Source organism: Hyperolius riggenbachi, chromosome 3, assembly GCF_040937935.1.
Source record: "Hyperolius riggenbachi isolate aHypRig1 chromosome 3, aHypRig1.pri, whole genome shotgun sequence".
Taxonomy (NCBI): Eukaryota; Metazoa; Chordata; class Amphibia; order Anura; family Hyperoliidae; genus Hyperolius; species Hyperolius riggenbachi.
In genome coordinates, this window is record NC_090648.1 from 312,111,448 (window position 1) to 312,255,626 (window position 144,179).

Sequence of the window (144,179 nt, forward strand, 5' to 3'; positions counted from 1 at the left end):
GCAGCTGGTTCAGTATTTTCTTAATTGTTTTTAACACTAAGTTGTGTATGTCAGATTCCCTTATTAACTTTGCAGAATAACTGAGAAGACAAAATCAATTACTGGATAAGCCATATAATTGTTAATTGTTTGCAACAGCCTGATCAGAGTGGTAGATAAGCAATGAGAGAGATAGAGAGGAACTGAACACTGTCACTGTACTGTATTACCAGCCACTTCTCTGTGTAAGCAGGTGCGTGTGCACAGATGTGTGTGTATAAATATATTATCTCATATTAATAAAATTAATTTGTATTCATATATAGTATATATCTAAAGAAAAGAGAAAAATAATCAGTGATGCAACATGGCTGCCCTATCAATCTGTCAATTGATTTCTGTCCAAAATCAGTAAAATGGATGAATTGGGATTGGCAGAAAATTTCGGTTGCAATGGCTAGATCGTGTGTTCACCCTCCCAAGTGTATAAGTGTCCCCCTGTTCCATGTTAAAGGCCACCGCCATGACCCGTGCATGGGCAAACGACACTAATACACTTGAGGTGTCGGGGCAAGGACAATTTCCAATAGATCGCTGTGCAGTGAACAGGTGCAGCTGACAGTGACAAGCAGTGAATTCACCGCCGTCAGCTGCTCACGTAAAACAGGCCTTAACTCTGGCACTTTCGGCAAATACGCTATCACCAAGGACCAGGTGGGGTCAGAAAATTGTCAGTTTGCACGCTGCTATGCTTTATTGCTAATTTTTGACAGATGATTTAATAAATATGTGGATTTTATTGGATGGAAGGAGTGCAGAGTTTTTTTGAACTTTCAGCAAATAGTTCTGAGCATTTCTGTACACAGAGAAATCACCCTCACTTTGAATGCCTTTTGAAAGACTGACAGGTCACGATCAAACATTGTGGCCATCACGGTACAAGTAAGAGAGTAATGTATAGGAGCTCGCAGCTGCTATCCTCAACATGACCTTTACAAATGTCACAGCCTTGGGGCACTGGAAAAAAAAGGCATTTATAAACGACCTGACAAAATAACAAAGTGCTAACTGATTAAGGCTAGGTTTCCATATATGCGAAAACGGGCCAATTCCTCATCCACGAATTTAAATGGAATTTGGCAGCCTATAGAACTCTATGCAGAGCATCCGAAAAATCTGAGGCCCTGCAGCATAATCAACGTGTCACCCGTCCAAATCCCATAGCCGTGCATTGTGCGGCTAGAGGGATTCGGCTGCGAGACACCTCACAGCTGTGCCGGCAAGACGCATGCCGCGCACAAGTGGAAACGAGGCCTTAAGAAAAGTAATAACGAAGAGTCTTTCCAATGCCATCTAGAATGCTAGGTGCAAGTAATGTGGTTGCAAAGGCACCACAACGTTTACAACTGAGTGTTTTCAAATAGGCAAATCTTTGTCAATGTAAGGCTAGGTTCACGGTGGTTGTTGCATTGCATTTCCTGTAACAACAGGAAAGCAATGCAATGGATCTGGAAAGTGTTGACGCATGCTGCGTCGTATACAGTGAAGCATTACTGTCAATGAAAAGTGTGCTTCACTGTTAACATACGCATTTTGCATTAGCGCACTGCATTACAATGCCGAAACCCATTAGTACGTACCGCACCCACAGCACTGTCGCATATGTGGTGCATTGCAATGCAGCAAGCCACGTTACAAAGCGGCCATTATCCCGCACTGGAACGCATTACTGTGGACGTAGCCTAACATGCTAAACCAGGAAACACACAGCATCTGTGGGAGATTTTGACAAGTATTTCCTGTTAATGTATCTTACGCACAGACATAGAGCCTTTCTGGCCTCCAGTCAGAGCTCCATTTGTCTTAGTCTGTGTTTGACGAACTCACATAGAAATCTGGGCAGCTGCCTCTTATAACCAATGTGTACAAAAACAATAAAAGACATCATTTACACAATATGGAATACATGCATTGTCTTGCTTCAGAAGTAGGAAGGGTTTCTCTCATATGGGCTTTAGCTCATGCACAGCAAATAAAGGATCCAGCCTCACCAAAACCCACTTAATCTGCTTCATGTCCAAAAGACTTGACTTCCTGTGTGCTCGGGTAACATCTGGCAGTGAAAAAGTTAACCTAATTCATTTTACTGAAAAAACAGCTGAAAGCCTAGAAAGGATTTAGTTAATCAGGCTTTAGGAGAAAACTCCCGTTATATGCATATTAGCGTTTCTGTGAAAAATGGAAGATAAAGGCAAGGATTCACAGTGTTCTACCTCAAAGCCAGCTTTTCATGCTAGGGTGCCAGGGTTGTGACCAAGCCGCTGAAATATCATTTTCACTCCATCCAGACAATGAAGCCCAGAGGTGACAATTTCCTCTACATTTGCCGAGACAACAAAGCGACACAAAATGTTTCCGATGGTTGCTTGGCAACTGGCTCCTAACTGTAAGATGCAGCTAAACATTTGGAAAATACACAAAAGCAAAATGATGTTTTATAGTGACCTTTGAACTAAGACAGTTTAAAAGGTAGAAAAAAGGGAATGGGAGCAAACTAGGATATAATTGTATGTTATGAAATAGGATAACTGGTATGAAATCCTCTCCTATACAATATAAAACAGCTCTTTTTGTGGAGTGCATGTTCAATTATCATCTAGATAACCCTGACCCCAGCTCAGTCCACACAACAGATGGTCAACAACATGCAAATAATTCCCAGTTGCATGCAAATTTAATACAAATAGTATGCAGCATGGAATTAGGCCAATGGATGTTTGACTGACCAAGCAAAGTTCTTGCCATTCCTCCAATTGTGATTTTCTCACAAATGGATTAACTTTTGTTTAAAGGGAACCTGAGGGGAGAGTGATATGAAGGCATCCATATTTATTTTCCTTTTAACCTCTTGAGGACTGCAGGGCTAAATCCCCCTAGTGGCCAGGCCATTTTTAGTAAAAAAGGCCACTGCAGCTTTAAGGCCAAGCTGCAGGGCCGCACAACATAGCACACAAGTGATTCCTCCCCCCCCCCTTTTCTCCCCACCAACAGAGCTCTCTGTTGGTGGGGTCTGATCGCTCCCCCCATGTTTATTTTTTTTTTTTATAAATATTTTTGTTTGTGTCTTTAAAAAAAAAAGCTGTTTCTTTAAACCCCTTCCCTCCCTCCCTCCCCCCAGCAAGCCAATCATGGCGATCAGCTCTCAAAGGCTTCACCCTATATGAGCCGATCGCTCTCTTGTCCCCCAGGGGGACAGCCGTGTCACACGGCTGTCCCCAGTGCAGCGCTGCTGCTGATCGCAGCGGTGCACCATGCAAATAGACGGCGATCACGCCGTCTTACAGTCTCCGAGCGGCAATAGCCGCTCGGAGACTGAAGGTGGGGCGGAACTCCACCCCCCAAGCAGGAGATGCGCGCGCAGCCTGCGTGCGATATCCTGCAAAACAGAGCCCCAGGACTTTACGCCAATCCGCGCTAGGCGGTCCTGGGGCTGCCGCCGCGGCCACGCCCATCGGCGTGACGTGGTCGGCAAGAGGTTAAACAATACAAGTTGCCTGGCTGTCTCCCTGATTCTGTGTCTCCAATACTTTTAACCATAGACCGTGGACAAGCATGCAGATCAGGATCTGCGACTCAAGTCTGAGGGCTGGAAACCATTAGAGCTTTTTTTTTATAGCATTTAGGGAGCACTTTAAAATGCTAGCGATTTCCCTAAATGCTCTAGCAATGTAAATGGATGGGACAGATTCCACTAGAGCGACTGTGATTAGGGAAATCGCAATCGCAGGACATGCATGCAAAATCGCTTGCAAAACGCTATCACAAATCACAAGCGATTGCAATAGCGCTTTGCGCTTTCTAATGGATTCCAGGCCTGGCTCAAGGTTGGGACTCAGACACTACTGATGCCAGAAAATCAACAGGGCTGCCAGTTAACTGGTATTGTTTAAAAGAAAATAAATATGGCAACCCCCATAAGTAATTGCTATTATCTTCAAAACAAAAGCAGCACAAATCTTAATTTTTGCAGCACAAATAGTCACAAACGTAGCACTAACCAAACATAATCAACCATTTCCGCCGCCCGGACGTGAAGCTCACGTCCGGGCGTCAGCTCTGCAACGCTCCCGCCCGCGATCGCGTCCCCGTTGTGTCCACCGGTAGCCCTGGGATCAGTGAAAGGGAACATGGTTCCCGATCACCGATCCCTTTCCCCCGCAGAAAAACCGAAGCGCTCACCTGTGAGGCTTCAGTTCTTCTGCCTGGACAGATTTCTGCATCCCCCTTGTACTTCCGCTTAGCGAGAAGTACAAGGAGGGTAAACAAAAATGAAGGTGGCCATCTTGTGGCCAAATAGTGAAACTACAGCTACACATTTTTTACAATACAATTTACACATATAACAACATTAAAAATAAACTGTTAAAGTCCCACACCAAAATATTACACAAATACATTTTTTAATTGGGAAAAAAAATTACAATAAAAAAAAAAAAAAGACATAAATAGTTACCTAAGGGTCTGAACTTTTTAAATATACATTTTAAGGGGGTATACTACAAACATTTTTTAAATTATAAGCTTGTAAATAGTGATGGACGCAAAACAGAAACAATGCACCTTTATTTCTAAATAAAATATTGGCGCCATACATTGTGATAGGGACAAAATTTAAAAGGTATAATAATCGAGACAAACGGGTAAATAAAATACATAGGTTTTAATTATGGTAGCGTGGATTATTTTAAAGCTATAATGGCCGAAAACTGAGAAATAATGAATTTTTCCATTTTTTTCTTATTAATCCTGTTAAAATGCATTTACGGTAAAGTGGCTCTTAGCAAAATGTACCACCCACAGAAAGCCTAATTAGTGGCGGAAAAAACAAGATATAGATCAATAAATTGTGATAAGTTGTGAAAAAGTTATTTGCGAATGAATAGGAGGTGAAAATTGCTCCGATGCATAAGGTGAAAAATGCCAGCGGGCTGAAATGGTTAAATGTTTCTTTGTGCTGATTGTAGGGGGGCAGCTTCATGGAGCCATCACTCTCACCCTGGGTTCACTTTACCATCCCAGTTATTTATATACATTTAACATAAGTTACCATAAGTGTACCTGAATGGAATAAAAAAAAGTATCCCGGGGGCAGGGGGGGATTTGAAAAAGCTCTTGCTAATGCAATGCTATGGGGGATTTTTATAAAATCACTTCGCTCAAGTGGTATCACACCCTGCAGGAATGCTGACGAATCCCATAAGCCGTGCCAACTGATGGCAATGTCAGCCGAATCGCTAAGGTAAGCGATTTGGCCGGTGGCGCCATTGTTTCCTATGGCAGAGTTTCCCTGCGCGATTTGTCTGCGGGGAAACTCTGCGGATTCGGCCCGGTTTCCGCACTAGTGGACACGGGCCCTTACACTAGCAAGAACTTTTCAAATCACAAAGCGCTCAGAAACGTGCTCCTAGTGGCCTCCAGGCCTAACACCTCTCAGCAAATGATACTAGAGGCCAGGAATGTAAAGGGAACCTAAACTGAGGATATGGATTTTTCCTTTTAAAATAGTACCAGTTGCCTGACTTTCCTGCTGATCCTGTGTCTCTAATGTAAACTTTTAGCCACAGCCACTCAACAAGCATGCAGATTAGGCGCTCTGACTGAAGTAAGACTGGATTAGCTGCATGGTTCTATCAGCAGGATACTCAGGCAGCTGGTATTGCTTAAAAGGAAACATCCATATCCCTCTCAGTTAAGGTTCCCTTTAAATCCTATATCTCTCTTCCACATTGCAGTGCATTGTGTGTGGATGCAATGTGAGGTAATTTTTGCCACCGGGTAACGCCAGTGTGTGTGAAATGCCACACACAAGTGTTAACAAATGCTACCATTCAGCTGCCTGTAACTGCAACAAAAAGGTGCTTGTATCCGGCAGCTGGTAGACTGAACTGTCAGACAAGTAAGCAGTGCAGCCGTCATTGGAAAAGAGGTCTAATTCTCTCAGCTGAAATCACGCCTTCCTGCTGACTTCAGCCTATCATGGCTTCAGACTTACTAGCAGGGAAGGGCATGAGCTGTCAGCTGGAGAGTGAGGTTTTTTTTTTTAATTTTTTATGCTTAGTTTATATATAAAATAATGTAATTAAAAGTGCATAAAAAACTGTCTCAACCTGTACTTTAATGGAATACTATGCAAAAAAAGCATATCAATTAAATATCACCTTTAATGACATACAAGTAAAAAGTAAATCTGTACAAAGTTGCCATTAAACATTTAAGAGATTTATGCACTTGGCAGCCACAGGGATATTAATGGCACAGCAGGACACCTCATCTGAAGGTCTTGTGAATAGGACAAGAAAGTGTTCACACTGAAGCTGCACTGTACTTCCAGCACCAGTAAAAATGAAAGCTAATAGTTCTCTCATAAAGTATTCATGAGGTAAATTGCTGCCCATGCTTCTCTGTTACACTAGTATCTTCCATTGTTACATGACAAGTTGGCTAAACTAGACATTATTACAGCTGTGAGGAAATGCCCATAACAACCAAGTGTGTTTGTAACTAAAATGACAAGCAGAGTACAATGATAAAGTGGCTTTTATCGTTTTGTGTTTGGATCCTCCCCCGATAGTGCTGGTTTCACAATGCCCCATGCTGTGCAGAAATGATTCAGCTGGGTTTGTGGGACTGTGCAACCCTGCACTTTGTGAACTGGCCAGTGCTGACTAAAATAGGATTTTCTTTTACAAAAAAATAGAGTTTAGTTTTGACCCTGCAATCAGGGTTTATTATGTATTATAACCAGGCAATAAACAGGAAGTGAGTTCAGCACTGACTGAATATGAAACAAGTTCAAAGCATGCTTTTTTGAGGGTACCACTGATGTGCAAGATGTTGGCCAGCACTGGGTTAAGGGCTCTTAGACATGAAAATGTGCAAAAGTGGTAGTGGGTACAATATAAAATATTTAGCAGTATTTGGGCCTGATGGTCAAACTGGGAGGTAGCATGCGCTACGCAATTATTGCAACTCACTTTAACTGTGGCGCAAGTTGTGCTAATTGCGTAACGTGCACTACTCCCCTGCCACTGGTAACGGTAAAGTTGACGTGTGCTCCTGTCTGTACACAGCATATTTACCAACAGTTCGTCCATCAGGGGCCTTGGTTTCTAATACTACACTCTGGCAGTTTGAGGTTTTTATCACTGATTGTGGTAATGTGGTGTTAGGATAGGAGCAAGTGTGAGTTAAAAGACGTAGTTTATCTGGAAGGGGAGAGGCCTTGTGGTGAGTGATTGCAGAAGGTGGAGTTATTGGAAGGAAATTCAGTGCTAATAATAGTGGAAGGGCAGCATTGCTAGACTACAATCGAGGGTGGAAGCTTGTCTCCCCCCCCCCCCCCCCAAAAAAAAAAAAAAAAAATTGGTACGCGAAAGATGTGCACATATGTTAGAAACATATAAACAACTTGTGTTCTTAAAGTGGACCTGAACTCTTGCACAGGACAGAAGGAAAATATAGAGAAATGCACCTTGTATGTATTTAGAGAGTTTAGCCTGGCTAATTCCCCCTCATCTGTGCCTAATCACCACCATCATTTGATCTCCCAGCTGTGTCAGCTCAGCAATCTTGTCTGCCAGCTAAATTGTAAACACATGTTAACAATATGACCATTTCTATAAAAGCACTAAATAGAAACACTGCAGATTGATTGCAGGGTTTGTTTCAGCTGTAACAAAGAAATGTTTTTCTTTAAAGGTTATTATGCTGTTGTGTATCTATTAGAGCAGAAAGGAAGTTTTCAGGTTCAGGTCCGCTTTAAACAGGATACCAGCAAAATATGTAATTTAGTCATGTAAAACTGAGTAGGCACGCCATAACTTCTTAGCAATTGGGAAATGTTATGTTTTTATTTTTTGCTATTACAAATGGTAACAACAAATAAATAAATAATGGTGGTGGAGGGAAAAGTGTAAGGCCCCTTACCTTGATAGCCCATTTAGATCAAAGTGTTGGACGGCACATTTAGGCTCTCCACTAGGTGCACCAATGCCAGATCTAGTTTGGCATGGCCTCAGCTTATGTGGATCAAATTGTCGACCGAGATCACACAAATCTTCAACCGAATCAGACACTTTGATCCCCCCCTCCAGCACAATGCTGCAGCAAATAATCACGCAATAATCCTGGCGCGCATGCAGTGAGGGCAGAGCTTCTGCATGCGCCCCTTCACCCCTGATGAAAAGTCACCTACTCGCTCTAGTGCGAAGTGGTAGAGACCCCACCACCGCCTACAGCTGTAGGTATCAATCCGCCCCCCCCCCCCTTCCCATCCCCCAGCACCAAGGGGAAAGAAAAAAGTTACTGAGCTTTTAGATATCTCCATCATAGCCTGAGTTGGTTAAGCATAACGTTCTAGCAGTGAGAATGCACTAACATCCTATACAATGAAATGCAAGTGTCCCTGCGTCATCAACTGAATGGTTGTGTGTCCCTGGGTTTTTGTACTGAGCATGTGCGCAGCCAGGGCAGTTAGGACACAGGGCCGGATCTGACAGTTTGCTGTGTGCGATTCCCAGAGGTCCTCATTGCATTGTGTATACTTCAGTGGTGCGGAACGAGCAAGCAGGACCCGTATGTGCGCGCACTGCAGCGGGGGATGTACTTTTTACTAGTCTCTAATAAGATGCTAATTTGTGCTGCCTAAAAGCAAACAATTTGATGATCAACATGGAAGTTCAGACAAAGCTGTTCCCATCACATAAAAGGTCCCCCATTGTCTCCTCCATGACAGGCTGACAGATGCCGGCAGTGAATCCATATAAGACATTGCCATCACAAGTTCTCCATTCTGTTACTGCTCTTCCCACTTTGTAGCCCAAGATATGGTGTCAACATTCCCACTGTTATGGAGAACATAAACATGGGCCTTGCGCTTTTCATTGATTATTTTCTTCTAGTGTTCCGCTGCAAGACAGCATAATAATTAGAAGCATTGGACAACATTCACTAAGCCGTATAGCATGAGATATTTACAGTTTTCATAATTGCCAGCGTTTATATTGTCCATTCACAAAGCCAGTTACTATGGAAACACCATATATCAGTATTTTTGGTAGGTAAATTAACGTTAATGCTGTAAATGGGAAGTTTAGTCAATTCATTAAACTGTTGCACGCTCCCTTTACCTCACTGCAGCCACTTTGAGCTGCCATTAATATGTAAACAAGTGTAGTTCTAATCTCTCACATGACAGAAAGGCTCTTTTCCACATGCGTTCATGGCATCCCATCACAATGGAGTATATAAACGAATAATGTGATTAAATTCTATATCTATAGGGGGTGTAACTATTTATCACAGGGCACCACTGTGAATATTTTAGGGGGAGCCTTTTCTTATAGTCAGACCCAGGGGCGTAACAATAGCCCCTGCAAGGGATGCAGCTGCAGGGAGACCCTTAGGGGGAAAAGCCTGTGGGGGGGGCCTATGCTCTGGGGCCCTCCAGGGCCATTTTTAGGGGCAGGAGGGAGCACAGTGCAGGAAGGGGAAGCAGCAGGCACAAACAGAAGTGGGGAGGGGGGACCAACTCCCCCTGTGAGGATATACATGATGATGATGATGATATGTACGGTAATATGCAGAACATAGCAGCCATATTGTAACGCATGGAGGCCATATGTTTCATTTTTCTGCCTGTGTCACATGGATATGTCTGCTAAAAGGGAGCTGTTGCCTTGAGTTGCTAGCTTGGGGCAAGGAAATGGCTCATTAGGGCACTAGCCAGTCACCTTTGATCTGCTGTCTCAGGTGTGATTGTCTGTGAAACTACGTTTGCATTAAGTTCCTGGGGTAGCAGGGAACTGCTAATTAGCAGCCACTTGAGGAAGAATAGGCTGGTCTGCATGGCTTTTGAACTCTGTGTCCATGTAGACAGCCCATTGTCCCAATATACAAAGCAAGACTACCAGAGTTGGGGGACAGTGGAAGCTAACACAGGAATGTTTGTAATTTACATATGACTGCCTACTGGAAGTGGGTGAAGGGGTTTGAAGTCCTTTTGATACAATTTTTACCTGTCGAAATTAGAGCTATGGAAGTGTTTTGAATTTTCAGAAAGATCAAAAACTAACACAAGAAAGCTTTGAAGTTTGCATATTACAGAAAGGATATGACCAGCTGGACCATCTGGGAGATTGCATTAGTTCTGGGACTGAACATTAAATGCCCCCGGGCCCCACTTGGGACTATATAAGTGGCCTGGGATCGTCACAACTGGTAGCTCTCTGGAGATAGCAAAGACGCTAGGGCTAACCTGGTTTCTGACCAGACCGCATGCTCCACGCAAACAACGCCCAGATCTATACGCCGGTAACGTTTTTTATTTCCCTTTTATTTTTGCAACTTGTCTTGTTGTGCATCCTTGTAACTTTTATTTTGTAACTTTTTACTTTGTTTTTGTAAATCTTTTGTATATATTATTTTCTGCATTGTTCCACTTTTTTTCCTGAAATATGAAATCGTTATTTAATAAGTTTGACTTCTGCTGTACTAAACTAAAACTTATAGCCTAGAAGGAGAGACTGCAGTGTAGCTTGCATTACAAGTCAGAGCCCGATTGTGCCGTGGTACTGTACGATTGTACTGTGTGTGTGTGTGTGTGCGTGGCGTTCCCGTATTCGGCGTAAAGCGCAAAGCTGACCCGAATACGAAAACGCGGATTGCGTGCAGATTACTCGACAGCAGAGTGGAAGTGTCTAGCGCCAGCTAGTGGTGGCAGTGAGAAGTGTTTGAGGGTAACAGCCTTGTTGTAGCTTGACTAAGGCTGCTCCCCTCTCGATCTGGTCAAACCCGCAGTCGGGAACCGTATCTGCAGGCGTGCCGCGGGGTCGGTTCCTGACACCCCCCTTCCTTTACATCGGGCTAACATCAATGCTACCCCCTTTCAGAAACGACAGCGTGGGAGGGACGCCCATCAAAAGTTTTGCAGGGGGGCCCAGTGATTTCTAGTTACGCCCCTGGTCAGTCCCCACACCTCCCGTCCTTCCTAGTACGGAGGAGGGGCCCAGACCTTTTCTTTCCTCTTCCTTCACCAGGGTCCCCCTCCTATACTCCCCTGGCTGTGTCAGACCCACAGCGGCAGCCATTGTTACCTATTCCATAATTGGGTCTCTCGGGCGCTCCAGCTGCAGCCACTAGATGTCCTATGGCCTCTGCCTTCCTCTAAATTTAACTTTCTCTGCATGTTGCACATGATGTGTGGAAGACAAAGAGAAAGGCAGAGACCAGAGACGACTGTGTTAGTGGCTGCAGGGGGAGCACTGGAGAGGCCCAACATTGTAAGAGGTAACTCCCAGCCGTCACTGCTGCCGCACTGATCAGTGGGTCTGACACAGCCAGGGGAGCACAGGAGGGGGGCCCTAATGGAGGAGAAGGGAGGAAGAAGTCTGGCTCCTCCCCACTGGGGCTGCCACCCTGTAGTTACGCCACTTGTACGTTCCCATTGGGTGCGGTGCACAGGGTTTCATCAGAGTAAAGCACAGCATGTTGTGCGTTTACTGTGCATCTACAATGGCAGTGAAGCATACTTTCATTGTACTGTATGCTTCACATCACCCTTCTAATGTGCGATGCGATTTTTCATAACAGTTGTTTTGCAATCTTATCACAATGCAATGTGTATAGTGTGAAAGGATCCAATGTGCCACCTTGCTTACCTTCCTAGTTACCACAAGCCAAAAAAGGGAACCCAAGGTGAGAGGGATATGGAGGCTGCCATATTTATTTTCTTTTAAACAATACCAGTTGCCTGGCAGTCTTCCTGATCCTGTGTCTCTAATACTTATAGCCATAGACCCTGAACAAGCATATGCAGATTGGGTACTTGGGACTCAGCTGACTCAGGCCAAATGCTTGTTCCAGGGTTTTGACTCAAATGCTACTTATGCCAAGTACTTATGCCAAGATCAACAGAACTACCAGGCAACTGGTATTGCTTAAAAGGAAATATATATATAGCAGCCTCCATATAACTCTCACCTTGGGTTCACTTTAAAGGAACAATATCAAACCAAGGGTTCTAAAATTACAATGTACAAATAATGTCTAAGTAGCTGTGTAAACATTTTCCTACGTTTCATGAAATATCAGAGGCAAAAGCTTTAATTCATTGTGTGTAGATTTTAGCTACGTTTGGAATGTCTCATTTGCAAAGGTATGACTCTCTGCAGTCTGACATGCTAAGAACAGTGAAATAATGAAGCAGAGTTATATGAAAAGCCTGTCAGGTGTCATTTTTCACACACACAATTACAAATGTTTATGTTGCACATAAGATACATTTCCTCTGCTCTCTGCAGACAGCTCAGTCAGAGACAGGCAGAGCTTTTTCTCACACACACAGGGTTAACAGATGAAGTGTGAGGGAATCCTCCTCCTCCCCCCCATGGTTCACTCTGCGATCAGATTGTCAGAAAAATGTGAAAGGAATTTGAATACTTATCTCTTTGTTTACTGTTATCTAATGTATACACCAGTACTTAGCAGCACTTCCCAAACATATCCTATATGAATTGAAAAAAAATCGATAGTGTTCCTTTAAGTAAGTAATGCTGCCTGAATGCACAGATACTGCAGTTTCATCATTTATTGCAGATACTTCATAAAGGAGCACAAAGCAGAGGAAACATCATGAATAATCTATAGCTCAATGATGCCCATTCTTAGCCTGGGTTACAAAGGTTGTCCAAGGCTGCAAAACACCAAAGACATAATCCTGCAAACCTGGCCTGGACTTTTTAAATATGTCTATGTGATGTCAGCAGTTTTAAAAACCTTGCCTGTGCCATTTTGGAGTAATACTAAGGACTTCTACAGCATATGCAAACGGAACTGTGTGAATTTACCTTTTTTCTTTTAAAAAGGAGTTATGTGAGGGCTGTAAACAGCTGCTAATGTACATTATCTTTTTTTTTTTTTTTTATCCAGTCAGGATTGCAGAATTACTTGTGTTCTTGGGTTCATCATCCTGGGGGGATCTTAGGGGTGGTGTCGACACATGGTTCTGAATGCTTCTGATCAGAACCTGAATCTTTATACATGTTGACTTGTGCATGAGATGTTAACAGCTGGCCAGAGGCTGTGACAAGGGTTAGTTAAGGTGGAAGTATTTGAGAGCTGGTAAGAGATTTGGGTGGCGAGGACAATTTTATCCCCTCTCCTTTAGGGTTTGTATGGTCGATCCCCACCCCTTTAGGATATGTACAATACTTCCCCCCTCCCCTTTAAAGCATCTATAGCCCTTTTTCCTCCCCCTTAAGATATACTGTATATTCTGGCGTATAAGACTACTTTTTAACCCTTGAAAATCTTCTGAATAGTCAGGGGTCGTCTTATACGCCGGGTGTCATTGATGCCGACTGTAGTTAAAGAGAACCCGAGGTGGGATTTACTTATGCTAGTGGGGCACAGAGACTGGTTGTGCACACTAACACCAGCCTCTGTTGCCCCATGGTGTGCCTCCAAGACCCCCCTGCGTGCCGCTATACCCCCCGCAGTGCTGGCGACATGCAGCGCCGCTCCCCCGCCTCCTCCATATCGGCGCTACCCACCCGCGTCACTTCCCTCCAATCTGCGAAGGGTAGCGCCGATACGGAGGAGGCGGGGGTGCAGCGCTAACAGACAGGCGAGAGGTAAACATTGTGCTGGCGACACGCTGCGTGTCGCCAGCACTGCGGGGGGTATAGCGGCGCGCAGGGGGGTTTTGGAGGCACACCATGGGGCAACAGAGGCTGGTGTTAGTGTGCACAACCAGCCTCTGTGCCCCACTAGCATAAGTAAATCCCACCTCGGGTTCTCTTTAAGCAGTGCAGGTGCACATGTGCGAGATCTGAGAGGCAGAGAAAGGGCTAAATAGGATATAAGGGTGAGCCAGAGAGGTTAAAGAGGTGTGCTTTATGGGCACAGTGCGATCTATTCTTCCATACCGCTCTGATAAACAGGTAGACAGGAAGAAGAAGAAGAACAACAACAAATAACATTTGTAGAGCGCTTTTCTCCCATAGCACTCAAAGCACATAAGCATGGCTCAGACCATCGTGGTACAGAGGAAGAATTTTATAAGTCCGGAAATGCCAGGCTAAACAGGTGGCTTTTCAGTCTGGATTTGAATAGCTCCAGGGATGGTGCTGTCTTTACTGGGTGTGGCAGGGAGTTCCAAAGAGTAGGGGCAGCATGACAGAAGGCTCTATCTCCAGATTTTTTGAGGTGCACTCTGGGAGTGACCAAGTTTATAGAACTTGCTGATCTGAGGTTGTGAGAGGTGTGGTGCAGCTTCAGCAAGTCCTTCATGTATCCAGGGCCCAGATTGTGCAAGGATTTGAATGTCAGCAGTCCAATCTTGAAGAGTATTCTCTATTCTACTGGTAGCCAGTGCAGTGAGCGAAGGATCGGTGTAATGTGACAGTGGCGAGGCTGGTTTGTTAGCAATCTGGCAGCAGCATTCTGCACTAATTGCAGGCGACGCAGGTCCTTTTTGGGGAGGCCAGCATAAAGGGCATTGCAGTAATCCAGCCGTGATGTGGTGAAGGCGTGAACTAGGGTTGGAAGATACTCTGGGGGAATCAGATGTTTAATCTTTGCAATGTTCTTCAGATGAAAGTAGGAAGATTTAACTACAGATGAAATTTGGTTTCTGAAACTTAAATCCCCATCGATTAGTACGCCAAGGCTGCGCACAAGGTTGGAGCTGTTTATGTCTGAATTCCCAATCCTGATTGGTGTTGCTTTAGGATAGAGCTGTTTTGATGGCGAGCACTGACTTTGGACAAAGAGGACCTCAGTTTTGTCAGCATTCAGTTTCAACCAGTTATCATTCATCCATGCCTGTAGCTCAGCTAAGCAAGAGTTTATTTTTGGAGTAGGGTCTGTTCCACCAGGTTTGAAGGATAGGTATAGCTGTGTGTCATCGGCGTAGCAGTGGTACGTCAGGCCATGTCGTTGGATAAGTGTACCGAGTGGCAACATGTAGATTGCAAACAGCAGAGGGGATAGGATTGATCCTTGTGGCACTCCGAATTGTAGAGGTGCAGGTTTGGACATTAAAGGTCCTAGGGATACTCTCTGTGTTCTGTCAGTCAGGAATGATCTGAACCACTGAAGGACTGATCCACTGATGCCACAGTACTCCTGCAGTCTGTTAAGCAGGATTTCATGGTCAACTGTATCAAAAGCCGCTGAGAGATCCAACAGGATTAGGATGGAACATTCCCCTCTGTCTCTTGCCATGAGCAGATCGTTGCAGACTTGCATGAGGGCTGTTTCACAGCTGTGGTGTTTCTTAAAGCCAGATTGTAGAGGGTCCAGGATGTTGTTTACTGACAGCCTGGTTTCAAGTAGCAGATAGACAGCCTTTTCAATAACTTTACCTAAGAAGGGGAGGTTGGAGACAGGTCTGTAGCTGCTCATTGCATCTGGATCCATGGAAGGTTTTTTAAGAAGGGGCTTGATGATTCCTTCTTTTAAAGAGGTAGGAAACCTCCCTGCTTGCAGAGAGCAATTTACTATTTTGTGAAATGCTGGACCAAGCAGGTCAGGACATTTCAGCATATGTTTAGTTGGTCCAGGTCGCAGGTTGTCTGGCGGAGGCGGCGGAGGATGTCTGAGATCTCTTCCTCACTAATACTTTTGAAGTCAGTCCAGGGTGTTAGCTTGTTTTTTCAGCTATATCCAGGAGTTGCATGAGTCTTGGGTGCTGTGGACTGAATGAGAGACCGAATAGAGGATACTTTGTCAGCAAAGTAGCAAGCAAATTTCTCACATAGCTCCTTTGAGAGAGTTATAGTAGGCTTTAGGCAGGATGGGTTACATAGTCTATCAACTGTGCGGAATAGTTGGGCTGGTCTGTTGGCAGCCTTTGCGATCTCCTGTGATAGGTAGGAGGATATTTTCTTGGTGATCGCATTTTGGTAGCTTTCCAGGTGAGAGACAAGGGTGTGTTTATCTTATGAATTCTGAGATTTTCGCCACTTCCTTTCTAGTCTGCGCACTTCTTTCTTTAGGTCCTTTAGTGACCTGTCAAACCACCGTGCATGGTGAAGTGGTGTAGACCGTTTAATGCGAACTGGAGCAAGGGCGTCATAGGCAGATGACACTGCATGGTTGTACATCAGGACCATGGAGTCTGGGTCTGCGCAATGATTGGTTAATGCGTCGAAGTTGAGGATATTCTGAACGTGCTGTTGTGAGACATCTTTCAGAGAACGGTATTTTATGAGTGTTTTCCCTCAGTGTTTTATCGCTGGTGCTGTCAGAGAGAAGTGGATGGTGTGGTGGTCTGACCATACCACTGGGTTTATATCCATGTGTGATATTAAAAGTTCACAATGAAATATAAGATCCAGGGTGTGCCCTTTGTTGTGGGTGGGGAGGTAGACAGCCTGAGAGAAACCCAGTTCACTCATTATGAGAAGTAGTTCACTTCCTAGGTGTGAGGCGTGATCATCCACCCATGCATTAAAATCTCCCAGAATGATCCATCTAGGGTGTTCCACTGTAAGGCAGGATAAGAGTTAAGAGATTTCTTTAAGAAAGGCTGGACCATTTTCTGGGGGGCGGTATATGAGCAATATGTTGATGTTTACTTCTGCTGACAGTTGGGCTGCAAGACATTCAAAGGTTTCAGTGGGGCCTATGGCCAGGGGCCTTATGTTCAAAGAGGATCTGAAGCATATGGCAACACCCCCACCCTTGCGGACTTGTCTCTCACAGTGCAAGACTGAATAATTGGTCGGCACCGTTGCTTCAAGAGTTGGGCCTGCATGTTTCCCAAGCCAGGTCTCTGTCAAAAAGGTCAAATCAGAGAGCTCTATTAGGTCATGTATAGTTGCAGTTTTATTATTTATCGACCTGGCATTGCAGAGTGTGGCTGTGGCAGAGGAAGAACTGACTAATCCGCTTAGGGAGTTGACCAATCCAAACAGTCAATACCCTGTATAGAGTTATATACTGGGTACCACATATAGCACAGCACCAGTATCTGTTCATACATAGCACCAGTATATGATTTATTTTTTTTATTTGGTGCGTGTTGGAAGAGGGGTAGTCTTATACGGTGAGTGTATCCCAAACTCTATATTTTAACCACTTCTCAACCACAGGGTTTTTCACCTAAAAACCAAAGCAATTTTCACATTTCAGGGAGGCAAGGGTTAATGGGCTTAATGGGGGTATCATTTATTTAAAGAAAACCTCACTGATGCTGATCACTCACTAATGCTGTGTTAGTTATCTGAGATCCTCTCACGAGTGATCTCAGTAACTGTAACAGCATAGTGACTGATTCAATGTTTACACACATTCTGAATGAATGAGCACTGTCATTGGCTTTGGCAGTGCTCATTCAAACTTGCAAGCACTTTGATTGGCTTTGTGAACACGTGTTCACATCAGCCAATCCCGGACCAGCGGGTGCCCGACGCGTACGCACATCCGCGTGCACACGAACGCGATCGTGCACTGCAGGAAAATGAACAGGAGTTGCTTATCTACACCCCTGTGACTCAGGTTAATTTTAAAGGGGCGTAGATAAGCGTGGCAGAGGTTGCCAAGTGGTTAACTGGAAAAGTTGGGGGATAGTCTGATACGCCCAGTCGTCTCATACACCGGAATATACGGTATATGGTACTTCCCCAGCCCTTTAAATATGTATGGTACTTTTCCCCTTCCCATTAGGATATATATATATATATATATATATATATTTTAGGATACGGATGCTGAGCCAATTTTAGTCGATTTTTATATGTCCAATACCAGACATTTCCCAGTAAGCTAGAAATATTGGGTCTCACTGGCCCTCAGCTGATACCACTTATAAATAGGAGGGGATACATGGCTTATTAGCCTTCATTTCAGCTGCATGCTGCTATTGTTGAAGTGATTATATGTAGAAAAGTGCTGAACAGGGTGCTGGAAATGAATACCTTTGCTCTCCATTCTTCCCTATGACATCTGGAGTTTTCCTTAGGAGAGGAATGAATCGGGATTATCTGATAGGAACAAATCAGGATGTTGGATTAATCTATACAGAGGGAAGTGACTATAGAGAAAAATGGCAAATCTTCCAGTTCCAAATGTAAAGCTCCATACACACACTAGACCGTGGTTGTTGGCCAATGAGCGATCCTTGATGGTTAGCAAGTAGGAGCAATCGGAATCAGAACAGTTCAGATTTTCGCATTGGATTTTGGCCATTCCAGTAAAATCATAAAAATTGGAAATTACACCTGTTCAAGTACTTCTGTGTTCTGTTCTGCAGATGCGAAACAAGAATTTTCAGCAAACATGGTATTAACATGGTGAAAACTAGATTCACAATTCGGAAACAAGAATTTTCAGCAAACACAGTGTTATGCTTAGGAAAGTGAAAATTGGCTCTAAAACAAGAATTTTCGGCCCATAGTGATGTCAACAAAATGGCCAACAACTTTTGAGGCCACAATGAAGTGGCAGAATTAGCATTTTTTCCCCCACATGAATAGAGGATCCAGTGGATTCCCCAGGAGCCATCTTGTTGGTGTCACTGTTTCCCACACATTTGTTTCAGAAGCAAATTTTCACTTTCCTAGCCATTGTGTGAAAGCTGTGTTTGCTGAAAATTCTTGTTTCCGAAGCCAATTTTCGCATCTGCAGAATTATTGACCACACTGACTTTAATAGAAAATGCCTTCTTAACATGAAAATCAGAACACAAAATTTGGTTTTTGGCTGCGGAACGCTGAATTTCGACTAAATCGCAATTTCGGCTGTCCCAATCAACCGTAATGGTTGGTTAGTGATGACCAAATGATGCCGATGCACATTTGAATTCAGTGATGGCATAACAATGGTCTTCAGATCGCACTGTTATCGGTAGCGCTAAAATGAGGACCTGGAAGTGCAAAAATTAGCCACACATACGTACTTTGAATGGATGAATCATTTCTTATAGTTCGGTACAAATGACTAACAGTGATTATTGTCCGAACCGATCTGCCAGGACAGATCAGCCTACATGGGCGATAACCACGGTCTTTTACAGTCATTGGGACACTTTTTTAAAACGATACTTGGCCGACCCATCATTTATCATTTGTTTTGACTGCAGTCTAGTATGTGTACAGAGCTATGTGATAATTGACTATTTAATAAACAAAACCTCTCAAAAATGGGGGGGGGGGGGGAATCAACGCTATAACAACTAATTGCAAGGGCATAAAAAAAAACACTTTAATATTTTAGAATTACATGATACAAAATAAACTGAAATCTTCCAATTGATATTTTACATATTAAATAAAAAAATGTATCGCAAAGATGAAATGAGACTTCCAGCCGGCTTTACTTTACACTTGGTCAGAGATGAGCTGTGAACACGGCCGTATCGCCGCTGCTGGCGGGAGCCTTTCTGGGCATCCGTCCTACAGGAAGCAGCAGTCTAGCCCCAAGTCTGAGAATCCATCCTGTCTCCATCCTCACATACCCAGTTCAGTATAACAATGATGAAGAGGCAACAAGAGGACTATAGGTATCTGGGGTTTTGGTTTTGATTGAAGCTTTCACTTAAAGTTTATTTTTTTATTTTTAAACCTATGAAAATTTCCTTTTCTGTATAGCTTCTGCTTTGACAGCCAGACTTCTTGCGCAAATGGTGAGAAGCACAATCAGTACGCCAACCAGGAACGTGATGAGCGGCCAGAGGAAGCAGTGCATCAGGACGTTCGCATCATGTGACCTTCTCAGCAGCACATCTTCAGGCCTGCAAGACAACAGCCAAAGATTTGACACAGGGAACAGACAGTCACCCAGGAGTTCAGGAATCAGTTTGTAATACACAATACAATTCACTACAAGCATAAATTAAGGGTTATTGACTATGACATCAAGGACAGTTTTAGAAATGAACTACTTCACCACTAAGGGGTTTTCCTCCTAATGGACCAGAGCAATTTTCACATTCCAGCACTTCATCCATTCATTCACCAACAACTTTATCACTACTAATCACACCTAAATGATCTATAGATTTTTTTTTTGCCACCAATTAGGCTTTCTTTGGGTGGTACATTTTGCTCAGAAATATCTTATTTTATAGGCATTTTAACGAGAAATAGAAGAAAAACACTAAAAAAAAACCCAAACTCATTATTTCTCAGTTTTCAGCCATTACAGTTTTAAAATAAAACGTGCGACTGTAGATAAAACCCTCACATTTTATTTGCCCATTTGTTCCAGTTGTTACAACGTTTAAATGATGTCCCTAGTACAATGTATGGTGACAATATTTTATTTGGATATAAAGGTGTATTTTTTTTTGCTCTTTCACTGTACCCTCACAATAAAAAAGAAAGAAAGCTGAAGAACAGATTTCTATATGAAACAAAAGGTTTTTTTTACAGACTTTACTGAATAATCTCTGCTGTAATGAACAGCAAAGGTTATTCAATGATCGGCACTTAGATTGGGTTTTACCAATCCGCCCTGCAACTCCCGGGCCACGGTTGCGCTCACGCGTACGTATACCGTGCAACTGCGGCAGAAGATTAGTATCTATGTCCCCGGGACTTCAGATGAAGTCCTGCGGGGCGTAGATAAACCCGCCCTGAAAACAGTAACTAGTAATAAAAGGAACTTTGGGTAAAAGGCAAAAAAAGACATGGAGCCATATATGTGGAAAATTAAATTAGGATACTGCAGTAATTAAAAACATTTACTTGTTATATTTCCCAGCAGGAGTTGCTGAAAGATAAATATGACTGCACTTCCTTTGGATGATAACAGGAGCAGAGATGGTCAATGAGATGCTAATCATTTTGGCTTGCATGAAAATTTACTGCACATTGTATACAGCTGGACACTGGACCCAATCACAACTGGCAAACAGTGATTTTGATTTGCCAACTTATACCCTGCATACAACTTGCATTACATGTGCATGCAAGTCAGAATTATAAACATCTCTCTGCCCATCTCTGAACAGGAGTCAATTACTAGGATTGTAGAATCCCAGTAATTGACTCCTGTTTAGATCTGGTTAGAGAGATGCTAATGATTCTGGTTTGCATGCACATTTAATGAAAGTTGTATGCAGGTTAGAACTTGGCAAATCAAAACCACCTGATTGCTGGCAGAACTATAAACTAGCATGAGCCATCAAGTCAGGAGTCTGTGCTTTTGCAGAATGTTACCAGCTAACAGCCAGGATTATGGGAAGTGAAATCCTATGTACAGCAGGTAGATTGGTAGAGAAAGCAACATTGACCCCTCCTAATAGCCCTGTTGCTAGAACAACCAGAGGAGCTAGATTGATGATGACATGAGAATATTTAAAATGATTTGAGCATGTCAGCAAACTTTTCATTCAATTATTTATTTTTGGTTAGGTTTTTCAATGGATCTAATTGGGAGAGTGTTAGGAATGTATATGGGAGATTTTATAGAGTACATTTAATATCGGCGCCGGTAGACTTGGGCGCAGGATACAGCGGTATATGGCTGATGCTGCTTCTGCACAAGTCCGGGCCGATTTAATTACTATTCCCCCTCCAGGCCGCCATGGATAGTGGGGGAATGAAATAATTCGGCTTCCAGCGATTCTGGATATTATACTATGCTGGATTGTTCTGGATATTATACTATGCTGGATTGTTCTGGATATTATACTATGCTGGATTGTTCTAAATATTATAGTATGCTGGATTGTTCTGGATATTATACTACACTGAACTGTTTTGAATATTATACTACGCTGGATAGAAACTGCTTAGACAACAGTCCACTAATGCAATGTAGCCCAGAGCATTATAATCCTTCAGATACATACAGTATGTTTTGAGTATTATTTTTCACCAGGGCATTGGATTAAAGTGAAATCTAACCCTGCATTTCATCTTTGCACTAAAACATTATTTACAGCATGTTATATGCAACCAGCATTTTTTTTTTACTAGATCAGCATTGGAAGGGTTACACTCAGAGCTTGAAAGTTGAGTGCAGTGAAATGCTGCCACAGCGGAACTTCAGATATTGTTATATTGTGTTTACTTAAATGTATCAAGTGAGGAATGTGACACATTCTCTGATTGCAGAGAAGCTGCTGGAGACAGAGAGACACTGAAAGCATGTCTGCCTGCAATACAGCAATTAATAAAACCAGTTATTAATAAAATGCAAAGTCAGCTCACAAAGCAAAAAATTGTATTTTTGGAAACCTATAACGTCTAAATCAGGCATGGGCAAACTTGGCCCTCCAGCTGTTAGGGAACTACAACTCCCACAATGCATTTGCCTTTATGAGTCATGACTGTGGCTGTAAGACTCCTGCAATGCATTGTGGGACTTTTAGTTCCTTAACAGCTGGAGGGCCAAGTCTGCCCATGCCTGGTCAAAATGAATAATAATACTTATGAACAAATGCAAATATGATAACCGTATGGCATATAAAAAGTAGGTAAACATGGTTTTTATTGAAAATTATGTCAGGGTTTTAAACCGCTTTTATGTCCTTGTTGGTTCTGTGGCTTATGTAATTTATTCCTTTTCAGAAAATCAACACTTCTGCTTAATCTAAATGGGGCAGACAGTCGAATCAAATGCAAAAGTGACCTATGGCTCATTTTTTATTATTTTTTAGAAACTGAGTGTAGCTTTCATCTCCACTACCATAATAAAAACATGTAAAAAAAAAACATGTTTACAGTACATATATAGTACTTATAAGAAGTACAATTCTCCCAGATTAAAAAGAACTTTAACGCTCATGGAGGTTCCATTGTAGCTTATAGGTTGTCAATATTCTATAAAGTTGCCAGAGCTATACTTTGTGAGGTTATTCTTTTGTTCCCACTTTCCTCCTTATTTTATGTGATGGATGTGCACAAAATAGTCTTAAGTTGGTGAAGTGAAATAAGAAAAATATAAAATCGATTTAAAAACAAACTGAAAATTGGCATGTACATATGTATTCACCCCATTTGCTATGAAGCTTCTAAAAAGTCCCGGTGCAACAAATTTCCTTCAAAAAGCACATAATTAGTAAAATGAAGTCATCTGTGTGCAATCTAATTGTCACATGATCTGTCAGTATAAACACACCTTTTTTGAAAGGCCCAAAAGGCTTCAACACCACTAAGCAAGAGGCATCACACCATGAAGACCAAGGAGCTCTCCAAACAAGTCACGGACAAAGTTGTTGAGAAGTACAAGTCAGTGTTGGGTTGTAAAAAAAAATTATCCAAAGCTCTGAATATCCCCCTGAGCACCTTCACTTCTTATCTTTAAGTGGAAAAATATGATAACCACAACAAACCTGCCAAGAGAGGGCTGCCCACCAAAACTCACAGACCTGGCAAGGAGGGCGTTAATAAGAGAGACAACACAGAGCTCAAAGGTAACCCCGCAGGAGTTGCAGAGTTCCACATGAGAGACTGGAGTATCTGTCCATAGGACCACAATAAACCGTACACTCCATAGAGCCAAGCTTTATGGAAGAATGGCCAGAAAAAAAGTCATTACTCAGCGTTAAAAATAAGGAGGCATGTTGGAGTTTGCCAAAATGTATGGAGGAAGGTGTTCTGGGTAGATGAGACTAAAATTGAACTATTTGCCCACCAAGTAAAATGCTATGTCTAATGCAAACCCAACACATCCCATCACCCCAAGAACACCATGGCCACAGTGAAACATGATGGTGGCAGCATCATGCTGTGTTTTTCAGCAGCAGAGACTGGGAAACTGGATCAAGTCAAGGCAAATATGGTGCTAAATACAGGATTATTCTAGAGCAAAACTGTGTCAGTCTGCCAGGGATTTGAGACTGGGAATGGAGGTTCACCTTCCAGCAGAACAATGACCTGAAGCATACTGCTAAATCAACACTCGAGTGGTTTAAGGGAAAATATTTGAATGTGTGGGAATGACCTAGTCAAAGTTCAGGCCTCAATCCAATAGAGAATCTGTGATTAGACTTGAATGGTTTTTGCTTGTGAATATGCTTAATATGAAGCCTTCAAGAGACCCAGAGACGAGATGATACAAAATTTATACATACCTGGGGCTTCCTCCAGCCCCATAAGCCTGGATCGCTCCCACGCCGCCGTCCTCCGCTGCTTCTGTCCGCCGGTACCGGGTCCCGTAATTTCAGGCAGTCGACACAACTCCCTCCGTACTGCGCATTCGCATGCGTACAAAGCCGGAGGGAGCCCCTGTGCATGCATACAACTGGTCGCGTCCGGCGGAAGTGGCGGGACCCGGTACCAGCGATAGAGGCAGTCGAGGATGGCGGCGTGGGAGCGATCCAGGCTTATGGGGCTGGAGGAAGCACTAGGGATGCATAACATCTTTTTTCATTTTTCAACTAGCCTTCGTCTCTGGTTCCCTTTAACCTCCTTGCCGGTTTTCCCGACCTGAGCTCGGGGTAGAAAAAAGCAGCTGCTATCGGTGATCCCGAGCTCAGGTCGGGGTAGGCATTGCAGAGCTTTACCTGCAGTTGTGGAGTCCCGCGCGCGATCTCGCTGCGCAGCAGGACTCCAGCCTCTCTCCCCGGCAGTGTGGGGTCTTTCCCTGGCCGCCGGGATCCCCCATGTCCCCGCTATTCTTCCGGGGACCCGGCAGCCAGTTGGAGCAGCGCAGCCGTGGTGGTGGCAGCAGAGCGGTGGTGGCAGCGTGACGTCATCGGGGGCGGGGCTAACATTGAAAAAGAACTTCTCTATATTAGAGAAATATAGAGAAGTTCGTTTATATGTATATTAGCGCCATCTTGTGGGCAAAGAGAAAACTGCAGCCCAGGAGCCCAGGAAGGTAAATTTTTTTTTTATTTTGCTGCAGATCTCCCTGCCAGAATGATTTTTTTCAGGTTTTAGGGTCTGAAAGAGTGAAAAAAAATTGCACCACTTTTAGACCCTAAAATCTGGAAAGAATCAGACCGCCAAGGAGGTTAACAGTGTTCACACATTCAACAATCTGACTGAACTACCTTTGGGTAATCTTATCTCCACTGTGCAGTAAGGCTACTTTCACACCAAGACGTTGCGTTTTAGGGGACGTTATGGTCGCATAACGTGCCCCTAACGCAACGTATGGTGGTGTTGAAGTTGGACGTCAGATTGAGCTGCGTTATGCAGCTCTCAAAGCAGACGCTCCAGGTTAGTGATAGGCAGTCCGGATCTTTTTAAGGATTCGGATGATTTGAATCGGATCATTGAAAAGATCCGGATCTTTGAACCAAATCATTTGAATCATTTTACTAGGGAAGCAGACGGGGTGAAATGACTAGCAGGACAGGACTTTCCCTGCACTGTACATTCTGTATGTTCTTGTTTCTTCCAGACAGACATCTACTGTGAACCGAATCTTTCATTGTGATGATCCGGATGATTCGACTCACAAAAAAGATCCGGATCAAATGAACAATTCGTTCATGATCCGGACAACACTACAGTCCTACTACGAGTCTCTGCAGTGCAGTGAATATTAATTAGCCATGTGGCTGACTGCGGAGGAGGAGGGGAGACCTCCTCCTCCAACTTTACTGAGCATGTGCAAGCAGTCTAACGCTGCTTAGCCCAGTATAACGTACAGCATGCTGCACTTTGTTTAAACGTGCTGCGTTACTATGTAATGCAACGTGGGCACTGTGAACAGCACAATTGATTTTACAGTGCTGTGAGTTAGGCTGCGTTACTGGCTGCTGTAACGTGGGACTTTAACGTCCCACTGTGAAACCAGCCTTAATCCTGGCACACACATCCAGTTTTGATTGGCCAAATTTACCACCTCCATGTAGTATAGCTTACCTATACAATCTGTTCATAATACTAAAGAATCTATTGGCCCTCATATTACATGGAGGTGGTAAAATTGCTCAGTGATTGGTTAGGAAGGTAGTACTGGGAGGCTACAGTTATCCTTCATAATACCTTCTTCCATGAGAAGGACCACATGGACTGAGAATTACAGCTTACTCAGGGCTATCACTATATAAATAGAACACATTCTTGAATTGGTTTACATGGATTGTAACCACAATGAAAGAGAAAGAAGAAACGTGACTGATGAAGACTTGCAGTTCATTCTTAGGAGAAAAAAAACTCACGTATGAATTTGATAATATCACACCTTCAACACTTATGAAGTGGAACGGTTCTGTAATTTCATTTTCACTTAAGCCAAAGTACTGACAGGAGGTATGCAAGTCACACATTTCCATATGTTTCACTCATTCAGTATTCATAAAAGCATTTATGTTGCTTTGAAGGGAATATTCTGTAATTTTCTATAAACATGACATTTTCTCCTAGTGTGGTGTGTAAGTGGAGGAAAATTGCGCTGAAACATTTTGCAGAGTAACACCTTTATTTATAATGATAAAATGAATAGCAGGCAGGGATATTTCACCATTTAAATTACTGTAATATTATGGGTTTTTTTTTCACAAGAAAATGTACAACAAAAATCAGCATTGCAATTCTCATACTTGTGTTTTCTTTCTGTGCCAGTATTAGTCAAGTGTAGGGATGGCATTCGTTGCGGCATAGGTTGGCCGTGGCAAATTTCCATCCCATAATGGCCAGTATGACCTCTGACCTGAAGTCAGCCAGCCAGTAGGGACGGAGTTTGCCGCATGTGCAGTGCGGCCACACTCATGCATGGACTTGTCAAATGTATTTCACAAGCCCTTGTTGAATAGGTACAGTGGGTCCCAGTGCTGGAACGGCAAGTTCAAGGGATATTGGGGAAGCCTCTGGATTATAAAGAGGCTTTCCTCTGCTCAAGTACTGTATCTAATTTTTTTCTTTTTAAAAGTCACAAGTACACTTTGAGGCTAGGTCATACCAGTAGGCAAATGGGACCTTTTTCCTCAATGAACAAACAGATATGCTAATAGATTCTATGTTCACTATAGGATCTGTTCACTCATGTCAGTTATGGCTGTGTCTGTTGAGTGACCAGATACTGCACAGAATACGAACATGCCGTTGTTAGCATAGTATCTATGGCATGTCCAGTACAACAGAAACACCACAAAATCATGGATGGACACAGTGAGTCATACACCAGATATACTGTGATCGCCCACATCGGGAACCCAATTTGGCTTAAAGCGGAATATAACCCTGAATTTCAACTTTGCTCTAAAACATTATTTACAGCATATTATATGCAACCAGCATTTTTTTTTACTAGACCAGCATTGGAAGGGTTACACACAGAGCTTTAAAGTTCTGTGGAGAGAACTGCTCCCTGCAGCCGAAGTTTAGATAGATACATTTAAGTAAACAGAATGTAACAAGTGTGGAATGTGACACACACTCTGACTGTGCAGGAGCTGGAGGACAGCCAGAGAGTGTGTAACATTCCTCACTTGTTACATTCTGTTTATTTAAATGTATCTAACAAGTGAGGAATGTTACACACTCTCTGGCTGTCCTCCAGCTCCTGCACAGTCAGAGTGTGTGTCACATTCCACACTTGTTACATTCTGTTTACTTAAATGTATCTATCTAAACTTCGGCTGCAGGGAGCAGTTCTCTCCACGGAACTTTAAAGCTCTGTGTGTAACCCTTCCAATGCTGGTCTAGTAAAAAAAAAAATGTATTAAGTTTTTATTATGGTAGTGGAGATGAAAGCTACACTCATTTTCCAAAAAAGAATTAAAAATGAGCCATAGGTCACTTTTGCATTTGATTCGGCTGTCTGCCCCATTTAGATTAAGCAGAAGTGTTGATTTTCTGAAAAGGAATAAATTACATAAGCCACAGAACCAACAAGGACATAAAAGCGGTTAAAAACCCTGACATAATTTTCAATAAAAACATGTTTACCTACTTTTTATATGCCATACGGTTATCATATTTGCATTTGTTCATAAGTATTATTATTCATTTAGACCAGGCATGGGCAAACTTGGCCCTCCAGCTGTTAAGGAACTACAAGTCCCACAATGCATTGCAGGAGTCTTACAGCCACAGTCATGACTCATAAAGGCAAATGCATTGTGGTACTTGTAGTTCCCTAACAGCTGGAGGGCCAAGTTTGCCCATGCCTGATCTAGACGTTATAGGTTTCCAAAAATAAAATTTTTTGCTTTGTGAGCTGACTTTGCATTTTATTAATAACTGGTTTTATTAATTGCTGTATTGCAGGCAGACAAGCTTTCAGTGTCTCTCTGTCTCCAGCAGCTTCTCTGCAGTCAGAGAATGTGTCACATTCCTCACTTGATACATTTAAGTAAACACAATATAACAATATCTGAAGTTCCGCTGTGGCAGTATTTCACTGCACTCAACTTTCAAGCTCTGTGTGTAACCCTTCCAATGCTGGTCTAGTAAAAAAAAAAATGCTGGTTGCATATAACATGCTGTAAATAATGTTTTAGAGCCAAGTTGAAATGCAGGGTTATATTCCGCTTTAAACTTACCCTTAGAATCCTGGGTTGGAATCACAGAGAGGACTATGCCTGCATGGAGCTATGTTCTCCCTGAGATGCCACCGTAGGCTTCCTACCACTACACCTAGGTCCTACAACCCCAAAACGTTTTGGTAAGTTTATTTTCTGCCTAAAATTGGTGCGAGTATATAGAAGGTACAACAGATCATGCTTCACACTGAGGGATGGTTCATGGTGTGAAGTATTCATTGTACTCTGTAAAGCACCACAGAAAATTTAGCAGCACTACAGAAATATAACAAGAAAATAACTGAGTATTTGTGGGAAAAAAATCTGCAACTATTCTTAATGGACAACCGAGGTATCATGTGACATGATGAGATAGACATGTTTATATATAGTGCCAAGCACACAAATAACTATGCTGTGTTCCTTTTTTTCTTTCTCTGCCTGAAAGAGTTAAACATCAGGTATGAAAGTAACGGTTTCTGTCTGGGTCGGGACTGGGTCAGACTATAGCATAACCCTCACTGATAAGTAATTAAAGCCATAAAATACTTTCCTGTCAGTAAACAGCTTCTGGGAGCAGGAAAGACATGAAAAGAGTAAATAATTTATAGATTTGAGCTCTAGCATACTTCAGTGAAGGTGTCATTGAGACAATGAAACAGTAAAAACTAAATTTAAATATAAAATAAGTATGTGGGATATCTAAAAAAAAAAAATCATTTTTAGGAAAAGGAGGATAGATACAGTTGTTTTTCTAATTAGTTTATTTTCACCTTGGATGTCCTTTAAGGTGTCCAATGAAGATACAGCCATGAGCAGGGGCGTAGCAATAGAGGTGCAGCGGTAGCGACCGCATCGGGGCCCTTGGGCCAGAGGGGCCCCGAATGGCCCTCCCTCAACTACAGTATTAGCTCTATATTGGTCCTGTGCTCATAATAATCATTTATATATATACTTTGAATAGTGGTAATCATTAACAAACTATTGACCATCCCCTTCTTGCACCTCTGACATTGTAGTTGCCATTGGCAGCTTTTAGTGCGCCGTTTCAATTGCTATGTATAGAGTGCATGGGGGGCCCCATTGTAAAACTTGCATCGGGGCCCACAGCTCCTTAGCTACGCCACTGGCCATGAGTGTACAATCTATGTACTAGAAGGGCAAAGAAAGTGAATATACTCTAGACAACAACATTTTACTCTTATTACGAGTGAGATTGATGGGGTAAGATTGTTCAATCAAGATTGTATCATAGATGGGCACCTATACTGTAGTGTTTCTCCATAAATACACCAAACAGATCACATATTTTCATGATTTGGTTCATCTAACTCAGTTATAGCTACATCGATTTCATTTACAGGACACCTGTAGTGAGAGGTATATGGAGGCTGCCATATGTATTTCCTTTTAAGCAATTCCAGTTGCCTGGCTATCCTGCTGATCATCTGTCACTAATAATTTCAGCCATAGACCCTGAACAAGCATGCAGCAGATCAGGTGTTTCTGACATTATTGTCAGATCTGACAAGATTAGCTGCATGCTGGTTTCTGGTGTTATTCAGACATTACTGCAGCCAAATAGATCAGCAGGGCTGCCAGGCAACTGGTATTGTGTAAAAGGAAATAAATATGGCAGCCTCCATATACTTCTCACTTCAGGTTCCATTTCAGGGGTATTATCAAAACATAACCTGTTGGGGGTGTTTGAGAACAAAGGTTAATAAACACAGTCATTTTTAATTGGTGTAGTCCCTATCCCTATTTATTTTCTAGAAAATGACAAGGTTGTGTCCTAACATAATTTCCCACATGAGGTGAACTGATAAAGGGATATTTTGCACTCCTTACCAGTGCAATACTGGACTGGTCAGTGAGGGGCCCACACATACCATAAAGGGATATACCAAATCCTCACTATACCATTGCCTTAACAAGGATGTATGCACTATTTTATAAGAAAGCACTTCTAGTTATACTATGTTCATATGTTGAAAACTTAAATAAAACATTTTGAATTGAAGAAAGCACTTCTTCATGAGTCTGTAATGTACTGCTAATGTGCGTTCATTAATACTAAGCACTGCGTCAGTCATGTAAACAGGACATCTTCATTTGCTCCCTCGTAACAAGCCGTTCTCCTCTTTCTTATGCAGTGAGTAAATTAGATGAGCAAGACAGATGTGTCCTCAATCAGTCACTAAAGCAAACAGGTCTCCAAGATAAAAAATGAAGAAAGGTGTAGAATACAGGAACTTAGAAAGAAGTAGAGATTAGCCTGTCAAGCATGTAGTCTAGTTTGCTAACAACGGGGCCGGGCTCATGACCTAGTAATAGTTAGAAACAGGTATAAAACATATCTAGCAGTAAACAAACGCATGTTACTGAGCTAAAAATCCCAGAGAATGTCAATTTTACAGATCCGGGAAGTCAAGGTTTTTCCTGGATTTTAGCACGAAATAAGACCTTTAGTAAAGTAATGGACAGAATGAAGTGTTGCTGTGAAAGTGTTATTGCTTTTTCCATTTGAGATGTGGGTTGAACTGCCCCGCTTCTATAAAAGGAAAATGATAAAGTTTTAATTAACTGCTCTTCATGGAAGAATTGTGTAGAAATGCAATATGGACAGATCAAAATGCACATCACACAAGCTCTGAAGAGTTTCTAAAGTTCAGAAGATTGGAAAAGGTTATAAAATGTTTTCTAAAGGTTTCAAAACCTCTACCAGGCTACATTCAGGCACACCGGACACAAAAGGATGGATTTCAGCATGAAAGGATACCCAGGAGTAGGTGACCTGCAAGAATCAGTGCAAGGACATGCTGTGCAATAATCAAACAGCTGACGTGAGAAAGAAAAAAAGTCCCTGCTATTAATTTGCAGGCATCTTTAGCACGAGGTTCACATCTGGGATCATAAGTTTACTATTTGAAAAACACAGAAAAAGGGTTCTATTTATAGAGTATTAGTAAGAAAACCACAGCTCTTCAAAAGTAAAAATTCTTCACATCGCAAGCTTGCGTCAGACTACATGTATTTTACAAAACACTACTGGATAGTGGACTTGAGAAAAATAAGACAATTTAAAAGTTTAGAAATAAAGTACCACGTAGCAAGACCTTGGGGCAACTGTGAAGCATGGTGGAGGGAAGAATTGTTGGAACTGCTTTGTGGCCTCATGGTCTTGGGCAGAATTAAATCACTGAGCAAAGAAATAAGATAATAAAATAAAATAAAAAAACATATCTCATGCCATTCCAAATTTATCATCTATCTCATTTCCTGTTCTTGCTGTCTCCAGTATATCGGCAGAACCACACAAGAAGCCCGTAGTAGGATAGGACAACAGAAAAGGAATATCCTCAAACGCTTCCCCTTGCACAGTGTCTCACGTCACTTTCACCACACACACAACGGCACACCTGACACCTTCACCATCACTCTCATTGATCAGATCAACGACAGTGCCCCGGCGGCCTCTGTTACCCTAAAAAAACTGGAAATGTATTGGATACAGACCCTCAGGACTTTGGTTCCTGAGGGTCTTAATGAAGTACTAGAAAAAATACATTAAGCACTTTACCTAATCCGTTCAGTCTTTTAATAGTCCTCTCTTTTATCCTTCTAAAAATGTATAGGTTTATTATAATTTTATGATATACAACTTTTATTTAGATTTTTATACATTTTACATGTCTTTCTACCATTTTTATTTTGAATACTTGCATATTTGTTTGTATTTATCATTGGTCTTACTCTGTTCAGTACAATGCAACTTTTTACATCCCCCCTTATCCATTCTAAAGCGGTCAAGCATACTTTTGAGACTACTATCAGTTCGAAACTAATTTTCCTAACCTTTTCCTTCCCCCCCCCCCCCCCCAACTTTATTTACAAAGTATACACACATGATGGCCCCGCCCCTCTATGACACACTTCCGCCCCGGAAGTACTCTCACATTCCTCATACTAATCCATGCTACTTAATGATCTCAGGTGTCCTCTGGCATTACAGAGGCGTCGAGCTCGCTGATATAATACAGATGGTAAGTGTGCCTTCTCCGTATACCCTTGTTTACTTGCTGCCAAAAACACCCCACCTGTTTTTTAGCCATTCCAACACCCTCCCTCCTTCCTCCTCCTCTGGACCACGTCAACCCTTTCTCCCAATTTCACCCACTATTCATTGTTGTTCTGCATGATGTCCGCAACAACCGGCAGCAAACCCAGCCAATTTTTACTTTGAGTATTTGCATATTTGTTTGTATTTATCATTGGTCTTACTTTGTTCAGCACAATGCACCTTTAACATTCCCCCTACCCATTCTAAAGCTGTCAAGCATACCTTTGAGACTACTATCAGTTCGAAACTAATATTTATAACCCGCACACAACTTGTCACTAAAATGTAATGCAAAATGTAAATTTACGTATTCATATCAGCACTTTGACGATTTTATGCCTCTGGTTGTCTGTGTATTTTCTGCAGCTGTGACTCCTACTGTATTTTGCCTGAGAAAGCGGGATTTATGGCCCGTGAAACGCGTTGCATTGTTTTTTGGAGTTCCGAATAAATTGTTGACTGTCTGAATCGCAGTCCTTGCCTGTGTCTGTTTGGAGGGGGTAAGACCACCGCTCCCTTCTCTGTTTAACCAGTTGGTTTTTTAAGTTCATTTAATTACCTTTTATTCTTTTGGCGCCTCTGTATCTTGTACACTACATTGAGTCCACCCTGGGTGGAGGGTTGTTACCCTATTTTCCTATCTACAGAGAGCGACTTTTTATTCCTGAGTGGGGTCAGGATTGTTCTCCCCACCTGCCTATACAGTGGTTGCCTATTGGTAATTTTAACTTCTCATTTATTCTGTTGTCCCCAAGACGAATTACACTATTGGGGCTCTTGGTGTCCCAATGCTTTAAAGAAATAAGAAAGTTCCACTTGTTAATATCGCTGCTTGTGTACTTTTCCCATCAACAACATTAGTCAGCTTGTGCAAAAAAGGTGCATACACTACACAATATTTTTAAAGATTTGATGTTTGATTTGACAACATGAATGTAACAAACTATTAGAATTAAGGTCCTCCTTTAGCAAACCTAGCCCCCCTGGATAGCCCTCTTACCACTAGGCCAGCAAGCCACTGTTTAGGCATTCCATTGGTTCTGAAACAAATAAACTGTTAGAAGTTGTATTCGTGTGTAGATTTCCCACATGGTACAAACATCTCCGACCCCGAAGTCAACTTTGCATATATTTAAAAAAAATCTGGGCCCCCTCAATAGCCCACTTCCTGCCAGGCCAGCAGAGCCCCTGTTTAGGCGTTCCATTAGTTAAATTAGATAAGCTGCTAGAAGTTGTATTAGTGTGGTATATGTTTAAAACATATTTATGCAGTGTATATAGATTCTTTTCTCTTTATGGACACTGGTACATTCTGCAATGTTGGCACTGTATATCCTTGTCATTGTCCACACTTGTTTGTATTGGACTGAAAAACAACTTTGATAAAAAGCCCTCTTGATCAATGTTTGATCATGTTGCTCATACATTGATCAGGAAAGGCTGCTCTTATCTCTATTGAGTGTGGTGAGTGTGCAGGTGGTCACAGGTGTGAGAAGTGCATGGTCAATGGCTTCATAACTTTGTACTGTATTGAGCAATATAAAGCTAGCGACAGGGGAACAATCTATATTAGATCAGATTCCAACTGGAATCTGATGTTGTGCAAAGCGCTATACCAGGGAGGCAATAGACATCATGTGGCATTCAACAGTTTCCCTGATCTACTACAATGGGCTTGATTCACAAAGCGGTGCTAACTGTTTAGCACGGGTGTGCTAAAAAGATAGCACGTGCAAAGTGCCGCGGACTTTTGCACGCGCAAAGTGCCGCGATTCGTGCGATAGCGGACTTTTGCGATTGGCGGCAAATTCCGCGTGCAAAAGTCTGCGAACGGCACTTCACGTGCTAACTGTTTAGCACACCCGTGCTAAACCGTTAGCACCGCTTTGTGAATCAAGCCCATAGTGTTTAGTGTATAGAGAAACTTAAAGTGAACCTGAAGCGAGCAGTATATGGAGGCTGCCATATTTTGTTCTCTTTACACCTATAAGTTGCCTAGCAGCCCTGCTGATCATTCTTGCATTGATGGTATCTGAATCACACACCTGAAATAAGCAGGTAGCTAATCTTGTCAGATGTTTTTCAGTGACATCTGATCTGCATGCTTAATCAGGGTTTTTGGCTGAAAGCATTAGATGCAGTGGATAAGCAGGATAGCCAGGCAACGTGCATTGTTTAAAATTAAGTTAATATGTTAGCTTCCATATCCCTCTCACTTCAGGTTCCCTTTAAAGTACGATAAACCTGTAACTTTCGGGGAGCATCCTCCGGAGACTTCCCACATCCTCCTGCAGACCACCACTGGATGCTGGGACCCCCTGGAAGCTCACACTCGCACTGTGCAGGATGGCCTACGCCTGAGCAGCGGCACAACAGTTGGGCTCAGCAGGAAAAGCCAAACCAACTGGCTCTGTGCTGCTGTGCAGGTGCGAGACGTGCTGTATCGACAAGCTATTGATGAAAGGCTTTGAAGGATCCCATCACTGGAAAAGCAAGGAGGAGGGGGACGGCAGAAGCCTATGAATTATCTAGACTAGAGGCTTCCCTTTATTGAAGTAATTATCCCAATTGGGCACTTTTTCGCTTCAAGTTTATTTTAAGATGGCTTCTCTTTATTATAAACAGCTTACATATAAGCACATATCGTGAAGCTATCCAGACAACAGTCACAGCTCCACAATCTTTTTATTAAAAACTGTAGTGGGATCAGTTGCAAAACACTTCTTAACTGTACAGAATTGTTAGTATTTCTGGTTAGTAAACATGGCTGGCACATTACTGCATATACTGCAAGCCCTTCCTTATCATTGGATACCCACTGGATGAAGAAAGCATTGTCTGCAGTGTAAAATATATCGGCAGCCAGGATCAGTTGAGAGGAGCAGACACTAACTTATGTATCTTTCATATTGGAGTACTATTATCTATGTAAATAAGATAACTGCTCTAAATAAGGTAACAATAATTACATTCTGAATGAAAATGCTAACATTTAATGGGGGAGGGGGGCTCTTGGACAAATGAGAGGACTATTGCTGCATACACTGCCAATTACCATCACCCGCAAGGATCTAGACTTCGGGTGACCCTTCAGGGCTGACCTGTATATAAACATGTCATGAGCCTAGATGCTAGCAACGCATTTGTCATTATGGAGTGGGGAGCAAGTAAGAAATGAGACGTATGACGGAGCAGCTTCCGGTGGGTGGGGTCAGTAGAGAAAACAATGCGCTCAAGGGTCACTGGGGCATCACACGTCACTAAAAATCCAGCATGCCAGATTTTTAGGCGATGTCAGGGGGCTCCTGTACACTTGCTAGATTTCCCCCGAGACAGCTATTATTCCCCCCTTGGCTGAGTTTAATCCATGGTGTGTACACAGCTTAACAACCTTCCTGAAAATAAGCTTTGCAGTATTTTGAAGTAGTTGGTGTTGTATGTTTTCTTATTTTGACCCTGGAAATTTCTGTAATTAACTCTGATTCTTAAGTTGATTCATGGCAAGGTACTCCTTAATATATTTAACTCAGCGTGCACATTTCAGTGTTACCTCTGCAAAGTATCTGTTTTGATCTGTGAAAAATGAGGTAGGTCATCCCAATGGCTGTCACAGGAGATGTATTTCATTTGGCTGGAGGGTAGTACTTGTGTTCCATACTGCTGCACTCTCCCGAATATGACTTTGAAAAGTGAACGTTATAGAGCTGAGAAGTGGTGTCTTTCTTAGATGTCTGCAATTCATGATGCTGCTGACAAGCCCCATGCATTTTTAAAATATCAGCAGCTTTCGAAGACTGGTGACCTGAGCTCTACACTTCCAGCGCAGAGAAAACAGCTTTGTACTTACATCTAACCGGATTACAAGAATATAAGTCAGTTGTATGGACCCTCATCTTCAGCATCACTCATTCAGCATCTGTGCAATCAATAAAAACTCTGTCACTATGAATAGTACAAAGCTGCTTGCCAGACAACAATTGCACAGACTATATTTTCTAAAGCCTGTATTCTTACTACAGTATCTCATAGAGACTTTCATCAGTTATTCTATACAGAACACATATACAAAGATACTGAATTCAATAAAATGATGTTAACAAGTTCAACTTGTTATGATAATGGTAAGACCGTTGCTTTGTGTGTCCAGGTACAGATTAGACAGAAAGTACAATTCAGAGATAGAGACCATCTCCAGGTATCAATATAAAAATAACATCTAATAGTTTAGTATTCAGAGATGTCCAAGGCTACTTTGTGTAAGTCTTCTGCTGCTATAAATTAGTTGTGCTTTTTTTTCCCTCAAAGCAAGCACTGAGTTCAGTGAGTCTGTTTTTGACTGCTGCTGCTGCCGATGCCTGAATCATGCCATGCCCACTGTTTAGCCAACAAGGGGATAGGCACAAGCTAAATTTCTCTGACTGAAAGGGAAACATTTGTGATCGACAAAGGCCAGAGTAAAAATCATATGTCAATATCCAAATATGTGCTATACATAGGTGGATTGGTAGCCTAGCATGTCAGTCTAGAGGGAAAATGTATACACAACACCAAGGATAAGGTGCAACTGAAATAAGTTTAGATGTGTCCAATCTGCCTCTACGGCAAGAGCAGAGCTGTGGGGGGCAGGCCTGAAGTTAGGTGCCACCTTCAGTCATTATTGTAGCAGCAGTCCCTTTCCTTGTGAGGTGGCAGGAGGATGATCAGGGGGTTGAATGGTTGAACTATTTCACAGGCTGTGCTTTGTTTGTAGTTAACCTATTGGGGACCGCTGCAGGTTGAATCAATGTCCAGCAGGGGGTGGTACAGTTCAGACCGGACGTTGATTCAACATCCGCGCTAAAGAACCGCTCCCGACGCGATCGTGCACACCCGGAGGGGGAGTTTAAGCTGTCATATGACAGCTGGCATCTCCCCTCAGTGATCAGCAGCCATCGCGTATGGCTGCTGATCACGTGATCACTACGATCGCCGTCGGATCGTAGTGATCACTTTGACAGCGGCGGCGGCAGGGGGGAAAAGAAGAGGATCCACTCACCTCCCTGCCGTTCCAGCGACGATCGGCGCCCCCCTCTGCTCTGGTCGGCATCTCTGCTCCGTCTGACGTCAGGGCCGGGTCCCGGTGTAATGAAAAATTTTGCAACCCATCATATTTTGCATCTTGCCATAGAGGACAGTGTATGCCTGTGTAGGCGTGGCTCCTCTCTGTTAACACGCCTGTAATTTTTTGAACCACACATCTCATTGAGCTAGAAGGGGTATTGTTTCCTCCAGGGGGTAGTTAGTTGAGCAAGAGGGGGGGATTGTTCCCTCGGGGGGGGGGGGGGTTATTAGTTGAGCAAGAGGGGGGATTGTTCCCTCCAGGGAGGGGGGGGGGGGGGTAGTTGAGCAAAAGGGGGGATTGTTCCTTCCTGGGGGGTTATTAGTTGAGCAAGAGGGGAGGGTTCTGTGTGAGAATAGGATTTGGTTGGGTTGCATTTTCTGATAGAGATAGGTTGAAGTCAATGGTTAGGTTGCACTTTCTGATAAATAAGTGCAACCGGTTGCAAAATCTGATAAAGTTGCAAAAAATTTCACCACACCGGCTTGATGACGTCATCAAGCCGCGACCTCATTTGGAGCGGAGATGCCGGCCGGAGAAGAAGGGGGATACTGAGGCTCATCGCTGGAGCCTAGAAGGTAAGTGATGGCTGCTGCGCACAGGGGGGACACTTGGCCACACAGGGGGGAGACAGTACAGCCAGCCACAGACAGGATCCGGCCGCCCGACCCCCCAAACGCGTGCACCCCCCTCCACCGCAAAATGCCCTGGTCCCTAAGGGGAGGTTAGGCGGCCGGTCCCGAAGTGGTTAAGGTATCATTTGTTTATTGTTATTAGACGCATGGCATGTGTCCTAACAGCATGAGGGGACTCCCAAGTCCTCCTTGAGGTTGTGATTCCTATAAAGATGGAAGTGCAGATTGTATGCCCAGATATCACAAAACATTGCCTAGGCTCCTCATGAGACATTACCTAGATGGAAGGGGAGAGAGAGCAACCCAGCTTGACTAATTGGATTGGTATGGTGAATGGAGTGCTACCTTTGCATCAAATTACATACCAAAATAGGAACTGCCCCAAAAGTCCCAGTATGTATTAAACCCATAGCTGATGACATTTTCTTTTTGAGTACTGGGAGCCTGTGACAATACAATAATTTCTCAATTAAAAAAATGGAAGTGGGCAGCCCCTCCATCACCCCAAACATATACGATAAAATATTCTTGATTTTCCGTGAAATAATAATTAAGTTGACATCTTTGCAAGTTAAATTCTATATTCTTTTTGTGTATTGTAGCTCTTATTTTGGTTACAGCTCATATGAACTATAATTCCAACAGAAAGGTAGTAATTGTTACGTAAAGGAAAGAGAAGCTGCTTGCATTGTGCAGACTTCTGTTCTTCCCTAATAGGAAACAGGTGCACAAGGAGAAAATGTCAATAATATGATATGTTACCAGTCCTACTTATTTGTCATCAAATATTATAATTAAACACTATATTATCACCTTCAACTTTCCAGTCAAGAAAAATTTATTAGCTACTATTGCTGTAAATAGATTTTCTCCTCTGTTCTCATATATAAGGAAATTATCTGTTGGAAGGAAATAGTCTATAATCCAATCAGCTCTTCATGTGTACTCTGGATGACTCTGGAGAACTGGAGACAGTATCCTGACCCCACACACTGCAATTATTGCAGTTCAGATCTGGGTTAATGACTACATATTCCAACCAGAAAAGTACAAGCGAATCTTTTCTTCAAAGCATTTCCAAGCAAAATAACTTTAGAACTAGACACGCCTCCAATCAGTGTGAAATGCAAATGGATATATTTGTGTGTGCCATATAAGAGGGTTTTTTCACAGTTTGCCCATTGTGGCAAATGCTGGGCTTAAAGTGAATCTGAGGTGAGGATATTTCTTAAAAAGACAAAAAAAAAAAAACCCAAAAAACCACATGCTACCTGATCCATGGAGCTGTCCAGATAAGGTAGCCACAATCTCCGTCGCTCCCGTGTCCTGCAGTCTATAACTTTCTGTTTCCGTGACCCCTGGGGGCACTGTGCTGGAAGCGCTGCACTATGTGTCTCACACAGAGCAGCGTGCAGGAAGGCGGGGGGCAGCAGTAGGAGCAGGCAGGTGGGGAGAGACAAAGCTGCCCAATGGCAGCCGGGGAAGGTGCGTTAGGAACGCCTCGGCGGGCGTTTTGCAGTAAAACTTCTCCTGCTAGGGACACCCCTACCCCTTGAGATTGGTGACAATCTGAAAGTTGGCAATTTGGGGGGCGGGGGGGGGGGGGGGGGGGTGCCTGTCACAGTGCAGCGCAGGGGGGGCAGAGAACGGCACATAATAAGGGACACAGAGGCATGTCATGGACCAGGGAATATCCCATCTGCCCCCTTCTGTGCTGCATCGGGTTCATTTTAAGGTGCCCATACATAAGAGAGACAGATCTCTCTCTCTCTTTCATGCTGAAAGCAATCCGGAATTGGCCTTGTGACACGGTATCCGCCACTTTGCCGACCCAACGATGTAAAATGACCCCCCCCTCCCCCCCCCCCCCCCCCCGAAGCAGAATATTTTACTGTGTGTCCACTGCTGGCTCCTGGCTCTGTCCACAATCTGCTAACATGCACCCCACGTGATTGTCGGCATATAACTGAGCGTGTGACGTCACACACATGCCCACATTACTCCAGCAACCATGTGGTTGATGTTCAGGAGATAATGTGAAAGTATGTAAGTAGCCATACATCTAGCGATGATGGGCAGATTCAACCAAGAGGCAAATCTCCCTCTTAATTGAACCTGTCCGATGCAGTCCAGTTATCTAAAGCACTTGAACAGCAGAAAAATAGTGAGAGACAGTTTGAGATTTTCAGGAGAGTTCAAAGGAGCATTATTTCTGCTTTGTTTTATAGTTTAACCACTTAAGTTCCAGCGGTCTCTGCCCCCTTAAGGACCAGAGACCACTGGTATAATAAGGACGGAATCCCCACGAATCGCCGCGCATACCCGTCGCAAGCCAGGATCCTCCTGACATAGACTCTGCTGTCTCTACGACGGCTTTCATTGGCTCCAGACTGTGTCCATCAATGTAAGCCTATGGGAGCGGCTCACGATAGACACGGCCAGGAGCCAATGAAATTGGCTCCTGACTGGCTCACATGGCTTTGCCGTCATAGAGACAGGCAGAGCCAGTGAGTTGCATTGAGAGACGTCGGGTTTGAGCGGTGCGATCAGTGGGGAGCGACGGAAACGGCGGATGTGCGCTGCGGGCGGTGATTGAAATCTACACCGTGAGAGCCAGGAGCCCACCAAAACAGGGCGTAGATTTCAATCACCGCAGTCCTTAAATAGTTAATAGTTGCCTTCTAAACTGCAAATATTACATAATATTACATAATGATGCAATGTTATAAAAAAAGCTATATAACTGAAAATAAAAAATATGAGACGTTTCTTTGCTGCTAATGCTTTATTTGTTATCCATACTACACATACAATTCATTATATCATACTTTTTTTTGCGCTTCAGGTTTTCTTTAACCACTTGCCGACCGCGCGCTTATACCGTGCGTCGGCAAAGTGGCAGCTGCAGGACCAGCGACGCAGTATTGCGTCGCCAGCTGCAGGCTGATTAATCAGGAAGCAGCCGCTCGCGCGAGCGGCTGCTTCCTGTCAATTCATGGCGGGGGGCTCCGTGAATAGCCTGCGGGCCGCCGATTGTGGCTCGCAGGCTAAATGTAAACACAAGCGGAAATAATCCGCTTTGTTTACATTGTACGGCGCTGCTGCGCAGCAGCGCCGTAAGGCAGATCGGCGATCCCCGGCCAATCAGCGGCCGGGGATCGCCGCCATGTGACAGGGGACAGCCTGTCACTGGCTGCACAGGACGGATAGCGTCCTGTGCAGCCCGGTCACCAGGGGGGGCCAGGTAGGAGAGGGAGGGGGAGGATTTCGCCGCGGAGGGGGGCTTTGAGGTGCCCCCCCGCAATACCCGGCAGGCAGGAGCGATCAGACCCCCCCAGCACATCATCCCCCTAGTGGGGAAAAAAGGGGGGAGATCTGGTCGCTCTGCCTGCACCCTGATCTGTGCTGGGGGCTGCAGAGCCCACCCAGCACAGATCAGCTAAAACAGCGCTGGTCCTTAAGGGGGGGTAAAGGGTGGGTCCTCAAGTGGTTAAAGGGATTTCGAGCAGTGCAGAAACTATGGAAAGATGCATATCGCGGCCTCCGCGATTTCGATCGCGAAAATATCGAAAACTAAAAGGCATAGGGCAGCGGTTTATGTGTCATGGGAAAGAGGAGAAAGAGAGCTTCAAAATGATATGCATCTTTCCATAGTTTCTGCACTGCTCGGAGTCCCTTTAAATGTAATGTTTATAATGTTTATAATTTTACATAGTGTTTATAAGCTTATATTTAAGTTTTGAAAACTTTTGGAGGATTGTATGCAGTGTTTGCAGGCATTCATCCATGTGTTTTTAAAGAGAACCCGAGGTGGGTTCTAAGAATCCAATTAGCATACAGAGGTTGGGTCTGCATATAATACCCAGCCTGTTGATATACTGTTTGCCCCAGTCCCCCCCCCCCCCCCCCCCCTGCGCTCTGCTGTGCCCCCATAAATCAATCGCCGTGCTAGCGACACGCAGCGTGTCGCCAGCCGACTGTTTACATCTGAAGTGTCAGTCTCTGCCGCTCCCCTGCCTTCTCCATAGCGCCGCTCCCCGCCTGCGTCCCTTCCCTCCCAACTGATTGGAGGGAAGGGACGCGGGCGGGGACTGGCGCTATGGAGGAGGCGGGGGAGCGTCAGAGACTGACACCTCAGATGTAAACAGTCGGCTGGCGACACGCTGCGTGTCGCCAGCACGACGATTGATTTATGGGGGCACAGCAGAGTGCGGGGGGGGGGGGGGGGGCTGGGGCAAACAGTATAGCAACAGGGGCTGGGTATTATATGCAGACCCAGCCTCTGTATGCTAAACTGGATTCTTAGAACCTACCTCAGGTTCTCTATAAGCATGGACAATATGAATGAACATGCTGCACTTGGCCAGGTTCGCTTGTGATTTACAGTGTTTTGACATATTACAGTGCATATGGCCGCGATTCCTTTCCCTCGTAAATGGTCTCTGAGCACATCACATTACATTTATGCCTCTAAGTTCCCACCTATGTAAACACTATGAATGGGGATTTCACACAAGAGCATTTTAATGACTTTAAACTGCAGCTTTTTAAAGGGAATCTGAAGTGAAAATAAACTTATGATATAATAATTTGTATGTGTAGTACAGCTAAGAAATAGAACATTAGTAGCAAAGAAAATAGTCTCATATTTTGCGATCTGGAAATCATTATACATTTTATTCATCATGTTACTTTTATTACTGTCATGACCTATTCTGTATCTTGTATTTTGTATCGTTTTTGTATTTTGTCACCAATTACGTATTTTGTATATTGGTGTACACCATTGTCTGTATTATTATGTACCCCATGCTTGTTTCTTACTTTGTACAGCGCCACGGAATATGTTGGCGCTTTATAAATCAATAATAATAATAATATTGTTTCCAGTACAGGAAGAGTTAAGAAACTTCAGTTATCTATGCAAAAGAGCTTCTCTGAACTCTCCGACCAAACTTGGGGTCAAAGACAGTCCAGTTTTCTGAAGCACTTATACATCAAAGAAACAGTGAAAGACAACTTCAGATAAGGTTTTACAGCAGGGAAGTCCAAAGGTTCATTAGCTCTACTTTGTTTCATAGTTTAACTATAGAGTGTGGTTTGTAAACTGCAAATATTAGAGACTGCAATGTTATTAAAATGTTATAAAAAAAAAATCTATATAACTGAAAATAAAAATATGAGACTTTTCTTTGCTACTAATGTTCCATTAATTATCTGTACTGCACATACAATTCATTATATCATAAGTTTTTTTCCACTTCATTGTCACATTAAATGTCTGGACAAGATTATGCAGAACCACAACATTTTTCTATTTTAGGTGGAGTACAGCTTAGATCGCTTGTTTACTGGGTCTTTTGTAATTGTAATATGCCAGCTTTGTTCAACGGTCCCAAACTAAATATTATTTTAGAGAGAATGCATGTAATTTAAATATTGCCTGTATGTTAGCCATTTTAGATATTTTTTCATTGTATTGCCATTAAACACACTAAAATCATGATTAGCCTACATACAATTTTCATAGTCTTAATATTCACACTGCATAAAAGAGATGAGGCTGCAGTGAGCTAATAAACTTAATATATGTCCATATTTAAAATGGTACATTTTTCTTCATCACAAAAACGGACGAGTCTCCAAACTGCAACAATCGCCTACTAAATGAAATAATGCCCCTAAAATAATTAGCCAGGCTCTGGGCTCATAGGAGAGACCACCTAAATCACATCTACAGACAAAGACAGCCTGTGCTTTGTAATTAAAACAAGCTCTTAGTTGCTAGTCCTCCAGTTATCTTTGCATTGGCCTTATGGAGCCAAAAGGCATAAATCTGCCCCATAAACCTCCAGTAAAGGGGAGTCGTTTCAATTATAAAGTCCCTATTATATTCCAAATACAGTATGCTAGCAGCAGTTATTTAAAGTACACCTATTATTAAAACCTCAGTTCTAGCACAGTAGTTTAGATCCGTTGCATTTAACACCTTATTATTTTAAAAACATTATGCATAAAAAGTCTTGTAAAAGAAAAAAAAAAAGAAAAACTATAAATATCTTTAGCACCAATTGAAGACCAACAAAACCCAAAATAAGTAGTAGATTTTATGGAATCCAGAATAAATTCTTCTTAAAGGAGTTCTTTCGCGAAAAAAGTAGGCAGTTAAAAATGTGACAGATGACAGGTTTTGGGCCAGTCCATCTTTTTAAGGGGGATTCTCAGGGCTTTCTTTGTTTTCAACAGCATTTCCTGAACAACAGTTGCAAAAATCTAACTGACATAATAGTGTGCAAGTGATTAGGGAGGCCGGCTGGTATCTTGCTATTTTGGCAGTTAAACTGCTGTTCAGGAAATGCTGTTGAAAACAAAGAAAGCCCTGAGAATCCCCCTTAAAAAGATGGACTGGCCCAAAACCTGTCATCTGTCACATTTTTTAACTGCCTACTTTTTTCGCAAAAGAACCCCTTTAAAGAAGACAGTAGTGTAGATCGTAAGTATTACTTTTGGTACTGAAATGTTTAAGTAAAGGATCTGTTTTAAAGCTGTGTAGTTGCCTGCAGTTGTACAACTATCCATACAAATACAAGACCCCTGCGCTGGCTGGCTTCCTATTCAGAAGCTGGAGTCTGAAATTACACTTCCTGTGATGTAGGAGCCAGTAGTAGGCTCTGCCAGCACAGTGCGGACAAGATCCTGCATACCGTACTATTTGGACTATAAGGTGCTCCGGGCTATAAGACGCACTTAGGTTTAGAGGACAAAATTCAGGAGAAAGAAAACATACTAAACCTGGTGCGTCTAAAGTGCAAGGGTGTCTTATGGACCTATTCCCCCTAAGCTGTCTCTAAGCTACTCTACCCAGCTACACTACACTACTCCCTCCTGGATCCACCAGTTACAAAACACTACACTACTCCCCCCTGGACCCACCAGTTACAAAACACTACACTAACCCCTTCTGTCCCACTAGCTAAGCTACACAACACTACACTAACACTATAACCATATTGCATCTTCACGCTAGCGCTGGGTCACTCCTGCACATGCGCAATAGAATGTTTAGTCTCTGAAACAGCGGATTATCAGCTGGTTTCGGAGACGTTCACTGCTGCCCAGCCTGGATGCAGTGCTGTAAGCTCACAAAAGTATTGCCCTATTCTCTGTACCGACTGCACCATTATTTTAGTACTGCAGCAAACAATCGCAGAGACAGGAGGAGGTGGGACATCACTCACCTCCTCCTGTCTCTGCTATTGCTTCCTGCAGTCCGTACAGAAAATTGTGCATCCCCATATGAAGAATGGTGCAGTCCTAATCGTGGGCTTTCTGGCAGGGCAGTGCACTATTATAGACCAAATGCGCATGTCTCCGAAACAGATAATCAGCGGTTTCAGAAAATGAAAGCTGATTTTTTTAAAGATTCTTTATTTATAACAAACAGAATATGGAGAAAAGAAAATCTCAGCAAAATACATCAGAACTAAACATCTAGGCAAACTATATCATGGCCTAACACCTAAAGCCCCATCTACCCGATATGATTCTTTGTCCGATTCGACTACGATTCTATTTACGTTCCGAATAAATCCGACATGTGCGATCAGGATTCGATTCGATTCAATTCGATTTGCCATTGTTTTGCAATGGCAAATCGAATTGAAACGAATCGAATCCCGATCGGACATGTCGGATTTAATCGGATCGTAAATAGAATCGAAATCGAATCGCACAAAGAATCTTATCGTGTAGATTGAGCTTTAGACCAAGAGTGTTAGTAAAGATTGATCAATGTACAAACAGGACGCTCAGCTACCGAGAACTTCAACAGTCAGCACCATAATGACCTAGGGAATTTCAAAATAGCTACATGTTCCTAAGTATGGCTGTAGGCAGGGTGTCGAGCATGGGGGAAAAGTAAATTCCTTCTCTCCATACTTTCAACACTCCACGACCACATGAACACTTTGAAGATCATCCAATTTTAATCAGGATGAAGATAAGAAGAGCGAGATGAAGGACTAAATATAATATCCCTGAGACTTGAAGGCCCAGAAGGAGGAGAGAAAGAAAAAGGAAGAGAGCTTAGAGAGAGATCCTGTACTTGACATCCAACCAACCGACCCCACTAGAGGCAAATGCAGGAATGTAGGAGACCAAAGGAAGTACGCTGAGGCGTCAGGGTTTGTGTGTTGAGTGGACAGAAACTCTAATTAGCAATAGTTATTTTTATATTCTTCTGACTCTAGAAAATATGCCGGTGAATCCATGTTTGGGAGCATATTTCATCTTTGCCATATACTGTATGGAATGAGTCAAAGTCTCCATCTCATATATACATTTAAGTACCCCAATTTATTTTATTTATTTATTTATGTATTTATATAGCGCAGACAGAGTGTATTGTCTTGTCACTAACTGTCCCTCAGAGGGGTTCACAATCTGATCCCTACCATAGGCATACTGTATGTCTATGTACGTATATGTATCATAATCTAGGGCCAATTTAGGGGGAAGCCAATTAACTTATCTGTATTTTTTGGGATGTGCGAGGAAACCGGAGTGCCCGGAGGAAACCCACACAGACACACACCTTGCAGATGTTGACCTGGCTGGGATTCGAACCGGGAATGCAAGGCGAGAGTGCTAATCTCTATACCACTCACGTTCTCACATTAGGCCACTTGGTCCCCATCTGTCTCCATTTGTTTCTATTCGTATTTTCCTTTATTGTGTTCCAGGACCCCACTCTTTATATTCTGCGGCTGCCTGAATCTTACATCCAATACCTGTGGGTGTAGGTCTGCTTTAATTGGTCACAACACACAATACTTTGTACTGCGCTGCTTGCTCTTGGTTACACTTTGCAAATATTCACTACAGAGACCACAAGTAAACTTTGCTAGCGGTTTAGTCATCAATAATAAATGCTAAATGGAATCAAATGTCAGAATAAAATAAAATGTTGTGAAAACAAAGAAAGACATTGCAGCAGATACAGGAAGCTGTTTTACTTGTTGTTCTAGTTAACTAATTGGATGAGGAGGAAATGACTTGTAGTCCTGAGAAGTGAATCGCGTAACACTGGCAACAGATCATTTGCTGACTTTCATGCTGCGCAATGAGCACATCAGGCAAAGCTCCTGGAGACTAAATGATGTGAACAGAAATAAACCTGTAAGCAATCTCAGCAGAGCATATTCATGTAAAATCACCCTGCAATGGATGGTTTGCTTTGCAGTTGAGATAATTGTTAAATGTTTCAGTTATTTGTTTAAGGGATGTATATATCATTTCTTATACATTGCAGTCTATGCCTGTTATTTTTACCCAGCCAATAACTGATGTATTATTTATTAAAATGACCTACTGATGCTCCATAATTAAGCCGTGCTTACAAGAATATCATTACACAGGGACATTTTGGCCCAAGAAAATGTATTTGAGTTATTCTGTTTACAGTGGGGAAGGCAGAAGTGAAAGCATTTTGTAAACGATTGATATAGATTTTTACCAAAGCAGGTTCAGCACCCAATAAATGTTGCAGCACCCAATGTATGTTGGGTGCTGGCATCTATGTAGCAGAATCTGTTGCTAATGTCAGATGCAGTGAGCAGTGGACTGTGGAATCATGGGGTCAGTGCAATTTTGGGTACCTGGAGTGGGAGGTTTCAAGAACTTAAGGCGTTTGATTTTTGCACCATCTTCACAGCCTTGGTAAGTATAAGAATAAGGAGTCAGAGTCGAATCGAGTCCGAGTCGAAATTTTGGGTACCTGGAGTCAGAGTTGGTGGTTTCATAAACTGAGGAGTTGGAATCAGATGATTTTTGTACCGACTCCTCAGCCCTGGGTAGAAATGCCAGTGTTGACATTATCAGCTGACAGGAGGCAGACTGGGAGCTGAATGGAAGAGTAATAGGGTTAATTTTTTTTATCAGTAGACACCCCTAAAGGGGGTTATGGAAAGGGGAAATAGTTGCGGGAAGACAGACCTAAATGTCAGTGCTACATACTTAAAGGATACTTTAGCGCTAACAGAAATGTAGAAACAGGGGGAGCAGGCATGTGTAGTATGCTCTCCTAATGCCCACCGCTCCCCCTGTTGCCTTCCATCCCCCTCCGTTACTTTTTATTAGGCCTCCAAAGCTTCTTCCGGGTCTGGAGGTTTGGTGGCAAGTGCACAGGCGCTGCCCAGTGATGAGCATATATATGATCGCGCACCCGTTTCTGGTAGCGCTCTGCGCATGCGCACTACACAGTTGTGATGTAGTGCATATGCAGAGCACTTCCGGTCATGGGCACGCGATTATGCCGGGCAGCGCCTGTGCACTTGCCACCGACTCTCCCGACCTGGAAGAAGATTTGGAGGCCTATTACAAAGTAATGGAGGGGGATGCAAGACAACTCGGGGGAGCGGTGGACAGGAGGTGAACATACTACACATGCCTGCTCCCCCCCATTTCTACATTTCTGTCAGCGCTAAAGTATCCTTTAAAGCAAACTCAAAGTAACAATAACCTAATGAGATAAATAAGGGCTTTCCTAGAATCCAATGTTGGTGTTAAAGAGAACCCGAGGTGGGTTTGAAGAATTTTATCTGCATACAGAGGCTGGATCTGCCTATACAGCCCAGCCTCTGTTGCTATCCCAAACCGCCCTAAGGTCCCCCTGCACTCTGCAATCCCTTATAAACCACAGCCACGCTGCTGACAAACAGCTTGTCAGAGCTGGCTGTGTTTATCTCTATAGTGTCAGTCTGCTGCTCTCCCCGCCTCCTGCAGAACTCCAGTCCCCGCCTGCATCCCTTCCCTCCCTGCTGATTGGAGGGAAGGGACGGGGGCAGGGACCGGAGCTATGCAGGAGGCGGGGGAGCAGCTGAGACTGACACTACAGATGTAAACACAGCCTCACAGCATGGCTGTGATTTATGAGGGATTGCAGAGTGCAGGGGGACCTTAGTGGGGTTTGGGATAGCAACAGAGGCTGGGCTGTATAGGCATATCCAGCCTCTGTATGCAGATAACATTCTTTAAACACACCTCGGGTTCTCTTTAAAGGTTGAAAAGTTACCATAATGTACCTTATACAGTGAAAAACTTTACATTTAGATTTTTAATATTTGTTAACCTCCCGTGCAGACAAATCTTCAACTACTTTACTTTTTTCCTGTCCCCTATACTCAGATGCCTTACCCATAATTATCAGTGAGAATTACCCTGTTTTGACCACAGTCCAACTTCAGAGAAACAGTCATTTAGATTGATGAATTATTAACCTTTTCCGGTGAAAAAAGTCAGGCCAGTTCTAAGCAGGATTGGGGGCTCCAATTTGGGTCTGTACATACACTTTAATCTCCCCATGTCACATGTGACTTCAGGAACCCTTTAAGGTTTGGTGTTATGATGGGGTTAAAGCTAAGGGGGAGGTTAAGGTTAGACATCAGAAATGGTTTAGCAAACAGGTCTTCTGTGTATCTGGAGTCTGGGCATGCAGCACCTTTAACAACCCATCTGTGTATGACTTATTTGCAGAGTAATTCACACAATTCCTATATGGCTCATTTTCACAAATGTGGCCACACTTAATTTACTAAGACATCTCTGGAGAGGATATTATAGTGATACAGCAATCCTGGACTTGGATTGATTAGCAGTTGTCTGCTGTTATGTGGTTAGGGTTTGCCACTCTCATCAGTATAATATCACATCATTACTGAGCGGCTTATACAGTAGTGGTGGTTTGACTGCAGCTGGATGCAGCACACAAAGCAACAATTCTTTTTTAAACAAATCCAGAACAACCCGTGGATGGTAGAAAAATCTTCTTACTGTGGGAACCTACATGGGACTGAATCACACAACAGTTCATTTACTAACCTTTCAGCTATCCCTCCTGTGTCAATACTCCTGGTAGGGATCGCTACTTAGCAGCATTTTTTTTAAATCCAGTTAAAGAGGAACTCCAGTGAAAATAACATAATAAAAACATGCTTAATTTTTACAATAATTAAGTATAAATAATTTAGTCAGGGTTTGCCCACTGTAAAATCTTTCCTCTCCCTGATTTACTATGTGAAATGTATCACATGGCGACATTTTTACTGCTGGCTGGTGATGTCAGTGGAAGCAGATGCTGCTTGCTTTTTTTCTACCAACCACGGGTTGGAAACAGCTGTTATTTCCCACAATGCAACAAGGCTCTCACAGTGTGATGTCACGACCATGGTCATGACATCACACTGTGGGAGGGGCTTCTCCACAATAGCAGCCATACAGAGCCCCCTGATGATCTGTTTGATAAATGGTAAAGATTTCTGGTGGGAAAGGGGGTATCAGCTACTGATTGGGATGAAGTTCAATCCTAGGTTACGGTTTCTCTTTAAAGTTTGCTGAATCACTTGTGACTTCTGGGGATCAATAGGGATGCTTGGAGATGCCCTCATAAATCAAGACCACTATGCTCAGTGCTAAAATCAGAATTCATATAAGTTATTGTCTATGAAAATGTATTATTAACCAGGTCCCACCAGCAGGAGGAGCAACAAGAAATAAGAAGGATCGTTGCAAGTTGCATACATCCTGCTTTTATAGTAACTGTAGTTCTGAAGTAAGATTAAACCACACTGCAAGTCATATCCCCCAGCCATACAAATAAAACAGACTTTTATACTTTTACTTCAATGATACAAAAGGAGCCAATTATTATTATTTGCTAACTTGTGATACAGTAAAGTACATTTAACGCAAACTATTGGTAAAATGTAAAGATATACACTATTTCGGTCTTTTAGTCCCCCATACTTTCCTTGTGGTTTTGGGTCACCCCGAGCTGCTTGATTACTCTGTTATATCAATATGGCGTGAGTATTAACAGCTAACAGTTGCTACTAATTATTAACCACAGCGTAATTTTGTTCAAATGGGAATTGGTGTAGGAGGAGCATCAACAATGCTAGAATATTGATTTAATCCTAGTATTTAAATGCTTTTAGGAATCAGGAATTGGTATGAGAGATTTCCTAGGAGATTGGCATTCCTAGTAGTTTGGGTCACCCTGAGCTGCTTGGTTACTCAGTTGTACTCGTCCAAGCCCTATTTCATACAGCCTTATCAATCCCTGCCATGTACTGATGAGGACCAAAAGTCCGAAACAGGCTGTCTACATGTGGGTTTGATATGGCTGTGTAAAACTTTTAGCTATAGGCTTGCTATACACCAGCGGTTCTGGATGCTTGCTTGGCTTAACAAGGGCGAAAAGGGATAATTTGCATATTTAGTAGTAGTGCATTGTGGGTAACCACAAATGTTCATTTATAACTGAATTATTGCAAATTTCCTTCTGTTTTAAGAAGGCAATTACACCAAGCTTTGCTTTTTTAGTAGGAGGGCTTTTTGGTTCCTTTTATCCCTCTATACATTCCTAGTAGTTTGGGTCACCCTAAGCTGCTTGGTTACTCTGTTGTACTCGTCCAAGCCCTATTTCATACAGCCTTATCAATCCCTGCCATGTACTGATGAGGACCAAAAGTCCGAAACAGGCTGTCTACATGTGGGTTTGATATGGCTGTGTAAAACTTTTAGCTATAGGCTTGCTATACACCAGCGGTTCTGGATGCTTGTTTGGCTTAACAAGGGCAAAAAGGGATAATTTGCATATTTAGTAGTGCATTGTGGGTATCCACAAATGTTCATTTATAACTGAATTATTGCAAATTTCCTTCTGTTTTAAGAAGGCAATTACACCAAGCTCATCAATTAAGGGCAGTAAATAAATTTAAGTAGAGGTCAAAAGGTTAGGCCTGCTTTCATGTAGCAGAACTTATGGTGAGACATGTGATTAACTTGATCAGGTGACGTGGTTGCACCCGTCCATAGTCTTTCATGTTACCATTCCCATTACAGCTGTGCGTTCCCATGCGTTGCTATGCAACACATTAGAGAACATTTTAGTGCACAACACACATGTTTCCCAATGGGTTCTAATGCCATAGGGCTGCCAACGTCTGCGCTTTAACGCATCACAACGTGCATTCTATGCGATGGAAACACATGCACAAAATTGCGTTCGTGCATGCTTTCTGTAGTGTGAATAAGCACCCCCCCCCCAAAAAAAAAACAAACAGGCAACATAAAGCAGCTTTGAGGAAGATGTAACAGTGGACAAAAAGGAATATATTTACAAAATGCAAGAAAACACTAGCAACACCCGCATTACATTAGCAACGCATGTGTTGCCTAGGTAATGAGAGTTGCACCGTGTGCAACACGCACTAAGGTAGTTGCAAAAATACTCGTAAAATTCCCGCATGCTGTATTCACACAGTAAATTTACCAGAGCTTCCTGAATATGCCCCGACTGTGGTATGCATGTCTGATACTGCAAGACGCAGATAATGAAAGATGTATATGAAGTCTGCAATAAGATAATAGCTCTATGCTGGGCGATGTCTGCAGACCCAGAACAAGAGAAACTTGCCTGGAGTTCAGCTGTAAAGTTTTACAAGCGTCTTATAAAGTACTCTCCTGTCTGTTAACAATAAAATTAAAATTAAGAAAATAATGATTTCACTGTTGTGGGGTTTCATTAGCTGCAAAGCATTTTCCTAATGAAAGGAAAGTGGCCATTTCAGGCAGAATCATCTGCATTAAAACATTCTATACAAACAACAATCATCTGCATACTTCAGCCTCTGCAATTTTCATCTCTCTCTTTTGTTCTTCAATAAGAGGGTTAGAAAGAAGGAAGCCAAGAGTTCACATCTGTGCTGATTCACATGAAAGGCAGCAGTAACAGTTTAGCTTTTTCCAAACACTCCATATTTTTATGGGTAGACTAACAAAGGCCTTTCTAGTCTGTGCAGCTAGGCGGAATGTAAGGGGAGTCACACTTTCTATACAAGTCCTTGTGCAGCTAGCATAGAAAGTGTGGCTCCACTAACATCCCGTACGGGGAGCCACACTTTCTATGCAAGTCTTTGTGCAGCTAGGCGGGATGTAAGGGGAGCCACACTTTCTATACAAGTCCTTGTGCAGCCATGCAGGATGTATGGGGAGCCACACTTTCTATACAAGTCCTTGTGCAGCTAGGCAGGATGTATGGGGAGCCACACTTTTTATACAGGTCCTTGTGCAGCTAGGCGGGATGTATGGGGAGCCACACTTTCTATACAAGTCCTTGTGCAGCTAGGCGGGATGTATGGGGAGCCACACTTTCTATGCAGGTCCTTGTGCAGCTAGGCGGGATTACCTGTCCAGGGTCGGCAGCTGGCACATACGGATGCTGGCAGGTCTCCGGGGGCGTCGGCGTTCTGCGTGACGTGTTGCGCGGCGTAACCGTTGGTGGCGAAAGCTGCTGGCGTAGCGCTGTGCGCGCGCTCGTAGGAGATTCTGCTTTATGCATGTTTACTGTGTGTTGCGTTTGCGCGTACACATGCGTGCAGACGCGCTGCGCACTGGCGCCAAATGGCCTATTTAAGCCTGGAGAGTGCCACTCTCCAGTGCTGTAGTATTGCAGCTAGTTTGTGAGTTGTACTCCCGTGACCTGGCCTAGTGTCTGCCTGTTTGTCTTCTGAATGCTGATCTCTGCCTGTCTGACTACCCGCTCCGTTGCCGACCTCTGCTTTGTACGACTGCCCGCTCTGTTACCAACCCATGCCCGTCTGAGAACCCGCTCTACTGCCGACTTCAAGCATGTACAAGGACCTGACCTGTTGCCGAACTCTGCTTACCTAAGGATCTGTTCCAATGCCCAGCCATCACCTGTCATCCACTGTGCTGGGCTTCTGAGTCATTGCAATACTCGACTCAGCCTGTGGGAGCGCTGCTTTACCAATCCGGTCTCACCTTCGGTTCTGCAAGCGCTCCTGCCCCTTGGTTACTGTTGGCTCCTGTTCCAACCTCAGGGACCTCAGTTGGCAAGTCGCAGGAGTTGCTGTCCTCAGCAAACCGGTCCCCATCCACCAAGGTACGTAACACTTTTCCACTTACCGTATATTAAGAACCATTATATTCCCATCTTTTTTTTAAATACACAAAACACAATGGCGTTTCTCTCAGTAAAACAAAAATCCTTTTGTATTTAAACCTTTCTGGACTTTGAGTCAGCCATGTAGAGCTGGAAAATGGTGCTAGAAGCTAATTCTCCACAATCAGCAAAGCGCAGAAAAGCTTCCGAGTATGAACTAGCCCTGAGAGTAAGAAACATTTGCTTAGTTTAATAAGAGCATAGGTTACAAGACACAAGACTTGGACATATGAAGCTGTTTGGTGAAGAATCACTTCGATTAGCTCTACAGCTTGTCAGAGATTGATAATTGAACACTAAGCACAAGACAGAGTAATTCACAAGGTCTTTGTTAATCGTCAGAGTATGCCCTGGATCACAATGCTTGTTCCCTATGGCTTATTGCGAGCCACGAGAAAGTAGATATATGTTCTTTGCCAGGCAGCCGGGGTAAGTCCTTCTGGAAATCTAGCAGCAGTGTAATATATGACTGCAGTACGACAGCTAGACAAGTGACTTGATCATTGCAGTTTTACTCACAGTAATCAATCACTGAGGACTGCATGTGTGCACAGTCAATACAACTTGTCTTTCGTCATTTATTAAACTACCTCATGAGAAAAAAAGACAGAAGATTTACGAAAGTGCTGAGTCTGTATACCGGTGACCATGGCTAGAAAGCAGTTTAGCATCTTACAGACACAAAAGCTAAAGTGACTTATGAGTGGCCTTTTAATGTCAACCCCAAAATCACACCTCTGTGCTCACAGAGGAAGCTAATCAAAAACATATGCTCCCCTTATGCACTGTGCCAGGCTAGGGGGAGCCTTTGTTTCATTTGTGAGACAATAAGTCCACGTTGAAATATTTTCAGCAAAAAACACAGGTTTCTTGACTGATATAAGTGGTAGTACAGCATATTCAATATTGTAATTTTCCAGTGATTCTTCAGTGTAATAGTGGCCCTAATTCAATTCAAGTTTTCTCCCAGGAGATAATATTTCATCTTCTCTTTAATACAACTTTTTAGCACTCTGCAATTGAAAAAGTACTAAAACCAGAGGGCCCAACTGTCCCGATCTCGTCGGGACTGTCACGATTTGGGGGGGCTCTCCCGCTGTCACGGTATGAACCCCCCAAGTCCCGGCGGCAGTGGGCAGCAGTAAAAAAAAAATGATCGAGGCGCCAGCCGCGCGTGGTATGCAGGATGCGGCCATATCATTACTACCTCCCTCCCTTGAGATCTGCCCCCCCTGTGTCCCCGTTAGCAGAGTGCGCAGCGAGCGGAGCGGGCTGTCATTACCTGTGTCCATGCACGGGTACCGATGTCCGGCTTCACTCTGCTTCCTGTGACGTCACAGGAAGCAGGATGAAGACATCGGTACCCGTGCATGGACACAGGTAATGACAGCCCGCTCCGCTCGCTGCGCACTCTGCTAACGGGGACACAGGGGGGGCAGATCTCAAGGGAAGGAGGGAGGGAGGTAGTAATGATATGGCCGCATCCCGCATACCACGCGCGGCTGGCGCCTCGATCATTTTTTTTTGTGCAGTGGCACCCATCCTCCCCACCCACGGGCACCCTTACCCTCTTCCCCACCCACGGGCAGGGTGAGGGTATATTAATTAAAACAAAATAAGGGCATAAATATTATTTAAAAAAACATTTCAAAAAACGATGGTGGGTGTGTGTAGGGGGTGTGGTTAGGGGTGTGGCCAGTGTCCCGGTTTCATAGTTTAAAATGTTGGGAGGTATGCTAAAACATTGGTGAAAAAGTACTGTAAAAATGAATGTAAATATTTTCTAGCTTGCCAGTGGCTTAAGGCATTTTTATTGATCAGGTATGAAATATCACCTAGGAGAAAACTAAAGGTGACCACTAACAGTCCAATTTCTAGTGAAAAATCGTTTGAGCGATCAGAAATTCTGTTCGGATTGGTTGAAAATAATATCAGTTGATGGGCACAATCAATTATGAACGATTATAAAAAATAGTCGTCTGATTGGATTTTTGTCAAACCAAAATTTGGATTTTCTCGATTGGTTGTTTTAGATAAGAAGCAAAGATTGGTTCGTTGATGGTGTAGTGAACGATTTTTCTTCCGATCAGAATTTCTGATCGCTCTAACGATTTTTCACTACAAATTGGAACATAAGTGGATACATTTAGGAAAAGTGAATTGCATATGGGGCCGGTGTGTCCAAATTTTTTATAATCATGGGGAAGACGTCTTAAAGTGGTCTGAAACGCAGCATTTGTTCTTTGCTCTAAAAGATTCCCTACAGGCTTAAACCTACTAGCACAAATAAAAATTGTAGCAGAACCGCATTCAAACAGTTAAACACAGCCCTTTGCCCTGCCATGGAAAGCCCTTTCAGCTTAGGATCCAATTCAAAGTGGAGTTAACAGTATATTTTGTTTACATTCCTCAGTTGTTCCATTTTGGCCCTATACAAGTACTAAATAATAATAATACCCGTATATACTAGAGCATAAGCCGACCCGAATATAAGCCGACCCCCCAACTTTTACCTCAATTTTTTTTTGAAAAAGTGATTGACTCAAATATAAGCCGAGGGTAGAACTGTAGGAGTGGTACAGGAGGAATTTCAGGGGGCATTTTATTGATGGCTCTTTGTGTGTCTTTTAATAATGAAAACAGTCGGGGACGAATCAGTAAATAAAGGAAGCCTGCACAACACTGACAGCGCATTACATGCAGGGTGAGAGACAAAGGACACCACCTACGGTGCCATCCATTCCACTCAGGCAGCACGTGGGAGGCAGGAGTGTAACAAGTCTGTTAATTGTGCATGAAGCACTATGTGCATAGCGGAGGGAGGGGTGCACATGGCCGTCAGCGGGCTGCTTTTTTCTTCATCTTGTGGTGGGGGAAAACTCGTTGCTCGAGTATAAGCCGAGACCCCCACTTTTGGGCCACCTTTTTGTTCTCGAAATCTCGGCTTATACTCGAGTATATACGGTATATTAGAGAGCAAGTTCAGTAAAAATATGGCAGTCATTTAAAGGGAACTCGAGGTGAGAGGGATATGGGGCTGTCATATTTATTTCCTTTTAAACAATACCAACGATTTTAATCCAGAATGTCACTTTGCATTTTTCTTTTTCTGCATGGGGTCATAACTACTGCAGGAACTGCGCGCGGCAAATGAAATCAGCTACTTCCAAATGCACCACAACTGGCAATTTATAATGTGGAAGCTGTAAGGCTCATAGCACAAGGAACTGCTCCGAAAATCCCTCAGCCAGCAGAAGGCGCCACTTATGACCTCATGCAGAAAAAGAAAAATGCAAAGTGACATTCTGGATTAAAATCGTTGGAAACTTAATGCAGCTAGATCTTTGGCTGGTTGATTTACATGAGAGACCCACCTGAAAACTGAGGTGGATTGCATCTGGTGAGCCTTTTATCTCAAAGGGATTGTGTGGATAATCGCACTGGGTGTGATGCACGAGTGGAACACTGTTTTTTCACTGTGGTGGTATTCATCCTTATAAGTCCAGCAGTAATGCACTATGTTGAGATCTGTCTAATCCTGCAGGTTTTATTCTAAAGAAGAGGAGCGCTGTCTTCATATTAATAACAAAAATCAGGTACTCTGACTCAGCTGACAGGTTTTACTGGACTAGTCATATGCTTGTTCCAGCATTTTGACTCAGACACTTCTTATGCCAGAAGATCAACAGGGCTGCCAGGTCAAAACCTGATCACAGTGTGATTTACAAAGGATAATCTTCTAATATGCCATCATGAAGATGACTGATGTCTCATGTAAATGCAACTTGACTTCAACCTTATATCAAATCACCTCCTTGGTTACTTTTTCTAGTTTTTCACTATTGTTATTAGGTTTCCTTTTATCACAGGAGCCAGACTTTCTGTCAGAAAATCAGAGCATTAACAGAAGGTACTTAGGAGCTTCAAGCACCTGCTTTATCTGTGTGGCAAGGCACACTCCACCATCCACTACAGCTGCAATATAAAATGACGCAGGAAAAAAAAATATCCATGAAAGTGCAGTGATCAGCAATGAATAGGCACTCATCCTAGTTCATTTCAGTGGCGCTGCTCATGGCTTATGATGAGCAGAAAGCTGTGCATGAGAAAATCCACATTTCTATGCACATCAAGGTCTAAGCAGGATGTGACTAATTGCTTTTCGTAAATCTTTAATGTATTATATCAGGCCCATGATGTCAGAGCAAGTTTCCCCAACAGGAACACAGGCTGTGGTAACAAACTGACAACTATTATAACCCTTCTTCACTCCATCCAAAACTAAAAATGTGTAGCAGGCCCTCAGCATTATACTGCTGATACATCCCATCTCAGGCGTACGTGGAAAGGCGATGTTAATATGGATGTGAGGTGTACCTGATAGTGGAATTTCGGTAAAGTTACCAATATTCTACCACTGCGTTATCTTTTCCTGTTCTCACACAAACTACAAATCCTCTGGGAAATGAATATACAACATGTCTGGTAGCCAGCGATCATGTCACCCTAGGCCAGGCTGAAGGTTACATGAGGGACATAAGGTATCAAAAGTGTTTGCCTATTACACCTCTTCAGGAGGTTGTTAGCCTTCAGTGTGGCGCCATCCACAGCTAGAAAGTAGAAGTGCGACCATCCAGTTCCGGCAGGACCTGGAATACTGAGCAGGGATGGTAATTTCCCCGGAGGCAAGAGACGGTGGGAATGCAACCCACATTTTTGAGTATAAGCCCTCTCTGAATTCTGAGCAATATCTTATACCCAACAATACTGCACAATTTGGCTCCTGGTCTCTCCTTGTCATACAGGTAACCGTGGTCCCTCCTTTTGGAAAGACAACCACAGTGACCTCTACTATCCCGTCTTCCATATCTTCTTTTAAAGGCAAAATTATATTCACACGTGAATCGGTTGACAGAAGTGTTCTCTTGCTATTCCATACAGAAAGAGATTTATAATGGGGCACAGCTTCAGCTTCTAGCATGCACACATTACTGTTCTGCAGTGTCTCACCTGAGACCTTCATGTATTTATTGAGCGCTAATCACCAGTGTTATAAAAATGGGCTCTGGGAAAATCTATGTGCACTTTCCTTTTGGCAACACGTAAATCTGCAGACACTATGAAGCCTCCACTGAAATTAGTATTAAACAATTTTTGACTCACTTTTAACACCATTACTAATTCCCACAATAACAGCACTACTGTAATGATTTGTATGCCTGTCTACCATAATGTCAGTTGTGTAGGAAAGATTAGGCATGATTTGCCCCCCAGAGATTCCAAGCATCTTCACTGGGGATATCATGAATGCAAAAAGTCAGTGAGATGCTCATTTTCCTGGTTTGCATGCAGATGGAATGGTGGTTACATGCAGCCTGAAATGGAGCCAGTCTTATTGTTTCATTTCTAATCATAAGTGATCCAGAAAATCTGGGTTGGATTCATTAAAACTGTCCGCTGCCAATGAGTTGGAATTTGCCACCCTCATCTAGGTCAAATCAGGTCATATTTAAAGCAAACACACCTCATGCTATGGCCAATTTTGCATACTTACCTCCAGACAGGGAATCCTCCTCAGCCAGGATGACCCAGCGCTGAGACTCCCAAAGCACGGCTGCACTGAGCCTACGTAGTAGCACGGACCCGCTTTGGTTGCAACGGAAAAAGCCAAGCCCAATTGGGTCCGTGCTACTGCACAGGTGGCTCACACATGGGCAGTAGCATGGACCAAATTGGGCTTGGTTTTTCTGCTGGAGTGGGTCTGTTCTTCGAGCTGCGAGCTGTCAACAAGCGATTGGCTCAGAGGTCTCAACGCTGGAATGGGCCAGTGGAAGAAGTAATGGGCAGCCTTTCCAGGATCCAGACACTTACCTCTCCCAAGGCGAGTGCACCATAGGGACACTTTTTTTCCCCTACAGGTACACGTTAATGTCACTGAGCAGTTGTGCACACAGCATTCACAGCAAGAGTTTTTTTTCTACTAGAACCAGAACATTCCAGGTTTTCTTTTCTCATCGTATCAAGTTTATTGAGGAATAAGCACATACTTTGGCATAATGAAAAGTAACAAAGTGAAAGATACAATGATGTCAATCATACTGATACAAAAAATACTTGATGCCCCTAAGGAGCAGACATATGCTTACACAGAAAGAAATATACTTGATGTGAATGACAACTAATTACAAAACACAGAACTAGCTTACATCTTGCACTGAGGATACAATCACAAAAGAAAATGTATTACAGATAAACCATATTCAATTCATAAAGTATGAATAAATGTGTAACCAGGTATGACACTTTCATGCCTCTAAGATGGAGAGCAGTGATTATCGTAATCAGCTAACTAAGATTATGCGAAATTAAGCGTACATTTACGCCTGTACGCAATTACAAATTGTATATCCAATTGACTTTATATAAGCATTCGTAAGTATGCATGAATTTACGCGTAATTTTGTACCGACTTTGGCGGTGAAAAACAAAGCTCCCATACATGCTATTGCTACCAAAGTTTAAAAAACATTAAAGATGTTAAGGGAGGATAGTGGGTACAAGTCAAAATATTATTTTTCAAAAAGCCCTTGTGGTTTTTGAAAAAATCGATTTTAAAAATGCTAAGGAAAATGTTTTTTAAACAAACAAAATGACAGTTTAAAAACCATTTTTCTTTATATTTTTAAAATCAATTTTTTTTATTTGTACCCACTATCCTCAACATATGTAGCAATTTTGGTAGCAATAGCATGTATAGGGGCTTTGCTATTCATTGCTAAAGTTGGCACGGAATTACGTATAAATTACGCGTAAATACAAATGCTCACAATTGCATACAAAATCAATTACGCTTTTCCCCGAAATTTCCCATTACGATTACGATGCAGAAATGCAAATTACGATGCATAATTACGCATAGGCATAATTTCTGCTCATCCCTAGTAGAGAGGTTAAAGGGGGGAATTGGTTAAAACATTCCAAGTTTATTCAAATAAAAAACTGATAGTGGATGCCTGCAAGAGAATACAATTAAGTAACTGGTAGTTTACTATGCTTTCTGCAGCCCCTACCATGCTTTAATACAAACCAAATGTGGCCTGCAAACCTTTAAAGGAGTTATCAGGCAATCTCTCAAATTGAAAACATGCATGCCTGCGTGTAACTAACCTTTTTTGTGGCCGGATCACCCAATCCCCGTCCAAACGTACCAGTTTCCTTCGGCAAGCCCCGGTCGGGGACCCGACCTCGAGGTCGGGCTCCCCAGCGACCCGGAACTAATGTGGCAACGCAGGCGCAATATACTGCTGGATGCTGGCGCAGTGACTTGAGAAGCGTGCAGCCGTACGTTCCCTTACGGCTGCGCACGCGTACTGGAACTGCCGGAGGAGGGTTTGAACTTGCTACGTCACTCGCAAGCCAAACCCTCCGCTTCTGCCACCACCCGTCAGGCCCGCCCACTCCTCCTAGCCCACTCCGACAGCCACCGCTGAATTACATTTTTTCCAAAATAATTCTCAGCCAGCCTCCGCTTGCCTGCACCTCTCATGCACGGATGATCTGTGCTTGGAGCGCGCATAGAAGCAAGGCGGCGGCTGGGAGGAGTGGGCTGGGAGGAGTGGGAGGGCATGACGGGCGGTGGCAGAAGCGGAGGGTTTGGCTTGCGATTGACGTAGGCAAGCTCAGACCCTCCTCCTGCGCTCTACTACGCGTGCGCAGCCGTACCGAACTGTACGGCTGCACGCAAAGCTAAGTAACTTCCCCCTGCATTCCAAGCACAGGAACAGGGAAGTTACACATTACTCCTCACTATCTACTTCCAGGGCACCCAATACAAACGGCCCGAATTGCGGAGCCAGGGAATACCGGAGGGGGGAAAAAAAACAATGCGACCCTACTGACATTGGCCTACTGAACAGCGGCAGGTAGGCCACTTATATTGTAAAACATTTGCCTGATAACTCCTTTAAAGAGTAACTGTCGGGCATAAAATCAAAAATCAATTCTGGTAAACAAGTAATAAGGATGCTAACCAGGCAATCCAAAAGTTAAAATCACTATTAGGCTTCTTGCACACTGCAAGCGATTCCGATTCCGCTTTTTAATCAGTTTTTACATCAGATTCAGATTCCGATTTGCAGTGTGCAGGGAGAAAACTGCAAATCTGAATCTGAATCTGAAGTAAAAACAGATTAACTTGTTGATAAATGATCATTCTCCAGTTTACCCGACTCTTATTTGGTACACACAAAATCCCCTCAGACTTAACTAATGCAGCCTGATTGGCTGAAGCCTCTTTCCCTCCTGTTTCCCTTTCCACACCTCTGTTCCTCTCAGATTGGCCAATATTTATCATGCTGAGACAATGCACTTTCTATAGTGAAGGGTGGGCAAATCAGGTAGATGAGACTAAGAGGAAATGACATCAGAATTGGCTTCAAAATAGCCACACTTAAAATGTGAAATGCTAAGAAGGATTTTCTCTTTTTTTACTGTAGAAAAATCACTACAATCAAAACGTGGACAGTGCAATAAATATGTTATGTAAGTAGAGAAAGTATTTATCTACTTATATGTGTGTTTTTTTCTGAGATCGAATGTCTGACAGCTCCTCTTTAACACCTAATAGCAGACAATTATTAATGAATCCAGTCCAGGCTTTCTGCATCACTATCCTTACTAGACAATCCTGGAGATCTCCATTGAAGCCTTTATACATTAGGCTACAGTGGGTTTGGAAACACACTTTAGATGTACACAAAGACAAAGCATACTGTACCGTCTATGCTGGTTAAAGTAGCAGGTAAATGGCTGGTAGCCGACCTCCTTATTCCAATATGCCTCAAAGCGCAGAACACTTTCAGAATTCTTCTGGTTCTCTCTCTCACATGGAGGGATATATGAACACTGTTAAAATAGATTATGATAGTTACTTACTCGTATTTCAGTAAATATGTTTTTTCTTTTTAACATTTCGACACTGCTAACATATGTTAAATTTAAAAAAATATGTCATAAAAGAGCAAGTGAGAAAAAAAGCAAAACAGACCATTCCCCTTAAGTTGGAAAAATTGGAAGCCAAAATCCATATCATTTCAAATGAATGTTTTAATTATTTTAGTTCTATTTTTTTGGAAATGAACCGGCTACTTTGCTGTCTAGGAAAAAAAACAGCTCATTGTTTCCACTAGGGGTCATTCGGAACAATTTCCCACACACAGAACAAAATGGACAGTCGGCAGCATTTTTCGGCATTATGTCTCGGGGATGTCTAAAGTATGCAAGAGGCTTAGAGAGGAACTGTAAGGTGAAAATGAACTCCTCACCAGTGTGAAGCTGATGGCCGGTTTGTCAGGGGAAACCCAGTTCTCAGAGTGGAAAAAGTCCAGCAGCCAATGAAAATCCAGCTGAAAAGAGGAAATCCCTCCCACAGTGTAGGGCTAAATAAAATTCGGCCTACTGATGCACAGCCCTGTGTAATGACATCAAATGCAGCTTCTTCCTGATTTGCATAATGCTGATTATAAAGGCTCCATATTTTAGCACTCATAGCTTCTACACACTTCAAATTTTGAGGGCAGGAAGGGGACGCCCTGTACTATCTCTGTTCCACATTACAGTTTCATACTGAAGGGCAGCAAGGCAACTGGTATCGTTTATAAGGAAATAAATGTCATCCTCCATTTGTCTCTCACCTCATATTCCCTTTAAAATAAGAAAATATCTCCAGCAAAGTAATATGATATCGATTTATGTGTGTTTTCTCCTACTTTTCTACTGTTAGCTGCATACAATGTAAATTCCTTCATCTTGGTAGATTAGTTTCTTCTAAAGGTAAGCTTGGATTGAGACCGTCTCCTTGTAGGATGTACTGTGCACAATGATCTGTCTGGTGACTGAACCTCACAAAAGTAGCTGCCAGACATCAGCTTCATTTCCTTCTACGTAAAATGTTATGGAACATTATTTCTTCAATCAAACACCGGATACAAAAGCAAACTGAAGACTGGTAAAAGCTATTCACTTTACACATTTATTACTGTGCTTTGCCAGCAGTTTCATCAAGATTACAGCAAAAAAACCACCACATTGACCTCAACTACTGCGTTCTATTATGACTCTGCAGTAACACATAATGAAATCTGCAACACAACCTGTATGAAGATCATTTTACAAGCAATAGGAGACTTATAGTGATTTTGCCTTCCAAATACTATAAACTAAGAAAGGACACTGCCACCAACTCACTTTTGAGGGCAGATAGTTTTCACCCCACACATACTGTGAGGGGCATTGCTATTGGCCAATATCTTGCGTGAGACGTAACTGCTCTGAGGATACAGTTTTTAAGCATGAAGCAGATAATTTAAGAAGGAGGTTTAGAGAGAGGGGATACCCAGAGGGTGCCCTTAAAGGGACACTTAAGTCAAACAAAAAAAAAGAGTTTTACTCACCTGGGGCTTCCAATAGCCCGCTGCAGCTGTCCGGTGCCCTCGCCATCTCCCTCCGATCCTCCTGGCCCCGCCGGCAGCCACTTCCTGTTTCGGTGACAGGAGCTGACAGGCTGGGGACGCGAGTGATTCTTCGCGTTCCTGGCCACAATAGCGCCATCTATGCTGCTATAGCATATATCATATACCATATAGCAGCATAGAGGGTGCTAATGTGTCTGGGAACGCGAAGAATCACTCGCATCCCCAGCCTGTCAGCTCCTGTCACGAAACAGGAAGTGGCTGCTGGCGGGGCCAGGAGGCTCAGAGGGAGACAGCGAGGGCACCGGACAGCTGCAGGGGGCTATTGGAAGCCCTAGGTGAGTAAAACTCATTTTTTTGGTTTGACTTAAGTGTCCCTTTAAGAAGGCTTTCAAAAGGGCAGATGCCAGCGTACGAGCATCTTTGCTCTCGACTGGCCCTCGATCTGCACGTGATACGGAACCTGCTGTGCGTTTCTGCACTAGATACTCGGCTCAACAATCTAAGATCACGCACATAATCGAGAAGCATTGGCACATTTTAGCCAATGATTCGAAGTTGAATGAAGTAATCCCCACAAGACCCCAATTTTCCTTTAGACGGGCACCCTCTCTGAGAGATAAGGTGGTGAGCAGCCACTTTGTTGATCCCTCATTTAGTGGTAAACATTGCAAGTTGACGGGTACTTACACGTGTGGTGGGTGCACTATGTGCAGGTACATACAGGTGGGGAGGTCAGTTAAACTACCCGATGGTAAAGATTGGGAGTTGGCACATTATGTTAACTGCAATACCATCTTAGTGGTTTACCTTCTTTTATGCCCTTGTGGGGCATTTTACATTGGCAAGACAAAACGCGAGCTGCGGGCTCGTATTTCTGATCATGTTACCAGTATCAAGAGTAAAAACCTCTCCAACCTGACCCCTGTAACAAGACATTTCAAAACAGCACATGCTGGCATCCCTACGAAAATGCGGTTCGTTGGCTTGGACCAGTTCCATGTCTCCATCAGGGATGGAGACATGGACCGTTTATTATTACAAAGTCCCGATGGATTTTTGAATTAGAGGCCACCAGGCCCCCTGGCTTGAATGAACATACAAGTTATGTTTCTTTCTTGCCTTTATGAGGATATGCTGGCACCTGGGCTACCTGAGTCTTGGGGGCACTCTGGCTGACCTGTTGCTGTTTTTGGGGGGGTGCTTTGCCATACATTGCCAAGTACAGATTTTGTTTGTTTGTATAGTTATGTATTATATTATGAACATTTATTGTCCTTGTTTCCTAGGGGCATTTGGCACGTGACCCATTTTACGGGTCGGGTTCTATACAAGTCCCCTGGGCTTTGGAAGATTTATAAACCTATCGTTTTTTCTACCTACCAAGAACTTTCCTTTTGAAAATAATTCAATTGAATTTATCATATAATGATTGTAATCGTTCTTAGTGGCTTACTTGGTTGTTGAATTATGTGGGAATTGGTTCATTCCTGGCGACCTCTGTTTGTTTTTCCTAGCGAGGTGGCGGGTTCTTGCTCTTTGTCCTCACCCGCCCCCTCCGGCGGCTGCCCGGGCGGGGCTTGGCGGACGCCCCGGGATGGTTGCTTTGGTGCCTTCCCGTGGTGTCTGCCTGCCCCGCCCCCTCGCTCGGCGTGTGTTCGGGCGGGTGGGCGTGGTTGTGCTGACGCATCGGTTGGTTGCGTATTGCGCTTCCCCGCTGTGTCGGCTGGCCTCGCCCTCCTGCCCGGCATAGGCCGCTGGTGGGGGTGGGCGTGGCCAGCGCTCGACTCGCTATCCGCTGGAGGAATAAATTCGAGGTAGCACAGGATAGTGACGTACCTCCAGAGGAAGCCGGAAGTCCGGCGAAACCGGTCGAGGATACGCATGTGCTGCTTCCCGACCTGCGTGTACCTCTCCACTGTGGACCTGTCTGGCCTTTGGCCTCCATCGAGGCACCTCACGCATCCAGCGGCTCCATGTGGCCATCAACTACCACCAGCTTCTTATAGCAGCCAGCGTTGCCAGCCACCAGTTCTAACCTAAGACGTAAGCAGCCCAGTGGGCTATACCTGGGAGTGACATGATATATTGCATGTGTGCCATGCCTCGTATGGGAACTGTGTAGTGGGTCTAATCTCACTGCTGACTATGCAGGAATCTGTGCTGTATTGAACTAGGCATGCTGCTGTCAATTAACTGAATCACGCTTGAGCTATAAGCTTACTCTGCTCCAGATGGCTGAATAAGACGCTATACAAAGCACTTTCTTAAGCGCTTTGCGATTTCCCTATACCTTCCTTTGAGCAAAAACGTTCAGAAAATGGTACAGGCAGCGCTTTCGTGAGAGAATCAGAATCGAACCGCTCAGATGTGAACTCTCTCATAGGGAATTATTGCACAAGCGCTTTCAGGGCGATTTAGAAAATCGCCAGCGCTTAACAAAAAAAACGAAATCGCCCTAGGTGTGAACAAGCCCTTCAGGATTCCACAACGTAGTGGCACTTATTCAATTCCCTTTTTCTCCTAAATTTTCTCTAAGGCCGGGTTCACAGTGGTGCAATGGCCGCTTTTGTACCTCTTAAAAAGTTAAAAGGTATCTTGTGTAATAGAGCAGGATTGCATTCCAGCAATGCTGAAAACTGCTATGAAACGTGTATGGAGACTAGAAATTGCCAGGGGAATTTAGCTTGCTAGCTGGATCTTTAGTGTATAAAATATACAAAAATGGAACAGGAGTACAACACATACAGTATTTGATATTGGGAGGACTTGGCATAAAAGTAAAAGTACTAAAAGCTGCTGAATTATTCTGGGCAAGGATTTTACTTTTCAATAAAAATGCTTTAGGAGATCCAAAGTGAGAGAAATATTCAGACTGTCATCTTTATTTCCTTTTGTAAAATGCAAGTAGTCTACAGTAGTTGTCATTCTTATTGCCGAGCTGTTGGCTTTAGTATCTGGTTTCAGCTACATTCAGTATCTGGAACAAGTATGCAGCCAGTGAACACTTCATCCACATACTCATACTGAGTCAATGATTCACATGGTAGTAAAGTTGAAAGATTGCCATGGGCAGTGCCTGTTTAACCACTTGAGGACCTAGGGCTTTCTACCCCTTAAAGAGAAACTCCGACCAAGAATTGAACTTTATCCCAATCAGTAGCTGATACCCACTTTTACATGAAAAATATAATGATTTTCACAAACAGACCATCAGGGGGCGCTGTATGACTGATTTTGTGCTGAAACCCCTCCCACAAGAGGCTCTGGTACCGTACGGTACTCTGGGCAAACTGCCACAATGTAACAATGACACACACAGGAAATGGCTGTTTATAGCTGTCTGTTAAAGCCAGAACAGCTACATAATCTGCCCACAGTAACAATGTCACCATGTAATACATGTCAGAATGTGAATCTAGGAGAGGAAAGATTTTACAATGAGCAAACTCTGACTAAATCATGTATACATAATTATTGTAAAAATTAAGCAACTTTTTATATTAAATTATTTTCACTGGAGTTCCTCTTTAAGGACCGGCCACTATTTTTCCATTCAGACCACTGCAGCTTTCACGGTTTATTGCTCGCTCATACAACCTACCACCTAAATGAATTTTGGCTCCTTTTCTTGTCACTAATAAAGCTTTCTTTTGGTGCTATTTGATTGCTCCTGCGATTTTTACTTTTTATTATATTCATCAAAAAAGACATGAATTTTGGCAAAAAAATGATTTTTTTAACTTTCTGTGCTGACATTTTTCAAATAAAGTAAAATTTCAGTATACATGCAGCGCGAAAAATGTGGACAAACATGTTTTTGATTAAAAAAAAACCCATTCAGTGTATATTTATTGGGTTGGGTAAAAGTTATAGCGTTTACAAACTATGGTGCAAAAAGTGAATTTTCACATTTTCAAGCATCTCTGACTTTTCTGACCCCCTGTCATGTTTCATGAGGGGCTAGAATTCCAGGATAGTATAAATACCCCCCAAATGACCCCATTTTGGAAAGAAGACATCCCAAAGTATTCACTGAGAGGCATAGTGAGTTCATAGAAGATATTATTTTTTGTCACAAGTAAGCGGAAAATGACACTTTGTGAGGAAAAAAAAAAAAAAAAAAAAAAGTTTCCATTTCTTCTAACTTGCGACAAAAAAAAAATGAAATCTGCCACGGACTCACCATGCCCCTCTCTGAATACCTTGAAGGGTCTACTTTCCAAAATGGGGTCATTTGTGGGGTGTGTTTACTGTCCTGACATTTTGGGGGGTGCTAAATTGTAAGCACCCCTGTAAAGCCTAAAGGTGCTCATTGGACTTTGGACCCCTTAGCGCAGTTAGGCTGCAAAAAAGTGCCACACATGTGGTATTGCCGTACTCAGGAGAAGTAGTATAATGTGTTTTGGGGTGTATTTTTACACATACCCATGCTGGGTGGGAGAAATATCTCTGTAAATGACAATTTGTTAATTTTTTTTACACACAATTGTCCATTTACAGAGATCTTTCTCCCACTCAGCATGGGTATGTGTAAAAATACACCACAAAACACATTATACTACTTCTCCTGAGTACGGCGATACCATATGTGTGGCACTTTTTTGCACCCTAACTGCGCTAAAGGGCCCAAAGTCCAATGAGTACCTTTAGGATTTCACAGGTCATTTTGAGAAATTTCGTTTCAAGACTACTCTTCACGGTTTAGGGCCCCTAAAATGCCAGGGCAGTATAGGAACCCCACAAATGACCCCATTTTAGAAAGAAGACACCCCAAGGTATTCCGTTAGGAGTATGGTGAGTTCATAGAAGATTTTATTTTTTGTCAAAAGTTAGCGGAAAATGACACTTTGTGAAAAAACACAATTAAAATCAATTTCCGCTAACTTGTGACAAAAAATAAAATCTTCTATGAACTCGCCATACTACTAACGGAATACCTTGGGGTGTCTTCTTTCTAAAATGGGGTCATTTGTGGGGTTCCTATACTGCCCTGGCATTTAAGGGGCCCTAAACCGTGAGGAGTAGTCTTGAAACGAAATTTCTCAAAATGACCTGTGAAATCCTAAAGGTACTCATTGGACTTTGGGCCCTTTAGCGCAGTTAGGGTGCAAAAAAGTGCCACACATGTGGTATCGCCGTACTCGGGAGAAGTAGTACAATGTGTTTTGGGGTGTATTTTTACACATACCCATGCTGGGTGGGAGAAATAACTCTGTAAATGGACAATTGTGTGTAAAAAAATCAAAAGATTGTCATTTACAGAGGTATTTCTCCCACCCAGCATGGGTATGTGTAAAAATACACCCCAAAACACATTATACTACTTCTCCCGAGTACGGCAATACCACATGTGTGGCACTTTTTTGCACCCTAACTGCGCTAAAGGGCCCAAAGTCCAATGAGTACCTTTAGGATTTCACAGGTCATTTTTGTTTCAAGACTACTCCTCACGGTTTAGGGCCCCTAAAATGCCAGGGCAGTATAGGAACCCCACTAATGACCCCATTTTACAAAGAAGACACCCTAAGGTATTCCGTTAGGAGTATGGTGAGTTCATAGAAGATTTTATTTTTTGCCACAAGTTAGCGGAAATTGATTTGAATTGTTTTTCTTCACAAAGTCTCATATTCCGCTAACTTGTGACAAAAAATAAAATCTTCTATGAACTCACCATACTCCTAACGGAATACCTTTGGGTGTCTCCTTTCTAGAATGGGGTCATTTGTGGGGTTCCTATACTGCCCTGGCATTTTAGGGGCCCTAAACCGCGAGGAGTAGTCTTGAAACTAAATGTCGCAAAATGACCTGTGAAATCCTAAAGGTACTCATTGGACTTTGGGCCCCTTAGCGCACTTAGGGTGTAAAAAAGTGCCACACATGTGGTACCGCCGTACTCAGGAGAAGTAGTATAATGTGTTTTGTGGTGTATTTTTACACATACCCATGCTGGGTGGTAGAAATATCTCTGTACATGACAATTGTTTGATTTTTTTTTACACACAATTGTCCATTTACAGAGAGATTTCTCCCACCCAGCATGGGTATGTGTAAAAATACACCCCAAAACACATTATACTACTTCTCCTGAGTACGGCGATACCACATGTGTGACACTTTTTTTGCAGCCTAGGTGCGCTAAGGGGCCCAACGTCCTATTCACAGGTCATTTTGAGGCATTTGTTTTCTAGACTACTCCTCACGGTTTAGGGCCCCTAAAATGCCAGGGCAGTATAGGAACCCCACAAGTGACCCCATTTTAGAAAGAAGACACCCCAAGGTATTCCATTAGGTGTATGGCGAGGTCATCGAAGATTTTATTTTTAGTCACAAGTTAGTGAAAAATGACACTTTGTGAAAAAAAAAACCAATAAAAATCAATTTCCGCTAACTTTTGACAAAAAATAAAATCTTCTATGAACTCGTCATACACCTAACAGAATACCTTGGGGTGTCTTTTTTCTAAAATGGGGTCACTTGTGGGGTTCCTATACCGCCCTGGCATTTTACGGGCCCAAAACCGTGAGTAGTCTGGAAACCAAATGTCTCAAAATGACTGTTCAGGGGTATAAGCATCTGCAAATTTTGATGACAGGTGGTCTATGAGGGGCCGAATTTTGTGGAACCGGTCATAAGCAGGGTGGCCTTTTAGATGACAGGTTGTATTGGGCCTGATCTGATGGATAGGAGTGCTAGGGGGGTGACAGGAGGTGATTGATGGGTGTCTCAGGGGGTGATTAGAGGGGAAAATAGATGCACTCAATGCACTGGGGAGGTGATCAGAAGGGGGTCTGAGGGGGATCTGAGGGTTTGGCCGAGTGATCAGGAGCCCACACGGGGCAAATTGGGCCTGATCTGATGGGTAGGTGTGCTAGGGGGTGACAGGTAGTGACAGGAGGTGATTGATGGGTGTCTCAAGGTGTGAATAGTGGGGGGAATAGATGCAAGTAATGCAATGGCGAGGTGATCAGGGCTGGGGTCTGAGGGTGTGGGCGGGTGATTGGGTGCCCTAGGGGCAGATGGGGGTCTAATCTGATGGGTAGCAGTGACAGGGGGTGATTGATGGGTAATTAGTGGGTGTTTAGAGGAGAGAACAGATGCAATGCACTTGGGAGGTGATCTGACTGCAGGTCTGCAGGCGATCGGATGGTGTGGGTGGGTGATCAGATTGCCCGCAAGGGGCAGGTTAGGGGCTGATTGATGGGTGGCAGTGACAGGGGGTGACAGGGGGTGATTGATGGGTGATAGGTGATTGGCAGGTGATTGACAGGTGATCAGTGGGTTATTACAGGGAAGAACAGATGTAATTAATGCACTGGCGAATTGATAAGGGGGGGTCAGAGGGCAATCTGAGCGTGTTGGCGGGTGATTGGGTGCCCGCAAGGGGCAGATTAGGGTCTGATCTGATAGGTAAAAGTGACAGGTGGTGATAGGGGGTGATTGATGGGTAATTAGTGGGTGTTTAGAGGAGAGAATAGATGTAAACAATGGATTTGGGAGGTGATCTGATGTCGGATCTGCGGGCGATCTATTGGTGTGAGTGGGTGATCAAATTGCCCGCAAGGGGCAGGTTAGGGGCTGATTGATGGGTGGCAGTGACAGGGGGTGACAGGGGGTGATTGATGGGTGATAGGTGATTGGCAGGTGATTGACAGGTGATCAGTGGGTTATTACAGGGAAGAACAGATGTAATTAATGCACTGGCGAATTGATAAGGGGGGGTCAGAGGGCAATCTGAGCGTGTTGGCGGGTGATTGGGTGCCCGCAAGGGGCAGATTAGGGTCTGATCTGATAGGTAAAAGTGACAGGTGGTGATAGGGGGTGATTGATGGGTAATTAGTGGGTGTTTAGAGGAGAGAATAGATGTAAACAATGGATTTGGGAGGTGATCTGATGTCGGATCTGCGGGCGATCTATTGGTGTGGGTGGGTGATCAAATTGCCCGCAAGGGGCAGGTTAGGGGCTGATTGATGGGTGGCAGTGACAGGGGGTGACAGGGGGTGATTGATGGGTGATAGGTGATTGGCAGGTGATTGACAGGTGATCAGTGGATTATTACAGGGAAGACCAGATGTAATTAATGCACTGGCGAATTGATAAGGGGGGGAGGGGGGGTCTGAGGGCAATCTGAGCGTGTGGGCGGGTGATTGGTTGCCCGCAAGGGGCAGATTAGGGTCTGATCTGATAGGTAAAAGTGACAGGTGGTGATAGGGGGTGATTGATGGGTGATTGATGGGTAATTAGTGGGTGTTTAGAGGAGAGAATAGATGTAAACAATGGATTTGGGAAGTGATCTGATGTCGGATCTGCGGGCGATCTATTGGTGTGGATGGGTGATCAGATTGCCCGCAAGGGGCAGGTTAGGGGCTGATTGTTGGGTGGCAGTGACAGGGGGTGATTGATGGGTGATTGATGGGTGATTGACAGGTGATTGACAGGTTATCAGGGGGGATACATGCATACAGTACACAGGGGGGGGGGGTCTGGGGGGGGGGGGGTCCTGGGGAGAATCTGAGGGGTGGTGGGGTGATCAGGAGGGGGCAGGGGGCAGGGGGGGAGATAAAAAAAAAATAGCGTTGATAGATAGTGACAGGGAGTGATTGATGGGTTATTAGGGGGGTGATTGGGTGCAAACAGGGGTCTGGGGGGTGGGCAGGGGGGGTCTGAGGGGTGCTGTGGGCGATCAGTGGGCGGGGGGGGCAGATCAGTGTGTTTGGGTGCAGACTAGGGTGGCTGCAGCCTGCCCTGGTGGTCCCTCCGACACTGGGACCACCAGGGCAGGAGGCAGCCTGTATAATACACTTTGTATACATTACAAAGTGTATTATACACTTTGTAGCGGCGATCGCGGGGTTAACATCCCGCCGGCGCTTCCGTATGGCCGGCGGGATGTTACGGCGGGTGGGCGGAGCCAGTTGCCGGGGGAAGCGCGCGTCATCAATGACGCGATCGCTCCCCCGGCATAGGAAAAGGACGCAACGCCCTAAGGCGTATTGCGGTCCTTAAGGCATCCACTTTGCCGCCGCCCATGGGCTGTGGGCGGTCGGCAAGTGGTTAAAGGACAACTGACCTAAGTGAGATTTCCTTTTAAGCAATGCAGATTATCTGGTAGTCCTGCTGATCCTCTGCTTCTAATATATTTTGTCACAGACCTCAAGCATGCGTGCAAATCAGATGTTTGATTAAAGTTTGACAGCATTTGCAGTGTGTTATTCAGACACTAATGATGTCAGAAAGATCAGCAGGACAGCCAAGAAACTGGTATTATTCAAAAGGAAATAAATATGGCAGTCTCCAAAGTCCCTCTCAGGTCAGTTGTCCTTTAGGCCTGGTTAACATTGGCCTTAAAAACCTTCCATTTAGCGGCGCTAACTGCACGGGATGCTAATGGAGGTGAACGGATCCTATGTTATTCAATAGGATGCGTTCACATTGCTTCATTAGAATGGATCCGTTCAGCCCGTTCCGCTGAATGGACCACAAGTTTGGGTGCACAGCAATTTTTCCGGATCAAGGCAACAAAACAGAGGGTCACAGATGCAAAGCTATTGCCTTTTATAAACTGATCCGCTCCATGGATCAGTTTTTTACAGGGATCAGTTTTTCATCTGTGCCAGTGTGAACCAAGCCTTATGTACACATGATGCAATTTTCTCACAGATTTACTGTCCGATACAGATTTACAGATGTCCTATCTTAGTTCCGATCAATTTTTCCTGTCAAGTTTCCTGTCAAGTGACATGCAGCCTATTGGGCCAATCAAAGTACGGGGATAATGACCTTTAAAGTGATTGGACCCGCAGGGGCTCAGGGCAGGACGAGTGGAGCTCTAATTGCCAGTTAGCAGGCATAAGTTTGTGGCACTCGCTGTGCTACTCTGATAAGGCACGCCAACTCTGATAAGGCACACTAACTCTGATAAGGCATGCTATTTGTTATAGTGAATCAACCCCAAAGTGCGTAATCTAGTATGCCGTTAAGATTTTCATTCCATCATGCATGATGATAGTAGTAAAAATGTTTCTGTACCGTGTTAGCCAAACAAATTATGTAGGTAGAAAAAAAACCAAAGGGCTTGATTCACAAAGCGGTGCTAACTGTTAGCACGCCTGTGAAAACCCCCTTAGCACTTCTAAACGAGCTTTTCGCGTGCAAAACTTTATGCGCGCAAAACTTTACGCGCACACTGCACAGAGCGCAGGGCGCTCCACGCGAAGTGCCCATTAAAGCCTATGGGACTTAGCACGCGCAAAACTTTGCGCGCGGTACTTAGCGCGCGATCTGATTGAGAAAACCGGTGCTAACCTACTTAGCACCCTAGTTAGCGTGCCTAAAGACTTTAGACATGCTAAGTAGGTTAGCACCTCATAGTGAATCAAGCCCAAAGTCTTTTACAAGTCTTTTACATGCAAAAGGTGAGGGACAAAATCCAACATCCATTTTAGGACCATGGAGGGTCTCCTTTGTCAAGGTGTAGTTAAACCATATAGCTGTATGGTATATGCTTTGGTTCACTACACCTCGACAAAGGGGACCTGGTGTGGCCCCGAGACATTTGTTGGACACCACCTTTTGCATGATGAAATTAAAGCCTTAATAGCACTTCCCCAGTTTGCAGACCAGATTGCATACTTGATTGGGACATATTATTCAGAAATATCATTGCAGCTGAGTAACTTAACCACTTCACCCCAAGGCGGTTTTTACCCTAACGGACAAGAGTGATATTCACCTTTCAGTGCTCATCCCTTTAATTTGCCAATAGCTTAATCACTACCAATCACAATGAAATGATCTATATCTTGTTTTTTTCACAACAAATTGGACTTTTTGGGGTTGATATTTGTTTTCAGTAATTACTTTATTTCCTATGCATTTTAAAGGGAAATACAAGAAAAAAAATGAAAAAATACACTAATTCTCCAATTTCATCCCCTATGGTTTTAATATAAAAACTTTGATGATAAAACCCACACATTTTATCTTCCCATTTCTCCTGGTTATCACAAGATTTTAATTACGTCCCTAGTACAAAGTATGGTGACAATATATCATTTGGAAATAAAAGGTGTATTTTTTTTTGGGGGGGGGGGGGGGGGTTTTACAATTTTCAAGTGCACGTGCACCCGTGGGAGCACAGCGGCAGCAGCACTGTCTGACTTATAAAAACGTCCTGGAGCCATTAAGAGGCTCTAACAGGAGGTTTTTATAAGTCAGCATGTCATTAAGTGGTAAACTGTTACTGGTTAACACTGAAGATATGACACTTTGATACAATATACAATAGTCAGTGTGGCTCATATAATAGCATAAACTTGCGGTCCCATCAAAATAACTAAAAGTGTAATATCTTCTGTGTTGTCCCATGAAGTCAATAATCAAATATTCACAAAAATGTGAGGGGTGTACTCACTTTCGCAAGATACTGCATGCAAAGCAAAGGCACCAAAGACTTTGGGCATACACATTGTCAGCAGGAGAGCTGCACTCATTCTCTCCCTGGCTGCCAACTCACTTGTACTTGCACGCCCATGTGTCATGTTACAGGTGTCTTTGCTCTACCCCATAAGTGCAGCTGCCTGGGATAGAAATGACAGCAGGATGACAGGTAGCAGTAGCTACCTGTATTACGATCATCCCCAACATGTGAAAAATGATAACTGGCTGCAGAATGAAATGTACAAAATGGCTTGTGTAACACTGATATTGGTCATATCACATATCAGTGGACATTTAGATGTATTTTAATTGTCTAGATCTTGTATCACTCAGGTACACACAATGGCCACACACTTTCTAGAGTCTCATCTGTCTCATGTCTAAAGGGGCCAATACACTGGTCGATTTCAGCCATCGATCGATCGATCGTATAGTATTGATCGATTGATCAGAAATCGATTCTTTTAAATTCCCCTTTCGATCGATCTGTGGCCGATTTCGATCGATTTGATCTGACAGGATGGAAAATCTAGGTCGATCTTCTGCAGGCAGCAGATCGATGGCCCATAGAGTTGCATTGGATCTAATGGTCCAATAATGCATTTAGATCAATTTCCAATATATTTCATTCTGACATCTATTGGAAATCTGGTCCTAGTGTGTGGCACACATCAGATAGATTCCTGTCAGATTCGACTTGACAGGCATCTGACAGAAATCTATCTGATGGTCCAATCTGCTGCAAATCTATAAGTGACCTCCTTTACACTCTTATTTTGAACATTCCCTCTCCTTACTTTCCTTCAAAGAGCTGTATGGAAATAAAGAGATCAGAATATTGATATCTGCGGGCTATTATGGTTGCTATGGTGCTGGAGTGACATAAAACCGTCTGTATTCACAAATCCACTATTCCCATAGCAACCTACAAACAAGTAATTGAAGAGCTGTGTACATTTGTGATGATTCAGAAATAGAGATGGCTTGCTTGGAAACTTGAGGTTTTGGACAAGCAGTGTTTGCAGGTGCACAGCGGGACAGGTGTCTTAAATAAGCAAGTACAGCCTATAAGGATTCTGAAATTGTATGAACAATTTGCCATGATTCTGAACGCACTTTGCCATGAAAAGGTATTCACATAGTATACAATTATTCTTGGTTCTCATATTTAGCTGCATACCAGTAGTTAAATTGTAATATAACCCCACCCCATCCTCCCTACACACACACACACACACACACACACACACACACACACACACACACACACACACACAAATAAATGGAGAAAAGTAAAAAAAAATACATAATAATATTGTGCGGATTTGCAAATTATTTAAATATTATATTTCTTTTGAACATAATACAAAGACATCAAGTCAAATGTTGAAATTGAAAAATGGTACTGGTTTATGAAAAATGTATGCTCATTTTGAATCAGAAACATTGGGAGATGGCAACAAAACAAAAGAAAAGTTGTGTAATGAAAAAAAAAAAAAAAAAAAAACACCTGGTGGAACACTTTACAATTAGTTGAATTAATAGGCGACTAGTCAATAACGTGAATAAAGAGCAAAAACAGCAACATTATTTTTTATTCCATTTTTTACGTCATAAATAAATGAACTGAAGGAAACTGGACCAAATCCTGAATATTTCTGAGCGTTTTGGAACCCCACTGCTAACACTGGCTGATTCTGTGTACAGTTCCTTAATTACTGTTATATTCTGTCCTTTTGTCAGTTCTTTACCCATGTAAACACATTCCTTAAGGTACATATACACGTCAGATTTTCGCAAACGACCCGTCGTTTGGACGTTTGAACGTCCAGTTGATTGGACGTCAAATCGGGCGTGTGTACAGTCTGTTGTTCAGCTGATAAGACTAGACTTGAGCGATCCGCTTGGTGGATCGTTCAAATCCAGTCTTATCAGCTAAACAACAGACCGTACACACGCCTGATTTGATGTCCAAACAACAGTCCAAATGACAGGTCGTTTGCGAAAATCCGACGCGTGTACGAGCCTTTAGTCCTTGCTTCCTTAGCTTCTGCACCAGGCCATTGTGGGGAACAATGCTTTCCCAATGTTTAGTGCATTCACCACTTAATAAAAGCTTGTAAAGACGAAAAAATGAAAGTGTTTGCAGTCATAAGATAGGAATGCCACAAAAAACTAAGGAAAATATGGACTTTAAAGGGGAAATCAAAAGTAAACAAATATTAGTTAATGTATACATTTAAAAAAAGATGAGAAACAAATGTTATGGACCTCAAAGAAAATCTTGATTCTACAATCTTACCAAATCTATGTAGCAGAAGGGAAAACTGAGTGATTATACTATGAATGGACATGGTAGGTAGTCCCTCATATTACATAGAAGTGGTAAGATTGTGCAATCAAGACTATCATAAATGGGTACCTTTTGTTAGAGAGCTACAAAGTGAGAGAGCTAGGATCCGGTTGGCTGATGATTTGCTTGTTGTTCTGGGTACACTTCTAACTTTAAAGGGACTCCGAGCTCTGTCTAAAATACAAATTTTCACTTACCAGCGGCTTTCTGCAGCCCAGTACTGGTCGGGACGTCCCACGCCGGCCTCCTGGCTCGATTAAATCGCGCATGCGCTGTGCTGTCACGCCGGCCGCCGTGATGACGCGAGGCGGCCGGCGTGCGACGTCATTGATGAGGTTTGCGGAAGAAGGAGCCCCGACACTCGGCCAGTGTCGCCCGGGGAGCCGCCGGACAGCCCTATATGGACAGCCGTGGGGAGAAGAGCCAGGAGGCCAGCGTGGGACGTCCCGACCAGCACTGGGCTGCAGAAAGCCCCTGGTAAGTGAAAATGTATTTTAGCCAGAGCTCGGAGTCCCTTTAATACAGGCAGGAACTTGATGAGAACCATCCCATTCTCAAAATGCTTGTTTCCAACAAACTGTCTCTAGGTGAGTTTTATGTAACAGGTCACACATTCTTAAAGTGTTCCAGAGAGGGAAGTGTCAGGACCAGATTGAGGATTCCCTTGGTGATCTGCTGCCCCCCCCCCCCCCCCCCTTGCTGCAACTGGTTCCTGTGGACAATTAGACACTATGCTTCTTTAATTTTTACTTGCTGGATGTGCCCATTGCCTATCTGCATACCATACTGTAATAGTGACCTTGAAAATGTACAATCTATGGATAATTGTGTCTGTCAGATGAAATAAATATTCACTATTAGCTGGGAAAAGTGAATATTCTGTCCCTAAAAGGATACAAAGAATCTTCTTGGAATAACAGTCATGATGACTCAGAATAAGTAAATGTTTTTTTTTTTCTAATAGCAGTAATTAATCATAGATAAACGTGTGTAAAGCATGTTGACATTTTCAATGTCTGCTAAGAAAACCATTGGAGATCCTGAGACTTAAAGATCTCCTGTTGTACAATGTACACACTTTGCTTTCATTAAACAAGGTTACAGTCCTCCTATGGCTGAGGCCCAAATCAGGAAAGCCAGCATCATCCCCAGGGCTGAACTCCTGAAATATAAGCAAAACCAGAAAGAGGAACGTGTCCCATTGGTTGTCACCTACAACCCACACCTGGAAATCTTAAGGAGGATTGCTAAGGAACTTCATCCCATTTTACACAAGGAGCACAGACTGAGAAAGATATTCCCTAAACCTCCCCTCTTGTCATATCAGCAACCACACAATCTAAAACAGATGATTGTCAGGAGTTCTTTGAATAGGCCTCAACAAAACGGAACATCACCCTGCCGACAAAAAAGATGTGGGACCTGCAGACACTTTTACTCCACTGACAGGTTAACGATACCAGATTCACAATAGGAGTACAGAGTACAAAGCACATTTTCCTGTGGTTCCACCAATCTGGTATATCTGATCATGTGTGCTAAATGCCCCAATGTTATGTACGTGGGAGAAACTGGACAGATTCTGCGCAAACGTATGAATGGACACCGGCACTCTATTAACGATACCAAATCTGAACTCCTAGTTGCTATACACTTTCGTTCCAACGGACACAGCATGTCATGTCGTGTCACTGCCCTGAAGGGTGGCCTCAAAACGTCAAATGATCGATTAATAGTAGAAACAAAATTTATAAATTGGTTCAAAGCTGTGGACAAGGGCTTGAATAAGGACAAAAACTTTTTATATTGGGATGAGGCTGATGATTTTTGAACTCTTTCTCAGCCTATATAGCTGAACTTGTGAACTCAGAATTTACGATACCTCTGTGTCATTCCAACTCCCAGGTCTGTGAGCATGGAGTAAACAAGGATCCTTATCTCAGCTAACAACCTCTCACCCAATTTAAATGTTCTGTTTCAATTAAGGCATCTTAATGACATGTATTTATGCTTGAAAAAAATCTGTTTTCCCCTTTTGATGTTGCATGTATATAGCTGTCTGTACCACCAGCCTGCAAACTAACAGGATGTAAGCCCGACGAAGACTGCAAGGCCGAAAGCTTGCTTATTCTTATTAATTTTTAGTTAGCCAATAAATGGTATCATCCTGATTTAAAACTTCTTGCTTTTACTGATGGCTAACACGGTACAATACCCTACTGCTACGGCTTTGCTTATACAAATTCACCAACCTTCTGAATCAAACATGATAACCTTAACCCCTTAATGGGCACACTGAATCATGTGCATCTAGATTATTTAGCAGTTATATAAACTGCAGGGGGGGAGAGTTTGTGAAAGTGATAGATGACTCCAGATTTCTCATTTTATCAAATTCTCTCCAGGATTTTGCGTTTTCTCTGATGACTTGCTCAGTCCATGGAGTCCTGCTCTGGGAAACACATGTCTGTGTCAAGGTGGCCATACACTCGTTAGATCACCAGCTGATAGATCATCAGATAGATTTCTGATCTATCTGATGTGTTTAGGAACATTTTTTACTAGGAACAGATTTCCGTATGAAATCTTATTGGAAATCGATCTGATGACATTTCTTTGCCATCAGATTTCCATTAGGTCCCATGCAAAATGATAAGCAATCTCAACAGATCGACCTAGATTTTCCAGCATGTCAGATCGATTGAAATCTATCAAAATGGCCGCAAACCGATCGGTCAATCGATTTCGATGGATCGCCCGCTAATCGGCTCAGTGTATGGGCCCCTTAAGACTGAAAAAAAGAGGTATTTGGAGTTTATGCTAGAAAATACTATTGCTAATTTCTGCTGTTTGGGAAAAATGTTAGGTTTGCACCCAGCATAGAGGATTCTCAGTAATGTTTGTGCACAATAAGGGCTTTTCATGTGGACAGGGGATACAGCTGCAGTTGTTGTTGTTCACATGAGTCCTACAAGCACATAATGAGGTTAAAACCTAAATGTGTTTTGCACTAGTCTATGTCACAATATGCTGCCAAAATCTATTTTTTCTTTAATAGCTAATATGAAGAATTGGATAAAGTGAGCGCAAGATCATATCCTTGTGTTGAAGAAGGTGATATTCATTGTAGCAAGCCACTCCACCCAGTGCCTGATAGTTAGGGCTTATCAGCTTATCTGAAGGGGAAATTAGAGGCATGAGTTTAAATGTGCTGGATAATAATGAAGTGTGAGCGCAGGAAACTCTGCAGTTAGTGTCAGAATACTTATACTTGAGTGTGATTAAAATAACCCTGATGAAATATGCAATTTACTTGTATAATTTATTTCACTCCCTTTTCAAGATGCAGGCAAGCCCAGTTTATACAGTATTAGCTTTGACACTGTGCTAACCATATGTTATTAGTAAAAAGATATACTGTATAGTGTGTGTTTTCCTTGGTCTAAGTAATGCCTAAATCTTTCCTACTGCCTCTATAGGGTTAAACTGACACTCTGCATTCATAATTATCCCTCTATTCAAGTGAAGATCGCATTTGCAAATACAGAGCACAGAGAACAGACTGTGCTAATTTCTGCAATATAAACAGGCAGGAGATTTGAGGTGCTTTAGAGTAGAAGCACAAACCAGTAACACAAGTACATTGCATTATTGATCAACACACATAATTATAAGTACTGTAACACTTTAAAGTTCAAGTCTGATTTTCATAATACAGGTTTGTGGAATGGTGCAATGGCTCAAAGAACCCCTCTCTCTACCAAACAAATGCATGCAGAGAGCTTCCAGAAAATACTTTGGGAAATCTCAGAAACATGTAAGACTAAATATGCATAACACTAGGTTCCTCTAATATTGGCTAGTCAGAGTTTATGAGTCCACCACCTTCAGGAGCACACTCTACAGCAGTTGTGAGCGTGACAGCATGGCCAGGGCTAGTTTTAAGTGAAGTAGGGCTCTTGTCAAAAGTGAACATTAAAAAACCAGACAAGTGTTAGCATTACTGACACCCTGGCTTAGCATCTGGTTGCATTGGCACTGAATGTTCTCATGAGGAAAGGGACCTATGGTTCACAATCAAATAGTGCTGTAACTCTCTAGACCAGCAGAAACACCATAAGACCTGGGTAAATATTAGACACAATTAAAAAGAGGGATAACACCAGTGCCTATTTACATGGGTCTGAAAAAAGAAACAGCATGTCATCCAAGATGCTGCTGAAATCCACAAGTTGTCCTTGTACAATACAATATGTCAATATTTCAGTGATAAAATATTACACATTGTTGTCACTTATAGCGCCAGATGTATATTACAGGGGATAGTTCAATGTAGCTGCAGTTTGCATAGCAGGTAAACCCAGACACTCGCTATTTTATCAGGTGCTTCCGAGCACCTAAATTACAGCTAACAGCCGCTAATCGCAGCTGTTAACATAGGCACCTTCATTTCTATCGTACCTAGGCCCCTATTTATCCTTAATATGTTAACTTCTCTGCTTTCTGCAGAATGTGACTCGGAAGCGTACTTCCAGCAGATATACAGTTTACTAACTACCAGGGCCGGGCTAAGGCAAGAGGGGCTCCAGCCTCAAGGCGTACAGTATGAGGGGGCACACAACTCGCTTAGCTATCATTCCCCTGTTGTGTTTGAAGAAAGAGAAATAAGAAAAGGGGATACATGGCAGTGACCGCAAGCCAGATAACCAAGAGATTAAGGTGTTGGGGGGCCCTGGAGCACCTCTTAGTCTAATAGCAGTCAGTGTGTGACGGCTGGTGTAGGAAGGATGGAGGGGCGCACTTTGGTGTCTCAGCCTTGGGTGCTGGAGGACCCTGTCCCGGCTCTGCTAACTACCTCTCCTTGGGGAGTATACACTAAATAGCGTTAAGCAGAAGAATGAGTAATGTCTTACGGCACAATGAATACAGCAGAATGCGTAAATAGTTAAAAGAGCATTACTGGAGAACTTATGGAGAAGCATGTGATCAGTTTGATCAGCTGATAGATTTGTAAGGATCTGATTTGCTGTCATGACTTCCTAGTTTAAACACATGATCATGACCAGCAAGTCAGAACCATTCAAATCTATCAGCTGATCATACTGATCACATGCTTCTCTGAGTTCTCCTAAGCATCGCCAACCCTAGTCCTATACTAGTTTAGTGCATACACCCCCTTCTGTCTCCTCTCCTTTTAGTCTGTTATCTCACAAGGGCAAGGCTCTCTTCCTGATACACAATGCATAACAAAATTAAAACGTGTGTTATTTCATACTTCTTATTTCAGTAGATGCATTAAAACCTTATATTGCGCAGGCACGGTCTTGACTGCATGCACACGATCACTAATCCATCGCCTATCCAGCATACTTTACAGTGATCTAATATTACCCTTTCATAATATGTGGGCCTCCTACTAGCACTTGAATCTGACTTGAAATGATTTACTTTTAATTAAATATGGTCTAATTAAGCATCCCTGTAGGATGTATTCATTCTGTTAATTACAATTTCTTTCTAGAAGTCATAAATGCTCCATTAGGAAGTGACTCGACTTGTACAAATATTTTTCCTCCGAGACATCCTTGAAAATGCCTTTTATAGTTCCCAGTGTTTTATTAAGATTCATAATTATAAGTTCAACAAAGTTGAAAGTTTTCATTTAAAATGTTCTTTTATATATGTTTTAATTAGATGTGTTTGTAATAAAAAAAAATACTGCTTCTAAAACTATTAATAAACTGTGTGTTTTCTAAAGAACTGGAGGCGTTTAACTACTTCAGTATTAAGGCCTTAAAAAAGAAGTCTTAAAGCACACCTGAACTGAAAATAAATATACATGGCAGCCATACCGGGGGCTTCTTCAGACTTCAATGCCCCCATAATCTCTGTCATCAAGTCATCAAATCTGCAGATTACTTCACTATTCTTGGCCTCATTGACGAAAAGAGAGTGGAGGCGTATTGCAATGGAAGTGAGAGAGTCTGCAAATGGAGAACGACACCAAAACCCAGAAGAAGGCTCAGCAAAGGCTTTTCCTTCTGTGCCAACTGAAAAAAATGGAATGCCATGAGAACTACTGACCAGCTTCTAATCCTCCACCATCTAATCAGTCCTCTGCTCCTCCATCAGTGTATGTCCGCAAGGGACAGACACAAACTTCAAAGGGTCATTACTGTTGCAATGTATTGCAAGTTACATATGTATGCAGAGTGCACCACAGAGTGTACTACAGAAGGTTTAGCTACCTGCCATCACTCAGGCTTGCTTTCTCTCATCTCCCACACAGCTTCTGAACTGACCACTAGAGCTCCAGGCTCACTGTCATGTGACCACAGTGAGCTTGGAGCTCTAGGGGCAAGTTCAGAAGCTGTGGGGGAGACAAGAGGAAGCAAGCAGAAGCAAGGACAGCTAGGTAAACCTTCAGCATGTTTAAAGCATGTTTCATGGTGCAGTCTGTTGGCGTACGAGAGAGAATGGCACCGGAGACTTGGGCGCAGGACACAGCCAGTATATGGCTAATCCTGCTGCCGCACAAGTCCGGGCCGTGTTAATTACTATTCCCCCTCCAGGCCGACATGGATAGTGGGGGAATGAAATAATTTGGCTACAGCAATTGCTGGAAGCCGAATTATTGTTTTAAAAGCAACTTCAGATCCGTCTTCTGACGGCGCTGAAGTTACTCCCTGTGCCTGCAATAGCCGTAGTTCCTATTACGGCCTATGGTGGCGCCGGCTTCGCCCAAGTCTCCTGCGCTGCTGCGCCCAAGTGTCCAGCGCTGGATTTACCGTGTTCGGTCTGTTGGGCCTATGTTGTAGGCCCAAAGAAGTGTGTGTTTGTGTGTGTGGTGGGGGTGGAGGGGGGGGGGTATGCGCAGGAGAGTTCATCCATGTGTATATACAGTAGCTTTCTAGCTGCAATGGAATTATGCTTACAGTAATTTTACACAGATCTGTTTTTATACGAACATGACAGAGTCTTGATCAGATTGACAGGGATATAATTCCATTGTACTTCAATGTTCTATGTCAGTAGGATAAGAGGATTTTTGTAGACTATATACCATTCATTTCTTGGGTACAGGGTTGCTTTCAATTTTATGCCTTCAAAGAATAATTTGTGAGGTCTTACTCTGCACAACTCCATATTGATTCTGGAAGTTTTAATACAGATCCTAAGTCACTAGCTTAGGGAGTCAGCTATTTGTAATTAAAAAATATAAGCTTCATTAAGTCCTGATTCTGTTTGGATAACTTACAAAATCAATGTTGTCCTATCTTTTCCCTTTTTACTACTTACTGGCACTAATAAATTCATGAGTGTCTTCCTTCTCCGTTGCTGTGGAATGTTTGGTACAGAGTTTTAATTTAAAGCATGGATGCACCTGAAATAATGGTAGTCCAAAATTATTGTTTTTGATCATGCTTTATACCATACTAACTTGCTGCTAAGCAATTTTCTAATCAGTGTGTTCTGTTCTAGGGCGAGGGGAAGGGAAGGGACAAGGGACAGTGAGCTGCCAGCACCTGCAGCGGGTAATATCAATTGTTGTCCATACCTGATTGCTAATGAACTGCCAGGGACCCTTGTACACACTTGGAAAAGGTGTGCAAAATCATCTTGATTAATGTGAACCCGAGGTGAGAGTCATATGGAGGCTGCCATAAAACAACTCTTGTTTCCCTTAGTATTTTAGTAGGGGGGCTTTTAGGACCATTGTAGCCCCTCACACACTCCAATGAGTTCTGGTTCACCATGAGCTTGCTGGTTAGTCTGCACCGCTCGGTGTTACAAGCCCTACTCCATATAGCCAAATTAATACATGCCATGCACTGATGAGGATCAAACAACCCGAAACAGTCTGTATGCATGTTGGATTATTCTGGCTCTGTACAAATTAACAAGGTGACACATCATTGCATTCCAGCGGTTCTAGAGGTGTGTTTAGCTTCTAATGCTGCATACACACTTGAGATAAAAGTCTTTGGAAAAGGCAAGATCACAGACCAATTATACCCCATTCCATGTAGTATGAGAGCCATATTCTACACAGTCTATTCTATGGAGCTGCACTCCCCATCAGATAAAATCTTTGCAAGATGCTGCACACAAAGATGCCCATACACACTCAAAAGATCATTATCTGCAAAAGATCTCTTCCTGCAATAGATCCATTCCTGCAAAATGCATTCATAGTCTATGAGATCTGCAGATCCTCATACACACCTTCTTTAACAGACTTCATCTGCATATCTGGCAATCATCTGCAGATCTGAAAATCCATCCTGGTGGATCTGATCTGCAGATGATCTGTAGATGATTGCCTGTTAAAGAAGGTGTGTATGATGATCTGCAGATCTCATAGACTATGAATGCATTTTGCAGGAATGGATCTATTGCAGGAAGAGATCTTTTGCAGCTATCGATCTTTTGAGTGTGTACGGGCATCTTTGTGTGCAGCATCTTGCAAAGATTTTATCTGATGGGGAGTGCAGCTACATAGAATAGACTGTGAAGGTATGGCTCTCATACTACATGGAAGGGGGTAAAATTGGTCTGTGATCTTGCCTTTTCCAGAGACTTTTATCTCAAGTGTGTATGCAGCATAAGGGTACAATGGTTAATTTGCATATATTCAGCAGTGATGCACTGGGAGACATCTCAAGCTCACTCCATTGTTTTCCTTAGTATTTTAGTAAGGGGGCTTTTAGGACCATTGTAGCCCCTCACACACTCCAATGAGTTCTGGTTCACCATGAGCTTGCTGGTTAGTCTGTATATTTTTTTTCTTTTAAGAAATACCAATTGCCTGACTGCCCTGATGATCTTCTGTCTCTAACATTTTCAGCTATAGACCCTGGACAAGCACATGCAGATCAGGTGTTTCTGACATTATTGTCAGAACTGACAAGATTAGCTGCAAGTTTGTTTCTGGTGCAATTCAGACACTACTGCAGCCAAATAGACCAGCAGGGCTGCCAGGCAACTGGTATTGCTTAAAAGGAAATAAATATGTCAGCCTCCTTATCCCTCTCACTTCAAATGTCCTTTACAGAAAAACATTTCTTTGTTACAGCTGAAACAAATACTGCCATAAATCTGCAATGCGTCTACTTCCTGCTTTCGTGGAGGCAGACATAGGGTTAACATCCTGTGTTTACAAATAAGTTGCCCTGGCAGAGGAGATTGCTGAGCTGACAAAGCTGAGAGATCAAATTACAGTGGTGATTAGTCACAGATGAGTGAAAACTAGATAGGTTAAAGAGGAACTGTAATGACAAAACGGCCCCTGGGGGGTACTCACCTCGGGTGGGGGAAGCCTCAGGATCCTGATGAGGCTTCCCACGCCGTCCTGCGTCCCTCGGGGGTCTCGCTGTAGCCCTCCGTACAGCCGTGACGCAATATTTACCTTCCTGGCTCCTGCGCAGGCGCTCTGATGCCTCTCGGCGCCGAAGTAGGCGGAAATACCCGATCGCCGTCGGGTCTGCTCTACTGCGCAGGCGCAAGTTTCCGGCGCCTGCGCAGTAGAGCGGACCCGACGGAGATCGGGTATTTCCGTCTATTTCCGTGCCGAAAGTCGCCACAGCGCTCCCGCTGGAGCCAGCAAAGGTAAATATTGAACTGACAGTCGGCACAGTCGCCAGCTGTTCGGAGGGCTGCGGCGAGACCCCCGTGGGACAGAGGACGGCGTGGGAAGCCTCATTAGGATCCGGAGGCTTCCCCCACCCGAGGTGAGTACCCCCCAGGGGAGGTTTTTGTTGTTACAGAGTCTCTTTAAGCTCTCTAAACACATACAGGGTGCATTTCTCTATGTTTTCCTTCTGTCCTGTGCAAGAGTTCAAGTTCACTTTAAAGGGACCCTGAGCAGACCTGTTAAAAGTAAATTTGAACTTACCTGAGGCTTCCTCCAGCCCCCCGTAGACTGCGAGGTCCCTTGCCGTCCTCTGGGTCCTGTCCGTGGTCCTGCAGCGCAGCGACTTCGGCTGAAGGCATGAGCCACTGCTCCTGCACAGCCTGTCCGTGCACCTGACTCAATCACGCACCCTGTGCTGTAAGCCTCCTGCGCATGGAACTAAACTACATAATAAAGTAGTCCAGTATACAGCAAGCTGTAGTAGTAAAAATAAAGTATTACTTATTTAACTGCTTGTACACCAGCAGTCTGTCCCCTTAAGGACCAGAGACTTCTTGGTCAGAAAATGGGGCTCACCAATGTCATGCCGCACATACACTTCTCTCTTGCCATTCGCGCTGCTCTCCTGTCAAAGAAGCCCAGACGCTCTGCACATCTCCGTGAGCAGGTCAAGAGTTGATTTCATTAGCTGCTGACCCTGTGATCACTGTGAGCCAATCACAGTCAATCACAATATTCACAGGGTCAGGAGCCAATGAAATCGGCTCTTGACTGCTCACGGAGCTCTGCTTTCTTCACGACAGCAGGACCCGTTTCCACTACTGCGGAAACCGGGCCGATTTCGGAGAGTTTCCCCGCAGGCGAACCGAGCGGGGAACTCTGCCATAGCAAACTATGGCGCTTCCGGCCGAATCGCTTACCTTTGCGATTCGGCCGACATTGCCGTCAGTTTCCGTGCGGGAGGCTGCGAATCCCATAGCCGTGCACGGCATGGCTTCTGGGATTCGTCAGCGTTCCCGCTGACCAGGAAGTGCAGCCGCGCCAGTGGAAACGGGCCCTCAAAAAAACTGGAATAGTGTGCAGCTTTACTTTGTAGCCATTTTGGTATTCTGCAGTCCTGTTCCTGCCCCTGACCTTTGTTATTATAGAAGTTTAATGTAAAGGAAAATTGTACAAGGAGGAGGATTTCTGCTCCATAAAGCATGAGTAGAATCTATTTTCTAAGGTCTGCTCTAGTGGAGAGGTGACTACATGGAGAGAAATTTAGTTTGGAACACTCAATTCCACTGTAATAATGGCATTGTTGTTCAACCTGCATTTACAATACAAAGTATAAGTGCCATTTGAAAGCATTCTATAACAAAAACTTTACAAGTGCACTTTTCGTTTAACAAAAAAAATAAATAAAAATAAAATACAGGGGATTATGTGCAATAAGCATGTTTCTTCAAAAAGTATATATACTTTTCTGAATAATGCACAACAACACACTACAGCGATTCAAAAACCATTTGTCCTTAGCTGGAAACTTCTAAGCTGCAGGCAGGGGAGCCTCTCCTCCCTTTCAGGCTGTGCTGATTGCAGTGGGATTGGGCACTGCTCAAGCACCCGAGTGCACTTGCCTTCAGATTAAAGTGACACTTTCACATTTTCCTACATAATGAAAAGTTTATACTTTTTAAAAGCAAGAGATGTTCTTGTTCTCAGATAGCAAATGTGTTATCACAAGACACATTCACTATATTAATCCAAATAGACCTTAGGCCCGTTACAATAACAGGCGCTAGGCCTCGGCCCCTCACAACCCTCCTTCCCTCCCCCTGCCCCTTTCGCCACCACATGCGCACGGCCGCCGCACACGTAATGCATACCCGCACGTGCACACACCCGCCCACTGAGCACGCACACGCCTACCCCCCCCAACCCTTGATCTTCTGTAGTGTGTAACGTCCGTGTGCTGTGCATGCGCGCTGGCAAAAAAGCATGGACACAGGGACAGGGGACGCAGGGACACGGGTAGGATGGCTTCAACAAGAGCAGTTGCTGATGGTCCATGGACTCTTTCCACTGACACAAACATTTCACCATGGATCATGAAGTGAAAAAGCCTCTTCAATGAAGTAGTATGTGGCCCTACTACCAATATGATCCTCTACAGCCTAGGCTCTCAACACCTGGTAAACATAGCCTAGAGGGTAATTAGACTGGATCTGGGTGGATGTACATGGAAAATGGGCACCAGAGAAGTTTGGGCACCAGAAATAACCGCTAGTAGAATATTGGTAATTATTATTATTTATTAGATTTATATAGCGCCATATTACGCAGCGCTGTACAATAAATAAGGTTACAGACAATGATAACAGGGGTGACAGAACAATACAGGTAATAGACAATAGATACAACAATACAGGTAATAGCAAAAAGATACACAACACAATGCAGACAGTAGTACAATGCCAGATCATAAACTGGAGTGGTAAGAAGTTCCAAATTCTGGGTAAAGTGCACACAGTCAAGTATGATACACAAAGGGAGAGGGCCCCCTCTCCCCTTGGTAATATTACCGATATTCGGCTATTGTGCAGTGCTAACTCCGATAGTAAAATATCACAAAATTTTACTGATATATATATATATATCGCTAAACCTAACGCTCTTCTCACATGAGCCCTACCTCTACCAAGGCCTAACCCTAACCAATCCCCTACCGATGCCTAACCTTAACCAACCTCCTACCGATGCCTAACCCTGACCAACCACCCCAGTGATGCCTAACCCTTAAAAAAATGCCACACATCAGGCAAAATAGCACTGCTTAAGACCTACGTAATTCCTAAAATAACGTATATATTCAGAACAATTCAAGTTACAGTACCTTTATCCTTTTTTAAAGAGGTACGGAAGATCTTCACTTCCTATTTATGGAAGGGTAAACAGCACAGAATTTCCCATGGAACATTGATTATACCCCGTTCTAGGGGTGGCCTAGGCCTCCCCTGTATCCACTCACTATATTTGGCCTGTCTTTTAGATATCTCTAAGCATTGGTGGGCTACACTAGATAGGAAACCTTGGGTCCAAATTGAAGAAAGTATGACAGGCGCTCCATTAATTCAGCTAATTTCTCTCCCTTAATAAAGTTGCCTTTTCCTAATCAAAAAAATCCTATGATCCAAGCCACACTAGAAGCTTGGAATAATTATATCAAACGGAATCACTCTACTATGGATAATTTACCTCTAAAAATACCGCTACAAGTTTTACAGTTATCTATAACATACATCAATCTAGGACCCTGGCTGTCTTCAGGTATTATACATCTCAATGACTTATTTACACAAGGACGCCTTAAGACCTTTATGCAAATTGTTGAACAATTCTCCCTCCCAAAAACAGAAAGCTTTACATATCTTCAGATAAGTTCCTTTATACGGGCCAAAAGAATAAACATACCAACACTGCCTAGATATTTAGCTGCTTTCCTTAAAGAACCCTCTCTTCTTCCTAAAGGAATATCCTCTTGGTCTTCAGAATTAGTCGCTCAATCTGCCAATTCATTAGATAGATATGTTAACGCTTGGAATAAAATACTACAATCAAATATCACTGTTAATGATATCATAACAGCTAATAGACACATCTCCAGACTTTCTCACTGTTCAGTCCATCTGGAAACATTTTTTTAAATATTGCTAAACTGGTATCTAACACCAAGAAAATTAGCAACTTTTAATCCACACCAATCTCCACAATGTTGGAGATGCGGGAAAGACATTGGTACAATTCATCATATATTATGGGATTGTCCACCTATAAGAAAATTATGGATTGCTATATTTAGCTCTATATCTTTATACTCTACCATTCGTCTTGTTCCTAACCCAGAATTAGCACTACTACACGTGGGTATAGAGAATTTCCCGGCCACAAATAGACTATTAGTATCGCATGTCCTTTTTGCTACTAGACAACAGATCCTTGCAAATTGGAGGACCAGCGAAATTCCACGACTAACGCAGATTAAAGCTATGGCAAACTCAAATTTAGCAATGGAACGATTACTTTCTGCTCGACTAAGGAGCATTGCCTTACCAATGTTACAGATATCTTAATTTTTTTTTTTTTTTTTTATCCCTATTGGTACACATTCTGTTCAATACACAACTTGCCTGGTACATAGGGCACACATGCCTGGGAGTCAGGCCATGGTTGCATTTATTACCTTCATTGATGTTTATGCTGAATTTGACTATCTCTTAGATATATCTAAGTAGGTTATGCTTTATTCATACCTATATGGATTAGATATGTACAATCTCAAGATCTACGACTATACTTAAGTTAAGATGTATTGTAATGAAGATAAACATGGACCAAAGGTACATTCTTGTTTCTCTTCTTCCCCTCTCTTTTCCTACTCTCCATTCCTATCCTCTTTTTTCATACTTCTCAATACTCTACTATTTTGGTTATGAAATGTTAATAACTCTAAAATTAGGAGTGTTTTCATCCCTTTTCTTTAAGATTAAGATAGGTGTCATTTACTAAATTGTGTATTCAGTTATGTATAATGTGATATTAAGACTCATTGATGTAAATGTTAAATAAGTTGCTGTTAAACTAAACAAAATCCTTCAATAAAAATTATTGAAATAAAAAAAAAATGCCACACATCTAAGCTTTATCACTCTCCTCTGTAATCCCACTGATATATGTGCCACCTTCACTGCAAAAATCTAAATATATTGTACGCTGGAGAAATGTGTGCACCACCATAGGCGCCCATACAATTTTTTTGCTATAAGGGGAAATTAAGGCGCCCAATAAAATAGCGGGCGCTAGGGCCACCCTCTGTGCAAATGGCAACTAGGAATAGTGGGGTCAAACACCAACTATTTGTAGCCACAGTTTGTATGGTAGGTGGCCCCGGCACCCACTATTTTATCTGGCTCCTATGGCGGCACTTGAATTTGTCATAGTCAATTCATAACAGTAAGTTTTGAAATAAAAAAAATATAATTATTATATAAACAACCCAGCATAAGATTTTATAGTTAAAGCATAAAGGAAAACTTGAAACCTTTTTATATGCAAATATTGGGTCCTCCCATCACATCTGTGTCAAGTGATACTTGAGATGATGTTATCCGCGGTAGGGGAGTACTTAGTCAACAACGTCTCTCTAAAAGGGGTGCATGCTGTAATAATGTTAAACACGACTCTCCTAGATCACATTAATTATGTGATATTTATCATATATTGTATAAGAGGATGCAACTAAGCCTCAGGTATCATTAAACCATTTCCAGTGAAGGGCTTCCAGAGGTTAGTGTATCCCATTACCATGGCTTTCCCATTACAACAGCTCATATTTCAATGCCAATTTTTCTTGTTTCTATGTAAAATCAATTAACACATTCTCCATCTCTCTCTCTCTCTGCCATAGTGATGTACAGTATACATCACCACAACTTCAAGAAATCAGTGCTGGACTTTAACGCTATAAAAAAATACTGTAAGGGTAGGAACACACTAGGCAGAATCGCATATGCGTTTTCCATAGCACATAGTGGAAAATGCATATGCGATTCTGCCTAGTGTGTTCCTACCCTAAATAAACTTGTAATGTCTTATGTCAAACCTTTTGCTTCTCCTTTCCATGTATGTTCAGGCACAGAAACATTTTGCTTTACGTTTGTATCCTCCTGTATTTCTATACTCATAGATTATTATACCTGACTCGTAATCTTCACGCTGCTTGAATGTATTTGGGAGCGACAAAAGGAAAAGACTTAAAGATAAAATGATAGGGAGTTTCTTACACGGACAGTCTCATTCATTATAGCAGGAAAGCGGGATCCTGTGCTGTCCATGCCTTCCTGTAAAATACTCCTTTCTAACCTACCAAAGCTCAGTAAAAAGGAGGTTCTAGGAACTCTGCCTGCCAATATTGTAATATTGATGTTACACCTAATGGCTACGTGTCATCATGAAGACTTGATAGAATGCATGATGAATCTGCAGATGGTGTCTATGTTATCACTGAAAAGATTTCACTCACATACTGTATATGTGTATGATACATACAGTTTGAGGCACCAAGCTAATGAGCACAGGTGTACCATAAATTCTACACTAAAGGCCCATACATCAGATGATGTATGAGCAGATCGACCCAGAGACAGATCTCTCTCTGATCGGAGATATTTGTTGCCTGTCCATACAACAGCAGAAATGAAACATGTAGCGCATGTGTAATGTCACACACGCGCCGCACACTTTACAGAATCCCAGCCGCAATACAGACAATGCATGGAGACCACCGTGCGAGACAGCAGACAGCTAAACTATTAAATGCACAGGTGGAGAGTGCATTCACATTAGGGGAAAGCGTGCCAGCTCGACATCTTGCAGCATGTCCAATCGATACATTTGACCAATTTCAGGCTGTTCGAATCATTGATCGAGCATGCTTGTGGCGGCACTGATTTGCATGCTATAGTGTTGCTTTATACTGTAAACTATTGCACTTTGACAGTCAAAGGTAAGTCAATAGGGGTGGTGACAGCCAGGGGGTTGATGACTCTGAAGCCTGGGAGTCTCTAGGGAGTGATACGAGTTTCATGTATTTATAGATGTCCAGCATGAAGTCCAGTAATTAAATATTTCAGATGTGGCACATAAAGTTTATTCCTATTGCGTTTAATAGTCAAATAGCATATTCAGTTGAACCACATCTGTATATAAAATCGTAAGGGGACAATTAAGGAGGAAACAGGAGGGAGAGGGGGATAGTTCCGACCCCCCCCCCCCCCCCCCCCCCCAAAGAGACAGGTGGGAGCTATGGAATGGGTCCTAATCCTCAAACAGAGGCTCTTGCTAGCACTAGGAGACTCCATAGCCACACTTGCTGCAGCAATTGTCCTACAAGAATCCATTGATCTAGTCAGGGAGCCAGCAAAGCTGTGTGCCCCAAGGTCCATGCTGGTCATCAGCACTTCTGCATTGCATAAAGAGGAAAGATAGTGCCCTGAACCTCAAATCTATCAAGCTTACTAAATGTACCATAATACTGCAAACAAAAAAGCTGCAAGTGCAGAAACCCATAACCAACAATAAAAATTCAGTGCACTGAATATGAACTTTGATTGCATGAAATGGCTTTCTGCACTGCGGCTTTACTGAAAAAGCCAGCAAGTCTTACTAAATGTTTAATCTTCTTTAAAGTGTAACTGTCGGGCATGAAATCAAAAATCAATTCTTTAGTTTTATCTGGTAAACAAGTAATAAGGATGCTAACCCGGCAATCCAAAAGTTAAAATCTCTATTACTTTTCTTGTTTATAAAATTATCATTCCCCAGTTGACCCGCCTCTTATTTGGTATGTTGCCGCACAAAGGAAGTTGCAGGGCATGCTGGGTTGTCTTTTTTTGCTTCTTTATTTCCCCTCAGCCTTAATGTACAGAAGCAAAAAAGGACAACCCAGCATGCCCTGCAACTTCCTTTTTGCGTACCAAATTTTGTGTGTACCAAATAAGAGTCAGGTAAACTGGGGAATGATCATTTAGGCTCGTTACACACTGAAAGCGTGCAGGAGAACGACTCCTGCACGCGTTGCGGCGTGTCGTCGGGAAACTCCGGTGCGACGCTGAGTAACGGCGGTGGTAGTTAATTACCCCGAAGGGGAAGCGCCGATTCCCGACGATAAAATGCGCCGGGACGCGTCGTACCGCAACCTATTGAAACGCAGCGTCGGGTGTGAAAAGGTAAAAGTCTATGGACTTTCCTTTTACCTTGGTTAACGCAAAGTATAGACTTTGCGTTAAAACGCCAGAAGTGGGCTCTGGTGTGAAAGAGCCCTTATCAACAAGAAAAGTAATAGAGATTTTAACTTTTGAATTGCCTGGTTAGCATCCTCATTACGTGTTTACCAGATAAAAATAAAGAATTGATTTTTTATTTTATGCCCAACAGTTACACTTTAAAGGGACTCCGAGCTCAGAAAAAAAAGGAAAGTTGTACTCACCAGGGGCTTTTTCCAGCCCAGTGCTGGTCGGGAGGTCCCACGCCGGCGTCCTGGCTCCTCTCCTTCTCCCCGCTCCGGAATGGCTGGCAGGCCGCAGCCCGGGCGACACTCTCCCGAGTGTCGGGCTGCTTCTTCCGCATATGACGCGGATTACGTCACACGCCGGCCGCCTCGCGTCATCACGGCGGCCAGCGTGAAAGTACTGCGCATGTGCGAACAAAGCGCGCATGCGCAGTACTTTCACGCCGGCCGCCGTGATGACGCGAGGCGGCCGGCGTGTGACGTAATCCGCGTCATATGCGGAAGGAGCAGCCCGACACTCGGGAGAGTGTCGCCCGGGCTGCGGCCTGTCAGCCATTCCGGAGCGGGGTGAAGGAGAGGAGCCAGGACGCCGGCGTGGGACCTCCCGACCAGCACTGGGCTGGAAAAAGCCCCTGGTGAGTACAACTTTCCTTTTTTTTCTGAGCTCGGAGTCCCTTTAAAGTAGAACTAAACTTTTAAAATTGAATTATGTCCTGAACAGCCTATCCTCTATTGCAGCACACTGTAAAAAAAAAAAATGTCAGTTTTGAGGCCGAAAACATACCTCCATAACATGGATGGGAACAGGTTTTCATGCACTAATTTTTCTACACGCATCATGTGGCATAACAAGTACGTCGGCAGCCAAAATGCAATACAATTCAACAATACAATATAACTCTCACAGCTGCACCTTCTACCTCTGACAAATATATCTGTGGTCCATACACAGGTATGTGACTGAGAGTTGAGGCCACAATTTGGATGCTGCAAGTCTAACTCCCCTCAACACTGTTGCACCCTAACAGCAGGATACAGGTGCACTATGGTTACCACACTGGACATTTAATAGAGTGGTATGAGGCCACAGTATACCATCCTGGAAAGCAACAATGTGAACATACAATACACACCTGCAATAGGAATGTAGCCAGTGGAGTCAGAACACCTGGTCTGCATATTCCAATACTGGTGCCCATCTTGGTTTCTTGGATTAGAACATGGCAGTTTTGCTGCAAGCTCACTGCAATTACTGAGGCAGGGAACACACTTGTCTTTCAGTTATCTGTGCGCGTTTTTTCTGCACACCAAGTGTGTTTCTATGCAGGAAAATGCATGTGTTTTTTTCACAGCAGCTGATGTACTGTAATTGATTCAGAAAACAAAATGACAAAATGATGCAGAATGTCAGTGTGAACTAGCCCATTGATTAACATTTCTCATTAACAGTTCCCAGTTTTTCTGTGCAGAAAGCGAGCACGAATACTGTCAAGTGTGTTCCCTGCCTGAAGGTTCACAAAACTTTTATTTAGATCTGAAACTGTACAGATTTCTCTTGTGTGGCACAATGCCCAACACTGTACCACACAAGAGAATCCAAGATGGGCATCAACCAATGTTTGATGTGATAATTACTGTATGTGTAAATATGTGGCCTTATGTTAGCTTTATAGGTCACATAAATACCCCAACATCAATGCCCCACCCGCATGTCTGTTGTTCAACAAACACTCTCCTTGTGATCCAGTGAGAGAGGCATGATCTGACAGATGCAAGGAATAACCAAACAGGATAACATAATGGCCCGAATAATTCCGGTTTTCTCCTGAGTTGTCTCCTTCGAGATCAATGTTCATCTTCTGTTTAAGGTAACTTTTCAGCACTGTGCAATTGAAGAGGACTAGAAAGTAAGTGAAAAATTACTGTCAAAATTATTCTGATTATTTTCTTGCTTGCTGGTGGCTTAAAAGGAATTTTATTAAAATAATAATAAAAAAGTGCAAATAACTTCATCCCAATCAGTAGCCGATACCCCCTTTCCCATGAGAAAGCTTTACCTTTTCTTTAATAGATCACCAGGGAGGTCTGTATGGCTGATATTGTGGTGAAACCCCTCCCACAGGGTGATGTCATGAAATGGTTTTGACAGTTTGCTGTCTGTGAACCTCATTGCATTGTGGGAAATAACTGCCTTTTCCAACTGCCAAGCAAAATCAGTGCTGTGTAATATGTTGACGCGTTATAAATACAATAAATAAATCTCACTCTGTGCATAGAACTCTGGCCACATGCCAAACAATTAAAAGATCCAATTTTTCACCAATTCGATAATTTCGATCGGTTGTCCCAAAAAAATCGAGAGCTTTTCCTTGTTTTCGATCCATAAATCTTACTGAATTTCCCAGATTTTTTTTAGGTTTTTGGAGATTGGACATGATGGAAATTGCAGACCAACTTTATCAAGAATTGAGTGGTGTGTTATGAATTGTTAATTACTTGATGTAAAGATCCAATCAATTTTTTCTTAACTTTCAATTATTTTATTCATGATTGGGGAAAAATTAAACATCGGTGTGTGATACATTGGTCACATTTTTAAATTGTTACAATCATTCAGAAAAATTGGTTGCTATTCTTGAATTGAACAGATATTTAAAAAAAAAATGTATGGTGTGTGGCTAAGGTGGCCACTAACAATCCAATCTTTTTCATCCAATCTTACCATTTCTATGTAATATAAGGGAATTGCTTAATTTATCCATTCAATATACTGACTCAATTTCCCCTTCTACTACATAGATTTGGTAAAAGTGATGAAAGATTGGATGATTATAAGTGGCTACCTTTAGTAACGAGCATTCTGTACAGATCACCTGGCAGAACTAAGACTGTTGCCACCTGTGATAGATCTCAGGATGTAAATTAGGGAGAAGAAAGATTTTACAAGGGGCAAACACTGACTAAATCTATAAATTAATATTGTAGAAAATAAGCAATTTAATTTAATTATGTTATTTTCACTACAGAGCTGAAATAAATAAAAAGTTTTATACATATCTGGGGGCTTCCTCCAGCCCCATCCGCTCGGATCGCGCCCATGCCGCTGTCCTCCGCAGCTTTGGGAACTGGGTCCCGTCACTTCCGTCAGTCGGAGCCAGTCTAACGTAAGAGAAAAGTGTGCTGTTTGCGTATCTCTCCAGCAGCTGCTAAAGAGATACATAGATGGCGCACTTCTCCTGCGTAGACTGGCTCTGACTGATGTAAGTGACGGGACTCGGTTCCTGAAGCTGCGGGCAGCGGAGGATGGCGTTGTGGGAACGATCCGAGCAGATGGGGCTGAGGAAGCCCCAGGTATGTATAAAAAAATTTATTTCAGCTCAGGTACACTTTAAGCTTCAGGGCCTATTTTCACTAGAAGCAAAAAAATGTGCATAAAAATGCAAATTTGCATACGTATACAGCCGTTTTTAACATGTGAATTTGCATACGTAATTGCCACTTTCGGGGGGGGTTGTTTTCGTTTCTATTGCCATTAACCATAAAGCGTGCAAAAACACACAAATGTAAAAATGTCACACAGAAACTTGACAACTCTGCTGTGCAGATTTTTTCTGAACAGATCTGCATACAGATTCTGCACACAATGGAGACAGGCCCATTGAAATACATTGCTATGCAAATTTGTGTGCAACAAATGCACATGAATTTGCATGTAGTGTAAACGGGCCATCAGTCTTTTCCTGTACAGGCAGAGCCGTGACGCTCTCATTTATACTGATAAAGCTAATAACATTCTGATGTAGCTAAACACACACAGCTCAGAGCAGTGGATTTCTACAGCATTTATATAAATATGAATAAAACCTTTTCATTGGGTGCTGTGCAGGGGCACAACAATAGACCCTGCAAGGGATGCAGCCGCAGGGGGGCCCATAGGGGGATACGTTTCTTTTCCCTGTCCTGAGAGACTGACAACTAAGGGCACGGAAAGAAAAAAAACTTTCTGCTCTCTGCACATTTGTTCTAATGACTGCATCTGCTCAGCCACTGATGACAAATCATATAAAGTTTTATAGACAAAGATTTGTAGACAGTCCCTATTCAGTGTGCAGCAGGCTCTTGTGTACAGCGCTGTTCTGCCCCCACCCTCTCAAACCCTTCCCCAAGTGCTGTGTACTGTAGTGATCCTTGAGGAGTCTGCTGAGCCAGTTCTGCTCCATCAGAGATGGACAGAGTGAGTGTAATAAGCTGAGGCTGGGAGCACACTCATCTGCCGGTTTTCTGTACACCATGGGCTTGATTCACTAAACCGTGATAACTCAAATATCACACCTTATCAAAGATCACATCTTATGAAAAGATATCACACCTTATCAAAGTCAACACGATTTATTAGAGTAGCATAGCAAGCACTACGAACTTATGCCTGCTAATTGGCAGTGGCACTAGTCCTGCTCTGAGCCGCTGCGGGTTCGTAGCACTCACTATGCTACTCTGATAAGGTGTGTTAACTTTGATAAGGTGTGATAAGTTATCACGGTTTACTGAATCAAGCCCCATGTGTGTCTGTATGAGTGAAAACATGCACATTTTATCACAGAAGCTAATGTAATTGATAGAGAAAATGCTCCCAGTGCTTTACTGCTGTTTGTTTTTATCTGCATGGGAAAAACATATTCAAGTGTGCACTAGCCAATTGAATAACATGCTCAGCTTACCTGTATAGAAAGCAGGGGGGAGGGGGGCCCCACCCAAAGTTTTGCAGGGGGGCAAATGATTTCTAGTTATGCCCCTGGTGCTGTGCAAGAGTTTGGGTCTGCTTTAAATATCCGTCCCCTCCTGGTGGCTGGATATTTACTCTCTTCAGATATAAACTCACATTATTGTTTCCCCTTCACCCTTCAGCAGATCCAAGTGACTGGAAGATGTAAGTGCAGAAGGTGCCGCTTCCATAACACGAGATAGGGCAGAGCAGTGGCAGAGATCCACCATTCTAGGCTTACAGAGGAACTCAATCACTGTTGCCCAGTGCAAACAAGCAGAGCCGGGACAAGGTCCTCCAGCACCCAAGGCTGAGACACCAAAGTGCGCCCCTCCATCCCTGCCTCCCGAGCCATCAAACACTGATTGCTATTAGACTAAGAGTGCCACAGGGCCCACAACTTTCCCAACACCTTAATATCTAGTTATCTGGCTTGCAGTCACTGCTATGTATCCCCTTTTCTTATTTCTTTCTGCTTCAAACACAATTAGGAATGACAGCTGAATGAATTGTGCGCCCCCTCCTACACTGCGCCCTGAGGCTGGAGCCTCTTCAGCCTATGCCTCGGCCCGGCCCTGCAAACAAGTAGGGCCTGTTCAGACTATATGCGTTCCTAGCCGTTTTCAGGGAACGCGTACTGGTACCAAAAACGCATAGAAACGGCTCGTAATGCTTTTTAATGGGGTAGTTCACATGTATGCGTATGAGACGCATACGTTTCTCATCCGCATTGCTGCACGCAGTTCTGTGCGATACGCATAGAAACGGACGCAATAAAAGTCTATGGACGCGTATCAAAAACGCGTACTATTGCGTTTTTAGCGTCCGTTTTCCTCTGCGGTTCCCATAATTCTTTTTTTTCCCCTGGGTCACGTGTTTGTGCAAAACGCAATAGAAAACGCATTCAAACGCAAGAAAAACGCATGCGTTTTTTCAACTTGCGTTTCTTTGAATTTATACGCGTTCTACAAACGCAGCAAGTCTGAACAGGTCCGTAGAGTGTGTCCTAGTGCAGCTTCAGGAACTCAGCATGGAGCAATCATTGCTATCATTTCAACTGATAGTTTCAGGACGAGTGGCAGGAGCCTAACCATAACGGTAATCCTAGTCATTGGTTTAGTGATCCAGCACAGTGGACACATATACAGACACTAGATTGTAGGTAGATACACAATTATATTACAGGCGGTTTTTTTTTTTACACTGCAAAAAAATAAACATTTCCTATTATCCCTGAATAAAGTTCTAAATAAAGTACTGATGTACAAAAAACAAAAGAAATGAAACATACCATTATATGGGCTTAAAAATATTTAGACAGGATTACTAAAATGATTAGATAGAATAGTGATGTATAAAGGATGAAAAATGCATAGTCTGAGCTCAGCATGTCCTACTGTCTGGTGATGATTTCACTAACTGCCTGGATCATATCACATCCGTGACCATAGCAACAGCCATGAATTTGTGACATGCGGTGTTAGGGCTCGTTTCCACTATCGCGAATCTGCATGCGTCCAACGCATGCAGATCCGCACATGTAATACAAGTGGATGGGCCTGTTTCCACTGTAGCGTTGTTGAGGTGCGTTTTTTTCAGCGTGAAAAAAACGCACAAAAGAGCCAACGATTTCGCCTGCGTCGGGAATCCGTGCGAATCGCCGCTAATGTATTTAATAGTAAAAACGCATGCGTTTGTTACATGCGTTTTTACCCGCGATTTCGCGTGCGATTTCGCACCTTTTTCAATTTTATTTAGCCCTGGCAGTGTCATGGTTAATTTCGCATGGCACCCTGCCATGCGAAATCGCAGGCGAAATCGCGGGTAAAAACGCATGTGGAAACGCATCCGCATGCGTTTTTACAAGCGTCGGAATGCGGCCAAAATCGCGTCGCAACAGTGGGAACGAGCCCTATCAGTCACACCCCAGACACATGCACAGAAACTTTAGCTATACAAGCAGGCGGTTGCTGGTTTACTTGGATCGCTGCTCACTGCCAAGAATTGCTGTTTTAGTAAATCAAACCCAAACTGTCCACCGATATCAAATAATCATCCAACTCTGCAGACAACATTCACAATGCAACTCTCTATGAAGCACTGCGGAATTATCTCGTGAAGTGTTGAATTCTGCTTTAAGAGATTGTAATTATGATTCGCTTAGCATTTTAGAACAAAATGTATCAAGCAATGTATCAAATCCTTATGCACTGCCACAATGCGGATATTATGAGATTCTGCTTGTACTTTAATTAAAAAGTGCATGGAAGTGTGTCTCCGTTGGCCTAACTTTGTGATATAAGCGCTGCCTTCCAAGAAACCTTTTTTGATACTGTTTTCAGCTTTAATTAGAACCTGCCGGTGCATGACTATCTTATTCCAAAGATGCCCCTGGCAGCTATTGAAAAGTAAAGGTAGCTTTAATGACAGTTCTGCGTACTGTACTGCATGTCAATAAAATATTAGCCTCCTTGGTATTACAATGGAAATTATCGAGTATATTAAATGTACACTACATGGATAAAAGTATAAGCACTCCCCTTCTGATGAATGCATTCAGCTATTTCAACCTCATTCATTAAAGTGGACCTGAACTCTTGCACAGCACAAAATGAAAACAGAGAGAAATGCACTCTGCATGTATTTAGAGAGCTTTGCCTGTCTAATTCCCCCTCATCTGTGTCTAATCACAAGTCGTAATTTGATCTATCCACTGCCAGCTGACTGCCGCAGCAGATAAGCGAATTTGGAAGCACAGGATGTTAACAATATGCCTGCTTCCATGAAAGCAGGAGGAACACTGCAGATTGATTGTAGGATTTGTATCCGCTGTAACAAAGACATTTCTTTCTTTAAAAGGTTATTATTCTGTTGTGTATCTTTTGGAGCAGAGAGGAAGTTCTGAGTTCAGGTCCACTTTAAATACCATCAAGGGCATAGAACCAACCAATAAAGCCAATCAGGTTTCATCGGTTTCTGATTAGATATTCTCTAAATGATGCTTTAAATTGGCTCCACTTACCCTGCAGCAGAAGTGGTGAGTGCAGGGCTGTAGAGTCAGAGTCAGAGCAATTTGTGGGTACCTAGAGTCGGTGATTTCATAAGCTAAGGAGTCAGAGTCGGATGTTTTTGTACCCTCTCCCTAGCCCTAAGGGCTCGTTCCCACTATCGCGAATCCGCATGCGTCCAACGCATGCGGATTCGCACATGTAATGTGAGTGGATGGGGCTGTTTCCACTCCTGCGGCGGCGTTGTGCGTTTTTTGTTGCGGAGAAAAAACGCACAAAAGAGGCAACGATTTCGCCTGCGTCGGGAATCCGTGCGAATCGCCACTAATGTATTTAATAGTAAAAACGCATGCGTTTGTTACATGCGTTTTTACCCGCGATTTCGCCTGCGATTTCGCACCTTTTTCAATTTTTATTTTGCCCTGGCAGTGTCATGGTTAATTTCGCATGGCACCCTGCCATGCGAAATCGCACGCGAAATCGCGGGTAAAAACGCATGCAGAAACGCATCCGCATGCGTTTTTACAAGCGTCGGAATGCCGGCGAATCGCGTCGCAACAGTGGAAACAAGACCTAAAAGGGAGTCGGAGTCAGATGATTTCTCTACAGATTCCACAGCCCTGAGTGAGTGGGGTCTTTAGAAACAAGCACCACTTTGCCTATGGCAGTCGCTATGAGTTTTTAGCATGGTGATAAATATGATTAGAGCCTATAACCATACTAGTAAAGGAGAAAAGTGCTGCTATCTAAAAGAAAAGCTGCAATTGTGCAGAGGTCACCATCCCTGGAAGTGGCAAACTTTTCAGTTGATCGCCGCTTTATAAGTGTGGAGAACAAGACCAGGATTTCCATCACAGGAGCCTACAGGCACAGATGCCCTGGAACCCTAGTCTTCTCCCTCCATGAACCTATAAATCCCTGCTGAACCACACCGCAAGTGTGCTGGCTAGCCCAACTTTCTCCTCCCCCTACTTCCCTTGCCTGTCATAGGTAGCTACAGGTGTCCCTTAGCATTAGGTAGCCAGAAGTACCCTCAGTATTAAGTAGCTAGAGGTGCCCCTGACTGAAGGGAGATCTTGTCAGTGGAATGCCGAGAGCTGACTGAGTAACCTCTCATTTATGCTCTGTTTAGGACTCTGCATAGGGAAGGAGGCATTCATAGAGGGGAGTGTGCCGCCTTTCCATCATCAGGCGCCTGTAGGCATGTGCCTACAGTGCCTTATGGTAAATCCAGCCCTGACAGAGACATTAGGCTTGATTCACTAAGACAAATAGCACACCTTATCAGAGTAGCATAGCAAACTTATGCCTGCTAATTGGCAATGAGCATCACTCGTCCTGCCCTGAGCCCCTGTGGGTCCATAGCACTCGCTATGCTACTCTGATAAGGCGTGTTAACTTTGATAAGGCGTGCTAACTTTGATAAGGCATGCTATTTGTCTTAGTGAATCAAACCCATTGTATCACTTTAGGGGAACAAATACTATTTTTACAATGAACACGCTGCTTGCACTTCTCTAAATAGCCACGCCAGAGAAATGTATGCTTCCAACTTTGTGGCATCATTTCTGGGAAGACCTGAGTCTATTTCATCATCATGACAATGGCTCTGAACATAAAGCTAGGCATCCATATAAATCCTCCCTTCAAATCTAATGTTACTTCCTTGGAGCATATCATAAGCATAGCATATTCTTAACTACCAATAAGCCTCATGAAAATACTCAAGTCTAGAAGCACATCAATGAAGCTCAAATTAAGAGCTGTGCAGAAACAATCCTTCACCAAGAAGTCCAAAGTGTGACCTCAGTGCAAGCCTTTGGGCAGCATGGTGTCCTGCTCTGAGCTACTTGGTGCAAGTGTCCTTTTGGCGCAGATCTAGGTGCTATATTTATTTAAAAGGAGTGATTCCAGCAATAAAAAGTCCAGGAAGCAGGACGATAAAATGGAGCATAGCGGTTTCATCTAAACTGAAAGTTTGCAGAGTTTGAGCTAGAAGAACAATGCTGGCCTGCACACATTACAGACCTGAATCCCAATAAAAATCTTGGCAATAAGTTGAAATGCTGATAGGAAACTTACCCGCATTTCTATCATCCATGCCTGAATTATGTTCTTGTGTCTGAATCGTAACAACTAAGCAAATCCCTACAACTTTATTCCATCAACTGGCAGAAAGTATTCCCATAAGAGAGGAGCAAAAAGGGGTCAAACAAGCATGTCCTTTTGAAAGTTTCCAATAAAAAAAAAAACACATACAGTAGTGTTTCAGCTTTCAGGGTCAACAAAAGGAACAATTTGCATATTCAGCAGTGATGCATTGTGGGAGACTCATATGCTCACTCCAACCTGAATAAATCACAAATTTTTTTTGTTTTATGAAGGCAAATTTCTGTTTTGCATAGCATTTTAGTAAGAGCGATTTTTGGCCCTTTTTAGCTCCTTAAAGGGAATGTCCAAGCAAAATAAAAAAATGAGTTTCACTTACCTGGGGCTTCTACCAGCCCCATGCAGCCATCCTGTGTCCTCGTAGTCACTCACTGCTGCTCCAATCCCCTGCTGGCAGCTTGCCGACCTCGGAGGTCGATGGGATGCATTGCGTACATTTTTACGCATTCCCGCTAGTGCAGGAACATTAGCATATACATTTTTATGCGTTACTGGTTCAATGCATAAAAATGTACGCATTGAACCAGTAACGCGTAAAAATGTATGTGTTAATGTTCCTGCACTAGCAGGAATGCGTAAAAATGTACGCAATGCGTCCCACCGACCTCCGAGGTCGGCAAGCTGCCAGCAGGGGACTGGAGCAGCAGTGAGTGACTACGAGGGCACAGGATGGCTGCATGGGGCTGGTAGGAGCCCCAGGTAAGTGAAACTCATTTTTTTATTTTGCTTGAACCTTCCCTTTAAACACTTACACAGACTTGAGTCAGAACAACTGAGCACCCTACTCATGCTATGTCCAATTCACAAGGACACTGCATGCATTGGATTGGGAAATCAGCGGAAATGTGTATAGCAGACACGGGAAAACTGCTGTCCATACACAGGGCTCTATTCATAAAACCTTACCGCAAGTTTTCCGCTCAAAACAGCGGATTTTCCCGTCCATTTAGCAAAGTGGGCATTCATAAAAGCTGTTCCTGCATGAAAATCTACAATCCCCCAGCAGAGCGAGAAATTTCCGCCTTCTCCAGTGTTTTTCTAGATTTATCTAGAAAAAAGTAACAAAATGGCCATTCATAAAGATTAGAGGAAGCGGTATGTGGACGGGAAATACCGCTTCCTCTGATTTTGCGGATTACATACAAGTGAATGGGACAGACCTCCCAGAGAGAGCAGTGCACGGAGGGACTCTGCCGGTGTAAGTGTTTCCGCATGCCTTCCGACAGCTTACCGCCAGCTTTCAGCGGGAGATCTCCGCTCTTGCATCGCAGCTTTCAAGATTTTTTTGAATGACCACCCAGAAGTGTAAAATACCGCTGCGGTATTTTCCCTCCACGAGTATTTACGCCACAAGTTTTTTATGAATAGAGCCCACAGTGTTCTCCCCAGGATCAAACAGGTGGGCGCGCCGCCCGGGTAAAATCAATTACCGCCCGGCTGGCTGCGTTCCAGCCGTCATCGCCGCGTGCCCGTGGATCGCGCTCTCGGATACGGGCTCTCTCACAAAAAACAATCAGCGCTGTTCCTGAATCTACAGTTCCTCGCACGAGATCTTGCGCTTCCCGGCGAGCTCGTGCGTTAATTGGCTGATCGGTAGTAGGAGGCGGGACCAGCGCGGGAGGCTACACTAACAGTCTTCAGAGATGCACAATTGCACATCAAAGCTGTCTGCGTGCAGAGCGTAGTAGGAGGCGGGAGCAGCGCGTGCGAGGCTCAGCCGGTGTCATGTCAGCTATTGCAGCCTCTCAGATTTTGCAGCCCCGCATGCGCAGTAGAAGCCTGCGCCCCATTACATTGTGCAGCCACGTGTGAAACGTCCTAAATATCTCCGCTTCCGCACCACGTACACCCCCGAAATGTTCAGGGGAGGGAGGGGACCCCCACATCTAGCTCTGTGCCGAATTGCAGCCCCCGAGCCCCGCTGGTTCCCGAGACTGATTGCAGCAAACCTATCTCGGGAACTAGCGGGGCTCGGGGGCTGCAATTCGACACAGAGCTGGATCTGGGGGTCCCCTCCCTCCCCTGAAAATTTCGGGAGTGTACGTGGTGCGGAAGCGGAGATATTTCAGCTAAATAATGTCTAACTTCCCACTGAGCATGCGCGATACTCAGTGAGGAAGGCTGCTTCCGGGCTGCAATATCTGACATTACACCGGCCCAACAGTCTTTCACAGACGACTCTCTGCGTGCACGAACACTGTCAAGCCTGTAAGTAAGCACATAACAGGCTGACAGGGCGGCTGATGTAAAGCCATATGAATGATGTTGCCGACGGGCGGGTCGTCGAGAGCTAGTTGGGAGCCCACCAGCCTGACCACCTCCCCACTAGGCTAGTCCACCAGCCCGACCACTAGCCATCAGCCTGACCACTTCCCCTCTAGTCCACCAGCCCGACCACTAGCCCACCCCACTAGCCATCAGCCTGACAACCTCCCCACTAGCCCACCAGCCTGACCACTTCCCCTCTAGTCCACCAGCCCGACCACTAGCCCACCCCACTAGCCATCAGCCTGACAACCTCCCCACTAGCCCACCAGCCTGACCACTAGCTTACCCCACTAGCCACCAGCCTGACCACTAGCCCACCAGCCTGACCACTAGCCCACCAGCCTGACCACCTCCCCACTAGCCCACCAGCCTGACCACTAGCCCACCAGCCTGACAACCTCCCCACTAGCCCACCAGCCTGACCACTTCCCCTCTAGTCCACCAGCCCGACCACTAGCCCACCCCACTAGCCATAAGCCTGACAACCTCCCCACTAGCCCACCAGCCTGGCCACTAGCTTACCCCACTAGCCACCAGCCTGACCACTAGCCCACCAGCCTGACCACCTCCCCACTAGCCCACCAGCCTGACCACTAGCCCACCAGCCTGACCACTAGCCCACCAGCCTGACCACCTCCCCACTAGCCCACCAGCCTGACCACTAGCCCACCAGCCTGACCACCACCCCACTAGCCCACCCCACTAGCCATCAGCCTGACAACCTCCCCACTAGCCCACCAGCCTGACCACTAGCCCATCAGCCTGACCACCTCCCCATTAGCCCACCAGCCTGACCACTAGCCCACCAGCCTGACCACTAGCCCAACAACCTCCCCACTAGCCACCAGCCTGACCAGCTCCCCACTACCCCACCAGCCTGACCACCTCCCCACTAGCCCACCAGCCTGACCACCTCCTCACTAGCCCACCAGCCTGACCACTAGCCCACCAGCATGACCAGCTACCCACCCACCCCACTAGCCACCAACCTGACCTACCTCACTAGACACCAGCCTGACCTACCTACCCACTTACCCAACCCACCAGCCTGACATACTTAACCACCCACCCCACTTCGGTGTAACCCTCCTTTTCCACCCAGCATGACCTTAGGGCCCTTTTCCACTAACTGCTTAAGAAAGCGGATCACAGCTGTTTTGATGAGCACCATGATTACATGTAAATCGCGGTGCTCATTTCCCACTAGCATGTGTCGTATTTTTCAATTGTCGGGCGATTGTGCTCCGTTCCCGGCAGCTATATTGAGCAATCACGTGTAGTGTAAATTGTAGGTTGCGTGATTGCAGCGCAATTGCGCTTCCTAGTGGAAAAAGGACCCTTACTTCCCCACCCGGCTAATTTTTCATGCCACCCGGCTGAAAAAAATTTCTGGGGAGAACCCTGCATACACAACTGTTTTGCCCCACAATCACCTGACACTTGTCACTCAGGGGGTAACAATAAATGTCCTTTGAAATTTTCACCATTACTTGCTCATAGGCTGACTGGGTATTTTATTTAACAACATATTTAGTAACCTGGAGTCTATAAATTAGCAGACTATCTTTCTTCTGCCTTGAAGTAAGGAAAATGAAATCTAATTCAAATAGGGGTTTGTTATACTGTTAACCATCCTAAATAACTAAAATGTAAGGATTTTATTTACAGCACAAGGGAGTCACTTAACAAGGGATACAAAGCACAGATCTTGAGCTCCTTGATCCAGAAGTAATGCACAGAACAGCACGCATTTTGTGAAGAGCACAGGTGACAGAATGAATAAAGTTTGATGCCGTGTGAATAATAAGCCTAGCGCTAGCCATCCCAGCATGCTGTGCTGAAGTTTGACATGGTATATCGGTGCACAGACTGCGCAGTACTCGCTGCCTCTTATCTCTACAATCATTTTCGACTTCCTTGTTCACAGAGCTTCAGATACTAGCAAATCCCATCCCCTAGGCAACAGAGCTTATCTCACAATGGTAACAATTGTATTAACTCGCTCATCAATGATGATTGGCACAATAAGCAGTAACAAGGTTATTCTGCACGTATGCCGCAGATTAACAGCAACTGGAAAAATAACCCTTCTCAGTGATCTGGTCCTTTCCCCATTAATAGTAATGATGATTATTTTCACACAGCGAAAAGGGCAAGACCTCCCTCACTCTCTCCTCTGAAACATGGTGCATAAAAAGCAAGCGATCGCTTTTATTCCACTGTCTGCAATATTCTCTTGTATTATTCGTATTGTGCAATGCATATGCAATGCAATTTAGCACTACAGAACTTCCTAATGTAAAGTAGCATGAGGTTTACAGCAGATAATCTGGACACAGTGGAAGAAACAAATGCATTATTCAAATGTTACTTAACCCCATCATGTAGGGTATCATCATCCCAGCCAGCAATGCAATGCTACCCAATCCATTCAGCACACTGCATTGCTACATTAACCCTTCTAGCTAAGTAACAGAAAAAAATAAAACAATATCATTCCAGAAAAAGAAATGGGTTTACTGCCGTAAACTTCATGTTACATAAAGCTGTCTCTTTGATTCAGAATTCAACTCATCAAAGAGAAACAAAATCATTTAGCAAGCTAATGACTAGAACTGCTTAACTTAAATAGGAGTATCAGATCAATACTGTTAGTTATTGGTAATATTGCCAAATATAATTGAGCATACAGTATACAAATCCATAAAGGTATTAAGTCTATGTGTGGTCTAGAATGTTGGAGCAGATTGTTACAATACAGAACAAGAAAACCCAACACACTTTAGTGCATAATGCTGCCCAAAAGATTTTGAAAGACTTGTGAAGAAAAAAGATTGTATATTTGTCATTAAAAAAAAATAAGTTCCTCTTTGTCGCTTTTAAGTGAAATATGGAATCAGGATGGCAGAACTTTGTCATGAGAGATAAAAACAGATGATGCCAGCAGGCAGCGAGGGGGTGCCAGAAGCCCCCCACAAGAACATGTGGTCAGGCAGTGAGGTGATGCCAGCAGCCCCCCATGAGAACATGTGGACACAGGCAGTGAGGGGATGCCAGCAGCCACCCATGAGAACATGTGGACAGGCAGTGAGGGGATGCCAGCAGCCCCCCATGAGAACAGGCAGTGATGTGATGCCAGCAGCCCCCCATGAGAACATGTGGACACAGGCAGTGAGGTGATGCCAGCAGCCCCCCATGAGAACATGCGGACAGGCAGTGAGGTGATGTCAGCAGCCCTCCATGAGGACACATGGACAGGCAGTGAGGTGATGCCAGCAGCCCCCCATGAGAACATGCGGACAGGCGGTGAGGTGATGCCAGCAGACCTCCATGAGAACATGTGGACAGGCAGTGAGGTTATGTCAGCAGCCCCCCATGATAACATGTGGACACAGGCACAGAGGTGATGCCAGCACCCCCCCCTCCCCCCCATGAGAACATGTGGACAGGCAGTGAGGTTATGCCAGCAGCCCCCTATGAGAACATGTGGACACAGGCAGTGAGGGGATGCCAGCAGCCACCCATGAGAACATGTGGACAGGCAGTGAGGGGATGCCAGCAGCCCCCCATGAGAACAGGCAGTGAGGTGATGCCAGCAGCCCCCCATGAGAACATGTGGACACAGGCAGTGAGGTTATGCCAGCAGCCCCCCATGAGAACACGTGGACACAGGCAGTGAGGGAATGCCCGCAGCCCCCCATGAGAACATGTGGACAGGCAGTGAGTGGATGCCAGCAGCCCCCCATGAAAACATGTGGACACAGGCAGTGAGGGGATGCCAGCAGCCCCCCATGAAAACATGTGGACACAGGCAGTGAGGGGATGCCAGCAGCCCCCCATGAGAACAGGCAGTGAGGTGATGCCAGCAGCCCCCCATGAGAACATGTGGACACAGGCAGTGAGGTGATGCCAGCAGCCCCCCATGAAAACATGTGGACACAGGCAGTGAGGGGATGCCAGCAGCCCCCCATGAGAACAGGCAGTGAGGTTATGCCAGCAGCCCCCCATGAGAACATGTGGACAGGCAGTGAGTGGATGCCAGCAGCACCCCATGAGAACATGTGGACAGGCAGTGAGTGGATGCCCGCAGCCCCCCAGGAGAACATGTGGACACAGACAGTGAGGGGATGCCAGCAGACCTCCATGAAAACATGTGGACACAGGCAGTGAGGTGATGCCAGCAGACCCCTAGTGTCTTCTTTACCTTGGGGTTGCTGATCAGCTGCTGCTCATCCTGGTGAAGCAGAGCCCTGGAGTTGGACTCGGAGTTATTGACGTAGATCTGCAGACAGGGGTACAGAGAGGTGCCCTTGCAGTCACTCCCGCAGGTGAAAGTGCACTCAAATGTCTCCCCGATCTGTTGCACTGACAGCACCGTGCAGTTGGCAGTTTTGCCCTGGAGGTCCTGCAGAGCCGGATTGAGCCAGCAGAAGCCCAGGATAAAGAGAGACACCACTCCAGAGATGATGAGGAATAAGCCCAGCCGGATGCTTTTGTCCTCGGCTTCGGAGTACTCATAAGCTACCCTGAGTTTTGCCATGGCGTTGGCTATGCGTGTCCTCCGCAAGCAGCTCGGTTCAGAAGAGCATGGCTCCTGGCACAGGGATAACCCACAGAGGATGGCAGAGTCCTGGCACACTCAGAAACATGTTGTGAGCAAGTCAGCGCTCGCCGCGGACTTTCCCATCACTTCCAGCACATCGAGTAAAATCAGGCTGCTTCAGTGACAGTCTAGTGTGCCTGAGCTGCCCACCCCCAAGAGATGAGGGGAGGACACCAGAGGCGTGTCACACCACGGGCACTACAGAAGCAGCACAGAACTGTTGTCTAGAAAGGGGCTGTAGTGTACATTTTCTGGCAGTCTAAGAAAGAACAAGTTTCTCTTTGCGGTCATGACAGATAGCAAGCAAAGAAGTTCTGCAAAAGCAGCTGCACACTAGATTCAATACAAATATATGAGTTTATTGTACAACTGAAGCAAACACACTGATAAACACACAACCGTGTCTGGTCAAAATATAATAGGTGCCTCACGTATGCTGCATGAATCAACCCTACACAGTCTATTCTATTGAGCTGAACTCTCCATCAGATAAAAATCTTTGCAAGATGCTGTACACATTAAAAAGATCAGTATCTGCAAAAGATCAGTTCCTGCAAAAGATCCGTTCCTGCGAAATGCATTCAGTCTATGATATCTGCAGATCTCGTACATACCTTGCTTAACGGACAATCATCTGCAGATCAGATCCACCAGGATGGATCTTTGGATCTGCAGATGATTGTCTGATCTGCAGATGAATGTCTGTTAAACAAGGTGTGTATGAGATCTGCAGATATCATAGACTATAAATGCATTTTGCAGGAACGGATCTTTTGCAGGAACAGATCTTTAGCAGATACTGATCTGTTGCATGTGTACAGCGGTCTTTGTGTGCAGCATCTTGCAAAGATTTTTATCTGATGGGGAATTCAGCTCAATAGAATAGACTGTGTAGAGGTATGTTCCCATACTTCATGAAAGGGGGTAAAATTGGTCTGTGATCTTTCATTTTCCAAAGACTTTTATCTGATGTGTGTACCCTCCTTTAGTCGAAGATCAAGGAAGTAAACCTATGAATCTGAAATATAAGATGTTAGATATTCAACGAGTTGTCATTCAAGGCTCATATGAATTCCTGACATAATTCCCAGGGACCATCCCAAAAAAAGATATTGGCCTCAATTCACTAAGCTTATCTCCTCTCTTTAATAACATTTCTAAAGCCCCATACACACACTCAACAGCGCTCTGGGAATACACCATACAATTTTCTGCTAGATTCTTCTGTTAGATTTTTCTGTTAAGGTGGCCATACACTTGCCGATTTGCCATCAGATTCGACCAACAGATAGATCCCTCTCTGATCGAATCTGATCAGAGAGGGATCGTATGGCTACCTTTACTGCAAACAGATTGTGAACCGATTTCAGCCTGAAACCGTTCACAATCTGTTGTGGTGGTGGTGCTGCCGCCGCTCCCCCCGCCCGCATGCTCGCATACATTACCTGCTCCGCCGGCGCGACACCAGTCCCCAGGTCTCCGCTGCTCCGTCTCCGCTCTGGTCTCCAGGTCCAGCATGCTTTACTTCTTCCTGCCCGGCAGGAAGTTTAAACAGTAGAGCACCCTCTACTGTTTAAACTTCCTGCCGGGCAGGAGGAACTGAAGCATGCCGGAGACCAGCGCGGACACGGAGCAGCGGTGACCGGGGGTAGTCGTGCCGGCGGAGCAAGTAATGTATGCGGCTCTATTGCGTCGGTCGTCGGGTACTCGAACGCCGCTAGCGTCGCGCTCCCTACCCGCGGGCGATCGACGGTAATTTTCCGCACGGATCGATCGACGGGATCGGACGAAATGGATCGAAATTCGGCGTGTAGCGCAAACGATTGGCAGCAGATTCGATTCCAGTGATCGAATCTGCTGTCGAAACGGCGGCAAATCGGGCCAGTGTATGGCCAGCTTTAGAGTTTTTGTTAGAATGCATAATTAGATTATTTTCTGTAGAGAATGGTCATTATCTCTGGTGCATTGTCTTCTGTTTATCTCCTGCTGAGTAGAACAATGCCTAATTACTCGGCAGATAGTTGTTAAGGGGCTTGATTCACAAAGCGGTGCTAACCTACTTAGCACGTCTAAAGTCTTTAGACGTGCTAACCAGGGTGCTAAGTAGGTTAGCACCGGATTTCTCAATCAGATCACGCGCTAACTTTGCGCGCGCAAAGTTTTACGCGCGCAAAGTTTTATGCGCGCTAAGTCCCATAGGCTTTAATGGGCACTTCGCGCGGTGCGCCCTGCGCTCTGTGCACTGTGCGCGTAAAGTTTTACGCGCATAAAGTTTTATGCGCGAAAAGCTGGTTTAGGGCTGGTTCACACGGGCGTCTGCTGAGCTTTTGTTTGGCATTGCGTTCAAACGCCAGCGTTTAAACGCCAGCGTTTAAAAGCTAGCTTTTGAAGGCTTTTGAAAAGCGTTCAAGGCTAGCAGTTCTGGTCTCTGCTATTGTTTCCTGGCGTTTACTGCCTCTGAAAGCAGCATGTTGCTTTTGAGACTAGACGCAACGCTGGGATCTACTGCCAGACTTTCATGAAAGCCTGCAAAAGCCAGCTCTAAACGCTCTCATTCACTTGCATGGGATGGCAGTAGATCCCAAAAACCGCTGCGTCTGAAACGCTGCGTTAAACGCCACAAAAACGCCCGTCTGAACCAGCCCTTAGACATGCTAAGGGGGTTTTCACAGGCGTGCTAACAGTTAGCACCACTTTGTGAATCAAGCCCAAGATAGATTCATTTCCAACACGTTGAACTTTATCTATCTGGCAGGTAAATCTAACAGAAAATTGTATGGTGTATTCCCAGCATTATGCTGGGATTACACCATACAATTTTCTGTTAGATCTTTCTGTTAGATTCTCTATTGCTGGGCATACACGGGTAGATCCCGCGGCCGATTAGCCGCCGGATCGACTCCCGCCGCGTCCCCGCTCGTCCGCGCGGATCGATTCCCGCTCGTCCCCGCCGGTGTTTCCTCCTCAGCTGCTCGATTCCCTGCCATTGTCTGCCGGCGGGGATCGAGCGGGCAGGGATCGAGTAGCATCATCGGACCTGCTGAATATTATAAGCTGGCCGCATCAGCTGCTCGATACACGGTACTGAAACGTACCGTGTATCCCCAGCATAAATTCAACATGTTGGAAATGTATCTATCTTACCATCTATCTGCCGAGCAATTAGGCATTGTTCTACTCAGCAGGAGATGACCAGAAGACAATGCACCAGAGATAATGATCATTCTCTACAGAAAATAATCTAATTATGCATTCTAACAGAAAATCTAACAGAAGAATGTAACAGAAAATTGTATGGTGTAATCCCAGCATTAAGCTGACCATACACTAGGCCGATTCCAGGCCGATCGACAGCAGATTCGATCACAGGGATCAAACCCGCTGTCAAATCGTTAATGTTAACACTAAATTTCGATCTATTTCGTCCCGGAATAGATCGGTCCTGTCGATCGCTCCGTGCGGGAAATTTCCGTCGATCGCCCGCGGGTAGGGAGCTCGTCGCTAGCGGCGTTCAAGTGCCCGACGACCGACGCAATACAGCTGCAATACATTACCTGCTCCGCCGGCGCGACTCCCCAGTTCTCCGCTGTCTTCTTCTCCGCTCTGGTCTGGTCTCCAGGTCTGGCAGGCTTCACTTCTTCCTGTCCCGGCAGGAAGTTTAAACAGTAGAGGGTGCTCTACTGTTTAAACTTCCCCCAGACAGGAAGAAGTGAAGCCAGCCGGACCCGGAGACCAGACCAGAGCGGAGAAAAAGACAGCGGAGACCTGGGGAGTCGCACCAGCGGAGCAGGTAATGTATGCGGGGGGGGGGGGGAGCGGCGGCAGCAGCACCACCACCACAGATTGTGAACGGTTTCAGGCTGAAATCGATTCACAATCTGTTTGCAGTAAAGGCAGCCATACGATCCCTCTCTGATCAGATTCGATCAGAGAGGGATCTATCTGTTGGTCGAATCTGATGGCAAATCGACCAGTGTATGGCTACCTTAATGCTGGGTATACACGGCGTCGACAGAGGCTTATCAATCAAGCCTGATGGCTCGATTGATAATATCCGACGTGTCCGATCACTGCGGGAATCGATTCCGCGATCGATACCCGCGGGCGGACAATAGGGGCGAATCGAGCGGAAGATAAGAAGCGCCGGCGGGGATGAGCGGGAATAGATCCGGGCGGACGCGCGGACGAGCGGGGACGCGGCGGGAGTCGATCCGGCGGCTAAGCGGCTCAGTGCCGGTGTGCGTCTCGCACAAGTGGAAACGAGCCCTAAAGGTGGCCATGCACTCGTTAAGGTGGCCATACACTGGTCGATTTGCCATCAGATCGACCAACAGATAGATCCCTCTCTGATCGAATCTGATCAGAGAGGGATCGTATGGCTGCCTTTACTGCAAACAGATTGTGAATCGATTTCAGTATGAAATCGATTCACCATCTGTGAAGCTGCCGCCGCCCCCCCTGCATACATTACCTGATCCAGCCGGCGCGAGTCCCCCGGTCTCCGTTGTCTTCTTCTCCACTCTGGGCTCCAGCTTCACTGTACTTACTGTCCGGGGAAGTTTAAACAGTAGAGGGCGCTCTACTGTTTAAACTTCCTGTCAGGACAGGAAAAAGTGAAGCCTGTCGGAGCCCAGCGGAAAGGGAGCAGCGGTGACAACTGGGATACGCTCCGGCTCTATCAGGTAATGTATTGCCGCTAGCGTCTGTCGTCGGACATTCGAACACCGCTATCGACTCATTCCCGACCCGCCGGCGATCGAGCGAAATCTTCCGCACGGACGGATCAATGGGAACGATCGATTTCGAATGGAAATCGATTGTTCGGTCAGCGTTTGCGCAACGATTTCACAGCAGATTCGATCACAGTGATCGAATCTGCTGTATATCGGCGGGAAAAGTGTTAAGTGTATGGGCCCCTTTAGATTAGCAGCAGATAGATCATCAGATAGATTTCTGTTCTATCTGATGTGCTTAGGAAAATTTTTTACTAGGAACAGATTTCCAATAGATTTCAGTATGAAATCTATTGAAAATCGATCTGATGGCATTTTTTTGCCATCAGATTTCCATTAGGTCCAATGCAAAATGATAAGAAATCTCAACAGATCGACCTAGATTTTCCAGCATGTCAGATCGATTGAAATCGATCGAAATCGGCCACAAATCGATCGGCCAGTCAATCAATTTGCGATTGATCGATCGGCCGCTAATCGGCTCAGTGTATGGGCCCCTTAAAAGACTGCTGTTCAGTGTGTGTATTGGTATGTGTTTACTGATGTGCTAATAAAGTTGAAGAAAAGTTTTTTACGCAGCCTCGGTGTAGCGGAATACCCTTTTTTTGCAGTAAAAAATGTGTATTGGTTTGTCACTGTAGTTTGGCACTACAGAATCCGACGGGTCCGTCGGACCCTCCCGCTGGGCGGACTTTCAGTAGACTGTAGTGCATGTATACGCACTGTCGGTGGACTGGTAAAGCTGTTCCTGAACGATCCGCTGCAGATCGTTCAGGAACAGCCTTATCAGTCTGCCGACAGTGCGTACACATGCACTACAGTGTGCTGAAAATCCGCCTAGCAGGAGAGTCCGACAGACCCGTCGTTGGCTTCTGTAGTGCGTGTACGCACTTTATGGGGCTTAAGCTGTTTCTGGTGTTATCACCATGGTGGTTCATGGCATGTGGGGGTTGATTCACTAAACAGTGCTATTGAATAGCGCTATATGAATTACATGTGTTCAGTGGCGTACCCAGGGCATTTGACACCCCGTGCTGGGTATTAAAAGACGCCCCTCCCCCCAAAAAGGAAAGGAGCGAGTGTGGCATGCTAAGCGCACCACGGCGGGTAACGCCAGGTGTACAGGTGTAGGTTCCCCCCGTAAAGTTGGCCTCAGTATGGGTAGCTACTATAGTTGACCCCAGTATAGTTGCCCCAGTATAGCTAGTATAGTTCTCCCCAGTATAGGTAATATAGTTGCCTCCAGTATAGCTAGTATAGTTGCTCCAGTGTAGGTAGTATAGATGCCCCCCGTGTAGGTAATATAGTTGCCCCCAGTGTAGGTAGTATAGTTGCCCCCAGTATAGCTAGTTTAGCTGCCCCAGTATAGCTAGTATGGTTGCCCCCAGTATTAGTATAGTTGCCCCAGTACTAGTATAGTTGCCCACAGTATAGTTGCCCCCAGTAGAGCTAGTACTGATGGTGGATGGATGGTGTAATGGTTAAGGGCTCTGCCTCTGACGCAGGAGACCAGGGTTCGAATCTCGGCTCTGCCTGTTCAGTAAGCCAGCACTAATTCAGTAGGAGACCTTAGGCAAGTCTCCCTAACACTGCTACTGCCTATAGAGCGCGCCCTAGTGGCTGCTGCTCTGGCGCTTTGAGTCCGCCAGGAGAAAAGCGCGATATAAATGTTATTTGTCTTGTCTAGTATAGTTGCCTCAGTATTGGTATAGTTGCCCCTAGTATAGTTGCCCCAGTATAGTATAGTTGCCCCCGGTATGGGGGAAGCTTGGAAGGAGGGGCAGTGGGGACAGCAGCGGGGAGGGGGGGCCAGACCCCCCACCTCCCTCACCTGGGTCCCCTCCTTCTGGTGCTTCCCCCTTCCTAATTAGCAGCAGACAGGAGCGGGCGAAGAGGAATTACTCACCTGCTTCCTGCGTTCCAGGCGATGTCGCACAGTGTCATCCTCATGTGACACTGGTCTCTGACTTCTCCGCCGCTCACTGTGCTTCTGCTAATCAGTAAGCACAGTGAGCAGTGGAGAAGGCGGATACCAGTGTCACATGACGATGACACTGTGCGCCATTGCCTGGAACGCAGGAAGTAGGTGAGTAAGTCCTCTTCGCCCTCTCCTGCCTGCTTCTGTTTGCTGCTGCTAATTAGGAGGACGGGAATCGCCAGAAGGAGGGGACCCAGGTGAGGGAGGTGGGGGGTCTGGCCCCCCCTCACCGCTTCTGTCCCTTCTACCCCTCCTTTTTGTGTTGCTTCCCCCTCCTGCACAGGCCTCTGTTGTGGGAGGCCTTGGTGACACCCCAGGGATGTCCGTCACCTGGTGTGCCCCGCCCCTTGCCGCACTATGGTAGGAATGCCCCTGCATGCGTTATTTTGCGCGAAAAACTTTACGCGCGTTAATGTGAGCGCATAGAAGCTTACGCACGTAATGTTAACATGTGTCAGCTGTTTGCCTATATAAGCTTTGCTCAACAGCACTTGCATCAGAATAGTTTGAGACTGGGCAAGTAAGTGGTATTTGTTTGTATGTGTCCTTTACAATTTTCAGCTGTTTTTGGCCTCTGTGTAGTTTTTTATTATTTTTTTTTAAAGAGTAATTAAATTGTGTTTGTCATATGTACAATGCCAAGCAACCATAACTTGTATTGATTGTATATCACTGTAGGCAATGTAACATGTGGATACTGTGTAGTGTGACTTGTGTTGTGTTCTGTGTAATATGTATGTACTGTGAAGCTGCAGCACACTGCTGGGGACACTGTGAAGCTGGTACACAGTGTGTGCTGGAGCTGACATAGAGGATAAGGGGACAATTGGCCCAGGGCCCCTGATCTTTGCAGGGGCACCTGCACTGCTGGACCCCAAGTTACCTCTCCCTCCTCCTGCACCCCAGCTTCCCCTCATAGGGAACATGTATTTGCATGGTGTTGTTGGCCCCTTACAGATGCTCGAATGTGCTTGATCACATAAATCAGTATTTATGACATTTAAAAAGTATGAATAGTCCTGGACAAATGATATTTTTTAAATATTTTTTTGTTTAAATTTTCCTTCAGTGATGGAAACGTTTGAGGTTTGGCTGGATGAGTGCATGTGAGGTAATGAATGTTAACTTTGCTATGTTTTTAAAGGGACTCCGAGCTCTGAGTAAAAATAAAATTTGAACTTACCCGGGGCTTTCTCCATCCCAGCCCTGGTCGGGACGTCCCACGCCGGCCTCCTGGCTCTTCTCCCGGCGGCTGTCCGCATAGTGCGTACAGGCCGGTCCCCCGGGCGACACTGGCTAGTGTCGGGCCTTCTCCTTCCTTATACGTCACGAATGACGTCACACGCCGGCCGCCGCGCGTCATGACGGCAGCCGGCGTGACAGCACGGCGCATGCGCGGTTTAATCACGCATGCGCCATGCTGTCACGCCGGCCGCCGTCATGACGCGCGGCGGCCGGCGTGTGACGTCATTCGTGACGTATAGGGAAGGAGAAGCCCCGACACTCACCAGTGTCGTCCGGGGGCCAGGCCTGTCCGCGCTATGCGGACAGCCGCCGGGAGAAGAGCCAGGAGGCCGGCGTGGGACGTCCTGACCAGGGCTGGGATGGAGAAAGCCCCGGGTAAGTTCAAATTTTATTTTTACTCAGAGCTCGGAGTCCCTTTAAAGCATACACTATTAAACAACACACTACTTAAATTACCGTAATAACACATCATTTTGTATGCGCGTAATTCTTTAACGGCACAAACTATTACACGCATTGAAAACATCACCGCTCTTAATTATTTCCCTACCAACCCGTATCTACCGTACTTGCTGATAGCGCTTGTGGCGTTATGCCGAATCAACCCCTATGTGTAATGATTGATGATTAACATGATAAATATGATCAAAACCGGCAATCTAAGACAACCACTTTGTTAGAGGTATAAGGAGAGAAAAAGGAATGGCTTGTTATGCTGGGTACACACAATGCAATTTCCCGTCTGATCCACGGGTAATCTGACAGGAAGTTGCATTGTGTGTACATGTCCAAACCGCTCCCGATCAGTAACGAGATCTACTTTCTCATGATAACTTTGGAAAATCGATCCCGTTATCAAACAGGAGCAGATCGGACATGACGGAAATAATGGTCTGATTACCATCGATGGGAAATAGCATCATGTGTACCCAGCATTAATGATAACCACTACTCATAGCACATTTAGTGGCGATCATTACCACTATAGCATTAACCACCCTGGCGTTCTATTAAGATCGCCAGGGCGGCTGCGGGAGGGTTTTTTTTAAATTTAAAAAAAACTATTTCATGCAGCCAACTGAAAGTTGGCTGCATGAAAGCCCACTAGAGGGCGCTCCGGAGGCGTTCTTCCGATCGCCTCCGGCGCCCAGAATAAAAAAGGAAGGCCGCAATGAGCGGCCTTCCTTGTTTTGTTTAGATCGTCGCCATAGCGACGAGCGGAGTGACGTCATGGACGTCAGCCGACGTCCTGACGTCAGCCGCCTCCGATCCAGCCCTTAGCGCTGGCCGGAACTTTTTGTTCCGGCTACGCTGGGCTCAGGCGGCTGGGGGGACCCTCTTTCGCCGCTGCTCGCGGCGAATCGCCGCAGAGCGGCGGCGATCGGGCAGCACACGCGGCTGGCAAAGTGCCGGCTGCGTGTGCTGCTCTTTATTTGAACAAAATCGGCCCAGCAGGGCCTGAGCGGCAGCCATCGGCGGTGATGGACGAGCTGAGCTCGTCCATACCGCTAAGATGGTTAATAAAGCTAATGCAGTGACTCGAGGAGGGCTCCATGTGGGACCCTGGTGTGGTCACATCCTCTGCAACACCAATTTCTACGCCACTGAGCCTTTGGATGGTTCAGAGGCTTCCCAGATCCTCATCCAGCCCACAGTTCCATCACATGGTCCCTCTTCATCTTTTGCCCACACTCCTAGCTATGGACAAGCACTTCTGGACTGGGCATGAGTAAGGTCCAAGTATGCCAATTTAAACAAAGCCACTCATGCACAGCTTTTTTCCTCTGTGCAATAGTATTTCCTTCTACTGGGCATGAGCAAACACAACTCATGCATGCCCCGTTTAAAATGTGCTCATCCATGGCAATAGCATGGCAACAGAAAATGTATTCAACAAGCATTTGTTGAACAGGTTTAGAAGGACAATGGAATATGACCCTGCACTGGAATGATGGGATGTAAAAGGATGTGGACTTTCTTATTACAGGTACACTTTAAACCATTTTAAGCATACTTAAAGAGGAACTTTAACCAAGGATTGAACTTCATTCCAATCAGTACCTGATACCCCCCTTCGAACGAGAAATCTTTACCTTTTCTCAAATAGATCAACAGTGGGGTCTGTATGGCTGATATTGTGGTGAAACCCCTCCCACAGTGTGACATCATGACCAAGGCTCTGACAGTTTGCTGTTTGTGAAGCTCATTGCATTGTGGGAAACAGGTTTTCCAACTGCCAAGCAAGTAATATGCGCATAGAACTCTCAGTAACGAACATTCCGCACAGATCACCTGGCAGAACTAAAAATGTTACCACCGATGATACATTTCAGAATGTAAATCAGAGAGGGAAGATTTTACAACGGGCAAACAAATGAATGAATATTGTAAAACTAAGCAATTTTATTCATTGTTATTTTCACTACAGTTCCTCTTTATGAGTCAGTAAAGCAAATAAGTATGGGTACACTAACAATTTAAGTGGGCCTGTCCATATTACACCATGTCACACAAATCAAGCTAAGGGCAAAAGCCTGGGCATCAGGCAGGAAATAAATAGAAACTTTCCCAACTGTGACAGTAATGGAAAAATATAAATACATATTAGTGCGGTTGGAAAGGTTTAGAGTTCTGATCAGATTTTACTGGATATAAGTGTACTGTAATTACAGATGGAAAGGTCACTGTGGCCAGGCTGCTTTCTGAGCTTTTCCTGCACCCTAATAAAAGGTCTTTGTGACCAGGAAATGATGGTGTTATTTTGATTTTTACAAAGCCTTGCCTTCAATTTCTTACTTTGTACTTTCTTTTAAAGTCAAACTTATTTTTTTCCCAAAATATATAGACGTTTTCTGAATCTGCAAATATACAATGCCTAAAAGGCTCTGACTAATGTAGGAATGTATATTGTAACTGCTATACAATTCCATAATCTCAGTAATAAATAATATATGTGTTGTCTTGTGCATACAGTAAAACACATGTCCAGTAGAGGATGGGATGGACATAGAAGTATGGAAACAACCAATGCATATTTTTCACACACTGAATAACACAAGACAACGTAAACAAATGAGTAGATACCATTTGGCTTTTCGTAAAATCCTGCCTAATACTGTGTCCTGATTTTCTTCTTCATTACTAATAAACAAAGACACGTCTCTTCTGAGCGAAAGGTTTTAACAATTAAGGTAATTGTGGGGAATGTTATGTGAATGTCATCTTGAAATAAGAGTAATTGGAGTCCTGTCAATGAATCCGCTTTCCCAATTACACCAGATGTGTTCCTTGTACTCTGATGGTCACAATGAAAAAAATCACTCTTTTTCCTTTCCCTGCAGGTCACATCGTTCTCCTGACTGGCCAGATGAGAAGAGGTTTAAGGGTGCTCAGAAGAATGGTTGAAGCTCAAAAAATAGCTTCAATTATTAGTGTTCTTTTATTTTACTGTGTTTAAAGTGATACTGAAGCCCAGAAGAAAAGTAGCATACTCACCTATGGAGAGGGAAGACTCTAGATCCTAGAGAGCCTTCCCTGTCCATGCTAGGTACCCTCATTCTAGCACTGTCACCCCATTGCATGTCTTCAGGGATCCTTGGAAGCTCTTGGAACATTTGTTTCCCCGACTGCTTATGCAGATGGGTGGCTCTGTACTTTGTATGCGCAAGCACACACTCGCATATGCGCAGTATGGAGCCACTCGTCTTCAGAAGCAGTAGAGAGCCACGCCGTCCATCTTTGGAAGCACTCAGGATGGAAGTGCTTCCGAGGGCTCCCAGAGGCGGCAAATTCGCACAGGGGACTTCTCTCTACAAGTATGTGACTTGCATTGAAACAGTTGTCTGGGTTATATGATTTTGAAAAGTAATGTGCTGAAAACCCATAGTTCACGATGCATGACTAGCTTTTGATGGACATAAAGAAATGAGGCATATTCACTTACTGTCCTGATGTGGTGCATTGTGGGAGATATTTCTTCTTCATGTGAGGCTGACAACTTTCAAACACCTTCTATTTTAGGAATTGTACATGTCCCTGCTTAGGAGTGAACAACATGTCCCTTATATTACAGAATCAGGCCATGGTTAGCTCATGTCTCGTGTTTATAATGCGTCACTAGGAAAATCATGTAAATAATCCAGGAATATGTTCCTTGCATTTCTATAGCCTAAATATATTAAGATTGGCAGATTGCACAAAACACAATTTTCTTTTTTACTTTAGACTTTTTAACTGCAGATCAAAATGATTTAGATCCACAAAAGGAGAGACCGAGTAATGCACATGAGGAAGTGAGAGTGGTGCTGATGATGGCAAGTGTCCAGTGTTTATCCCATTCACAGCAGCCATATGGGAAAGCACAGGCACAGCTTGCCCCAGGATTATCACTATCCCCTCCCCAGGCTGCATCTCTCCAGGATCATCTTGATTGCGGTTTCTGATTAATTGCACAAAAGAGGGAGGAAATCGCTAAATCCCCCTCACAGAAGACTGTTATACATAAGTGCCCTTGTGCTAAAAATACAGTGGAAAAACACAAATGAAATGCAGGGCATTGCTAATCATTGGGATTTTTGTACTGAGGAGATTTCATTTCTAAATATAATATACATTTTATAGCATTAGCTTCCACCTTCTTCAAGGCAATGTCACTGGGAGCTTAGAGCTTTAGCAAATCACATGTCAATTGAATGTTAAATCTTGGCATTGCGCTGCTTTTAGATTAATGGAAAGTAGTGATATTAACACCATCGCCATGTTTCACAGTGTTTCTTCTGGTGTTAATTAACAGAATTTGCTTGAAAAATGCAGTGCTTCAGGTCTCAGCAGAACATACTGCGAAATGTAAAGCTTCAACAATTGTTTGCTTAAGCCTAAACTAAAATCACTAGTGTTACAAGAAATACCGGAGCCCATCACGCGTGATGAGAAAATAGATTAAAAATAGAATGAATCAGTAAATTGAGGATTTACAGTTACTTATTCTTCTGAACTTACGCAATGGTTGTTTTTTGGTTTTTTAAATCTTTGCAAAGAATCAAGTAATTCATGAAATGCAACTGCCAGTATTCCCAAATTACTTTATTCTCTGCAGATCAAACAGAATGACATGCTATATAATGTTTAAAGTGTACCCAAAGTGACCTGCGACATGATGAGATAGACATGTGTATGTACAGTGCCAAGCACACAAATAACTAGGCTGTGTTCCTTTTGAAGTAGAAGTAAGGAGGGTCACTGTGAGGGGACCATGGTAGCCTGTGACAAAGACGAGACCAGGAGCCAAATGGTGTAGTATCGTAGGATAAAATTAGCTCAATGTTACAAGATTAGTACACCACTCACAGAGGTGGGTTGCAGAACCTCCAACCTGTATATCCCCAGTACGCCAGGTCCTGCCGGGGCCGGGTGGTTGCTCTCCTGGGGTCCTTACTAGCTGTGGATGGCACCACACTAGTGGAAAGGACACCTCCAAAGGAGGTGTAGCGAGCAATGAAGAAGGGTGGAGGCGCCCAAATATAGATGTCTCTACATAAATAAATATTTATTCATATAGCGTCAACATATTACGCAGCACTGTACATTGAGTATATTGTCTTGTCACTAACTGTCCCTCAGAGGAGCTCACAATCTAGTCCCTACCAGAGCCATACGTCTATGTATTTGGGATGTGCTAAGAAACCAGAGTGCCCGGAGGAAACCCACACAGACACGGGGAGAACATACAAACTCCTTGCAGTTGTTGACCTGGCTGGGATTCTAACCGGGAACCCAGTGCTGCAAGGCGACAACACTAACCACTACACCACCGTAAATACATGAGGTATGTTACCTCTACAGATGAAGCAACCCAGAAAAACAAGGGGTTAGATCAGGTAAGGTTTATTCAAGCACAGTTAAAAAAGTCAACACATTTCTCGGGTCTCAACCCCCTTCCTCAGGTCAATAAAGTGCCTTAGGGAATTCAGTTTGCAGCATGGGCTTTACTTCTTTTTCTGCCTGAAAGAGAGAGGAATGCATGTAACAGTTTCTCTCCAGTGTTACTAAAGCTGGCCACTAACGATACAATCTTTTTCATCCAATCTTACCATTTCTATGTAATATAAGGTAACTGCTTAAATTATCCATTCAATATATTCACTCAGTTTACCCTTACATTACATAGAAATGGTAAGATTGGATGAAAAAGATTGTATCGTTAGTGGCCACCTTTAGTCAGACTATGGCATAGCTCTCACTGATAAGGAATTACCGCCATCAAATTCTAGCATAGAGAAGAACATCATCTAAGTGCAGGGGATAGATAAACAGGGCAATAGTACATGTATTTTAGCTCTGGGACACTTAAAAGAATGGGTCAATGAACAGAGGTAATAAAACATTAAACAATTTTTTTAGTTTTTTTTAACATAAAAAATGACTGCAGAATTCTAAAAAAGTAATTTTTAGGAGTAAGATACAGTTGTTTATCGAATCAGTTTATTTTCACCCCGGATTCACTTTAACCACTTAAGGACTGCAGTCATAAAACCCCTTAAGGACCAGAGCCTTTTTTTCCATTCAGACCACTGCAGCTTTCACGGTTTATTGCTCAGTCATACAACCTACCACCTAAATGAATTCTACCTCCTTTTCTTGTCACTAATACAGCTTTCTTTCGGTGCTATTTGATTGCTGCTGCGAGTTTTAGTTTTTATTATATTCATCAAAAAAGACATGAATTTTGTCAAAAAAATGACTTTTTTAACTTTCTGTGCTGACATTTTTCAAATAAAGTAAAATTTCCTATACATTTGAGCGCGAAAGTTATTCTGCTACATGTCTTTGATAAAAAAAAACCCATTCAGTGTATATTTATTGGATTGGGTAAAAGTTATAGCGTTTACAAACTATGGTGCCGAAAGTGAATTTTCCCATTTTCAAGCATCTCTGACTTTTCTGCGCACCTGTCAGGTTTCATGAGGGGCTAAAATTCCAGGATAGTACAAATCCCCCCCAAATGACCCCATTTTGGAAAGAAGACATCCCAAAGTATTCAGTGAGAGGCATGGTGAGTTCATAGAAGATTTTATTTTTTGTCACAAGTTAGCGGAAAATGACACTTTGTAACAAAAAAAAACAAAAAAAAAAAGTTTCCATTTCTTCTAACTTGCGACAAAAAAAAATGAAATCTGCCACGGACTCACTATGCTACTCTCTGAATACCTTGAAGTGTCTACTTTCCAAAATGGGGTCATTTGTGGGGTGTGTTCACTGTCCTGGCATTTTGGGGGGTGCCTAATTGTAAGCACCCCTGTAAAGCCTAAAGATGCTCATTGGACTTTGGGCCCCTTAGCGCAGTTAGGCTGCAAAAAAGTGCCACACATGTGGTATTGCCGTACTCAGGAGAAGTAGTATAATGTGTTTTGGGGTGTATTTTTACACATACCCATGCTGGGTGGGAGAAATATCTCCGTAAATGACAATTGTTTTCTTTTTTTAACACACAATTGTCAATTTATAGAGATATTTCTCCCACTCAGCATGGGTATGTGGAAAAATACACCCCAAAACACATTATACTACTTCTCCTGAGTACGGCGATACCACATGTGTGGCACTTTTTTGCACCCTAACTGCGCTAAGGGGCCCAAAGTCCAATGAGTACCTTTAGGATTTCACAGGTCATTTTGAGAAATTTCGTTTCAAGACTGCTCCTCACGGTTTAGGGCCCCTAAAATGCCAGGACAGTATAGGAATCCCACAAATTACCCCATTTTAGAAAGAAGACACCCCAAGGTATTCCATTAGGAGGATGGTGAGTTCATAGAAGATTTTTTTTTTTGTCACAAGTTAGCGGAAATTGATTTTAATTGTTTTTTTTCACAAAGTGTCATTTTCTGCTAACTTGTGACAAAAATAAAATCTTCTATGAACTCACTATACTCCTAACGGAATACCTTGGGGTGTCTTCTTTCTAAAATGGGGTCATTTGTGGGGTTCCTATACTGCCCTGGCATTTTAGGGGCCCTAAACCGTGAGGAGTAGTCTTGAAACCAAATGTCGCAAAATGACCTGTGAAATCCTAAAGGTACTCATTGGACTTTGGGCCCCTTAGCGCACTTAGGGTGCAAGAAAGTGCCACACATGTGGTACCGCCGTACTCAGGAGAAGTAGTATAATGTGTTTTGGGGTGTATTTTTACACATACAGATGCTAGGTGGGAGAAATATCTCTGTAAATGACAATTATTTGATTTTTTTTACACACAATTGTCCATTTACAGAGAGATTTCTCCCACCCAGCATGGGTATGTATAAAAATACACCTCAAAACACATTATACTACTTCTTCTGAGTACGGCGATACCACATGTGTGACACTTTTTTGCAACCTAGGTGCGCTAAGGGGCCTAACGTCCTATTCACAGGTCATTTTGAGGCATTTGGATTCTAGACTACTCCTCACAGTTTAGGGCCCCTAAAATGCCAGGGCAGTATAGGAACCCCACAAGTGACCCCATTTTAGAATGAAGACACCCCAAGGTATTCCGTTAGGGGTATGGTGAGTTCATAGAAGATTTTTTTTTTGTCACAAGTTAGCGGAAAATGACACTTTGTGAAAAAAAAAACAATACATATCAATTTCCGCTAACTTGTGACAAAAAATAAAATCTTCTATGAACTCACCATACTCCTAACGGAATACCTTGGGGTGTCTTCTTTCTAGAATGGGGTCATTTGTGGGGTTCCAATACTGCCCTGGCATTTTAGGGGCCCTAAACCGTGAGTAGTCGTCTTGAACCCAAATGTCTCAAAATGACCTGTGAAATCCTAAAGGTACTCATTGGACTTTAGGCCGCTTAGCACAGTTAGGCTGCAAAAAAGTGTCACACATGTGGTATCGCCGTACTCAGAAGAAGTAGTATAATGTGTTTTGTGGTGTATTTTTACATATAACCATGCTGGGTGGGAGAAATATCTCTGTAAATGACACATTTTTGATTTTTTTTACACACAATTGTCCATTTACAGAGAGATTTCTCCCACCCAGCATGGGTATGTGTAAAAATACACCACAAAACACATTATACTACTTCTCCTGAGTATGGCGATACTACATGTGTGACACTTTTTTGCAGCCTAGGTGCGCTAAGGGGCCCAACGTCCTATTCACAGGTCATTTTGAGGCATTTGTTTTCTAGACTACTCCCCACGGTTTAGGGCCCCTAAAATGCCAGGGCAGTATAGGAACCCCACAAGTGACCCCATTTTAGAAAGACGACACCCCAAGGTATTCCGTTAGGGGTATGGTGAGTTCATAGAAGATTTTATTTTTTGTCACAAGTTAGTGAAAAATGACACTTTGTGAAAAAAACAATAAAAATCCAATTTCCGCTAACTTTTGACAAAAAATAAAATCTTCTATGAACTCATCATACACCTAACAGAATACCTTGGGGTGTCTTCTTTCTAAAATGGGGTCACTTGTGGGGTTCCTATACTGCCCTGGCATTTTACGGGCCCAAAACTGTGAGTAGTCTGGAAACCAAATTTCTCAAAATGACTGTTCAGGGGTATAAGCATCTGCAAATTTTGATGACAGGTGGTCTATGAGAGGGCAAATTTTGTGGAAACGGTCATAAGCAGGGTGGCCTCTTAGATGACAGGATGTATTGGGCCTGATCTGATGGATAGGAGTGCTAGGGGGGTGACAGGAGGTGATTGATGGGTGTCTCAGGGGGCGGTTAGAGGGGAGAATAGATGCAATCAATGCACTGGGGAGGTGATCGGAAGGGGGTCTGAGGGGGATCTGAGGGTTTGGCCGAGTGATCAGGAGCCCACACGGGGCAAATTAGGGCCTGATCTGATGGGTAGGTGTGCTAGGGGGTGACAGGAGGTGATTTATGGGTGTCTCAAGGTGTGATTAGAGGGGGGAAATAGATGCAAGCAATGCACTAGCGAGGTGATCAGGGCTGGGGTCTGAGGGCGTTCTGAGGTGTGGGCGGGTGATTGGGTGCCCGCAAGGGGCAGATTAGGGTCTAATCTGATGGGTAACAGTGACAGGTGGTGATAGGGGGTGATTGATGGGTAATTAGTGGGTGTTTAGAAGAGAGAATAGGTGTAAACGATGGATTTGGGAGGTGATCTGATGTCGGATCTGCGGGCGATCTATTGGTGTGGGTGGGTGATCAGATTGCCCGCAAGGGGCAGGTTAGGGGCTGATTGATGGGTGGCAGTGACAGGGGGTGATTGATGGGTGGCAGTGACAGGGGGTGATTGACAGGTGATCAGTGGGTTATTACAGGGAAGAACAGATGTAAATAATGCACTGGCGAATCGATAAGGGGGGGGGGGTTGAGGGCAATCTGAGTGTGTGGGCGGGCGATTGGGTGCCCGCAAGGGTCTAATCTGATGGGTAACAGTGACAGGTGGTGATAGGGGGTGATTGATGGGTGATTGATGGGTAATTAGTGGGTGTTTAGAGGAGAGAATAGATGTAAACGATGGATTTGGGAGGTGATCTGATGTCGGATCTGCGGGCGATCTATTGGTGTGGGTGGGTGATCAGATTGCCCGCAAGGGGCAGGTTAGGGGCTGATTGATGGGTGGCAGTGACAGGGGGTGATTGATGGGTGGCAGTGACAGGGGGTGATTGACAGGTGATCAGTGGGTTATTACAGGGAAGAACGGATGTAAATAATGCACTGGCGAATCGATAAGGGGGGGGGGTTGAGGGCAATCTGAGTGTGTGGGCGGGCGATTGGGTGCCCGCAAGGGTCTAATCTGATGGGTAACAGTGACAGGTGGTGATAGGGGGTGATTGATGGGTGATTGATGGGTAATTAGTGGGTGTTTAGAGGAGAGAATAGATGTAAACGATGGATTTGGGAGGTGATCTGATGTCGGATCTGCGGGCGATCTATTGGTGTGGGTGGGTGATCAGATTGCCCGCAAGGGGCAGGTTAGGGGCTGATTGATGGGTGGCAGTGACAGGGCGTGATTGATGGGTGGCAGTGACAGGGGGTGATTGACAGGTGATCAGTGGGTTATTACAGGGAAGAACGGATGTAAATAATGCACTGGCGAATCGATAAGGGGGGGGGGGGGGTTGAGGGCAATCTAAGTGTGTGGGCGGGCGATTGGGTGCCCGCAAGGGTCTAATCTGATGGGTAACAGTGACAGGTGGTGATAGGGGGTGATTGATGGGTGATTGATGGGTAATTAGTGGGTGTTTAGAGGAGAGAATAGATGTAAACGATGGATTTGGGAGGTGATCTGATGTCGGATCTGCGGGCGATCTATTGGTGTGGGTGGGTGATCAGATTGCCCGCAAGGGGCAGGTTAGGGGCTGATTGATGGGTGGCAGTGACAGGGGGTGATTGACGGGTGATTGACAGGTGATTGACAGGTGATTGGCAGGTGATTGGCAGGTGATTGACAGTTGATCAGGGGTGATAGATGCATACAGTACGCAGGGGGGGGAGGGTCTGGGGGGGGTCTGGGGAGAATCTGAGGGGTGGGGGGTGATCAGGAGGGAGCAGGGGGCAGTTTAGGGACTTAAAAAAAAAATAGCGTTGACAGATAGTGACAGGGAGTGATTGATGGGTGATTAGGGGGGTGATTGTGTGCAAATGGTGGTCTGGGGGGTGGGCAGGGGGGGGTCTGAGGGGTACTGTGGGCGATCAGGGGGCAGGGGGGGGCAGATCAGTGTGTTTGGGTGCAGACTAGGGTGGCTGCAGCCTGCCCTGGTGGTCCCTCGGACACTGGGACCACCAGGGCAGGAGGCAGCCTGTATAATACACTTTGTATACATTACAAAGTGTATTATACACTTTGTAGCGGCGATCGCGGGGTTAACAACCCGCCGGCGCTTCCGATTGGCCGGCGGGTTGACGTCGCGGGTGGGCGGAGCCTATTGCCGGTGGATGCGCGCGCATCCCAGCGCGCGATCCCCGGCCAGAGAGTGCCCCAGGACCTGACGCCAATCTGCGTTACGTGGTCCTGGGGCTGCCACTTTGCCGCCGCCAATATGAAGTAGGCGGTCGGCAAGTGGTTAAGTGAATTAATGAGTTGCTGATTCTCCTGATTCCGTCATCACTTCTAATTCACAGCAAGTCGTGTCTACAGGTCAGGGGAACTCTAATAATACACACATCCAGTCTCTCAGGCTTTGCTCATAAAGTTGTTTACAGAGCAATGATCTTTTGTAAAGTGCAGCGATTCATAAAAGACAACAACAATTTACCTTCAATGCAGTACAGCAAAGAAATTATTGCTGGCTAGTTGCTTTCATTTACGCTTTATATCTTTGTATTGGTGCCACAGTGCTGAGATTCACCTCTTTAATACACATTTTTCACATTTAAAAAAAATATAATATAATGAATTGGTTGTGTAGTACGGATAATTACTAAAATATTAGTAGCAAAGAAAATATTCTCATATTTGTATTTTCAGTTATATAGTTGTTTTTTTTATACCATTGCTTCATTCTCTAATATTTGCAGTTTACACACTACTCAGCATTCTAAATGATTTTACAGAGCAGGCCAGTGAACTTTTGAACTGTCCTCTGCAGAGGAAAAAACAATACAGTGACTGACACTTGAGATAATAAGCTTCAGAAGACAGAGCTCTCTGTGACTTTGAAAGTCGTGGAGCTCAATGGCTCTTTTGCATAGATAACAACTGGAGTTTCTTAACTCTTCCTGTACTGGACACAATATTAGACTTATGTCTCTGCTCCTAATATTTTATTTCTTAGCTGTAGTACACATACAAATCATTATATCATAACTTTTTTTTTTTGCTTCAGTGTCTCTTTAAAGAGTACCTAAACTCTGGCGTCTTTTTTTTTTTTTTTTGTCTTTAAATAAAAGTTGTTATTATGTCCCAGCTATACAGGCAGTAAGTGGGAATCCAGCTATACAGGCAGTAAGTGGGAATATCTGAGGAATGGGACTTCACAGAGGCAAAATGGGACAAAATAAAGGATTACTGTAGTTTCTGGTCACATACCAGTTTATTTGCAAAACCTGTCGCTTCTGTCAGATTTCTACTACCTACTATAAGTGACAGCAACATAGGAGAAAGGTAATTTATGGTTCATTTTACTCTGGAACAATCATACTTATTTTTTTGTCTGTGTTTGCACATATTTTAATTAATTTTTTCGCCATAGTGCCCCTTTAACAAAGGCTTGTAATATTGCAAATGTTTTTCATTGCAGTTTATGGGAATAACATGTGTAATAGGTGAAGTACAATACGTCTGTGTTGTCTTTGCAAGGATACAGGTAGGGCCAGATTTCCCATAAGGCACAGTAGGCCTGTGCCTACAGGGTACGGTGACCATACGTCCCGCTTTACCCGGGACGCGTCCCGCCTTCGGGGGGCGCTGTCCCAGGCTGCATGAGGTCCCGGGAGACGTCCCGCTTTTAGCAGCGGGACGTCCCGGCCTCGGGACTCTGGCCACCGTACAGTGAACTAGCCGCAGCGTCTACTAGACGCTGCGCTAGTTAATTCCCCGCAGCCCCGCTCCAGCCTGCAATGTTCTCCTCCGGCAGGCAAAGGCAGAGCAGGGCTACGGGAAGATGGCGTCCGGAGGCGGAGCCCTGTATTGGAGACTATTTGTCTCCAGTACAGGGCTCCGCCTCCGGACGCCATCTTGCCGTAGCCCTGCTCTGCCTGTGAGAGGCTGAGCGGGAGATTGAATATCGTCCAGGCCAGGGGGAGCTGCACCTGAGGCACCAGAGGACGGCTGCGTGAGGGGACGTCTTCTGCCAGGTGAGTAAATGCTTTTTCTTGCAGGTGAAGTGTTTGCCCACATTTTGTACTGACATATTTGCCCAAATTGTGTTCATTTTGTACTGACATGTTTGCCCGCATTGCGTTTATCTTGTACTGACATGTTTGCCCGCAGTGCGTTTATCTTGTACTGACATGTTTGCCCGCAGTGCGTTTATCTTGTACTGACATGTTTGCCCGCAGTGCGTTTATCTTGTACTGACATGTTTGCCCGCAGTGCGTTTATCTTGTACTGACATGTATGCCCGCAGTGCATTTATCTTGTACTGACATGTTTGCCCGCAGTGCGTTTATCTTGTACTGACATGTTTGCCCGCAGTGCGTTTATCTTGTACTGACATGTTTGCCCGCAGTGCGTTTATCTTGTACTGACATGTTTGCCCGCAGTGCATTTATCTTGTACTGACATCTTTGCCCGCAGTGCGTTTATCTTGTACTGACATGTATGCCCGCAGTGCGTTTATCTTGTACTGACATGTTTGCCCGCAGTGTGTTTATCTTGTACTGTCATGTTTGCCCGCAGTGCGTTTATCTTGTACTGACATGTTTGCCCGCAGTGCGTTTATCTTGTACTGACATGTTTGCCCGCAGTGCGTTTATCTTGTACTGACATGTTTGCCCGCAGTGCGTTTATCTTGTACTGACATGTTTGCCCGCAGTGCGTTTATCTTGTACTGACATGCTTGCCCGCCGTGCGTTCATTTTGTATTAACATGTTGCACGCAGTGCGTTTAGTTTGTACTGACATGTTTGCCCCCATTGCGTTTATTTTGTACTGACATGTTTGCCCCCATTGCGTTTATTTTATGCTGACATGTTGCCCGCAATGCGTTTATTTTGTGCTGAAATGTTGCCCGCAATGCGTTTATTTTGTGCTGAAATGTTGCCCATTGCGTTTATTTTGTGGTGTCTGGGGTAACTGTTGCTGCATTTATTATTTAATGGTCATAGTTGGCTGTGTTTGCTGCTTTGGGGTTATGGCATACTATTAAATAGCATCACACAGTTTCTGCACACCTATGATGTGAATCCACGTTTGACCACATCACGGCGTAAACACCGCTTTCTTATGCCTCGCTGTTGCATCATTACGTTAGCCCCGCCCATAGAATGCCATGGCCACGCCCATTTTTCGCGCGCGTTGTAGACACCACATTTTTCGCCGCATCCCCTGTTTTTCGCCGCGGCGCGCTCTGCACGCCGCAGCCGCCCCCCCCCCCCCCAATTCCCCCCGTCCCAGGTTGAGCCTTCAAAAATCTGGTCACTCTACTACAGGGGCCTGAGGATGGAAAGGCGGCTCACTCCACTCCCCTAGTGCTTCCCTCCCTCCTCCCCTTTGCAGATTCCTGAGCAGAGCGTAAATTAGAGATTACTCACCCAGCTCTCTGCATTCCACTGACCAGATCTCCCTTCAGTTAGGGGCACCTCAAGCTACCTAATACTTTTGGGCACCTCTAGCTACTTAATACTGAGGATAGCTCTGGCTACCTAATACTAAGGGGCACATGTAGCTACCTATGACGGGAAAGGGAAGTAAGGGAGAAATGACAGGCTGGACCAGCCGGGGATTCTTACTACTCACACACCAATTAATCAAATACAACATGCGCTTATGAATCTCTTCACCAAGGTAATATAGTCATAAGCAGTTTTACATTTTGTTTTCCACAAATTAATCTTTTTTGCTATGACCTTTTTTTATTTCATACTTGCTGTTATATGAAATCTAACAGTTGCTTTAGGCAAGAGACACATTTCCCCATGTGTCTGAAGTGGGAATTAGAGAGCTGTCTGTTCTTGTCTGTACATGCCTAGATTTTATGAAACCAGACTGGTGATGATGTGATGAACACGGTGATGTGATAATGGCAATACACTGTGCGAGGTTTCAAAAATCATTTCTTAGTCCGGTGTAGGTGCATCAGTGACAGAGCTTGGTATTTGATAAGAAATTCTTTGAATTACAGTACCCGCTCAAGAACCATCATATGGTCCACTCCCTTTTCTATAGACTGTCACTGCTGTAGTCTGCAGTCTTCTTTGGGAGTTCAGCCTGTACCGGTACAATGGCAATTAGTGCTGCGCATGCGCATGTCAATCTCTTTTATGCATGCGCAGTAGGGAAATTTGCAATCTGGCGAGGGCTTACAGTTAGGGGTCGGAAAGTGTGAACTTAGTCGCAGGGCAGTTTCTAGGCTAAATTACACCCAGGTCAAGGGTATAAAAATTGCGTCCCCTTCCCCCACCCCCATGGACTCACGAACTCTTACTCTTTATGGACAGTCACACAGCAACAGGTCACAAGTAGATCTGCTTACTTACTAATGACCAGCTGCTCATCCAGGAGGAAGCAGGGACCAGGAAAATACACAAGTGAAGAGAGCCCGGAAAGTCGACACCTCCATGGGCGCTGCGCACTTACACCCTGCAGTACTGTGACAGGACATCAGGTGTCATCACGCGGTGGTGACGTGATGATGACCTGACGCATGCAGCCCAGGAGGAGTCAAGGAAAGTGATTGCACTGGTAATCTTCTTTTTTATTTCATTTGGCTGCACCGCGTGTCACCAGCTCCCTAGTGGTTATGTCCTTCTGCCTGCACCCGCCTTCTTTTACTTGCCGGTCTGCGCCCAGGGCGGTCACCCTGCACAAAAAAACGGCCCTGATTAGAGTTATGCATCGGGCAGGGGTGGAGGTTAGTGTTAGGCATCCAAGAGGGGTACCGAATAGTGTTAAGCATTGTAGTTGGGGAGGTTAGTGTCAGGCAGAGGACAAGAGAGGTTAGTATGTATTAGGCATGGAAAAGGGTAAGTTAGAGTTAGGCATCCAAGAAGGGAAGGTCAGTGTTAAAAGTCGGCACATGTTACGTTAATGATGTTGTGCAGCACTACACTAGGGCAGCACATTGCCATTGTACCTGCCTCCTTGCAATCTGAACCGCAGGATGATGCAATTAAAGCAGCTGAACCACCCACATAGATTGCAACAATGCAAAGAGGACCATTCTGGCATGAAACCAGAGCCTAATCTTTTTATTGCATTCTATCAGCTTTCCAGATTCTACTACTTTACTGTTGCTCATCTTTAGTTTTAACGCTCTAACAGCTACATTAATATTCCCCAAGTAAGCACGATTATATTCTATGAATTTTAATTTGTTTACTGCACAGGAATAGAGTGTGATTGCATTGATCCACGGAGTGCTTTTGTAAAGAATAATGGAAATGATGAGAATCCACCATGAGGATAAGGACTAGTCCAAAATCTATCATATATGTTGGAACTTTATTACCTGCTGTAAGTGACAGCAACACAGGGAACAAAAAAGTAATTTATTTAACATTTTAATCTGGGAGAAATGTACTTCTTATAAGAATGTGTACATGTTTTTGAAACCTTAAAAATTTTCACAACGGTGATCCTTCAATAACATCTAAAAGGTAGTATATATTTCACAAGTAAAAGTGGGTATTTTTACTTCAGGTAGAAGTTGCCACCACAGTTGAGGTGGCCACACACCATACAATTAAAAGATCCAATTTTACACCAATTCGAGAAATACGATCAGTTGTCCCGAAAAATGTAACTTTTTTTGTTTTCAATCGATAAATCCGATTTTTTGGAGATTGGAAAATTCAGACCAATTTTATCAAGAATTGTATGGTGTGTAATGGTGGATTGTGAAATTGTATTCAACCAGAAAAAAATTGTATGTAACTATTCAGTACATTTTTCCCTAGAATCTTTTAACCAATACATTTTTTTCAGAGTTTACGCTCTTTTATCCCGAAATTACAGCAATCTCGAAAATACGTGTGTGCCACCTTCGAAGATTCTAATCAAAACTTCCGATTGGATTGGAATGCTCAAATCGAATTAAAAAAAAATGTATGGTGTGTATGAGTCGTTTAAAAAAAAAAAAATTACACCTCTTTCTACAGTTCCTGCTTCAATTAACTGCTATTCATCATATTAATACACATCAAGCTGAGAGTGGGAATGCCTGCAAAGGCTGCTGGAGTGAAAAGGAAAGAGTAGAGGCGGCTCTACATCTCCTGTCTGCATCCTCTCCTGTCCTGTGATGTCTGTCCATTGTCAGCAGGCTTACTATACATACACACTCAGCATGTGCACATTATTATTATTATTATTTATTGTATTTATAAAGCACGGGCAGCACGGTGGCGTAGTGGTTAGCTCTCTCGCCTTGCAGCGCTGGGTCCCTGGTTCGAATCCCAGCCAGGGCACTATCTGCAAAGAGTTTGTATGTTCTCTCCGTGTCTGCGTGGGTTTCCTCCGGTCACTCCAGTTTCCTCCCACATTACAAAAACATACAGATAAGTTAATTGGCTCCCCCTAAAAAAAAATTGGCCCTAGACTACAGCACTTACACTACATAATATAGACATATGGCAATGGTAGGGAGTAGATTGTGAGCTCCTTTGAGGGACAGTTAGTGACAAGACAATATATATATATATATATATATATATATATATATATATATATATATATACACTGTACAGCGCTGCGTAATATGTCGGCGCTATATAAATACTAAATAATAATAATAATAATAAAGCGCCAACATATTACGCAGTGCAGTTTCTAGGTTAAAATGCACCCAGAGTGAGGGTGTAAAAATTGCGCCCCCCCCCCCCCCCCCCCGAGCAAGGTATGGGTGCCCGCAGAATAGGTTAGCCAGGCCTAGTTGCACTTAGTATAGGTCCCCCCAGTATAGGTAGCCAAGAATAGGTACCCCAGTATAGGTAGCCAGGCATAGGTGAGCCAGTATAGTTGCCCCTGCTATAGGTTAGCCAGGTAGGTGCCTCCAGTATAGGTAGCCAGTATAGTTGCCCCCAGTATAGGTTAGACAGGCAGGCGCCCCCGGTATAAGTTAGATAGGTAGGTGCCCCAGTACAGGTTAGCTAGGTGGGTGCCTCTAATATAGGTAGCCAGAATAGTTGCCCCCAGCATATGTTAGATAGGTAGGTGCCCCCAGTATAGGTTATTTAGGTAGGTGACTAGAAATAATCGAAATGCTTAGGTCTCAAGTGTAATCCAAATTATAAATACTTTTATTATGGTATCAAAAATTCAGGGAGAATAAAATATCAAAATAATTAAAAACTGGGGAAGGAATGTTGCGGAGTCAGTAATAACATGATACATGGCCGGCCAATCATTCATATCAGATCACTATTTAGGTAGGTGCCTGCAATATAGGTAGCCAGTATAGTGCCCCCACTATAGTTAGATAGGTAGCTGCCCCCCAGTGTAGGTGAGATTAGGTAGCTGCCCCCCAGTGTAGGTTAGATAGGTAGCTGCCCCCCAGTGTAGGTTAGATAGGTAGCTGCCCCCCAGTGTAGGTTAGATAGGTAGCTGCCCCCCAGTGTAGGTTAGATTAGGTAGGTGCCCCCCAGTATAGGTTAGATTAGGTAGCTGCCCCCCAGTATAGGTTAGATAGGTAGCTGCCCCCCAGTATAGCTTAGATAGGTAGCAGCCCCCCAGTGTAGGTTAGATTAGGTAGGTGCCCCCCAGTGTAGGTTAGATTAGGTAGGTGCCCCCCAGTATAGGTTAGATAGGTAGTTGCCCCCCAGCGTAGGTTAGATTAGGTAGCTGCCCCCCAGTATAGATTAGATAGGTAGCTGTCCCCCAGTGTAGGTTAGACAGGTAGCTGCCCCCCCAGTGTATGTTAGATTAGGTAGGTGCCCCCCAGTATAGGTTAGATTAGGTAGCAGCCCCCCAGTGTAGGTTAGATTAGGTAGGTGCCCCCCAGTATAGGTTAAATTAGGTAGGTGCCCCCCCAGTATAGGTTAGATAGGTAGCTGCCCCCCAGTGTAGGTTAGATAGGTAGCTGCCCCCCAGTGTAGGTTAGAGTAGGTAGCTGCCCCCCAGTGTAGGTTAGATAGGTAGCTGCCCCCCAGCGTAAATTAGATTAGGTAGGTGCCCCCCAGCGTAGGTTAGATTAGGTAGGTGCCCCCCAGTATAGGTTAGATAGGTAGCTGCCCCCCTATAATGGAGGGGGGGAGCCAGAGCCGCGGGGAGGGCAGCCCGACCTCTCCCTCTCTCTCCTCTCCCGGGCCGCCCTCCGTGCTCCCCCTCCAGACTGCAGAGTAATGCGCAGGGAGCGCTGTATACAACCTACCTCCCTGCGTTCCAAGCGCTGCTCTCTCGCCGCCGGTCTCTTCCTCTCTGCCCTATACAATGATACACACGCTGCTTCCGGCTAACAGGAAGCAGCGTGTGTATCATCCTATAGGCGGCAGAGAGGAAGAGACCGGCGGCGAGAGAGCAGCGCTTGGAACGCAGGGAGGTAGGTTGTATACAGCGCTCCCTGCGCATTACTCTGCAGTCTGGAGGGGGGAGCACGGAGGGCGGCCCGGGAGAGGAGAGAGAGGGAGAGGTTGGGCTGCCCTCCCCGCGGCTCCGGCTCCCCCCTCCATTATAGCTCCCCCCTCACAACAGCGCCCCGGGCGGCGGCACGCCCCGCACGGCCCAAGAAACGGGCGTGATATTACGCAGCGCTGGACAATAAATAGGGATACATACAATATTTAGGGGTGACATACAGCAAAATGACAATACCTGAATACAAGAAAGACCAGATCATGCAGCACAGTATGAGTACAAGGTAATGCTTAGTCAGTCACTGGAAGGGAGCATGGAGATTAGGCAAGTTAGGTTCACTCAGATGCCTAGCATGGGTTCACAGTAATGGAGTGCACATGCACGTACACACACACACTCAGCATGTACACATACACAACCACTCAACACATACACACACTTACTCAGTAGATACACACACACACTTACTCAGAGCATGCACACACACTCACTCAGCACATACACACACTCATACACACACACTCACTCAACACATACACACTCAATCAGTACATACACACAAACTCACTCAGCATGTATACACACACACACAAATAATCAGCATGCACACACACACATACACACACTCACTAAGCACGCACACATACACACCCACTCAGCACATACACACACTCACTCAGCACACACACACTTACTCAGAACATGCACATACACACAATTACTCATTACACATACACACACAGAACATACACACTCAGCACATACACACACACACACACACACACACACAAACACTGAGCACATAGACTCTCACTCAGCACGCACACATACACGCTCTCTTGGCATGTACAGTGTACATGCCAAGAGAGCGTGTATGTGTGCTGAGTTTGGGTACACACATACCCAAACTCAGCACATACATATTTCCTCATCAAGTATGTACTCACTCAGCATGCACATACTCACTTATTCAGCATGTACACATACTCACTCAGCACGTAAAATACATTACAGAGGACAATGAGACACCCAATTAAATTACACAGGAGGAAATTGAAAAAAACAAAGTTAAAGTGCAGCCACAATAGAAGTAGACCTTCCACCCTGCAATGCAGCCCCTCTAAAATAGGGTCTGTTCTGCCATATAACCAGCCAATGTACATACTGCATTAGTCATCTCTACAGAATAAAGTATTTCTCATTCACACCGACACAGTACAATCAGTAGCTAAATACCAACATACTACTGTATATTCCTGCGTATAAGACTACTTTTTAACCCTTGAAAATATTCTGAAAAGTTGGGGGTCGTCTTATACGCCGGGTGTCAATGATGCCGGGTGATATGCCCTATCCTGTTACCGCCACTTAGATCTCCCTGCTGAGGGAGTGCAATCTATTCTTCCATACCGCTCTGATAAACAGGTAGACAAGGAGAGCTGACCAGTCTACTTAAGGAGAGTTGACCAATGCAACAAGTCAATTGACTATATACTGTTATATACTGGGTGACACATACAGTACAGCACCAGTATCTGTTCATACACAGCATTAGTACATGATTTTTTAATTATTATTTTAATTTGGTGTGCGTTGGAAGAGGGGTAGTCTTATACGGCGACTATATCCCAAACTCTATATTTTAACTGTAAAAGTTGGGGGGTCGTCTTATACGCCCAGTCGTCTTATACGCCGGAATATACGGTAATCCTTTATGGACAGCTGGGATATTGTGGCCATATAGATAAATGTTTCTAAAATGTGCTTAATTTCTGACTGTATACGGACATTCCAAAACTCACAATGGGTTATTTATTGGAAACATCAGCAAGCGCAATGCAATCTTTCTTTTAATGCGTTCTCTCTAAAGTAAACATCTGACAATGTGAAAATATTTTATAGGCTTCAAAAATGAATTACCTATATGCTGGCAGCTTGTCACCAGTGTAATCAGCAATATAATGTCTGCGAAGCATCCTCCAGTCATGCAGACCTGGCTTCAATTGGCAAACAGTGCTGAGCTGGCTGTTCCTTCTTTCAGTGACAATGTCAGCTATAACATACTTATGGGTAGTGGTTTCGCTTCATTTGCAGGTGATCCTTTAGTAGACCAGTACAGTCCATGCAAGAAGATCAAAAACCTGTTATTTTCTTGTGTATGCAGTTGTCACTAGTAGGTCCTGAAAATCTGACAGATCTGTCAGGTTTTGGACTAGTCCTTCTCCTCATGGGAGATTCTAAGTTATTTCTTTATTTTCAAAAGCACTTACTAAACTGCAGTTTCTCAATCTACCTGCTTAAATAGTGTGCAAAGTAGGGAAGCTGGCTGACATCTTTGTATGGATCCTTTCCAGGGAGTGATTTCGTAAAGAATAAAAGTAATCCTGAGAATCTCCCATGAGAAGATGGACTACTCCAAAATCTGTCACACCTGGGCAGCGCGGTGGCATAGTGGTTATTGCTCTCGCCTTGCAGCGATGGGTACCCAATTCGAATCCCAGCCAGGACAACATCAGCAAGGAGTTTGAAGTGCACCCCTTGTATGCGTGTGTTTCCTCCAGGCACTCCGGTTTCCTTCCACATTCCAAAAACATACAGATGAGTTAAATGGCTTCCCCATGAAATTGGCCCTAGACTATGATACACGCACCACATGATACAGACATGTGACTATGGTAGGGATTAGATTGTGAGCCCCTCTGAGGGACAGTTACGTGTCAAGACGATATGCTCTGTACAGCGATACGTAAGATAACAGCACTATATGGGGTTTTGCTGAGTTGTTTTCGCTACTGTGATTATTTAAAGAGGAACTTTACTGAGTATAACTTAAAACTGCTTATGTTTTACAATACTACAATATTACTAAAATGATTTAACAGAGTAGCCGAGCAGCTCGGAGTGACCCAGAACCACCAGGAAAGTATAGGGGACTAAAGCCCCCTCTACACCATGCAATTCATGTGCTATTGATCGAATTCGATTTGATCGATTAAATCCGACATGTCTGATCGGGATTCGATCGGTAGTGTAGTCGATTTTGCATAGTTATCAATGCAAAATCGACCAGACTACCGATCGAATCCCAACCGGACATGTTGGATTTAATCGATCCAATCGAATTCGATCGATCGCACATGGAATTGCATGGTGTAGAGGGGGCTTAGAAGAGACCATAAAGCCCTCCTACTAAAAGGCAATGCTTGGTATGATTTGCCTTCTTAAAACAGAAGGTATTTGCGATAATTCAGCTTT

The 144,179-nt window shown here is 44.1% G+C and overlaps 1 protein-coding gene across 1 annotated transcript; it reads right to left on the reverse strand.

Moving 5' to 3' along the window:
• Nucleotides 1–19,220: 19,220 nt before the first annotated feature.
• Nucleotides 19,221–113,039, reverse strand: KCNMB4 (potassium calcium-activated channel subfamily M regulatory beta subunit 4). The gene is made up of 3 exons (XM_068276682.1): nucleotides 112,429–113,039; nucleotides 63,068–63,195; nucleotides 19,221–19,774 (listed from the first exon to the last, which is right to left on the reverse strand). The coding sequence occupies exons 1-3, from the start codon at nucleotides 112,762–112,764 to the stop codon at nucleotides 19,606–19,608; spliced, it is 633 nt and encodes a 210-aa protein (XP_068132783.1). The 5' UTR covers nucleotides 112,765–113,039; the 3' UTR covers nucleotides 19,221–19,605.
• Nucleotides 113,040–144,179: the final 31,140 nt, after the last annotated feature.

Bases quoted from the DNA above. Each gene is read 5' to 3' on its own strand.
- KCNMB4 (XM_068276682.1), bottom strand. From the start codon at position 112,764: ATGGCAAAACTCAGGGTAGCTTATGAGTACTCCGAAGCCGAGGACAAA. The intron at 63,196-112,428 runs GTAAAGAAGACA...CTATTTTAACAG, and splicing joins AGCTGATCAGCAACCCCAAG to TGTTCATATATCCCTCCATG. The intron at 19,775-63,067 runs GTACAGTATGCT...GTTGTCTTGCAG, and splicing joins TACTTTAACCAGCATAGACG to GCCTGAAGATGTGCTGCTGA.